General features: G+C 39.8%; 5 protein-coding genes across 6 annotated transcripts in view; 4 read left to right on the top strand and 1 right to left on the bottom strand.

Annotated features, from left to right (window-relative positions):
- Window positions 1-1,879, top strand: part of tacr3a (tachykinin receptor 3a) — a 20,483-nt gene extending 18,604 nt beyond the window's left edge. The window contains exons 4-5 of the mRNA XM_061092649.1: window positions 28-224; window positions 1,546-1,879. Of these exons, the coding sequence (XP_060948632.1) occupies window positions 28-224; window positions 1,546-1,879 (531 nt within the window). The remainder of the gene's footprint in view (window positions 1-27; window positions 225-1,545) is intronic.
- Window positions 1,880-23,118: 21,239 nt separating this feature from the next.
- On the top strand, window positions 23,119-29,157 carry bdh2 (3-hydroxybutyrate dehydrogenase, type 2). 2 transcript variants are annotated; one of them, XM_061086645.1, is made up of 10 exons: window positions 23,119-23,176; window positions 24,533-24,623; window positions 25,622-25,700; window positions 26,689-26,785; window positions 27,305-27,413; window positions 27,774-27,834; window positions 28,001-28,114; window positions 28,498-28,556; window positions 28,691-28,783; window positions 28,902-29,157. In XM_061086645.1, the coding sequence occupies exons 2-10, from the start codon at window positions 24,552-24,554 to the stop codon at window positions 28,953-28,955; spliced, it is 738 nt and encodes a 245-aa protein (XP_060942628.1). In that variant the 5' UTR covers window positions 23,119-23,176; window positions 24,533-24,551; the 3' UTR covers window positions 28,956-29,157. The 2 variants fall into 2 exon arrangements, with proteins under 2 accessions (XP_060942628.1, XP_060942629.1); XM_061086646.1 differs by having other exon boundaries at window positions 23,121-23,176; window positions 24,536-24,623.
- Window positions 29,158-31,751: 2,594 nt separating this feature from the next.
- Window positions 31,752-40,315, top strand: si:dkey-162b23.4 (sodium/hydrogen exchanger 9B2). The gene is made up of 13 exons (XM_061090173.1): window positions 31,752-31,982; window positions 32,106-32,385; window positions 33,037-33,238; window positions 33,844-34,014; window positions 34,883-35,025; window positions 35,290-35,417; window positions 36,322-36,497; window positions 36,877-36,983; window positions 37,075-37,224; window positions 37,456-37,564; window positions 38,278-38,414; window positions 38,604-38,820; window positions 39,220-40,315. Exons 2-13 carry the CDS (start codon window positions 32,239-32,241, stop codon window positions 39,279-39,281), a joined length of 1,749 nt encoding a protein of 582 aa, XP_060946156.1. The 5' UTR covers window positions 31,752-31,982; window positions 32,106-32,238; the 3' UTR covers window positions 39,282-40,315.
- A 1-nt stretch (window position 40,316) lies between these two features.
- Window positions 40,317-45,610, bottom strand: cisd2 (CDGSH iron sulfur domain 2). Its single transcript, XM_061090181.1, has 3 exons — window positions 45,402-45,610; window positions 42,216-42,430; window positions 40,317-42,111 (listed from the first exon to the last, which is right to left on the bottom strand). The coding sequence occupies exons 1-3, from the start codon at window positions 45,502-45,504 to the stop codon at window positions 42,022-42,024; spliced, it is 408 nt and encodes a 135-aa protein (XP_060946164.1). The 5' UTR covers window positions 45,505-45,610; the 3' UTR covers window positions 40,317-42,021.
- A 1,626-nt stretch (window positions 45,611-47,236) lies between these two features.
- Window positions 47,237-66,773, top strand: suclg1 (succinate-CoA ligase GDP/ADP-forming subunit alph). Its single transcript, XM_061092774.1, has 9 exons — window positions 47,237-47,310; window positions 49,574-49,674; window positions 52,232-52,348; window positions 52,521-52,733; window positions 53,227-53,284; window positions 53,752-53,835; window positions 56,934-57,085; window positions 61,437-61,625; window positions 66,356-66,773. Exons 1-9 carry the CDS (start codon window positions 47,277-47,279, stop codon window positions 66,380-66,382), a joined length of 975 nt encoding a protein of 324 aa, XP_060948757.1. The 5' UTR covers window positions 47,237-47,276; the 3' UTR covers window positions 66,383-66,773.
- The last annotated feature ends 77,406 nt before the right edge of the window (window positions 66,774-144,179 follow it).

Genomic DNA, 144,179 nt, shown 5'->3' on the forward strand with positions numbered 1-144,179 from the left:
CTTGTTCGCTCCCCCTCTTTCTTGCAGGTGGTGAAGATGATGATCATTGTGGTGGTGACCTTTGCCCTCTGCTGGCTGCCCTATCACGTCTACTTCATCGTGACGGGTCTCAACAAGCGTCTGAGCAAGTGGAAGAACATCCAGCAGGTCTACCTGTCGGTGCTTTGGCTGGCGATGAGCTCCACCATGTACAACCCCATCATCTACTGCTGCCTCAACAGCAGGTGGGTATCGACCGGGCTCAGTTGACAAACTAATAAAACACAAAGGGGTTACAGTGGAACAGCTGGACTTAAACACTGGTACTGACTGAGAGGACAAAATTTGAACTCCTTCTATTATCACACTGATCAAAAAGATAAAACGCAGAGTTCTGTTTTTTTATTTTTGAACTAAGACTTACTTTTATTTCTTTGTATTTCTATGGTAGGAAACAATAAAAATAGCTAAATGGGTTTGGAAAATTTGTTAAGTGAGTAATATAGAAAATAGAGCTTATCCATAGGCTCGACAGACGTGGCAACAATAAAATGTCTAAAATTAACAAATAGTAACCTGACAATCCTTCAACTGGGGACAATAAAGACACAAGTTGGACCAAATGGCAAGATGCCACAGCTGATGAGAGACGAGAGTCACCTATCAGCATCCTGTCCATTAGAGCTGTTGCCAGACACGTTGGCTTTTCACAACCATTTCTCTAGCTGCTTTTATTTTTCCCAATATGCATCAATAGGAAAAAAGAATATACACAATAAAGGACACAGAAAAATTGTCCATTTATGTTTACGTTCTATGAAAGAGATATATATGTTTCATTTCTTAATTCAAGTGCTTTAATTTGTGTTCTTTTTATTTATTATTATTTACAATAAGGATTAACCTGTAAAATATGAAGCCTCAATTACATTTCTTTGTCATGATGGTTTGATGATGACATCTTTGGAATCATTGCATTTAAAAATATATATATTTTACCCCTAATATCTGCATCAGCCCTTAAAATCCATATGGTTCGTGCTGTAATTAATGTTTTTGTTCGGTGTGCATCACATCACTGAGTGTAATCATGTGTCATCACTATTTGTTTTCCAGATGATAAAAGCTGGATTCCTCATTTACAAACTCAAAGTCTGAGCTTTGTCAGAGCTCCTCATTATCTGCTAATAGTAAAGAGAAACCGTCCATGGTGCTTTTAACTCAGGCATAAACAGAAATCCAGTTTAATGACATGGCAAAGGAAAATAGATCAATTTCTGTAGGTCAATAACATTTAATTATGTTGTTTTGTAGCATTTACTCTATGTGTCCCTCTGATTTTCGACATAAATACTTTGTTTGTGTCCTTCCTTCCCTTTTGATCTATTAGACCATAAATATAATTTGTCAATCATTGACGTGCTTTCGAAAAATATAGAGAAATGAAACTTAAGAATGTATGCTGCTTCGAAGAAAAGAAACCATGGAACCATCTATATTATTAAAATGTACCCATCAGCCAGGTACTGTACGTTCCATATGTAATTTTCATTTGTCTCCCTCCAGGTTTCGAGCAGGCTTCAAGCAAGCGTTTCGTTGGTGCCCCTTCATCAAGGTGTCCAGCTACGATGAGCTGGAACTGCGCTCGACGCGGCTGCACCCGACTCGCCAGAGCAGCATGTACACACTGTCGCGAATGGATACCACCATGGTGGTTGTTTACGACCCGGCTGAAGGTGACGGCGGCCCCGGTGGCGGCTCTGGGAGGAAGCACTCCCTGTCCGCGAGGAAGAAGAGCTACATCACGTCTCGCCACACAGAGATCACGGGATGCAACGACGGCGGTGGGAAAACACAAAATGGAGCTCCTCCAAGTGCCCAACCCGAGGAGTTCTCTTGAGGAGCTTATCCATAGACGTGACATTGTTCACACACACGCACACACTCACACGTGTATTTAAAAAATATATACATACAATATGTACATCATACATTGTACATACAAACAGTGCACATGGTTATTGCTGAGCATTTTAACATGCTGCAAATGAACATAGATATGAAGGTTATTGATTCCTGGTTTATATATTATACACTCGTGCATGAATTACCGAACAGGCCCAGGGGCGTCGGGGCTTGTGGTTCTTAATGCCTCTGTTTCAAATTACTTTTACTAAGCTGTTTTAAGACATGAAATCCAGAAAATGTTCCCTTTTACATGAGAAGAAAGCAGCAGGAGATTGTCAGGGGGTTCAGGTAAGGGGTGGCGTCTGGGTCGAGCATGAAGGAGACAGGACCTGACTTATAACTTCTGCTGTGGAAATCCCAGTGTTTTTGGTTTGCACCACACAAACAGCAAACCTTGCACTCGCATGTCTTTTCAAGTTGACATCTTCGTCATCTCCTACATGTATGGCTCCTCTTTTTCTGTCTGATATATTTTTATTGTCTTTTTTTGCTTTTCTTGCGTCTATTGCATGTTACAAATGTCTCAAACGCCTGCGCTCTTGCTAGCTGGGAATTTCCTGTTGTATTCTCACATGGGTCCACTTCTCTGGAGTTGTTACTTGGGGGCTGACGGGAGAAACTATAGAAAATTTCAGGAGAAACTGACTCAAACAATTGCGTTGTCACATGCAGCCCCTTTGGACAATTCCAGGAGGAAATCTGGTGTTGGGTGACTGTCTGAAAGCAGCTCCACTTTCATTTTGCTCATTATTTTTCTTTTGATTTTCACCCATTATCCTTTAATATTAAAAATCTGCCTAAATGAGTTCAACCCATTCCTATTTTACTGTTTAATCATCTTCCTCCTACATTGTACAGTTGTACAGTATGTTGAATATAGTCAAATTAACTTACTAAGTAAAGCCATTTAAATACGTATTGAAATGCAGAATTGCTCCACTTTATGTAGATATAATAAAATATACTGTATAGTAATATAATATTTTGTATGGATGATATCTGCAGAGAGGTGAAACCAGAGACAAAGACACAAAATGAATGCTAGTGACTGGGATTAGTGCATGTGTGTGTCTGGGGGGGTTCTGATAGGTGGGATTAGGGCCCACTCAATGTCTGTGCCCACAGGTCTGTTGTGTCATTGTCTATCCACACTCAGGAGCAGCCTTAACAACACACTTAACAGTTTTTACCTTGAACAGTGTATTTCAGGTGCTTTCTCTTAATGCTACATATTCAAGCTCCTCTTATCCCACCAAGGCTTTCTCTATTTTAATAAATTCAACATTTATCTTTAATTGCAATTTAGTATTTAAATGCAGTCAACGCACTAACCTTTTAATCACAAGATTTAGTCGATAGATATGAAATTGATTAGATCTTCTTTGACTCATATATATGCTGGAATGGAAAGGGGAGAATCCGAAACTACATGTACGTCACAGCGATTGTAATTATGTAAGTGCACCATTAATTTTATTTCCATCTGTAAGTATTCGCTCATTATGTCCTTCAGAGGATGCACTCTGCGTCTGGTTCACCCTGAGATGATTGGCTCCATTCACCATGTTGCTCTCTGAGTTTCTCTGAATGTATTGAAATGGAGTTAGGCCTTTGGTTACGTCACTGTAGGAAAGAATGTGTGTCCTGGAAAACTGGCAATGAGCCAGAGGCGAAATCCAATGCACATTTGTAGCACATGAAGGAAAAGGTTGCTGGAGAATTAGATGATTGAAAAGCAAATTAACCAACTAGAGCCCAGTGGAGCAGTGTCCATCAATTTGAAAATGTCAGGGAAGTGAAGGATACAAAATAACCTGTGCAGTGAAAGGCAGGTAATGTTTGTTGTAATGCTCTGTTATATTCTTTTGGATACAGTACATGAGTACACGTATACAGAGTTCACGAGAAGTACATTTTGACAGTTGTCCTAGTCACATCCACATTGTTTTTAATAGCAAACCCACCTCTCTGAGCGTCCACAGGCATGTGTGTCTTAAAGGTGTTGTCAGGCAGTGGAAGTCAAGTTTTCTTACCATCAGGTTATTGCACCTTTATAATGGCTGTCCACCAATGTGCAAGCACACCTGGGGTTTAAAAGGGGACGACACTCACCTGTAGTCACCCTGACACTTTTGAGCCACATGCCCGGTACAGTCTGGACATGAGCAATAGTTCAGCCATTCAAGTTGGGTTTACAATACAGTCGAGAAAACAAGGTGATTGGAAGGATTATATAAATTGAAGGGAATAAAAAACACAGACATGAACAATGACAAGGGTGGAAAACATTTATCACTCTTGTGAGACTTTTTTTCAGTTCTGGGAATGAAACATAATATTAATCGTGATCTTATCAAAACATTGCGTGAAATATTTTTTGAACTAATGTTGTTGCCAGTAGCAGTACAAGCAGAATAGTTTTGACTTGTATTATACATGTTGATTAACAAAGACATTATAAATAGAATTCAAGCTTGAATCGTATTGACCTAAAACGTAGGAACTCAATGTAATTGTTTTAATTGTTCTTAACAACATTTGTTTGAAGACTTCTTGAAAGTATTTACTAAAGAATGTGAAGACAAAAAACGTTGTTGTGCATTATAGTGTCTTGTAATTTTAAGCTGTGGTCAGAATTTTCAGTTGGTTCAATAGTTTGTACGTGTTGATGTCTTTAAATGTATGAGTTTTGTCTGAATGTACAGAACAACGTGTGCCTCACTTTGTCAAGTGATGACTATAAAATATTCTTTGCTGTTTCTTTCAAGGGTAATTGGTCAATTTCAACCTGAGCGTATTGTTGACGCTTTTTTGTGTTCGATCTGAAAAGACCTCAAGTTGAAAATAACCTGAATTGTCCTTCAAACGAACACAATAAAATGATAATTACTAAAATGACAATTTTTGGGGTTATTTCAATGAATCTTTAAAGTTCTCTATCACACCTTTCTAATTGTAAGAAGGTTTTTATAGCTCTGCAGTGGTCAGTGCTGATGTGTTTGCTTCATGTTGCTTCATTGCAGCAGCCGATCCAGTGTCTTGAGAGTTTACAGATCACTTTACGTGTTTATGATCTTGGATTAAATGTAACTGTGGCTTGTTGCAAATGCAGTGAAATACAGGGGAGAAATACTGAGCAATAGTGTTTTGTTTTGTGCAGACTATTGTAATTATCCACAACTTTTCTATTGTTCAATTGTATAGAAGCAAACTGCCGTCATAAAACAAAGGTATTATACTGCCGTGACCTTGATCACAATTCATTATGTGTGAGCTTTTTTGTGTTGTTGTGTTGTACCTCCATATCAACCTCTGGGCTGCTTGTCAAAATATTTACATTTTCCTCTATAGGAAGGGAGAACTCACAGTACACATAACTATACAATAAATATAACAAGCAGTAGTGGGGTGTTGGCAGCATGTTACTGAAAAGAAATAGAGATGTGGGGGCAGATACTCGCCATTGTCCCAATGTTGATGGTAACCTTCTCCAGTGCCGCCATGCTTTTTACATTTTTTACAGAATTAAAAACAAGAATACAGTGATGTGTTCTGCGGTAGAATACTCCAGTAACATGCACACTGCACAAATAGGCCATGCAAACAAATGGGTGAAAAGGAGTAAACTCTGGGCCTTAGAAACTTCAAATATTCAGTAACTAATGTATATTTATATCTTTGCCCAGGAGCTGCTCTCAGACCACTAGGATGTTGGGTGATACAATTGAGATCAATATAAATGTTGTGGATTAAAACGTATAGTTGACCTTCATGAAAGTTTCAGTGTGTGTTGTTGTTTCTGTTTTGCTGTTCAGAGTTGCTTAATAAACCATTAGCTCATAAATTCCCCGTGACAGTGTGAACACTGCAGCTGAAGGAGTCCCTGCAGGGGAACCAGCGGAAGATTTACAATCACACAAACTCAATTACTTTCACGTCCAGCTAATCATTTATCCGAGCAGGCTGCAAGATTAACAAGCCTGTGAAGAGTGAATTTCAGAAATAATCGGATCCACAAATGTAACTTCAGCTCCTGTTTATTGCAGAGTCTTACAAGATTCAGTAGCAGAGGCCACATGATGTGACCAGGTACGGAATTAGAAATAACCTGAAGCAGTTTCACCTGATTGACCACATACAGAGTTTGGTGAGATAGCTGAGTGAGGTTACCAGGTTTAGTCAAAGATAAAGACGTAATGATGGACGACATGTCACCACTTCCTCCATGATAACTACAATGACAGAAACCATATTAAAGAAAAAATATAATTGATGCATATTTTGACTTCTTAGTTTGGTCCATGTCCTTTCCACTTACATGGAGGAGGTGGGGTATATTATGTATAAACCAACCAGCCACCAGGGGATGTTGAAGATGTTTTGGCTTCAACTTTTAGGAGCTTTCATGTTGTCCACCTTTTTTCTAAGAATATCCAGGCTTAGTCTGAGCTGAGGTTTTGTTTGTGTCCCTTTTCAAAATACAAGCTGCACTTCCTACATAAAGTTCGATCTCACTTCTTCCTCATAATATCTATAGAGCATGAATTCTTTTTAAGTTATATGTTTAGCAATAGATTCACGTTTAACCATCATCAAACCACAAGGAATTTTTTTCTTTCCCTTTATATCCTTTAAGCTTTAGCTGCTTCCCAGTTGATTGAAATGAAGTTAATGACCAGAAGCAGCAGGCAGCTGTTGTCATGTGGCTTCTAACAGGGAATCTGTCATCACTGAAAATAGCCCTGTTTGGTGGCACATCTTTTTTCCCCACCCTTCTTATTAGTAGAAGAACGCAGTTTAATTACTGCAGGTTCTTTATATAGAAGGCATCCGGGGAAATGTAAGAAATGACTAATTGAAGCCGAAGCAGACGACAAAGGCTGAGAGGGAGAAAGCAAACAGAAGAGAGGATCAAAAGATTTAGGACAACATATCACACAGAGGCATCAATTGTTATTAATGTCAATATTAATGGAGTGCATGGAAATATATGAGGGCATATTAGTATTTTTTGAGAGTAAACTGAGATTTAAGACCAAAAAGAAGATGTCATGGAGTCTATAGATGTTCAATGTACAAAATTTGAATATTTAAATAAGAAATAAAAGATACATAAAAAAAACACATTCAATCACATTTAACCAATTTTTTAAATGTAAAGTAATAGAAAAAGAAGGGATGATCAGACCTCATCCCTCAGCATCTAATTGTTTAAACTAATTTTAGCGTATGTGGCAGGAAAATTAATTACACAACCACTTACATGCCAGGGTTTATAAATTATTCATTCTGGTTTTAATAAAATATTCTTTTACTCTGTAGCGAACATCATTGATTAAGACAGTGGGCACCGTGTCCAGTGGCTTGTCCCTGGTCTGGTCGTTGATGATAAATGTTAGCCATGGAATTTATTCTATTAGATTATGTGAATGTGCGTATATATTCATATATAAATATATATAGTACGTGTGTGTGTGTGTGTGTGTGTGTGTGTGTGTATGTATATTATATGTATAATATAGAGACCATTTTATATTCAATGGCACCAGAACACTGTTGAAGCAGCTGCTACATCTTCACATATTTTACCCATTTATGCAAATGAATGAATACAAGCAAGGTTTCTTTTTTTTTTAAATAGAATAAAACAGAATAGAATAAAAAGCCTTTATTGTCATAGTGCAAGAGAAAGCAGCACTACAAAAAAATTGAGATGCTAATCCTGAAAACTAGGCATAAAGCTGTCGTGGCTGAGCACTGCTCGTACACACAGTTAAAGACTGGTGTTTAAAATAGTTTACTGCCTCTGTCCTTCTCAAAAGAAAACACTTTTATAGATGCCAGTAATTTTTATGTTCACACTAAATGAGCTGTTTGATGCAAGGAAAGTGAATTCCTCTAATGCCAGGAATTTATAACCAGACGCTTTTCCTCGTTCCTCCTTGAGTAAAACCGCTTCCAGGTTTTTTTAAGTGCCACTTTTAACATTTTACGGTTGTCACCAATAAAGATTATACAGTGTCACCTTATGTTTTTTTTAACCTGTGCCCAACATTGCATCATATACATCCAAAAATTCATATGGAAGATATTCGGAATTGTATTAATTCGAAAAAGCAACCTCTGCGATGTGTTTTTAAACTTCTCCTCTTGTTTTGCTTCTATGTACATTGAAAACATTGAACTTTTAATTCAATCTATGCTAAAAAAAAAAAGTTTTCAAAAGGCTTTTTAGTTTTCAAAGTTCTTAAATTCATGAATTTCTTTATGTGCTGTACTTATTTCAGGCTCCTGGTGTATTTTTATTTATTTGTGTTAGAGGTATATAACTTGTCACTGAGCTTAAAGTCACACAACCTCAACATGTCACCCAGGACATGTGATGGCGTTAATTGGATTCCTGTTTGTGTGGGTGTGTGAGTGAGTGTGTTTACCAGATTTGTCACTTGGATATGCTTTGTACTCTGGAATCTGACATATTAATAGATTCATGGCTGAGATGTCACTGAGCGGTGACGTGAATTCTTTCAGGTGACTCTTCCCACTGACACAGGTGGTTAGTCATGACAAGTTTTTCTTCTCCGATCTCACTCCCGAGGACCATTTTCAGAGGAATAATCACATCAAAAAGCCGTAGAGATCTCTTATTCTTTATCAACGGGGTATCACTCTGCATGAGCATAAATTACAAAATATATTATACTACATGAGAGCATTAGCCATCTATTCATTTGTTCAAAAAAGGGATCATTGAAGCTGTTAGACCACGATATGTGGAAGAGCCCCGTTGCTAAACCAGTGATCATCAGCTGAAAGTGAAAAATGAAGTGATGAACTCGTCCTGACAGGTAATTTTCCTTTAAAATTAACTTTTGTGTTTCATGGTGATGGATCTTGATAAAAAGCAAATACGGGTAAATGTTGACTTCATCTCTTCTGGAATTGAATGTGACTTCAAACAAGTTTATAAAGAAATGTTGCAAAGTGCTTTGTGGTTTAAAAAAAGCGTAAACACAAAATCTCTGTCCGCTTGAATGGAAAATATGTAACGATTCTTCGTTGAAATGTGTAAAAACAATGACGACAATGTTGAATATTTTGTTGACATGTTTACTTACATTATTCAAAATGTTTACAACAATGTTCAAAACCAGAGAAATCCACAGTTTTATTCAAAGTAACAGGACATTTCATTTGAGTTGCTTCTTAATTGCGTCACAGTCTCTTTAGCCGTGCTGTGCTCTGTTACAACATTCAGAGCAAACAACATATAACTAACCAAAGACACGCTGAGTCTCATCAGGTAGATTTTCATTGTGATGAAATCAACAACTCCCATGATCCCACGCTGCTTCAAAGTAACATATTGGAAGTTTAATGAGCTTGATGTGAAATACGTGACATTTTGGTGAAACTAGAGGGTGCAACATGTGTGTTTCTGATATTAGTTTGACCACTGCTTCTCCTGCTGTAACAGGTCAGAACGTCTGCTGTGAAAAAAAGGCCTGGAGGGACAGATGTAAAAGCAAAAAAAAAAGAAATGCTACGTTAAAACACGGACTTTGAACTTTCCTCAAAGACCAGGCTGGCCGTGACGAGACTACGAAGCTGCTCTGGGGTTTCACCAGACAGCTTGTAAGTCAACATGTCTCCAACACAGAGGCTTCAACTGTCTGTTACACAGTGTAAACCCAAGGTGCAGACCTCCAGCTCCTGAGCTGGGTTTTTATTTCTGAGTGATGATGCGAGAAGGAAAGTCGATCATTGTTTGAAAAGGTTAACTTGATAAATCTCTTGCGTGTCCCCCAGTTTATAGAGTTTTTATGCTAAGCCAAACTGTGCGAATAAGGCCATGAAGCTGCAGATGAGAGTGTTGTATGAGCCTCTGGACAAAATAAACCTTTCTCTGCTCAGACATTTGGACTTGTCAAAACAAAGATGTAATGAATAACGTTAAAATGGCTCCATTCCACTTAGCTATTCTAGTTCCAGGGACATAGCAATTTACCTATGTGAGCAGAGCTGTCATTACTCTTATTAGTCACGCCTGCATATGCTGCTCTGACAAGACAAAACGGCCCAAGGATGGAAGGCTATTAATAAGGAATAACTGTGTGAAATAACTGTGTCTCTGTATGTGTGACAAAACCAGTGATGATGAAGAGCTTAAATTAAACTGTCTGTCTTCAGAACTTTGTTTGGAGAAAAGTACTTGAGGATCTGCTCATGGGTTGTGGCCCCGGGAAGAATGTTTAAGCTCTGCTGCTTCTTCTTGAGAAGCCTCATGATCACTTGCCATGAAAATAGGAATGCATAGACTTCAGTGTGAGCCAACTTTTGCAGAGTTCCTGTGATTCTTTTAAATTACTTCTCAAGGGAAGTTGGTAAAAAATATGAAACTACAACTTTGAATCTGCCTTATTGAAAAATGGGGATGAATTTGCTTCACTTACGCCCAGTGAATATGGTACTTTTCATATCATAACAACCAGGCCCTGAGACATATAATTCATTTTTAATAAGCATTTGGCTCATGTATCATTCCACGGTAAGATTTAACAGATCGAATCTCAATTTGTAAGAATGCGACGTGTTCTGTCCTGGGAGCAGGAGCACTTCATCTTGGGAGTGTCGGCAAATGTCTGCAAACTTCAGCTACCATCAAAATGCATTGGCCATATTTCAAACGACACTAAATGTAATAAGGAGATTGCAAAAGTTATGTTCATGAACTTCACACGCAGCTTGCACGTCATTATAGCTGCGGGGGAAAAATAGGAGATTACTATCATCTGTCTTCAGTGCCACACTGAGATGAAATGAGGCCCATTTTACCACATACTGTGGAATGTGAATTTGTCATATGCTGACAACTTTAAAGGATTCCTCCAAAAGCGGTTGGCAGTCGTCATGTTGTACGGGTAAAGCTGGCTAACCGAAGCTCCTTTGACATTGGACAAAAAAAAAACAATAAAATCCACAGACATCTTGTGTGTAATGAAAGCCATCCAGTCCTCAATGGCCCTTGCAGGACTATAATAAACAGAATCATTTCATGTTAACCAACCTGCCTGTGCTTTCCCTGCAAATGACAACACAGGCATACGATGCTGAAGTGGAGATTATGACCAGAGCTCAGCAAAGGGAGTCCCAGTTCAGTTGTCAGTCATCAGGCAGTAAGACAAGTGGGCTGATGAGATATGTTTTCAAGTGAAGCATGCTCTTTCAAGCTTTTCCATGATTACCTACAGTGGCTTGAAGTGGATGAAAGGTGTATCAGTGTTTGTTTCTGGTCAGATGACGTCAACGAAGCCCTGGAGGCCGAATTCTCCACAAGGAGTACCACACCATCTCCAGGCCAGACAACAGAGCCCTGTATATGGATGCCAGAGAGCCGACCTTACGAGAGGCATCAGGAAGGCTAAAGACACCCAAAAGAGAAAGGTACCTGGTGGATGTGAGAGGGTGTTCAACCCAACACCAAATTCTAGTGTAATTGTTTTTTTTGCACAGCGTGAGGTGAGGTAGTGTGACGAGAGGTGTGCACTCAGAGCAATAAACACAAGGACAGCAGCCGGCCCGAGTGATGGTGTGACAAAAAGGTTTCTGAAGGAGTGTGAAGACCATCACATGAAAAAATAAACCTCTCACAGACTGTTATACTATATATATTGTATATTATATTATATTGTATACAAGGATGGACGACATGATATCGATCAGTTATTTGATGTTTTAAAAACTGTGAGAAATGTCATGATTGACAGCCTGTATCGGACAGACCTCGATACGGTAGCTCTATTCTAATTTCCAGACATCAGCTCCACATGTGGAAGATGGCAGCATTCGTGGTATTTTGACTTCATTTCTGGATAGGGAAGGCAGGTGGAGAGACGCCGGACATCTCCATCGAATATCGCCCTGAATATGTCGAGATATTAGACTCATATTAGACCTCCAGAAGAACAGTGCAGACCCTAAATTATTAAACATCAACAGGAAGTGTGTGGACCCTGTTTCCAGGTTCCTTATTAAGGAACTTTACCACCAAATCACAGTAGTAAAGATCACACAGCAGTGGCTCGACTTCCCAAGGATACTCTGGAAAAACAAACTGCAGGAGAAGCTGCCGGTGTCGGCTTCAGCAGTGAACAGGAGAGCCCTTCAGAGCCTCACCTATGCAATACACAATATCTTGTCAGCAGAGCAGCCAGAATACATAAAGACCTATCCCGCTATGGATGTCATCAGTTTGACAAGCCGGCCCCCTGGTAGCAGCCTCATGTCATTCATATCACGGACAGACTTTTTGAAGCAGAGATGGTTCGAACCCTCGCACAGGCATTGGTAACTCTTATCATTTCAAACAAAGAAAGGACTGATTAGGACACTGGACTGATGCCAACGTAAGAGCAGATTAGGCAGAAACATGTCCTGAGTGAGCAGGATCACTTCAATAATACGGGTTTTAAGATATTAATAAAATACATCATATTTTAGCAGAATTGTCAATGTGGTCAGAGCAAAGCCATGATCGGTTGGGAACATGCCCTGACTGGGCCCCATGCCACCAGCTTTCTGTTTTAGTTGAAGGCTCCGTGCGTTTCTATCTTTTTGTCGGGACAGATCCCCTGTGCCTGGGGATCCTTATTATGTGAATTTAAATCACTGATTGGAATAAATCCAGTTTGTAGAAGTTATACAGCTGTCATAGAAATCAGCACTACATTTTTCGTTGTCTGTAAATACATGAGATAGAATATGTGTTATAGCGGGCGGTAGAGCTGAGGAGGCAGAGCAGTCATCAGGTGATGAGGAGGATCCCGGCTCGATGGCTCCTGCAGAGTCTGTTGAAGTGTCCTTGAACATTAAAAACCACCAAAAAGTGTGTGAATGAGTCACAAACATTGTCCCCCAGTTGTAGGTTGAAAGAAACAGCCAAATGTGCAAATGCAATGTGATAAAAAAAAAGACACTCTCCACTTAGTTTCTTATTTTTGCATTTTATGCGTCTGACCTTATTCATAAAATCCAAGGACTCAATCACTTGAAGGACCCCATCGCTACAATATTGATTTTCCAGATCACGTCGGCCTGCACTTGTGTCTGGCTTGCAGCAGAGCAGAGGGAAACTTTTTTTTCGGTGACCTTCCTGACCATATCAGTCTCGCCTGCCCGGGAAAAAGAGAGCTTCTCCTTTCTTCTGTCATGTTCATTATTAGCAGGGCTTGCGGTGCAGATTGTGCTCGACTCTGCTGGCGGAGCATGCGGTGGAGGTCAAAGATGAGGTGAACAATGTGGCGGGGCCCGGGGGAGGACCAGGAGTCAAGGAGATGTGATGAGTCGGTGGATGAGGTGTTAGGCTGGGCAAAGCACGACAGCTATTTCAAAACGATTTTAGAAGAAATCAAACTGTTGATTTATTCAATGTCAGCTCCTTTTTCTGTGAATCGTAAAAGGAGGGGAATAGAAACATGCATTAATGGAGGGATGTTGTTGATCCTGTCTCCCAGAAAAAACACTATCGCATTTTTAAATAAAACATATATTGCTGCATTCATTATATGTGTGGAAAGTATTTCTATTCCTTGTTTTTAAACTATGTTTTGTTTCCCTCTTTGAATGTGGCTGGCCAGCGTATCCCTGGGCAACACACTGAACCCTGTTTCGATCCTGATAGCTTTCCCAACCGTTTGAATGATGTGTGATATAAAAGGTGAGTGTGAAGTGGTGAATGGAACTTGTACTGTAAAGAAATTTGAGTCATCGTTAAGAGAAGAAAATGGCTGCAATATTCCGCAGTATTTTCACTGTGCCCATTTTATATCCAGTTTGATTGGGCAATACATCTTATTACCCAGTTCTATAGAGCAGGTTTTACATCCTGTAGTGTGTTGTAAAACAATTTTGTGTATGTCAAAGTTATGCAAAGTTAAAAAGCTGAAGTCTCACAGAAAACACTCTTCAACATCTTTTTTCTCATTTTCAAAATAATTTGAATACATTAATATCATAATTCTTTACCAAACCCACCTTCAAGTCTTCAGATTTTCGTTTATTTTGTATCCAAATTCTCTAAACCCCAGATTTCCAAGAGCACAAACTTGCATCCTATTGCAGCGTGATTCAATACTTTTTTCTAATGTGTTTTAGTTTTTTCATCTCATAGTTATGAAATTTGTTGTCTTCAAATATCACCACCATTTATTCCTTGAACAAAGTCGTTTGAGGCTTATGGGAGATGAATTTTCAGAAGGCTAGGAAACAGAAAGATTTGATGAAATACAGTCGATTGTTTTTTATTTTAAAAACCATCCTTATCTCGACATACAGTTGTTAACGGTGACCAGGGCTGGATTTTTACTCTTTTGTGTGATTATGTTCTTTTGAAGCAGCACTCAGTGTTTACTCTTCTCTCTACATGACTACCCCTCTTCAGACCAGAGAGCTTCAGCCTCATCACTCTTCTCAAATAATACAGCTGCCACCCAAGTGTCTCATGCTATGAAGATGCTGAGGTGTTGAAGCTCCGTGTGACCTGGTCGTTCTTCTTCTTTTCTTCTGTTCCTTCAAATTGTTTTCTCTGCAAAAACAACAAGAAAGTCACTGGAGAAGAAAACAGCGTCTCCAAGCTTTCTAGGTAGAATTGTCATGTTTTTCTGTTTGTCACTCGTTCCCATTTTTTCAATTTCTGCAATATACTTTAAGAGCAACAGTTTTAATTTGAGATCCACCCACTGAGTTCAGAGCTGCACATTTTCAGTAATTTGCCTTCATTCTCTCCCTTTTAGGAAATGAAAGGGATCTTTTCTTGTCCTGTGCTTTCATTTCTTTGGCTGATTGCTGTTGTTTAGCTTCCATGAGTCATTGCTCCGGCATAATGATGAAATCTGTTTACTTCAAACTTGAGACAGAAAATGAATTAGATTCATATTAGTGTGGAAGTAATATAAATATGTTTTATGAAATATGGGAAATAAAACATGAATTTTTTTTCTGTGATGTTTAAATATTTGTAAGTTATATTCAATTTGTAAGTTATAACCAATGTAAAAAAAGTTGAAAATACAAAATTAGTTTTCATTATGACAAATGATTTTAAATTTATTTTTTTCATAACAGGTCACAGACCAGCCAAGATATCAAAGCCACTGAGTGTATGTAATTTTGAAAACCTATATTGAATTTCCATCTGATAAACGTTCGTAGGATTTTCTTAAATCTAAGGAAGTGCAGCAATAAGTTATTCTTTTACTTTTTGTTACTGTCTGTGAGAAGGTAAGAAATAAAGCCCAGGATCCTTGTCTGATTTCTCACAACTGGAGCAGCAGAGGGTCTGACAGCAATATAAATCACCACTGGTTCCCTTAGTGATTACAATCAGTGTGATGAATAGACACCAGAGTAAAGAGACATTGATTTTTACATAGAGGCTCTCAGAGTCAGGATATGTGTTATATGTTCCCAGCTCTATGCGGGAAAATGAAATGTAGGAGTTTATTTAAAAAAAACATCCCTGCTGTTTTGAAAGTTTTCCACTCAATTGTATTTTTTTGTATTTTGTTTTGCTTTCCCCTCAAAAAGTGTCAAGCTTTGTGTTTACAAATGTTATTCTTTAAAGACACAACTCAGCCTTGGACCATCTCACCTTGAGCTGCCTCCTCTATTTTGGCCTCTTACCAAGATCCCTCAGAAATTGCTATTAAATGCCTAATGGCTCACAGACCAAATTTTACCTAGACTCTTATCAAATGATAAAGAATAGAATACATTGTATTGATACTATATACTATATTAGGCATCTAGAACTTCAGCTCTGTTTTAAATACCGTCAAGATTATATTATATGTTTCCTGTTACATTTGAAGTTATTTTCCAGATACATACATTTGCATAAATATACTGACACACTTTCTTCCTTAAAGTATATATGAGGTTATTGATACCACTCTCGTGCCTTAATTAAAAACCGCAGAACATTAGAAGTGAGATATTTATTGTTTATCTTTTGTCTGTCTTCCTAAATTGCACAGTCCGTCCATGTGCCACAAACATCAAAGCTCCATTAAAAAGAAATTCACTGAAGAAAGGCTGTGACGCAGTGTGAGAGGATGAAATTCACAGCTGGAAAAAACAGTAGATGAAACAAGAAAAAGGTTTATTCGTGGTTGTTGCAAGTTGAGTGTTTTTTTAATTTTTTCCTTAAAATCACAATTAGAATTAAAAATGTTTTATTTGTGAATTTATTAAACAAACAAGATTCAATTTGTGTCCATTGGTGAAAGTAGAAAGGGGATTTATGGAGAGACCCCATGTTTCCCCATTTTCTGTCTTTATGCTGAGTTCTCACAACGTTGATCCAGCTGCACCTTAATCGCCCACCGCAACGATCTTCCTTTCCAGAGCAAATCACCCAAAAGGTGGCAGGATTCCTGACACATACTTTTGTTGTTGTTGATTGTCGAAAGGTTTTATTTATCCCAGGTAACTGCTCTGCCTAGTCCACTCTCTGTTTCATAGAGCTGAAAGAGATGTGTGCATCAGCATGAAGACAGCCTGTCAGATGGCCCTGTTAGGGGAAATGGCAAATAAGTAAAGGCCTGAATTGACAGGATTATTCATTAAAGCTGGTGGTATGTTTCTGTTTTGGCCAAGTGACATTTTCAAAGCAGGAATCAAAATCAACATTGCTCATGTTCCAAACGACCACACTGATTGAACCAAGCCTGCAAACAGTCGCTATGTGACATTTGGGTGGCGATTTTAATGCAACAGGAGAAATACAAACAATCAAGCTTGACTACAGTGTTGACACAGACCTGCGCTGACAGAATCCAGCTCTGGAGGATTGAAAATAGTTGATGGGATTTTCTCGAGAATCCATGGCAATCAAAGTCAGTTCTCATGGCCATGGACTCTGTCGGCTCTCAGGACGAGACACTGAGCCGTCAACACTGACACTTACATGACCTGTGCTGTCTGAAACCTTTCAACCACTGAGGTAATCCAAAATGGAAATTCATTCGCCCTCATGAGTGAAACACACTAGAAGGAAAAATGCTAAACTGATGTGAATGTATTGCATAAGTATGTGCATGGATCAAATGTGAAACAGCATTTATGTTTGAAAGGATACAGTTTTTACCAAATCCAAAATATTGGATATATATATATAACAGATATTTAAGAACTCTTAAATGTTTATCAATGCTGAATATCTTAATGTGCGATAAGAAAGTAGCTTTACATAAAGCCAAGCCATTTGTTGTGGCTGTTGCTCAGGAAGTAGTGTGGGTTGTCCGCTAAACATAAGGTCAGTGGTTTGATCCTGAGCAAAATTTGAATCAGGAACCTTCTTGCTGTGAGGTGGCACTTCCACCATGCCGACACTGTGAATTATCCAAATTATAGCTGTACTCGCTAACATGTTCAACATACTGAAAGAGATTGTGTCTAGTGTAATTTTATGCAGCTTGTTGTGTTAAATTGAATTGAATTACAATGAATCAGAAATTATATATGAAACTGAACAGAATAACAACAATTCACTTTTAAAAGGCCTCTGGGACATTTTCATTCATTTCGACTCATTTCTTTTTACATATCACAGTAAAAGGGGAAAAGAAAAACAGAGACAGACAGATGCAGGACATTTTACACATGTAGGCCAAGTCTCGGTCCTGTCCGAAGAGCCTGTTGCTGTTTGTTGTGTTCATTCTGACAAAAGAAATATGAAAACAAAGAGACAGATATTAGATTTACTGTGTGTCTAGTTTACTTGAAGGAAGTTGGCCTCAACACAGTGATTATCTCACGCAGTAATCACTGTGTTTGTACAAATGATCATAGTAATTTAATTTCATCAGGAGGAAATTATGTTCCTACATTGTGATTGATGCTATTTATACACTTCATACTACTTCAGTGGCAGTGATAGCCTCCTCTTAATGTCCTTCCCTCTTTTATTCCATGGGACAAATCTATTTAGGGAAATAAAAATAATAGATTCCTTAAACGGTCTGATTTCAGATTTGACTGATTATCAGAGAGGTATACAACCAAAGACAATTACTAATACATTCACTTTACATCCCCATTTATTCACATAAAAGACCAAAAGGGTTGAATCCTGATTCCAGGGTCAGAATTCACATCCACAGGGGGAATTAAGATTCTCTGATGCTTTTCCTCAGACTGTAGGAGGAAGCATCCACATGCAGAACCTTCTTATGCTGGATTGAGGGTGAAGCAACGTGAGTGTTATCTTGTTTTGGTTTGAGAAAAGTTTTAGTAATTTCAGACATTACTGACGGATACTGCTCTTCACTGATGCGATTGAGATGCAGCCAAGATTAATTACAAGAACATTCACAGCACATGATCAAGGCAGGAGAAGATTAAAATGTCTTTCTACGTGTTATGTAATAATGTTTGTATTGCTGGCAGCTCGCTTATCAAACCTGCTTCATAACAGTTTATGGATTTGGACGTAATTTGATTTTACATAATATGTCTCAAATATTAAGATATGAATATTTTTCAGGCTTTTATACCCAAATAATTAAATATTGATTTCCTCCTATGCTGCTACTTAAAAGTGTGAGGTGTCTTCTGTGCTTGTGAACTAAAAATGTTTCAATGTCACCAAAAGGTAGTAAATAATAGAAAGACATTGTTGATGGAAACTGTGACACAGTAGTTGTATTTGTAGTCCTCAAACACAACACTGATTCAAAACCACCAGAAATATGAATTCAGGACGTGTAGACCATGTCCCATCCCCCAACATGGAGGAGCCGGGGTTTATGAACAATACTGCAGCCAGCCACCAGATGGCGATCAAGAGGCTTTGGCTTCACTTTTGAGGAGTTGTCCATCTTTATATAATCTGTTCCTGTGTGTTGAAGTGTGTTAAATGTGATTAACGCATTTTTCAGACAAATGCGTCAGTCTGGACTCTTTCACCATTTGTAAACAGTAGCTATGACAGATTGGGGATCAGTTATTTTGACCTTAGGCGGGAACTTTTGAGTCTTATCGTTTTCATAAATCCGTCCGGAGTCCATTCATTTTAGGAGACTTAATTTGGATATACCCACTGATCTTTATCAATAGTTTGTATTCATGTACTGCATGGAATGTATCAGCTCAGACTGGGAGCTCAGACTCCTTCCACTCATGGAAGCTGGCCCCACCTACAGGAGAGGAGAGTAATAGCACATAGTCAAACCTCCAAGTCAATGCTGGAGGCTTCTCACCCTTGTTCCACCAGAACATGACCATTAGAGCTTCCTTTTACACCTACTCTGCTGTGAGTAATACAGATATGTATTACCTCAGATAAGTCAGGTATTTATACTGCTTTAAGTGTACGAAAGACTCAAACATATATTCTATCTATTATATTTGTTCATGTGTATTCAGGTCACATCCTTAATTTTCCCTCTCGGGAACAAACGGCTCAGAAAGACACTAAATTACCATCGATCCCATGTTCAACTAAAGAGCTCTCTTGGGACAAATACTGTACTCAAACCCCTCTTTATAAACTGTAATGGCTGTATTGTGTATTGACTCATTTGCTTTAAATTAAGAGTGTAGATCTTTCTAAATGTGTTGACAGACTGTTTAGGATTTAAGGGCTAAAGTGCTTTCATTTTCTCCTCCAGCTCAATCAATAAGTTATTACAGGCTTTCTTCAAGTCTCTTACAAAGCAGGATCTGTATTAATGCAAAGATTGGAGAAGGGGCCCCTCCGCTGATTTATGAATTGCAGTTACACAAATAATAGGTCACAATCAGTGGAACAAAGCCATCCACTCTGGCTTTGTTTAGCTCCCAGCATAGTTCCTCTCCGTCCCTCAAATGGTAAATGGTTTCGTATTTATATAGTGCTTTTCTGGTCTTGATGACCACTCAAGGCACTTTTTACATTCACCCATTCACACATACATTCATACAGTGCATCTATTCGCAGCACTTTGTTATTCTATGGGGTCCATTCGGGGTTCAGCATCTTGCCCAAGGACACTTCGGCATGCAGATGGGTCAGACTGGGGATCGAACTGCCTTCAGGTTGGAGGACGACCACTCTACCCCTCAGCCACAGCCGCCCATGAAAAAGATGTTGATCTGAAGGTTGACGGTGAGAGGCAGTTGAAAGCTCTGTAGAAAAAGAAAGTAATTGGACCTTGAGTTGAGATGTTTTCCAGCATAGTCGACCATCCTTTTAAAGCCGTGACTGTTTCTAACTCACTTTACTACAAAGTCCTTCGGTTGCCTTGATAGTTGCAATTCTCACATCCTTGATGATATCATACGTCTGGGTCTAAAGCCGCGAGCTTCCAGAGATGTTTACCGTAATCCACGTTTGTAGAACTCCTCATACCTCCTCCATCTCTACCGTACAACTGCAAAAGTATTTGTTTAACTTTCGCCTCTGAGAGCAGGTAGGAGGGTTTTTTGCATGTAGGCATGATTTTTACAAAACTTTGTACAAAATATAATAGTTTCTGCCACATATGTAAAATTATATCAATGTATAAAATCTGTCAAATTGTGCACATTCAATTAAGAACAAAAATTTTAAAATAACCTATAAATACATTATACATATATTTTATGTTTTGTGGTGTGGTTTGCAAACTGAACTTTGCTTGAACAGTAGATAAACTTGTTGTGTCGTAGTCTATTAGTGTCTTTCTTCTTTCTATCATGTACAGTGTTTTCATCATGAATCATTTCCTTTTCCTTTATATTATGAGGTGTACTATTTTAATTATGGGCTATTTACTTTACTATCTTATCATGGGTTTGTTGTAAGGTTAGTTTGTGGGTTTTTGTAGATTTGTCATTATAATTTATTTTAAATTAAATTTAAATTTGTTTTATTTCCGGTTGCGTTGTAAGAGCTGTGGAAGGACAATTTGCCTATACAGCTAACTGGCTGATTTACAGTATTTTGTATGTCTTCCCTATCAAAGAGATTATTCAGGACACACCGTATATATAAAAGTTATTTGAGACTCAATTGTCAAATTTGTTTCAAAGATGATATATCCACTTTTAATGGGAGACCTTATTGGATATCTCCAGCTGAGAGAAGGAATCTGGACTCACAATATTAACGCACACATGGTGACTGATGAAATACATAAATGCAATCTGTGTCACCCATTAGGACAATTGCAGGAAAAACAATCAGCTCCTAGAACATGTAATGTACCACATCAACAAGTGACCAGGCCACCCTGCTGTAATGGAGCCGGCACTCTCTCTGTGCACGTTGTTGTCCGCTGATTGAAGTGTATCCTCAGCGTTGCACCAGTCTGAGACCGAATCCACTCATCTGCTGTGATGAAGATGATAATGGTGACTTCACTCCCCCAAGGCCTCATTCAGGTAGAGCCGGCGGGTTGGTCAAGCCTGTGGCAAACCTTAAAATTGTTTCATGCATATTTTATCATTCAGCGGACACATGCAGTCTTTCAATCGACCGTTTCAGTCATGATTGTTTATCGTCGGTGTGACCACAAGAACAAGACACAACCATAAGCTGCAGTTGGTCTCCAGTGTGGTTGTTCTGGTTCCAGGCAAAGTACATTTTATTTCTATGATGACAGATTGGCATCGTAAATAGAAAATATTATTCTGGATCTGTTCATTTATTTTTGCACTCGAATCAACCATGTGCACTCGAAAAAAAAACGTGTCCATCTATTCTTATGCAGGATGAAAATAACACTGGAAAATAAGGCTGTTGAACTCGACTGTGTTATACAGAGGTGTGTTTGTGTTATTTAGCCGATGCTCATTGATGTATAGGGACACAATAATAGACGTTGAACAAAATTAATTCAACAGCTCATCAGGGAGGCTTTGGTTCAGCGGTTAAGGCGTTTGTCCTTTAACCAGAAGGTCGGTGGTTTAATCCCATTTTTCCTTAGGCAGAATACTGAGCCTAAATTGGCTTCTTATAGAGAAAGTGCTAGACATACAGTAGATACACTGTATGAATTTGTGTGTGAAGGTAAAACTGTACTGTAACGCGCTATATAGAGGCAAATCATTTACCATTTACACCGAACTGCAGCCTCCAAAATAACAGCAAAGAATAGATATTGCTCCACAACGGTTTCAACACAACCTGAACTGAAAGCAGGACTTATCACAGGTCTGTATAATAAAACCTAACCTGCCAAATGGATTTTACAAATTCATGTGATTCTCAGCATAACACTAAGACACTGGTGATAACAATAACAGATAAACATTCAGTTAAGAGCCGTAGATCTCTGAGCACAAAGAAGCATTTTTTTTTTTTTTTTTTAAAAGTCAAATACTGAAAGACTTGAAGCCAATGATTATCTGACTCAGGTTTTTTTTAAAGACAGTATTCTCAATGTATAAATATGAATTTAATAAACTTTTAATATTTCTAAATTGTCTTAATATTAATATATTCTTAATACAAAATGTTCTTTTCTCTTTTCTTTTTAACGAATGATTAAACAATTCAATAATTAAACAGGGCCATTGCAGACCTTTGTGCAGAACTTAAAGGTCAATTTCCAACGATAGGGGATTTTATCATTATCAAGAGAGTTCACACACACACACACACACACACACACACACACACACACACACACACACACACACACACACACACACAGACACACACACACACACACACACACACACACACAAACACACACACACACACACACACACACACACACACACACACACACACACACACACACACACACACACACACACACACACACACACACACACACCATCTGATGCCTGTTGATGTGCAGTGAAGTTATATAAAGAGAAAGAAAAAAGACAGGACAAGATAATGCACACATCATGGTCATTGTAGTTATTATGACTAATCGATCAAAACCATTCAATAGGGCTGGAGCTTCTAAAATGAGCTTAACATTATGAAACAGTCCATACCAGTCTTAAAGAATACACGTGTTTTTGACCGAACATGATTTAGTGTCTAATTGACCCAGAGAAGAATCGTCTTCATGGTAAACAACTAAGTGGTGAGTCAAATACAAACCATCAGATCACCATCTTGCTCTGTATTTCATCTTCTCACCGCACAGACACGTTCACTTCCTGGTTGTGAACCAATAGCAGCGTCAGACCTAGGTCACGTGTCGAGCTCTGCTGCTCATTGCCGTGCACAGTGTCGAAGCTGAACCACACGGTGAGTTTCCTCAGGGAGTTTTCCCCGAGTTTTTTCTTGACAAACAGTCCGTGAATGTGACTTCTGTCCGTTTTGCAGCACTAGTTAGATTGTTCACCGATAGGAAAGACAATCGATGACCGATAATCGATATCCTCTGAACTCTGTGCTGCTGTGATCGAGCAGCATGACAGGTCATCTGGTGCAATAACAGCATGAGGCTTCCTCCACATTTTATACCCAACTTTAAAATGTATTATTAAAACCACTGATTTTAGATTGAAGAGAATTGAGAAGCTACTTATATGTTAATTCATATTATAGAACAGGAATCCAGACATTTAATTCAGTTAATAAAGTTTGTAGAAAATCGAAATTCTTAAATGTTTTCAATCAACTGCTTGAGCTGATAAGTTTAGAAGATATTTGTTGTGTCTGTGCTGTTGATAGACATCAGTTAAAAGTTGTCTTGCAGCTTCACACTCTTCCCTCTGTGGAGAAACTCATCATTTCATAATGGACACATGTGGATTTTTGCAGAAACTGAAGGGGAAATAAATGACTCATCACAATTGTGTGGGTAGAATTCAATGCTGGACTGTTGTACCGACCTCTGTCCAATAAAACCGATATAGATTGAAAAACTCCACAAAGACACAATATCAATTCTGTGCTGAAATGACTGCAGCTGGAAGATCTCCACTTGATTTGTATTACTCCGTCTATGAAAGCCTCCTTGTTCCCTCAGATTACTTATATCACCCTGACTGGATTTGACAGCTGCCATTACGAACAGAAGGATTATAATTTTTCCCCACTCTTAGGCATCAGTCCACTGTGCTCTGCTCGGAGACGTCTGTTGAGAAACAGTCTGTCAATGATTACATCCTGGTTGAGCAGATAAATGCAACTGATTAAAAACCTCAGGTGTGAAGTCAGAGAAGCTCCTCTCATTCTTTTCACTTCTACTTGTGACTCAGTGTGTTTACTTTGACACCAGTCGATTTATTATTGTTTCTTACATTGTTTAAGTTAGATGTTCTGGAGGTGGAGCTGTGTTCCTTTCCAACCATCGTGGCTTTGGTGACACAGTATTGACATGACATATGCTGTCCTTGCGTGGCCTGGGTTTATAATTGAACCCTGACATCTTACTTCCTGTTAAACATCACAGACATTTTTCTTCACGCAGAATTTCCTGTATTTGAATTTAACGAATTATCTGTGAACGTTTCTCGTTTCATTCGGACTAAAGAAACCATCGTAAGACACACATTAGTTAATATCTAATCAATTCCTCGGACATGTTCAATTTGACAAAAAAAAGCTTTTATCTTGGAAATGAACCTTTTATTTCTTTTCTTGTTTTGATCACAGCAGCGTTGGAAGGAGCACCATGGGCCGTCTGGACGGGAAAGTGATTGTGTTGTCGGCAGCGGCGCAGGGGATTGGACGTGCTGTTGCAATAGTAATGAGCTTCAATAAGCACTTCTCACAGATCTCTTTCATAGCAAATCCCCGAAGACAATTGTTTATTAAAAAGCCTGTGGTGTACAGACTTAGAAAGAGAGTATATTTTATGTAAATGCAAATTGAAGAGAACAATGTCGTTTGTGATGATATCTCCTGCACCAAATAGACTGCGGATGACTGATTGTGTGTTTGTGTACAACATGCTGTGACACCACATGGACACACTCTAAATAACTGTGCTGTAACAGTGATTTCTTGAGATCAGACGTAGACAGGGTCAAGACAATCCTCTGGCCAAAGAGAAGGAAAAACAAAGCACTTGTACATCTCACACACGTACTCGTCAAGATTGGGTCATCATCGCCTCCATTCCCTTCGAGTGATGTCTTTCAATGTGTGTGAGATTGTGCCTCGTAGCACAGCGGGTGTCATGTCACGTTTGTGGTGTAATTCCAATGTGTTTACGCTGCGTCGGATCATTAGGTTTAAATGACTTTGTGTTAAAGGCTTCATTTTGGGTCTAATGAGCATTTTCCACCAAGACCTTTAAAATGTGGATTTTTGGGGGGTTCGCTGTGTTCTGTGGTTAATGATGCAGTCACTCTATCAGATACCAGCTGACCAGAAGTTAAATGGATAGAAATTGAGAGCGGAGAGATTAGATTTAAACATAATCTGTATCTATATATAGTTGGTAATAAGTGGTCCCTGAGTTATTGCCTCAAGTGGGATGGAGTGACTGATTACAATCAGGAAGCAATACAGATTTGATGAGCAGAAAAAAAGACCTGCCTCACATTCTTCAAAAACTATTTATTTATCCACACAGCCTTGGTGTATTTTATGATTTCAAGTAATTTCCTTGAATCAATCATCTTTTTATTCAGGGAATACTGAGCTGAAAAGGTCACACGGGTCAGCATCAGGGGTCAGCGTCATAATGCTCAGACGTCATGTAACTGCTTGTAAGTGACTCATGTTTTTTAACTGTAGGCGTTTGCAAAGGAGGGAGCTCAGGTCACGGCCACAGACATCAATGGAGAGAAGCTGAAGGAACTGGACGGTATCCCAGGTAACTTTATCCTCTCTTGGTCTGCAGCTGACACCTGCTGGGTGACCAGTGAAATGCAGCCGAGCTGGCCGAGCCAAACATGTCTGTGTTTAAAAAACACAGACTAGAACACAGAATTATTTTCCCTTCAAAATGTATTTTTATTGATTAGTCGATTATAGATATATTTAGTTTTATTTCCTGTTGATTTGCTAATGTAATTGATTAACAATTTTTAGTTGCACCTTTTTTATATCTGTGGAACGCCGTCAAGGAATCCTTTGACACTAGGCACAAACATTCACTTGGACTCCCATACATAATTATGATTTGCAGAAAGAGAAAACCCGGACAGAGACCATTACACACACTCATACATATCATGGAACCACTTAAATATATATCACACCAAGAATTATACATCTTGAACTTAGACACGTTTCTGCAGACTTGCATCGGACACACAAAGGAGATATCAGTGAAGATTCTATGCAATTTAGTTTATGAATGATGAAGCCTGTATATCACCCTGATTGGATTATTCGCTGCCTGACCTTGACAAGTGATCCCTGTTAAACCATGAAATCTAAGGTCGACAGGATTCCTGATTTGGCAGACGAACAGTTGCTCATTTTCTTGTCAGTAAAAGTGGAGGGAGCAGGTTGATTTCAAGAATTTGCCTCTACCAGTCCCTGCTGGACCAGGATTGAATAAACACTCTCCCCTCGCTCCACACCTCCATACTGTAACAAGCGAAGCCCAATTCCCCTCTGATGCTTTGTGTAGAGCTGTTGAGTGGTGAGCAGAAGAACACAGTGGCTGTAGGCAGCAGCTCGGTGTGAGAGGCTATTATACCTCCCCTGGTTTCCTTAATTTAGAGGAACGGACCATTTACTCGAGGTTACAGAGTTTAAGGAATTGCGGGGGAAATAAAAGAAATGTTAGGTGTTCCATCTAAAATACGTAGTCTGTCGTACAGTTGTGATTCAGATCTCCTCCTCATCAACAGGGATCAAGACCAAGGTGGTGGATGTGACGAAGAAGGAGCAGGTGGAAGCTTTGGCCAAGGAGCATGACCTCGTAGATGTGCTGTTCAACTGTGCTGGGTACTTTTTCATTCATTTTCATTTTCAGTCTAATCTTTTCATGGAGGTCGACAAACAGCAAAATATATATACATAATGGACACATAACACAATAAGGGAATAAATTGGGAAAATTAGGTTAGTGCACGTCATCAAAATTACAGAAATAACAAAATAGACATCATAACCACTTGGGTTTAAGAAACTAAAAACACTGGAGTTTGAATGAACCAGAGACTTTAAAGCTGAGACTCCTGGAAGTTCTCCGTCAGACAGAGGTTCCTTAACTTCATCTCCAAAGTCCCTGTACCATAAGGTTAAACCTCCACTTGACCTTTTGTCAATCTTCTTAAAGTCTCTGAACTGGCAATTGTAAGGCTCAGTAAAATGATGAGTTGGCTAATGCAGCATTTTGACCCATATTTACTTTTCTTCTGTGATTTGATTCTGATGACAGATTGAGGTCCTGTATTTTATGAACACACTTACTATATGTAATTTGTGTCAAGATACTTTTTATTTGTTTTGCACTGTACACAGGTTTGTGCACCACGGCTCCATCTTGAGCTGCGAGGAGGCCGACTGGGACTTCACAATGGACGTGAATGTCAAGAGCATGTACCTCATGTGCAAGGCTTTCCTGCCAAAGGTGACCTTTGACCCCTTTACCCAATGCTTAACACAGTTGATCCTGTTGTCGAGATGTTTGAAATAAGGTGCTGTTGTAAATTGAGTGACATATGCTTTTTTTTTGTTGTTCTCATCCTTTGTTCACTGGGATTAGCTGCATTATACTGAGCCTGTGACATGATGGGCGGCGACTGCCCGATCGCTAATCCAGCTTTAGCGGCAAACTAACCAAACTGTCTCTGTGGGGAATTTAAACCTCAGATGATTTGTCTTTGTTAAATAAAAATGTAAAGGCTAAGAATGTTATATCATTTTAATCTTCATTTTAACAATTATAACCTTTTTATAGGCAACTTCATAATTTGTCTTGTCATTCTAGATGTTGGAAAAGAAGTCAGGAAACATTATTAACATGGCTTCTGTTGCATCAAGCATAAAAGGTAAAAGAATAATCCACATATCTTTTCACTGTAGATGTCTGCAGAACAAATATCAAGCCTAATTAAAGGGACATTGAAGTATGACCAAGTTCAGTGTAATCCTCTTATGTTAGATAATTGCTTTCCGTGCGTGTATGTGTGAGTGACATGTGTTTCCTTGGCACAGGTGTTGTGAACCGGTGCGTCTACAGTACCTCCAAGGCCGCGGTAATTGGTCTCACCAAATCTATAGCGGCTGACTTTATTGAGCAAGGCATCCGCTGCAATTGTGTTTGTCCTGGTGAGTTTTCAGCACCACATCAAAGATACTGTTCTTTTATTCTTCGGCAGTTATTCCTCAAGGTTGGACATATTTTAAAGATAACATCCAGTAGACAGACAGAGGAAATTAAATCGATGTTTATAAGAGAACTCAAGGGGCTTGTAATGTTTGAGAACTTTGTGTATTTCAAGGATATATAAAGCTTGAGTTTGACCCTCGTGAACAATTCTAAAAAAAATGTACGAGGGGTTTTAATGAGTACTACTTCACTGACCTGAATTAAACTCTGTCATATTTACTTGGATATAAAAAATCCCTTATTAGTCAAAATGAATCTTTATATCTGAATTCAGTTTTGTATTTTACTGAGGGACCAAGCTCTCTCTTTTATATTTCCTCAGGGACTGTTGATACTCCATCTCTGAGGGGGCGGATCCAGGCCCAACCTGACCCCGAACAGGTGCTGTACACTCAGATATACTCTGATATTTTCCTCCATGCTTAATACCTGCTGAGTAGTATTACAGGTACATCTTCCACTAGAATATTTCCTGATGTCTGTGTATTGAAGACAAATGTACCCCCTCTTTGCAGGCTTTCAAGGATTTCATGGCAAGACAGAAAACTGGCAGGATGTGCACAGCTGAAGAGGTGGCCTACCTGTGTGTGTACCTGGCCTCAGATGAGGTGAGTGTTCGGGGTTGGCACAAAAACGTCATACATGCATGTGGTAAACTGGCAGTCATGGAGAGGATGTGCTCAATATTTAGTTGATTATTTTTCTCCTGTTTTTGCTTCTCCACAGTCAACCTATGTGACAGGGACGGAGCAAATCATCGATGGAGGTTGGAGACTGTAAAAAACATCATGCTACCATCGGAGCAAATCCCTTAACCTAAATAAAGTTTATAAAAAATTCAATCTATGCTGCAGATGTATACGTTTAGTGCCGAAATATGGTCACGGTGGCACATGTTGACAGGCGTTGTGATAAATTGGCTCCATCACATCTACAGTGTAAGTGTGTGTAACACTTATAAACATATCCATTTAAATCTGAATCGTGTTAATAGTCAAGTATGTTTCGAACCCTCAAGGAATTTGCTTTCTTGTTGAGTGCAGAACAAATATATTAAGTAGACAAACATATAAACAGTGCTTTCCGAGGACATTCAGGTTTTTCAATTTGGCAGCATAGATATTACCAGCACTATATATCTCCGATACATCAATATATTGATGTACAAGTATAATATTTTAATAAATTAAAACACATTAGATAGCTAAAAAAATAATCTCATGTAGTGAATATGTTCTGAAAGATTTAGTAAAAGCTTATAAATACAGACTATTAAGCAAACAAGCACAATTAGATTTCTAAAAACAGACAAATTAAATAGGATAGTAAAAGTAAAATCAAATAATATGTTTATTATATGTTACTTCAAGTCAACAGTACATGAAAAGAGCGCGTATTGTAGTTGAAGAAAAAGGTAGACATGAACCTAAAGTACAAGAGCAATATGTGAAAAAGACTTGCAATCAAATTAAATTTATAAAATAAAACTAAAAAATTTACAAAAATATAAAGATATGTGAAAAAGAGTTTAATAATACTTTTAGTAATCTATTTGTGTGACTAATCAGTCTGACAGATGATGAAATAAACATCTCCAGCAATACACTTTGATGACTTTGATGAAATATCTCCCTCTGTGTGTGTATGTGTGTGTGTGTGTGTGTTCCTGTACGTCTATCTTTGTGAGGACCACATTAAGCGTAGACCCCACAGAGTAAAGAAATTTTGACCGGTCCTCACTTTGTAAATGGGCTGTTCGAGGGTTAAGACTTGGATGGTTTAGGTTAAAGTAAGGGGCTTGGAGAATGTATTATGTCAATGGGTGGCCTCACTAATACAGACATACACACGTGTGTTATTACAGTGACAGATAATGAAATGTCGAAACATCCTCAGCAATATACTTGGATGACTTTGTAGAGTATTTGCATGCACATAATGAAAATATGCAGAATATCTTATGTTTATGATTTGGCGCTTTAAGTTGAACTAAATTGAACACCTTTTATTTGAACTCATCTTTTTGCCATGGACTTTTGTGAAGCACTTTGTAACCTTGTTTAAATAAGTGCTACACAAATAAGGTCACTATTATCATCATATCATTATATTGCAGATTGAGTGATCGACATTTCACCCAGTCATCTACGTGTGTGACTGATAAATAAACGGCTGATAAAACATGCAAGCAACACACTTTGACTTTTCCATTGAACCTCATCACCCCCCCTCTCCTGCTCCTCCTCCCTCCCCCCCCTCCACCAGCCTCCTGTGCCCGCTACACACTCATCACTAATCCGCCTCATTCCCATTCTCCAGCGGGTCTGATCCACCACAGGGACTCGAACACGGTACAGTTCCCAGGAGGTGAGCGGGTTCGCGGTGTGAGGTGAGCTGCGTTTCTCTGTATTTCCTCTCGAACGCCCCCGGACTCGAACGTGTGACTCCCGCCAGGAGCCGAGGCTTCTGTTAGCCGCTGTGTTTTTAAATGGGAGTGGGGAGTTCAGTGACAGCTGGCGGGCAGGAGGCGCTACTTCTGGTGCGCCCGTTATCGGACAAACACAGGACACTGGGAGCAATGCGTCGTTTCCAGGGCAACGCTATGTCATATATTAGGTTGGTTGTGTGGAAACGGAGCCAGCTAAATGTCGGCTAAATATTGCAACTACTTTTAGCAGACAGCAGTCAGATGGCTAGCTTGTGCCGGTGACATGTCCGGTATTGGATCTGCTAGCGTGAGGCGAAGCATGGACTTCCCTCTCCGGCTGATTCCGGTATCGTGACACTGAACCAGCCCTCCCAGTTCAACCAGCCTCCACACATGTCCTCTGCTTAGCTAGCTAGTTAGCCGGCTACTTAGTTAGCCACCGAGGGCTAGGTTTGTTGTTGGTTTAAGTCGAACCTACCTGAGCTAACGCTAGCTACATGCGCCATCTGGTCGAGCTGTAAGCATTGATTAGTGTGGTCTGTTCCCAATTGGATTAACCAGCGTCTGTCGCCTTATGCAAACTGTCACAACATTGTAGTAACGTTGCTTTGGGCTCAATTCATCTGCGAGTGAACATAACGTGACGTGAAGTTGATCAGATAATAGACGAGTCCAGTGTAAGAAGTCGACTTTACTTAGAGCTGCCACTTCTTAAAGTAAACACAGGTCAAAGTGTGGACTGCTACACAGATCCTCAATTAGACGGGAGTCACGTGGCCTGAACTCAAATTAGGATCACTAATAGTTTGTGCTTGTGGAATAGTGAGGTTTGTTCAAAGCTGTAAGTGGGAGACATTAAGTGCAGATTCAAATAAAAATCTGGATCTAGTGTAGGAGTTTCAGTATTGTTGTATCTCATGTTCAGAGCCAGTGCAGTATTTGTATGATTGATGTCAGGGCCAGACATTTTTTTTAGGATAAAAGATTTAGAAATCTTGAAAACATTTAAACAAAAATATATTTTACATCCTCGCACAATGCATGAATATTATATCGACACATATTGAAGATTTGTTGATATAATATTGATAAAGATTATGTTGGGATATTTACCTCCACAATATCCAAGTTTTTTTTTATTTAGCAGGATTACGCAAAAAACCCTCAACCGACTTCCGTGAAACTTTAAATTTGGATCGAGGGACAGATCCAGGAATTTTTTCTCCTTTGTTTAACATTGCGAGATAGATTAAATGTATTCTTCTAAGAGGACTGTGGAGCCTTGGCAGATGTATTTTTTTTTTACCACCCAGCCCTAGTTAAAGTAAAAATATCTTTTAAACATGGACATCTTGGAAATGGAGTGGAAGCAGTGCAGGGTAATAGATTATACTATTCCACATGATGCCAATTTCCACACCTGTATCAACATAGCTTTTTTTACATTATTAAGTCAACAATAATTTGTTTTCCTACTGATAAAACCCACGCTGTATGAATAGGAGCCTGATGTCGGAGCTGGATATACAGAAGCAGAAGTGAAGGAACTGCCCATCAATGGCCAGCCCCGCCCCTCAGCTTGATGCACTGTGACAGAGAAGTGAGTGGACCGCAGAAATATTGTAGCTAATTGCCATGGAAGACACTCAAGCCAAACCTGCCAGCCCGGAGCAGAGCCCAGCGCCCAGTCCTGCTCTCAGTCCAGCTCCCAGTCCTGCACCCAGTCCGGCACCAGGCCCACTGCTGGACAACCTCGCGGTAACTGGAGCAAACCATGTGGAGGTGAAGTATTTTATTTCGAGGAATCTCTTTCAATATTTGCTCTAGTGTAATCTAGTTTTTTCAGTTTTACTTAATATTTAACTATATCCTTCTGTAGCCTCGTTGAATTGGTTTTCTGCCCTAAATTATGTGCTCATCATTTGTGAGAATATATAGAAATCAAGTCAGAGTCATTGAGCCAATGTACCCACCTTTGCACTATGACAAATGGGGAGTTCTTTGAGTCACGGGTATCGAGCTTCTTGAGCAAGGTCATATCTTTGCTCTATTATTTGCAAAGAAAACAGTAGCTTGTAATCTGCTGGTATGACGTGCCTCTCTGTGTCACCAGTGCTGATTGGGCACAACAGAGGGATTTCACAATTAATTTGCCTCATGATGATCTTACTGTTTTCTCATCTTCCCTTTTATATGTTTTGTCAGTGTGACACCAGAGTTTTGATGTGCTGTTTAAAATGCTTCATTTATTTGGGTTAGCTTCTTTACCCCAGTTATTATTTACTCTGCATATTCTTACAGCAAGTGATAAGAACAGTTTGAAGCTTGTGTGCTAAAAATATCTTCAGCACACATTGCCTTTGTAGACATGGTGTTCAGGCCGCTACTAAAACATGCTATCACTGACCCATCCTCCTGACTCCTCTCCTCCAGCACCTAAATGTGAACCAGATCCAGGTGGTGGTGCGACGCTGCTCCAGTCCAAATGTCACAGAGGAGACAACCTATTTTCTTCCCCGCAACCCGGTGGTGGATGCCGGCACAAACACAGACCCACCGGTGGTCTGCTGCCCCTTGCTCAAAAGATTCTGCCCATGCCCACCAAGAGGCCTCCTGGCTTCTCTCATTACCAAAGGTAACCAGGCAGTGGAGGTGTCTCCTGTTTGTTGCATGGTTTTCCCTTCTTTCACTGGAGATTTGGAAAAACTGCAGATTTGTGTGGTGTATGAAGCTATGTTGTAAATTAAGAATTACAACTATCCAATATAATTAAATCAAGTTAATAAATATGTTAAGACACATCAATATTAATAGTTTTTTATTATCCAATAAAACATGGCAATCGTTCTTATTATCATTTGCTTTTTCTTATTACCTTAACTTCACTTTTAAATACATACAAAATACAAATGACACCAACATACCAAGTCAGGTGTAGCCAGAACGTGTCACTGTGCATTTATATTCATAACAGCCTTTTACAATGAATAGATTCAACATTAAATGCTTAATATGTTCAAGGAGAACAGCAGTGTTTTCTGATAAATTACATTTGAGTAAAGGTTTTGAGGTTGACTTTGTAACGAAGCTAACATTTCTATAGTAATACATGTATCCCTCTATCTGTTACTCCCGAACTTCTTTCTTCATGTAATGTGTTAAAAAAGAAAGATTGTATCTTATCTATGTTAGCATTTTCATCCCCATGACTTCAATGTCTTTCTCCTCTGTCCCCTCCAGTCCTTTTGGCAGCTGTGCTCTTTGGAGTGGTTTGGTCCATCACAGAGAAAGAATGTCTTCCCGGAGGAAACTTGTTCGGCATCACAATACTTTTCATCTGTGCGGTCATCGGTGGTAAACTGGTGTCTCTCATCCATCTGCCCAAACTTCCACCATTCCCACCACTGCTGGGTAAGGCAGATAAATCACTGTTTATGCTTCCACCAGAGTGATATTTAGTAGCACAATTCATATTGCAGTGTCAGGATAAAATGATGTATACACACAAAGAAATGTAAAGTGGATCAAGTACCCTCATGCTTCTGCTGCACTGGACCTTTTATTTGTTGTATTATTTGTTGTATACCATATGATAATGGTCCTGCTAACTTTAAGATGCTCATCAAGGATCCTCCTATTTGTCTGTGGTAATGGTTTTAACATAACATAATGCAATGTGAATCCCTGGTGTTAATAATAAGGAAACGGAAGCTGTCTAACATCTCCCTATAAAGATAAAAATCACGTAAACTGGAGCCGCTCCTCATTTGATAATAGAATCAAAGGGCAGATTAAAGTACAACTTGGAGTTTATGTCTCTAAACTTCACCATCCTGTATTTATCTTTTTGGGGGGTAGGCTTTAAAAAGAGCAGCATAGTTTACCAATTCAGTGTTTATTTCTATATTTTGAAATATCTTCTGGCTTCAACTGTTTGCATAGTATAACTATAACTATTCTTAATGGGTTTATTCCTTATAATCTATAATTCTAAGATTTCTCATATGTTTTAAGCAGAACATTGTTCAGATGTATCATGAAGTTGTTGAATAGATTTGTTTGTTGTTAAAACTTGAATTATCAGTGTTCCCACTGTATGTTCAGTTCACACTGAGCCTCCTGTTCTCAGGTGTCCAGCTCAATCACTATGAGTTCAAAAAGCAACAGGGAGGTTGAATCTTGTTCTGTAGGTGCATGAGAGGCCATCATCAAGAATAAACAGTGTTTCTTCGTGGTAGAAAAGCTCATCTTTCCTCTCACACCCTCTGCTGTGTCCTAGGTATGCTGCTGATGGGCTTCATGCTGAGGAACATCCCAGTTATAAGAGACGGGGTGTACATTGACTTCAGATGGTCGGCGTCCCTAAGGAACATCGCTCTGGCTGTCATCCTGGCCAGAGCCGGTCTCGGGTTGGATCCCACGGTATGACAAACATTGTCGTCATCAGCCACCTGAATGCATAATATAAATCTTAAGAAAGATTCTGTGACTAATCTCATCCCTGTGCATGTGGCTTACCTACACAAGGTCTCATAGTATTGTCTTAGTTAATCAGTTTTTTTTTAAGTTGTTCAATCTTACTGACAGTAAAAAAAAACCACAGTATTACATTTCCAGTGTCAAGTCTTTTTCTCCATTCGATTTGTTTGTCTCAAACTCTTGAATCTTGTCTGTGTTTGCTGTCAGGCTCTGAGGAAGCTGAAGGGCGTGTGCATGCGTGTGGCGGCCGGGCCCTGCTTGATCGAGGCTTGCACCATAGCGCTGGTCTCTCACTTCCTCATGGGCTTGCCCTGGGTCTGGGGTTTCATCCTTGGGTAAATACACATTATTAAGATACATATATCAGCAGATTTATTGGTGTCAAAAAGTCGATCAGGCTTTCTTAGACAGAGCAGGATGCTGGTTACATACGAAGCATTTATTTAATCAGACATACAAATATTTATCTTGACCTTACAGGGTCTACTTTTTCTGTAGTATTTCTTATATATCCCTAACAGAGAGAAAATAATTGTAATTTTAATTTAAATTTACATCTCTCTTAGTATTTCTATTATCTACAGTGTGAACGGACTGTTCAGCTCTCTGGTGCAGGAGCATTCACCGATATAAGATTTTAATAGAGTGAGAATGAGCTTTAAAGATAAGATATGGAAGGTTTACTAACAGTGATAACATTCTGCTTCCTAAGCACCACCAGATCACTGTCATATCCACACAGTTTATTGCTGAGTAATGTTGTTTGGGTTTGATGATAGTACAAATACATTAACTCTCCACAATAAGATGTGTCAGGGTGAAAGTAAAAAAAAACTTATCAGCATTCGTGTGCCTCAGTAGTTGCAAAGCAACTCGTCATAAGGAGCTTTATTCACCAATGACCTGTTCCTCCTCTGAATACTTTGCTTATTGTTGGTTGGAGGGTGGATAGAGGCCAAAACAAATATTGTTGTAATACTGACCAACTCAAATGTCTCAATCTCAGTTTTGAGGCCAAGTTTTTTTAGAATTAGGAAAAGCATGTGATTTTTTTAACACCCATGACCAAGGCGTCATTCATGAAGGATCTTAACAGTTCTTCTATTAAATTTGAGGCCTGCTACTCATGTTAGACAGTATTCAAAGGCTTATTATTTCAATAAGCATTTTTTTTTCGTTTGTTACACATTTTGCAGGAGAAGATAAACTGATAAACACTCAATCTCCTCCACTTTGTAGTTTTGTGTTGGGCGCTGTGTCTCCAGCGGTGGTGGTTCCCTCCATGCTGCTGCTGCAGAAGGACGGTTACGGCGTGGAGCAGGGCATCCCCACGCTGCTGATGGCTGCAGGCAGTTTTGACGACATTCTCGCCATCACTGGGTTCACCACATGCTTGAGCATGGCCTTCGCCGAAGGTAACCTGCTGATGTATGTGTTTGCGTGTGAGGAGAAGTGGAGGGAAATGAATCCAGTGTTTTTTTTCTCTTTTATATGCAACATTATCTTATCTCCAGGGGAGTGGAGTCCACTGTAGTTCACTGTAGTATAGGTCAAAACTGAGAGGCACATGAAATGTGACTTTAATCTGTAGTTTGTCAGGAGCTCAGTAGAGGGTGCAAGTGAGCTATAGCACACAAAGTAAAAGTATATTTGTACATTTTGTACAAGTCAAGTCTATGACTTGCATATACAATTGCTACATGACACCATATACTTTCCCAATGCTTCTGCAACACATCTAAATCACTTAATTTTCTTTTGTCTTTTGTACATTTTGTCTGCTGCTATTTTCAGGCTCCACATGGTTCAACCTCCTGAGAGGTGTCCTGGAGGTGGGCGGTGGGATGGTTGCTGGGATTATTCTTGGTTTCCTCATCCAATACTTTCCCAGTGTTGACCAGGTAGGCATGGTCTCCCAGCATGACTGTAATATTATCTACTTTTACAATTGCTCAGCAAACAGGATCCACAGTGCATAATCTCTTTCCCCAGAAACATTTGGTGATGAAGCGTTCCTTCCTGGTGCTGGCTCTCTCCGTCTTTGCCGTGTTCGGCAGCAACGTCGCTGGATTTCCCGGTTCTGGAGGCCTCTGCACCCTCGTGTTGGCATTTCTTGCTGGACTTGGCTGGGGGAAGGAAAAGGTTATAACATATGCATATGGCATCTTTCACACACATAGCCTTATTTACGAGCCCTCTTATTCACAGTTATCCATCTTTGAGCATGAATTTTAAGGTAAACTTGGCCGAAAAAAGGACTACATAGTTAATTGTCAAAGCGTACCACTTTGGAACCTGTTTTATCTGTTGTACAGAAAAGATGTTAATCAGCCTATTGTTTTTATTGTTTTTGTGTGTTCTGTGTTTCTTAAGGCACGTGTGGAAGAAGTGGTCGGGTGGGCGTGGGATATTTTTCAGCCCCTGCTGTTTGGACTGATCGGAGCAGAGATTCAAATCTATCAGCTGGATCGACACACAGTTGGTGAGATGAACACAAACAGACATCTAAATAAGACAGTGCCATGGCTGTTCTGTGAGGGATTCAAATGTGACTGTATAATCACAATGTATTGTGTTTGCATAATCAAAAAAGAGTCTGGGAGAGTTTTAATCTCTCCATCTGTGCATTCTAAAAGCTGAGCCTGTGTTGGCCCTCATGTAATGTTCTTCCATCGTGGTTCCAGGATGTGAGTTACTTTAGCAATAGATTTAAGGTGTCTTTTAGAAAAGTTACCGTGTTAATGCTGTTTTAGGTGATCTATCTCTAATGTCAGTCTTACTTACATTAGAAAAAACATGCGTTACAACCCAGAATACACTATGACGAGAATTCAGAGCATCATCTTCCCTAAGACCATAATTGTAAAGCTGATACACTGAACTTATTATGAATGGTGCACATTATATTTGTGCTTATGGTTGTATATAAACTAAAGATTGACTACGGTCTAAGGTGGAGGACACCGTTTTAGGGAAAATACCTCTTGAAGTTTCTCTTTGGCTCATAGAAAATGTTTGAGAGGAGCAGATGTCTTGGACCTGAACTCCCCTTGTGAGACTGCAGGATGTTTGTCCACCTTTCCCCAGTCACGTTCCCCTCTACTCTGTGCTAGTGTTGCGTCCACGCTTCTGACGCAACATTAACATAACCCACTCATGGCACCTTCATCTGACTCTTGCTTTGTTTGTATCTAGGTCTGGGTATAGCCTCTCTGCTCATTGCCCTTGCGGTTCGACTCCTGTTCACCTTTTTGTGTGTGTTGTGCGCGGGCTTCAACATGAGGGAGAAAGTGTTCATCGCCCTGGCATGGATGCCCAAAGCCACAGTGCAGGTACGTCAGTGCTGATGCATTTGTCAGCAGGAAAATTATCCTTTGGGAATGAGTGTCTCTTTTATAGAACTTATCAACAGATGTTTGCCTTTGTGAACACAGATGGCAAAATAATAACAATTTATGGTGATGGTGAACTTCTTTGAGAATCAGCAGCGAAAAAAACCCCTCATCTTCTCCCCTCATCAGGCAGCTATAGGCTCCACAGCTTTAGACATGGCCAGATCAAGGAAGGATAAGCAGATGGAGAAGTACGGCATGGATGTGTTGACGGTGGCCGTGCTGGCCATCCTCCTCACGGCCCCCATCGGAGCACTTATTATAGGAATCACTGGACCGTACCTGCTACAGAGACCGAAGAACTGTGGTGAGCGAGTCAAACCCAATTTATCATCATTTTTCCTAGGTAGGTAAAGTCCTACATTTCAACATTTCAACTCAGTTGATCCCGCCTCGCTTCCTAGCTGTACACGAGTAGTAAATGTGATTTTCCCTATAATGCTTTTCCCTACTTCTCCTTTTGTGATAGCTGTGTCCACTCACACAAGGATTTTTGCATATGTATAGTCTGGCTGTTTACCCTGACGCTCACACCTACATGTCTTTTACATCTACACAGCAGTGGCTTTGTTGATGTCAATGTGGGGAAATATCAGATTAACCACAGTGTTCACGCAACTCATGAATGTTGACAACTCCAATGCTTGTTGTTCTGTTTTAGTTCTTGTATGAATGTTATCAGACTCTTCACTGGAGTCTTTCTCATTATATTCTCTTCCGCCTCCTCCTCGTCTTCACCCTGCAGGCACTGGAGCAGGAAGCGACGATGACAACGAAACTCCTGTCACCTATGAAAGTACACTCTGACACTGCCGGTCTTGACCCAGCGAGCGAAAGGATATTTGACAACACTTCCGCTGTGCGCTAACACGAAAGCGGATATTTGAGCTTTCTTTTGGGTCTCTATCCACTGGTCGCCTCCTGATGTTTTCCATCCTGCAGGAGCACATGAATCATGCTGTATTTATAGCCCCTGGTGGTTTCCAGGCCTCGGGCTCTAATCAAATGAGCCACATCCAAGTGTCTGCACTGTCAAAGGTGTAATGCTGTGTTTTATTATATGCAGGGTTACCTATCTGAATGTACTGACAGTAGCAGGATTTTATTTATTTGTTTTTTAAATTAGACTTCTCGGTTACTTACACATATTTAAGTCTTTTGTTCTTCACTTATTTTTACAGCTGAGTGTTGGTGTATTTAATTCTTATTGAAATATGTATTGGATGTTTGTCTTGTGATGAGAAGGGGTTTGTCTAATTTACTCAGGAAAAAGATCTAAATAAGCCGCAATACTTTATACACGATGCTGCTATCATCTGCAATATGGCACTATGCTTACATCGTCATGTGATGATGTCCACATTCAAAACATTAATGTAAACCCAACTTTTTATAGTTTGATCAAGAGTAGATTTAGATTTTTTTCATGTTTGTTACATGGATTTTTTTTCTATTGCAGAAGAATGCAGTGTGAGTTGTTTTTTTGAGTTGAATTTATATGGCCTCATTTCAAAGGTACTTATGTATTATTAGCCACTGTTTGATAATTTTACAGAAATGAGCTTTAGTTTTTTACCAAATATTCTTTAAATAAATGCTGTAGTGAATGTGCAACATGCTGTATATTTAGAGTTTGATGTATGTATTTTATCTCAGCGATCATCAAAAGTCAGCACAGGCATCCAGCAACTCTGATGAACATAGTTTCATAAAGACTTCTTATGTTTAAATTGTTGAATTGGTTCCTTGACTCAAACTGTTCCCATTAGTCTATTTATACAATATGTAACAAACTACATTTACTCGGTTAATGTACTTGAATAAATCCCCATGTATCTATACTTATTGTTTAACAAGTATATTTATTTTCAAGTACATATATCAGCAAATATCTGTACTTTCTACATTTTAACAATGCATTGAGTTATACTTGAACAGTGTTTTTATATTAAAGTAATCAATGCCAAGAGGGGAGTTGGTCCATTGTTCCAATCAAAGCTAGCACGTAACATCACAGCGATATGGATTCAGGTGATGACTGAGAAGATGTAGTAAACTGTTGCATTGGTGAATAGACTTCACTCAGCAACTACTTTTACTTTTAATAAAAGTATATTTAAAAGCAAGTACTTACTTTCTTTTACTCAAGAACAAATGTGAATGTACTTTTCCTTTTTTTTTGTGTCCATTTATTCCAACTTCCTCCACCAGCGTTTGTAAGTAAGACTGAAATTGTCAGATCAAATAATCCAAAATCCGTCTGTCTTCAGTCGTCAGGTGAAAACAAGAGAGGTTATTATTAATTGCAATGTTCCTTATTGTGAATAATAAGTAGGGATATTGTGTTGTTAAATTCTTTATGCAAACCCTCAACTCTAAATTTATGAGACAATTGAGAAAGGAAAAGAAAAAAATAATCTCTTGGTTAAAGCTTTGCCTATAATAAGGAACCTCTGTAAATATGAGCCTTAATTTTAGTTTAACATGGAAAAACATTCAGTAACAAGCCCATAAAAAAAAATAAGGTGTTATCTGATAACTTGACATTCATACATACTTATTACATCTTCAGGTTAAGTGAAGTGTTCCCCAGTTGTAACTGATACTGCCGAGTTAAACTATTGAGACTATTTCTTTGCACGTCACATTTGTATTGCAGAATGAATGAATTTCAGCCTTACAAAAGTTCATAAACACACACACAGTCATTCTCAGACATTATGATGAAAATACGTATCTGACAAGCCCTTAATGTATAAAATATTGCTGATGAATTAAAAAGTAGAAAGGCTGCAGCAGGAAGTCAAATTTATACAGAGGTTAGAAAAATAAACGGCGTTTAGAAAGAACCTCGGCGGGGCAGTGAGGTTAAAACTGGATATTACTCAACAGTGCAGTTGTTTGAAATGTTTGAAGGCAACAAAGTGTAAAACTTGTGTTTAGTGGCTGCGAACAAAATACATTTGAAGAATAATAAGTAGCTTCCCATACACACAATAACTTATAAGGACAGCGTTTCACATCCTGACGGTATGTAAATATTTGGCACATGGAAAAAACGGAGGCAAAAGAAAGAAAGAAAGCTTTGTCCAACATGAAAGCTTGCTGTGCAACATTTTGATGACAGGATGAACCGAGTTTGCGCTCATGGCTTTGAATCATTTATAGTCGTCACAACGTTGCTGAAATTGAGCTTCAAGTTTTTCCCCTCAGTGGTCCCGAATCTCCCGTTGGCTTGTAACTGATTCAAAAAAACTGGGACATGACTTTAAGTGAGTTGACAGTCATATCACAACAGTGAACAATGGCCACAACCAAAACAAACAAAACCCTTCCTTACTGCACAGGAAAATAAAGTTTTCACACTAACTGACTGTGGAAGTAAGACCACTTCACTCTGGAAGTTAATATTTCTACCAACATGACACCAAAGCAAGATCAAGATATGTAAAAACAAAACAACAACAAAAAAACAGACAAAACTACAAACTGTTAAATGAAAACTGAAGACTGGGGCGAGGAAAGGAAAACTCCCATCAGCAGTTGATTATAGAATCTTCTTTTTGAGTATGAGGGGTCCCACGTTGTCTCCAGTCAGCTCATTGTGCTTTAAATGTGACTTGTCACAAACAGGAAACTAGAAAGAGGAAACAACTTCATATTAGCCGATCAGTGGAGCATAAACTCCTCAAGATGACAAAAAAAAACAACATAACAGCAAAGTTGAGAAAGGCGACTCACAGTTTTGGAGCGCCAGCAGCGACAGTAACACACGTTAGCGCTGTTCAGGTCCTCGATGTCGATCTCGTTCACCACCTTGGGGTTTTCTTTCTGGATCTTCAGGTTGATCAGGCTGTCTCGCTGCTTCTTCTTCTTGGGCAGGAATGGACGGATGGTCAGGTAGCCCAGCAAAGCCAGGATGCCCAGGAGAGGCAGCAGCCGGAGCCACTCAGACACTACACACACACAGACACACACACACACACACATTGATTATTTGTTCAAGTCATTTTCAAGCAAAAAGGCCAAAATGGTTGCAGAGAAGATTTGCTGCTATTCTTGTGTTTTTACTGTCGTCTGTCGGTCGGACACACCAATAAAATGTTAAGGACATCTTTGTGGACTTCGATAAATAATAACAATAACATCATCAGCATTATTGTTATATCAACAGACTTAAACACAGAACCTCACGTTTATTCCCACTCCTCATCCTGGACACCTGTTACTTTGTTGCACGGGTACGTTCTCTTGTGAAAAGTGTCTCACTGACTAAACGCTCAGAATCAGGTCCAGCAAGTTCAAGAGCAAAGCTTCACTGTAGCTCAATGAGAAAGACTTCTAAGTCATTAAAAAACATATTTTGCATATTCAGGGAGGCAACGTTTATAATATGAAGAATTCTAAACTGAGTTTGGTGGATGATTTGTGGAGCAGCAGCTCTTCTGGTTCAGGAAGCCAGGGATCATGGGTTATATCCACTGTTGGGTTATGTTTCAGGTCAGTGAGTGGGACTACACGCAGTGAGATCACCGATCAAGATGGACTTTTCTCTATATGAAAGGCATTTAACAGAATGAATCACCAAAAGCATCTGCAGAGGGCATCTCCTGCATGTGTAATATACAGATGCATCTTACTCCATAAGTTAATTTATGATAAAAATGTGAATGAACCACATTATGACCATTGGCATATATAAGCAGATGCACGTGAGTTTGACCTGTGTTCCCTGGTCTGGGGAATTTCTCCCTGAGTGCTGACTGCAAGGTAACACACTGTCTCTGCTGCACCAGCTGTAGAAAACCATTCCACCTCTTATCTGCCTTTCTGCTCTCTTGGGTTTCATCTGACACCAAGCAGGCAGAAACACTAGCCTGAGCCCAGGAAAGGGCTTTGGGAAAAACCCATCCTGCAGTTCACCATACAGGGAGATGACAGACAAGTACAGCGCAGTGAGGATTAGCTACGAGTTAGACCTCTCAGCTCGTGGGGCTTCTGATAATACTCTTATGGCAATTAAAATACTTTCACTAGAAAAGATTTTGATGTCTTATGGGACACTGCTAATCCTTAATCTCTTTAAGGAATTATTATATTCACTTTATTTTACTTGTAGAGTACTTAATAAGTCTTCTAAGAGCTTCTAATCTGAACTGACTAGCTCCGAGCAGTAATGGGTTTATCTACATGCAAGACCACGAAACATTAAACTTAAATCTGAAGCCGAAAATGTGAGGACTTGAGCAAATCCTAATAACATCATAACACACTTTAAATGCTCTTCTCCGGGTTTGTTCTGTGTTCTGTTGGTTTTATATTTGTCTCCATGAATCAGAGGCCTCCCTTTCATACTTGCAAAGCAGAAGTAGCTCTGCCGTTGTGACTTTTTTAGACTATTTGTTGTAAAATGTGACACATTCCAAATGTCTGCTTCGACCAAAACGTCAAAGTGAAATGGTCGATCAGCCCGAACACGGACTTTCACTGCTACATCAACTCACTTCCCTGAAACATCAACATTTAGTGTTTCCTTATTTCAGTGTGATGTGTGATGACCCTTGCTTAGGAAGAGTTGTAAAACAGTGAGTGAATGCATTAGCTTTGCATTTTGGGTTACAGGTGCACGGTGCGATGTAAAGTGATGTATCAGCACTTGGTGTGGTCCAGTAGATGTTTACCACCTGATCTCCGTTTTCCAAAACATGTGCTTTGTCGATGTCACAGCGTGGAACTCATCTGAATCATATCACTGTCAAGTGAAACAAGGATTGTTGAATTAAAAACACAGCGGACAGTTATGACTAAATTCATGTATGTGTTAAGCAGAAAGCCAGAATTTGATCAGGACACTGATAACAAAACTTTGGAGGTTATGATTTCCCTGCTGTTTGTTTATGCGTTTGTTTGTCTGTCTGACAACCGGATTACTCGACAACTACACAGCTGATTTGCATGAAACCTTGCAGAGAGGTGTGGTCATAGCCCAAGGAAGAACACGTTACATTCACTTTCATTAACATGGTGAAATAGGGCCCGATTCATCAAGTCGTGGTTCATGTCCAGTCGCTTCAAGAAGGCTAGTATCAGCACAGGTCTCATTCCGGCACATCTTGAAAATAAGTGCAGCCATGTTTTTTCCTCATGCATTATCTAATGGTTTATTCATAAGTTAATAATATGGTCTGTAGAGCATCAGTAAATCGTCATTACTTCAAAAACAGCATGAGCCAGTGACATCTTCAAGTGTCTTGTTTATGCCTGACCACAAATGCAATGAGGAAAATGCACAAGTTCTCCATTTGAGAGGCTGGAACCGTTCATCTTCTTTGTGTAAAGAGTAACTTAACCATCACATGAGTTACTAAACTCAGCCCAACTAATACATCATTCACCTGCTCCTTGTGGTTCTGCCTTAACTCCTACTTGTCTTAGGGACCGTGACAGTGTTGGGAGCTTGTATGGAGGGTCCTAGATGTGGAGAGGGTATAAACAATGAGGAGAAGCCCATTGCACTGTGTATCACGTGATGGTCTGTGTGCTGCAGGTACACAGGCATCAGTCTCCCAGTGGTTTCAGATGAGCAGGGTTGGCAGCAGGTCACATTTACAGCAGAGGAGGACATGTTGAAAGTTATGTCACACAGGCACTTGGAGGGTAAGATCTCATCTGTGTGCACAGCTCAACACGTGTGCAGTTTCTGACAGGGACCATCTTAAGATCAGGACTGAGCTCCAGTGCGTCGGAGCAGAACTACAAAATAAAACCACTTTTAAAAGAGACACACAACTCACGTTTGAGGGGACGCACACACACGAACAACACAACTTTGCCTGGTGTTTTCGGGTGTAAGCTAGCTAGCAGCCCTGTGGTGTGAAGTGTCCCTCTCCAGGCATGTCACAAGTTCGAACCCTGCTCCCCACTAACCTGTCAAGCTGGCGAAGCCCCCGATGCTCTCCGGCAGCGGAAGCCTCTTGAGATACGCCGGAAGTTGGACTTTAATTATCCTGGAGATCGTTTCCAGACTCATCTTGATCCGAAGCTTCAGGTTCGACTTGTTTCAGTTCCTGAGGTTCGCTTGTGTCATTGCGCTGAGAATCGAGCGTAAGGCTGTCACCGGTGCGTACGCTTCGGACGTAAGAGTGCGACGCAGTCTATGGAGGCTACCGCGGGAACAGGCGGAAATTATTTCGTGAATATGCGTAACAGCGAGCTATGACGGTAAGGGATGTAACCAATCAGCGTTGGAGGAGTTGGTGGCTCCTGATTGGGCAGCTCGAATCCGGCGTGACAGAGGCCAGGCCTTATATATAGCTATGGTGCCTGGTACTTCAGGTGCTCCACGTAAAATTAACTTTTATTCAAAAGACCTTTTTACATTTACATAACTCTATGTACTTCATTTGTATATTATTTCTCTACCAACGTGCTGTTAAACTTTCATTTCTCCCAACCCTTTAATAATTTTAAAAGTTTTATTCTTCTCCTTGTAATCTTTCTTTATCTGGTCGATATCGTATTAAACTGTGCTTCTGATTTTAAACACCTTTCTTTTAAGTTTCTCTCTGTGTTGTTTTTAATGTTCCTCTAACGCACCTTGAATCTAACTCTGTGTAATTTTAACTAAACGTATTTGTATTTATTTATACTAACTTATCATTTTTAGAAAATCAAACCATTCTAAAGTACGGTAAACACAAAGGTCCAAAGACAATGGGTTTTAATGAAATACATAAGAATGTATTCAATGTTTTATTTAAGATTTCTGACAAAGATATATACTTTATGTATTAACATAGATATTATCTTGTTTACATTATACTCCGTAAAGTACAGCCAACAAGTAACATCTCTGCACTCATTTGATAACTTACATATTCACAGTTATGGGTTTGGCTAATTTAGTTTTTCAGTTGATATCAGGGTTTTTTATCAATTGGATTAAGAACCTTATATATTCAATTTGCTGGAATTTCCTACAGAAACGAATTTTTCATGCTCAAACTCTCTGTGCCATTATATATATATATCAATACTGTGATACACTGTAACATTACAGATGGACTTTATCTACATTATTACCCATTAATCTCTAGGATAAAAAACAGACGGACTGGATGGAGTCAAGTTTGTAAGTTTTTTTTATGGGTTAAATACTTATTACCAAAATGCAATGGGAGAAAAAAAAGTTAAGTTTTGCTCACAATGTGATGTCTTCTAAACACTAGTAGAATAATCTACTTAAAACTTAACTTTGGCAAACTGAAAAGTTGGCTGTAAAATGTCCTTATGAGGGAAGAACCAACTCACAAAATAGTAGAGAAAGGTCCAGTTCAGTTAATTTGTGGTTTGGATTTATTTTTCCAAATGACTTTTTCCTATGATTGTTGTTGTTGATATTTTTTTATTAGTTAATATTTCATGGCTTATTGACCAATGTTGGTTTATCCAAAGGTTTTCAATGGGACGTCCGCAGAAATGATTCTTGGGTCAGATGCGCCCTCTAGTGCTGACAAAGGTTTCTTTCAGGCACACGCTGGAGAACTTCAACTCCCAGAAGTGATTGCGAATTTAGGCAGCTGACTTTATCGCCTGGAGGAGCGTCACTGCCTGTATTTGTTTCATGTACTAAATTTTCAACCTCCCCCCACAAAAAAAGAAAATTGTGAATAAAAACAAACATATTGGAGCTCCTTGAAAAAAAACACATATTTCAAAGCAGATTCCACGAGGACATTTGTGGACAGCTAAATTCCAGAGGTCGGGTCCTCATCCTACGGTGTCATTGGTGAATGACCGAAGATGTCTCACAGCAGGTTGTTTGCCAGGCTGCTCTGTAAGTATATCAAACTAATCACTGTGTTAACCACTGGGAGTGTTTGTTTGGGTTGTTTCTGAGACATGAGCTCATTCGTTGTCTCTGTGTCTAAAATCAGCTGAGTCACACGGACTCACATAGAGCTGCAGTGGCTAGCAAAGCCCCCTCAGGTTGGCTGTCACTTAGCTAGTTAGCTACATTAGCATTCCTACTGGACTACACTGAGAGCCAAGCTAACTAGCTAGCCTTTCTCGCTAACGACCAGATGTGACCTAAGTGTACCCTGCAGACAGCTTGCACTCAGGCCAAGTGTCCCCCTTTGACCTTGCTTGTCCTCTCCACTGGACAAATCATGTCCATCCACTGTGCTGTGGTTCTGTCAGTGAAACCGGAGCCCAGTTGTCCCCCAGCACTGATTGTTGTCTCAAGGCTTCTCACAGATCTGACAACTCTAATTTTAGACGGTGCTTCGACAAGGACACAGCTGGTATGATTTGGTTTTTAAATCAAGAGATGTGATCAGAGACTCGGGCAGATTGTCCTGACCATGAGCTGCAGTGGGGGAGCTGGACTTTGCACAGTGTCATTGATAAATCGTCTCAGACTGAGGCTCTGACAGAAGAGCAAAGTTCAGCCACACAGGGGGACACTGCTGGTCCACGAGTCAGGCACTTCTGTCATAGTGCCCAGGTAAAATCAAAATATGTCTTCGCATAAACATGAGTCTGTGGAAACATGTAACTTAGATTTGAGATCATACATGAACATTCACCAGACTCTGTATTTGATTCAAAGTACTTGTTGGTGATTTCAGTTTTGTGTTGATTTCTTTCAGAGGTGACCCTACTCACATACTCTAAAGGGAAACGCTATTTGAATTAGTTGTATTTGTCGTCTTAAGGTTTCAAGACATGTGCAACAGAATAGTCAACTCAACAATAGCTTATGATGGGGCTGTTACATCCAGTGTCCCCTTTGGTTAATTACAATCCTGCAATATCTTCTGTTTTTTTACACAAAGTCTAGTTTAGCAGGCCTAAGGCTGCAGTGAATCATTTTTCAATTACTGGTAAATATTTTTAATTGATTAAATGTCAGAATACGTGTTCACAAGGCTCTGGATGAGATTTGAATAGCTAATCAAAGTTTGTCCTTTATGTTAAATCTATTAAACCCTAAACCATTAATTGTTTATATCAGTGTTCTTATCTAATTTTCTGTCAACTGATGTGTGGAGCAATTTTTGCATTAGCAATTATTAAAAAGTATTTTTAATAAAGCCTTATATTGTGGATTTGCTTTTAATTAATAATTTTATAGCTGTTTTGGACCCAGTATGTCACAGCCTGACAGTGATGTTGTAATTGCTGCAGTGTGTTCCTAGTTTTACATTTACTACAAGGCTGCTATACAACTCTGTGTGTGTCTTTCATTTGTTTCCCTGTAGATGTAACACTCTCTGTACAGTGGAGCCTCTTCAATTGCACTTTGACCCGGATTTGTCTTGTTGTTTTCTGTGCCTAAGCCTGTGGGATTTGAAAATCTGTCTGCAACTGATAAAAATAGTTTATAAAAAATATGACAATGAACTAAACCACACAGTAAATATACAGACCTGAGAATCAAAACAGTTAGCAAAGAAAATTAGAAAAAAAACTGCGTTGCTGCATTATAACATGTAGTAATTTAATTTAATGTCAGTCTACAAAAAATAAACCCTGTTTACCGCTGTAAACAATGTTTAAATGCTCCATTATGAAGCATCATTGTTCGGCTTCCAAAAATGTTTTAAATGCATGAAGTTCCCCGGCAAGTTTCAGATAACAAATTTCACAAAAAGCTTGAGGAGACCGTTTAGTTAATTATAGCAAAGTACTTCAGCAGTAACGTGACACCTTAACAGTTCCACAGCAGAAGCAACCATCTCTAATTAGAAATTATGCAAAACAAGAAAAACACAAAATGTGGTCACAGGTGCAGTAAAGTCTAAAGAAAACCTGCTGCTTAGCAACAATAAATGACTTTGGAGAAGGAAAGACACTGTTGCCAAAACACCCCAAGTATTAAGTCCAAAGGATACGTTTTAGTAAGAAAATTGAGAACACTGCTGTTATGATTTTAAAACTCATACTATGTATTGTGAAAATACAAAAATGTAGAAAATTGACATATTGCATTTTGACCTTTTATTAGTCTTCTTGACCAAGGTTTGGTATGAGGATTTGATTGTATGATGTTTTGATGATTTATGCTGACATGTGCATTGACATCTGTCCATCAGTGCAGCACAGTGGAGTCAGGCACTGTTATACGGGAACAAGACAGAACCTCTACATCACCAAGGACACAAAGGTCATCTGCCAAGGATTCACGGGGAAACAGGTTTGTTACGACAACTTCATCATTATCATCACATTTGTTTTATGATTTCTTCACATTGGATTTGATTGCAGTCATTGTGAAATTTTGGAAAACACACTATTCCTCTTTTTGTGTTCCTGCATGACTAAGATCACAAAAGAAGAGTGATTTTTACAAGGTCCTTTTTTCCACTAGGTTTTTACTCAAAGAAAGATGTTAGTTCAAGACCCGAATATTTCTCAGAGCACTTTAAAATATGTTCAACGCGCAGCACTCTCCACTCTTAAACAATCAGATCAGACGAGGAAAACTTACTCCTCTGTTGCCTCAGGAAGAGCAACAAAAAGTCCCAGAGGACGTTTCATTTTCCTGCATAAAACCTGACTTTGGTGCACAGGACTCCTTCACAAGTGAAACAAAGTCCTCAGGGACAGTACTGAGAGTATATACAGCAAACAGAGGAGACACAGCAGGGTCACAATAGAGAGCACAGAGTTTAACATAAATAATTTTTAAGATTTTAAGAGTCAAATAAGTATATACTATAATTTAAGTAGTTTCAGTCAATGAGTAAACGTGTTTGGAGGGAGGAGGAGTTAAAAGTCTTAAGAGATGAGCTTCTTTTTATTGGTGGTATTTTAACCTCGACCAAAAGGGTTATGTTTTTACCCGTTTGTTTAGTGGTGTATATATGTATCAGGCATATTTAAGGCACTGAATTGCAATATTATTTGTCCTGCCACAGTTTCAAACATTTTTCTACACATATAATAACATAAGAGATCTCAATCTTGGTGAGTGCAGCGCTCTTTGCCACATGCTCTCGCTATTGTCCTTTAACATTTGTACCGTCCACGCAGGCAGTGAGTCAGACTTCAAGGTTTCAGCTGCAATTTTGTCATCAGTGCAATTCTTTCGCTCGCTCAAGAACTTCTCTTTCACGCTTTAGTCGGAATCGGTTGCACGTGAGAGTCACCGTTGTGCGCGTGCAATCGCATCTCCGTTACCGCCACAGAGTGAATTATTCTGTGGGAAAAGCTGAAGTGTGTGCAATTTGCAGCACCTTGATTGAATTCAAAGGGACGATCAGGCCTTGGCAGAGATGTGCGCTCTACTGAGTGCCATTCCAGTTAATGATGATACTTGGGATCTCAATAAATGCTTTAAGCCTGTCATTGGATCAGTTGATAGTGTCGTACTTTGTTGTAGTTCACACTTTTGAGAGTTGTATGACTTAAAGGCCTGGGATTAAGGTTTGCGCTTGTTTTTGGGTGGGGAAAAGGACCTTTTCATTTTTAATTTAATTTTTCCCCCTTGACATCTCATTGTTTCGGTCAATAACATCTTTGTGTGACGGATTGTTGATCCGTCCAGTCATTTTTCAAGAGCATGAAGAGGCTCAGGTAAATCAGTTTGAACGGTGTCCAGTCAAGGAGAAAAAATAAAAATAAAAAAATCTTGGCAAGTGTGTTCAACAAGCCAGAAACATGGACTTGCAGATTTATATCCTTACCCCCCTGTCCTTGTTCACAGTCCATTTGTCATCTTCCACTTTTTCTTCCACATAATAAAAGATTGTTAAATATAGTTCCAGTGAACACTCCGGGTAATTAGAAAAGGATGAGAAATGAAGAAAGTGCTATTCAGTGCACATTGTCGTTTCTTGCTGGCTTGATAAGCAAGCCATTTTTCAAATTTATTGTCCCAACATTTGCGATAATAGTGACTGGCAAAAACAGCAAAGTTAGCACGGAGAAGGAGTCTATTACGTTGGATTGGGAGGGGGGGGGGGGGGTGTTGCTGATTCATGGCTTCTTATTCCTCTTAATAGGCCAGTTAGGATTTTTCCATTAGGATCATTTATTTGCACTTGTAGTTATGACCCTTTGCTACTCAATCTACATTGTTTCAGCCTCTATTCCATAATAATTATCTGAGGGCAGAGTGATGGAATCTGAGCAGCTGAAAATCACGTAACAACTGAGATTCACTCACATGATTTTATCTCCTAAATATATTATACTTCTTTCATTGTTATTGCTGGTTTCCTTTTATTGTTTTTTTTAAATTCTAAATGGGCCCTGATGGGAATTTGTACCAATTTCCAAACAAATATCCTTATTAACATCACATGAACCTACTTTGTGACGGACTGAAATGCTCTTAACTGTTGCAGCCACGCCAGGTTCACTCCTGCGTGGAAAACACAATGTCTTCCTTGGGAGGTGATTTACCGTCACAGTTGGAGAATATCCAAAGCCGCTCGTGATTTGTTTTTCAAATGTTCTGCGAGGAGCTTAAACTAAGCCTTACATCATTATCCGTCAAGAACATTCTGATTCCTCCTCATTGACTAGATTTACCCGCAGTTACATCCCTGGAAGAACCCCGCTATCACTTCTGTATCCGTCCCTTTTATTCGGGAGCACAGGTGATTAATCCTGGGTGGCAGCATATTTCCTCCTTCTTCTCAGTCTGTAATGATATTTTCAAGGTTGACGCTGCAGAACTGGCTGCACCCCACTTCATTACACACTCTTACCCACACTGTCTCCTCTTGCCTCCTTTTTCCTTGTAGGGAACGTTTCACAGTCAGCAGTCTCTTGATTATGGCTCCCAGTTGGTCGGAGGTGTTTCCCCTGGTAAGGGTGGTAAGACCCACCTCGGCCTGCCCGTCTTCAACTCAGTCAAGGAGGTATGTATGTGTAATTAGATGGTGGTTTGGAGCAATAGCATTTGCAGCAATAGGTTTTGAAGGCCAGTGGGGCTTTTGAGATGTTTAAAAGAAACATTAGGTGGCACTGTTTCATAACTTTAGAATTTCAATTTTTTAATACACTGCCAATAACTTATATTCCTCGTTACAGGCAAAGGAGGGCACAGGGGCACATGCTACCGTGATTTATGTACCTCCTCCGTTCGCGGCAGCTGCCATCATCGAGGCCATTGATGCAGAGATCCCTCTCGTGGTTTGCATCACTGAAGGCATCCCCCAGCAGGACATGGTGAGGGTCAAACACAGGCTGCTGCGCCAGGGCGCCACCCGCCTCATCGGCCCCAACTGTCCAGGAGTCATCAACGTAAGCACTCTCACTCACTCACTCTCTCACACTGGTGAACAACCTTTCTTTTTCTTCAGTTTTCTGTTGTTGTTGTGAGAGAGAGCTGGAAGCACAAGCTCTGTCTCAAGGGTGCAGGAGTAATTCAGATCTGCTGCATTAATATTCTACACAGACAAAGTGAAACCTTAAAGGAGCCTGGTTTTCATCCTCTTGTTTTTGTTTGTTTTGTTTCTGTGCTGGCGGTAACATTAATAATGTCAGCTACTGGGTTTGACTCACACAGTATCTGGATTTTGAGATAAAACGAAATTTGCATCTGGACTAAGAACAGTTAAGAAAGTGTGCAAAATGATAAATTGCTCTTTTTCAAAGAGAAATTTTAAGAAAATGGGGAAAATTAAGTTTAAAGTTGGGGCCGAGTGTTAACAGATTTAGTGAAGTTAAATAAGCAAAATCCTATGAACAGTGAATGGTCTTAACTTATTCAAATTCAAAATTATTTTTTTGGCAGCCTGGAGAATGTAAGATCGGGATCATGCCGGGTCACATCCACAAGAAAGGAAGAATTGGTGAGTTTCATTTTAATTTCTTAACCTCTGTAGTCATTTAATTTATACATGAAAATATAAGGCGCCATAAATGCTGAAGGTTTGCTGATTGACGGCTCACAGGTTCCATAAATATTGATTTAGGCTTCTCCAACAAAAAAGTGTGATAGACAAGAAAAACTTTATTCCTATTAATATCTTTCTTGTCTTTTGTTGCTGACAGCTTGTTAAGCAGAGTGTGTGCTGCTGCTGGCCAATGAACCGTTACAGGAAGTCCGTTTTTATAACAAATCGACTTTATCATTCATTCAAAGCATCGGCAGAACAGCTGTTAGATAAGATATTAGGCTTTTTTTATATTTTCTCTAAGGTTGACAAAGTTTCAGTGAAAGTTGGACCAAAAATAACAGATGGATTTTCTGTCATATCAGTATTTTATTTATAAAGAATTATAACATCACAAAACGTTTTCTCAATCTGTCTCTCAGGCATCGTGTCTCGATCGGGAACCCTGACGTACGAAGCTGTACATCAAACCACACAAGTCGGTCTGGGACAGTCTCTCTGCATTGGTAAGCTTGCAATGATATGTGGCACATTGATTTTAAACTTAGCACACAGTTACACAGATCGAGGCTGACTGAGATATTTTGGGGGGGCCGAAACCGATCTAGCAGCTGACACATGGCAATGATTCCTATAATGTCGTTATCAAACCCTTATATCACAGGATTGTAATCAAGGCTTGATATTTTACAGTTAAACCATAATATTATTAAATGTATAACAAATCGGTGTTTGCTTGTTTTGAGAAGATTGAGGAATGTTTCACAGAAAATATTATTAAAAAATTAAAAATAAATGAAGTGCTGCACTTGACTTGCTGACCAGATGTTCCTTTGATACCAGACACTCAACATCACATACTTGCATTTGACTTGAACCTTGAAGTGTATGTTAATAAGACATAAGGCCTGCGTCACAAGACAGAAGAAAGTTGGTATCAAATATATGTGTGTTTTTTCATATTTACTCAGAGACATAAGCTTGTGAAAGTTTTACAGGATTTACTGGTATAAGGAAAGTGATTCACCTTTATCCAACACTCTTCAGATGTTGATGCTTTTCAACAGACATTAAAAGACCACTTACCAACTTTGTGATCACTGCTTAGAATGTCCCCCTCAGATGTGAGCATTGAAGTTGGTGTTTTCTTTGAAAGGCTTTGTCTCATATTGAACTGATGCAAAGAATGACGCAAGTGTAAGTTGAAACGTCGTCTTTGGGTTTTCAAAACGTCTTTGACCTCAGAATCTTAGGGAAAATGGGCATAGACAGGAAATCTCTTTTGTTTCTGAACAAACCAGACGAGATAAACCTTGGATTCTACATCACTTATCTGAAACTTCAAGGATTCTGAACTAAATGCTCTTCCTACCATTGAAGTATTCTGTGAATATTCTTATTAAATACCTGCCTATAGTTTTCCACTTCTCGTTTTTTTCGTAGTTGATCATGACTTTCACGAAGCAGCTTAGTTAGATGGTGCCATTGCTACTGTGACCAGCACCATGCTATTATGACACATTGGGGAATATAGCTTTTTGTAACTGTTTTATAAGCTGATAAATAGTTACCAAGTGTCCCTGTTTAAATTCCAGTAATACATTTCCACAATCCTTAAGTAAAAACTCTATGTGGAACTTCCCTTCCTTTTCTCACAGCCTTGTTTTCTTTAATGTACTGATTTATTCTGTGTATCAACAACACGTACAGCTTCAGCTCAGCCTGAAGCTTTGACTTTCTATGGAAGAGCCGATGTTTCTGTCTTAAAACTAATTTAACTAACTTAACATATTTATTCATCAGTCTTGTGCTCCCAGTTATTGTCCCGCTCAGTGAAATGATAATCTTTTATGAATGCAACTATACAGGATCAGTCTATATGTTTAAATTGTATCCGAACCGAATTCTGTTATTTCTTTGCAACACTGCAGATATAAGATTCACTTTTTTACAAGAAAACCTTTGCCACACGAAAAGGGCTGGTTGGACACTGGAATTAACTGAAGAACAACTTGGCTTTGGCATTACTATTTCTACATTTTAATTATGCCCTTTAACCAGTCTTCATGCAGCCAGTGCCACAACCAAATTAAATATTGTAGAGTTCATTAAGGGGGTTTATTGGAGCTTCTGCACGCAACTTCTTAAGTCTGAGTGCGACCTAGAGGCTACAGCAAATTACAGTTGGTACACTATTTAATATCACAGTCATCTTTGTTGCTAGTAATGTAGTACTCTTTGATTATTATTCACGCAATTCTTTTTACTTGGTGATGCCAGTTTTTTTTAATGGTATGAATATAAATTTAGGTGACAATCTTGTCGTTGAAGATTTGTTTTGTGGAGGTTTGCCCAACCTTTTATAGATTCTGGAATCATTTTTCCATTGAAATTATGTTTTTATAAAAAAATAATTATTGGTCTCTTGTGATTTGAAAATGCTTTGACATTCATGTTCCCTGCTTATGAAAGGAGCAGCCCCATTAAAGTACCGTGCAGAGATAAAGGCGGTTCGGGATAGTTAACACATTTCTGAAGGGACTTTGACTTCAAGACATGCAACAGATGCAAAACTGAAATAAACCCAAAAATAAATATATCTCTGGATGAAAAAGAGATGTCACATGAAAGACGTCGGATAAAATGTCAACTAGGAAAGGCAACAAGATTCAAGAGTTTTTTTTTATCTGGTTTGATGCTGGTGTCTGTGCTGTAAAAACACCTGATTTCCGTAGTTGAAGTTCAAGGTTACCTCCTGCATGCTCTGCCCTGATGCCAACCCTTACTTGGACAGTCTGGACATGTTCCTGTTGTTGTGACATGTCTGACCCGCAGATTCTCCTACTGCATTTTTCATATGCGAAAGGCAAACTCTAGAACCCAAATGTCCTGAGTTTATCTCTGAAAACAACTCTATTGTTGCTCCATGTCTGCTTAATCTGTAAATACACACCTGTTTACTAACCATTTTACCACATCAGCTTAAAGTGTGATAATTTATGTGTGTTTTATTTGAAGCTGGTTCCTGCAGGGGATAAAAACGTCAATTGCACATTTAAAATAGATTAATTTAACTTCTAACTTTTGGGGGAGGAAATCAAACATTACACAGCAATGACTAAATGAAAACACAAGTTTAAAGTTTTTGGGAAAAGCTGTTCTCAGGAGTTTAACTCTCAGAGGATGAGATAATCCTTTTTACCAGAGCCGGGACTGTGTGGTCTGATTTGATTGACAGTGGCCTGGGAACATAAGCAAGCAACTTGTTTTGGGATTTTTGTTCTTACACTGGGTTAAAAACTAAAGAACAATAGATCACCTGGTAGCTGCTCGTGGTGAAGATGTGGACATTTTGAAAGAAAAGCTTGAATTCGTCAGTACAAGGGAATAAAAGGTGAGATGTGAAATTCATTCACATCCTGACACCAGTGAACCACTGAACAACCTCAGAGCTGATTTTCAGACCATATCAACATAAATTTGAGTTCAAGCTGCTGATTTTCCTGCTCTCAGGCTCTGCAGCAAAGTCATGCTCAAATATGCACAGGAATTACCCTCCAAGAGACTTGACTCTACAACACATGTTTTCTTTGTTTCCTGCAAGGTATTGGCGGCGATCCATTCAATGGGACAAACTTCATAGACTGTCTGGAGGTGTTCCTTGCGGATCCCAAGACGGAGGGCATCATCGTCATCGGAGAAATCGGAGGCGATGCAGAGGAGAATGCAGCAGAATACCTCAAACAGCACAACTCTGTAAGGAAATAACACACAGGACACCTGTTGGTTCACTCTCCTCCTCATATCCTCTGGCCCAGGACGTCAACTCTGCAGATATATCGATTCGTATAAAACATTTATCCTTTCCTGAATTAGCTCGTTGTCGTGCCCTTTCAAATCCATCAGATGTGGTGAACGCTGGAATCCATCGCAGTGCAGGAACAAAGTAGAAGTGTGAAAGTGCCCTTTCTTTTTGATCACAGCCTCAGCTGCCCCTCTCACTTTTCAGTGTCCGTGTGATTTGTGTGATAAAGATAAATAGTGACAGATGGCGTGTGCGTCTGAGTCACGGGGCGTTTTCTGCAAATCTGCAGTGGTGATGAGCAGTGAACCTTTTGTGTTGCATGCGATGAAGAGCGGTATGGTGATGAGTGACTTGTGAAGCCAAGTAGCTGAGAACTTGTAACTGGCCTGTACTTGGCAGCTAACTCCCTGCGGACGACTTTTTAATCTGTTAATTTTTCAGTGTGCACGCGTTTGCTTCTGTGTAGACGCGCACGCCTGTCGTTCTCTGGAGCTGAGAAATGGATTTGATTTGCCCTCGGCTGCTTTAATGCATGCAAATCTCCTGCTGGCGTCTTAGGAGAATAACTTCTCTCACTCCACAAATAAAGTACACCCACCACCCCGCACCCCACCCGCCCGGGCACCCAGAGTTTTGACAGCGAGGGACGGCTCAATTGAAACACGTGCATGAAAAAGCTCAGCAGAGCATGCGAGTAAGCTGCGGATCTTCTGTTGAAAGTCAACTGTGTAGAACATTGTCCATTAAACACAAATGTGGACCTTTTTTCTTAATAGCCAAAGCTCTAAAGCAGTCTGGAAACGTTGTTTTTCTTCTGAGGAAACTTAACTTTTCCTGATTTGAATTCAAGTCTGCGGCACACTCACCTAGGGAAGCTCCCATGTTTGCCTGTTTTTATTATGTGAAGCACGGTGTTGCAGGAAATGAGCAGCAGCTGAACTCAGCCAAATCTCCCAATATAAGAATATTTTACAAAATAGTGAAGATCTCCACTTTATTATAGATTCTCTTTGTTCTCTCACGATCAAGAAGATTTAATCAATTCATCAAGAGCTTCTTTATTTTTGATAAACCTTTTTATGTTACTTGTAATATTAATTTGTAGCCTGAGCTGAAAAACTTATTTACAAGTCACTTTGCTCTGGGTTTTAATGATAACACATTTTCAAGTAGGTCAGACAAAACAAGACATCTGAATACATCCGCTTGCTGTGGGAAATTTTTTATTTTTTCATATTTACTGTCATTTTACACACAAAATTATTAATCTGACAAACATTCGGCAGATAAGAGGATCAATTGATTCTTAGTATGAAATGTAAAGTTATGGTGGAAAGCCATTCCTGTGAGTTATCAGCAGCTTAACTCTCAAAAGGTGACCTCATCAGGACATTGCATGTTTGGTCTGATCAGATTTGATTGACAGTGGCCTGGAAACATAAGCAAGCAAACTGCCAACAAGCTGTTTCTCGACCTCTGCATTTCAACCCACACCTCCTAATTTGTTCAATAATTTTAAATTGGTCTGGCGTTTTGTGCACTAAAGGCTTATTGTGCCAGGAAGAGCTGTCTCGATGGTCACATCCATGAAAAACGTCAACAAACTTGGTGGCAAGCACGAGATTGCAGCATCTGGAAAAGTTATTTTCAAATTGACTCGAAGAAATAACAGTAAAACCAACACAGTTCTGTCATGTTTGAAAACAATAAGTAGAATAATCCCAGCAATGGCCAGGGTGGCTGGCTGGACATTAACTCCGCCTCCTTCATGTTAGGGGATGGGACATGGTCCAAACTAAATAGTCAAAGTACATATTGAATGAATTTTTTATGTTTTTTTTTTTTAATGGGTTCTTATCACACTGATATTTGTTCAAGTGCACATATTTCCCGTAAGGTTGTTTTTAATTAGTTATTTGTTGCTATAAACAGTTTGGTCCAGCATGTCCCTTGGCAACGTCAAAGATAATTAAAACAAATTCTTGGAAGCGCTACTTTGTCAGGATTGATGCCAAAACATTATCAATTTTTTTCTTAGCTCATCTGCCATCCTTTCCCCAAATATTGTAGAAATCAGATTAGTAGTTTTTATGTAAAACAAATGGACAGGAGTGAAAATATTACCTCCTTTTGCGGAAAAAATCTGAACATTTTAACTTTTAGAAGGAAGAATTTATTGCAATAGCTTCACTGCATTCATTTTTTATTTATCTAATACGCCGCCAACTATATGTCACCATTTTCCAACAGTCACTTAAAAACACGGGCACTAATATCTGGTGAAAAAAAGTAAAACATTTCTTACCCCGGCAGAATATCATTGGATCATTGGAACGCTCAGACGTTTGAAGAAAATAGTTGTTATTTATAAAGACGCTTGACGTTTCACATTAACTTGACAAATTCTGCCACACTGGTCACGTTATGTATTGAATGCCCGGTGAAATTAAAGGTCCGGTGTCAGGATTGATTTGTGTCATGCAACATTAAATATATTGAACTCCTGTTTGAGAAAGATGCATTATACCAGAAAGGTGAAGAGATATTGATTTCAGTATCCATCAGTGTTACAGCTGAGCTGCTGCAGACTGTTTATCTACCGACGCCTTAATTCAAGAAAATTCAGGAAAACAAGCCGATATTTCCTGCCGGCTCCCGCTGTCAGCTTTTATGACGCATGGCATATTTCAGGACTCAGTCTTCATCAGCGTCTGCGATGCTTGCCAACATCATATGGTCTTAAGAAGTCATCTGTATCAAAGCAGTGCCTATCATTACCGGGGCTTCACAGGCTTTCTGAAGTCAGGAATAGGTTTTACACAGAAAGACCAAATAACAATCTGCGTCAAGCATAACAAGTAGGTCGGACTGTTTTGCACCTAAGCAGCCTCGGAGGTTGATAGAATTTTTTTACATTATTTCTTTATTTTTCAGCCTCTTGACTTATAGCCCAGCCCGTCTCTGCTGAGCTTAACTAAACCCCTCGTGACTCTCGTGTAAACAACACTGGAAACTAAAGCTGGTCGTCGTCTGGAGGAAGCCTAAGATTAGGAAAAATAAGAAATCAGTTGGCTCCACATGTGTGCGCACACATGCCAGGTTTTATTCATGTCTCCCAGTTTATAGAAGCGTATAATTGTCTCGTATTTTTTAAGCTTGTGAATGTGATTCCTCACATCAGACCCGAGTTGTTTTTTAGTGTTTGCAGAACAAAGACCCTCCACCACTCATGTGAGCACACTGAGGTAGACAAACCACCTCATCAGTTCATAATTAAGGGAATATATCTGAAGTGCTTACAGTGGAAAACAAAAGGAGAGTAAAGCGAGCGGCGGTGTGACTCCCCTCCCAGTATGCATTAGTACTTAGTATCCAGGGAGGCCGGGCTTAAGAGTAATTAAACCCCTCTTCGTTTGAGGTAGATTTAAGACTCGATTCCCACAAAGGTGGTTTGTTTATTTAGAAACGTGGTTGGACTTCCGAGTCGAGTTTGGCTGTAATTTCTTTGTTGCTGACACTTTTCAGCGCGGAGAACAGATGCTCATAACATAATTTGAGCACTTTAAAGGGATATTCCTTCTCTCGCGTCCCCATTTTCCTTGTTAACTATGCAAGTGTTGATATATCATTAGTGGTGCATTTCAAGCCAAAGTCCTCCACATTTCCCTGGTTGATGTACGTCCACAGCCTGTGCCTGTGTGTGTTTTTTGTGCGTGCACACAAAGCCATTCTCTACAATTTGATTATTATTTCCTAACTGTGAAATATTAGATGCTGCACACCCGCTCTCTCCGTCCCTCTCGCTGCTAATGTTATTGCAGAAGATGAAACATTAGCTCTCTTCACCTTGGAAATGATCTTAACTGTTGAACGTAACATCCATCAGCGAGCAAGCAGCACAGACAGGCGCTGAGCTAATCAGTGCCTGCATGACTAATTACCATCTTCGAGTTGAGACGATATGAAATGGCAGCAGCCTGAGTCTCTATCTGGTCATACACCAACCCATGCAATTAAATGGCTTGATTGACCCTTTGTTTTAATAATGCAGGCTGAGGCGGAGATGGCTGCTCAGACAAGCTTGTTATCACAGGGACTCTGTAATGGGAGGACACGGGATGTTTGATTTCTCATGAATGGAAAAAAAACGGGTGCAGAAAAATGTATCCTGTTTCGCTACATTCCTTCCTCCCTTCTCCTTATCTTGTCGCATCCTCACACTTTGTCTTGAAACTTGTCCCCTTTTCTATTCGTTTAAATCTCACTCTACTCCTGTTTTTCTTTCTCTTCATCCACGTCCAGGGTGCTAATGCGAAGCCCGTGGTGTCCTTCATCGCGGGGCTAACCGCTCCTCCTGGCCGCAGGATGGGCCACGCCGGGGCCATCATCGCTGGTGGAAAGGGAGGAGCCAAGGAGAAGATTGCAGCCCTCCAGTCGGCGGGAGTCATAGTCAGCATGTCCCCGGCCCAGCTGGGCAGCTCTATGTTCAAGGTGAGTCCCCGCCAGGTTTTTATCACGGGACAAGGGCAGTTATAGTAATTATGGTAATGTGATAATTGTGCCGTTTAATGGGGTGTGGAAGAGGACAGGATCACATATTAAAGTTTATGGTATAGTTGTAGTAGATAACCTTTAAAAGACTTGCCTAAACATTAATTCTAATTAAAAATTAAAGCTTTCTCGATGTAGTTAATAATCCACTGTCAGCTAAAAATAGCCACCTTTTTTATTCAGCCTTAAATGTAATTAATTATATTTTAGGTGGGCCTCAGGTCTGATGAATAGGTGTCTAAGTTATACTGTAATATCTCCTGCTTCCATGATAATTCTGTCATATCTGAATAAAACCTCAACAAAGTCTCATGTAGCGTTCAACTGTGTCGGTGTGAAAGGACTCGAGATGAAGCCAGCGTTTCCTCGTCTGCAAAGGGATTTAAGAGGCGGGAATTATTCATATGTCACACCTGAATTATTCAGCGTATTTAACACTGTCACCATTACAGACGTGCAGAAGCTAACTTCCTCAAAAGTGATATTTGAACTCATTATAGAAACATAATCCCAAATATATTGGATTCGGAATTCCCCCTCTCCGTTGTTTTTTTTCCCACCTCTTTCATCAATCTCGTCTTATCTCTCTGTCTCGCATCTTTTTTCGTGACCCGGCTGCAGTCCTTTCAGTGCTGCTGTCAAATACAAAGGGCTTGAGATAATTAGAAATCAAACTTAATAACCAACAAAAAGTCAAATATGCATTGCTCCGATTTGTCGAAATTGATAAATAAATGTGTTTAATTGAGCTTTAAAAATAGCTCACAAATAAACAAACACTGCGGTCGTGTTGGTTTTATACAGATTTATAAGTAAGCTAATAAAAGCTGACAACAGGCCCAACTAATGAGGAGGTAATATAATCACTTTGTAATACCACTTTAATAATGCTTGGCTTTTGCCTCCAGAGAACAACATATCTTGCGATGGTGGTCATTCGTTGAACCATCGCTCATCCCCGAACAGTTACAAATGTGAGGAGGATCACTGGAAACAGGACTCTATTTCATTTTCTGGGATCAGAAAGGTTGAGATTGAACTTTTTACAATCCTGTAAAGACAGGCAGAAAAAGAAGGGGCAGAAATTAATGAACGCGTGTTGACAGTGGCGGAGTTGGCGTCACAGCTTCTTTATTTGGGTTTATCTCGGGGGGAGCATTGTTAACAAGATGTATAAAAAATGAAAGCATGTATTACACCCATTCATCATCTTAAACTTTCATTACCAACTGCCGGCCCGACTGCGCACGATTATAGATTAACACGTGTTTTGTGTGTTCCCCTCCCCCCAAAAGTTTAATTCATAATCATTGCTCGTAATGATGAAAAACGCGCTAGCTGGTGGCTCATTTTGCTGCATATCGTGTTCATACATCCCTGTTAATCTTATTGACCCATGCAATCAAAGTAATGACACGTAAGAGACATAACGCTTCGGCTGTGGGAAACAATGACGACCGCGGCCGCAGCTGTTCCAGCGGTGAGAGTGAATCTCTGCCGCCGCCGACCTGTAGGAGCCTCGACAAGACTGTTGAAGGGGGAAAATGAATGTTCCAAAACTGGATACATGCGTCATCGAGTTTAATTGGAAGTTTATGAATTATGCATATTGCTGCAGCAGATTTTTTTATGCTAAAAACATGATAAGTTAAGCAAAACGACCTCCTTGTCTAGATTCTGCATTCTGTCGACAGCAAGTTTACTCCCCCACCGTGTGTTGAGGATCAGAAAGGTACACGGTGTGTTTCCAAGACGTTAAATTAAATGTGCAATGGCAATAATAACGCATTTCCTGCCAGAGTGGTACATCGTGGAAAGAAACAAATACTGCAGAAGATGCTTCTGTCCTCACAGTTACTTAAGCTCTTGCTGGCACACTATTCATCATCATCGTAATTACAGATACACCCTGACAGTGCAGTGGTAGTTTTAACACGATGCACTACGCTGATATCCTCTCTGCTAAAAGGTTTAACATTTTCCTTTCAGGCCATTTGACAATTTGCTTAGAGTAGAATATTGCAGAGGAAATTATCTTCTTATCTTGTTTAGTGCATTTTATCCAATATCAAATTGTCTAACGCTCAACCAGTAAAAAATTTAAACCTTTGAAAAATTTAAACCTTGAAGTAGAAACTACACACCGTCAGCTCTGAGTTTATTAGAAATATGTTTCAGTCGTGGTCCTCACTCTGAACTGATGACTGAAGAGTTTTTATCAACAGGAGTTAAAGTGGCGTAAAATCAGACAATAACCAGTCTGCAATCTGATTTGAAAATATATCTTTGAAGATATTAAGTGTATTTTTTCCATTGTATTTTCTCTAGAATTTCACTCCTGTAGAATTGTATTTTATTGATTTTCTTCAATCAAATCCTTGCATTGTTTGTGATTTGACTGCCCTCACTGCAGCTCATGGCTTCATTAAACAGATATTGAAGTTTCATCTGAACTTTTAGACACTCTTATTCACTCCTTCCTCTCATTACATATTCAAATTGGCTTTAGCAGAAACATCCTTAAAAGTTTAACACACAAAGCTCATGACAGGACTCAACTCAACCACTGCCATAATATTAGTTAACATTTTAAAACTCAGCCTGTCCACTTTGTTAGAAGTTTTCATTTTCCAAATCTCTGAGCCCATCAGCTATTGTCTGGCAGTGAATTAGCCTCTGGGGGCAGCAGCCAGTGTTTTGGGGCGTTCCGGTGTAGACAGGAGTCGTCTGGGCCAAGATTTACAGCCTGACTCGTTTCTATAAGAGTCGAATGTTTCACACAATTTAGTAGCTGTTTTAGATCCAGACGACATTTTGCCTCATCTCTATTTACAATCTGCGTATGAATGCAGTAGCTGCAGGCAACCAAAGCCTGCTCAGACCTCGTCAAAGTAAATATGAAATCCAGGTGTCTGGCCCTTAAATCTCTTGTCCTTCGCCTACAGATGCATATTCACCCACAGAGATGAACTAGTTTCTAACACCTAAGAAAGGACAGAGACACCAATACAGAAAACAGACAATAAAAATAACAGAACTCCTAAACACTGTGGGACGTCTGTGCTCATGTTGGTCCCCGTCACAGAAAGATATGTATTGAGAAAATATGAGCTCTGGGCCTTTAACAATCAAAAAAAACAATAAACCCTACGTTGAAACAGAATTAAAAATGCAAGACTCTCAGTGATACGATACAAAGTCATTTTCAGTTCCAATGGTGCATGGACAAGATATTAGAAAACTTGTGTTTTGTTTTTCCTGAGAAAGACCTAATTCATATGCAAGGTAGAATAATTATGACCTTTTAGTTGTTTACAAAATATCAGGGACACGTAGTCGCAGCAGCAGCAGACGGTGTTATCCTGTCCCGCTCAATATCCATGCACGCACATGTATACAGATGTGTCCAGGAGATTTAGATCCATTGTTTTAATGAATTCCAAACTCAGCTCCCAGGCCATACGACGCCTGCTCTCCTCATCCGGCCTTCGTCGTGTGGAAGCCTTCGTCACTGTGAGCTTGAAGACGTCTTCTCTGTTACTTCACGTCATGTTTCCCTCCGCTCTCTCCTTCACTTTGAATCCAGATGTATTTTTCGCTCGCCCTATTTGAGTGGCAATCTCTACTTTGCTCATTTCACTCCCCCTCTTCCTCCTGACTCGGCTTGTCAAGTGTCTGAGTCTCGCACAGAAAAGTCTGCAGTATTTTCTTTTTCTTCTTCTCTCCCTCTGGCACAAACAACTCGACTCTTACCTAGGATTCCTGCCTTGTGTCCTTGAGTTACTCTCTTGTCATTAACCAACAAAGAGTGGGTCTGGTAACCACCGCCCTCCCCCTCTTTTTTTCATGTCGCTCTTTCCAACCCATTACTCTTTCTTTTGTTCTTTTCCTCTCCACTCTCCTCTTTTAATTACCGATCCCTTTGTCACGTCATCTGTGAAGTAAAACTCCAGTGAACCAGTCCACAGATCCAAATTTCTCCCCGTTCGTTTCATCCTTCCCAGATTATCGAGCTCGTAGAGGCCGAGCTTTGCCTCAGCAGGATTTCACATTTCAGAAACAATAAAACATTTTCCCCTCTAGGTGGCAGTAGACCTTCAGGTATTCACAAGCCAGGGAAAGACGAGCCAACATGTGCATGAGCACTTGTGGGTTCTGTAAACCTGATAAATGACATTAGCATTAAGTTGCTTTCCCCCTGTGCAATGGGGAATTCTCTGTGAGCGACGTATTCTATCATCCTACAGTTTGTGTGATATTTTCCAAATTGAATATGTAAATAGCAACAACCGTTTTAATGGCCAATATAATGCGTTTTCATTTATAGTCACATGGTTGGACTGCGCTGATTACACACAGCGACTGCAACTCCACATAAATCACTTTCTTCCAGATGCTGTCGCCCGGGTGAATCAGAGGAAGTGAGATGTTTTAGTGTTGACAACTGGAACTTACTGACACGTACACGCTACATCATTTGCACTTACCAGGAAAAAAGCCGTCTCCTCAAAGCTCTCGCCGCCTGATTCCCACCCCCCCTCCTCAACAGCTGATCTCACACACAGGATCATAACAGAGCTATGTGAATTCCGCATGAATAAATCATCCACCTCTCTCACTTCATTTCACGTTGTTCTTTTCTTCCTCCTCTCTGTTGTCCGTCTCCGTAGGAGTTCGAGAAGAGGAAGATGCTGTAAATTCTGCAGGAAGGCGCTCGACCTGTCATCCCCTGCCCCGAAATTTAGATGAACAGCCGTGTTCTGGAGGTGGACTCGCCCTACACTGTCTGTACACCCTGAATATTACAACTACCAAGCGCACATGCAGTGTTTATATTGTAATTTCTGCCATGACGATGTACCTTGCACATAACGAAAGAGATAAAGGTAGTGTTTTAATGGTATGCTTAAGAACTCATTGTATACAAGTCAAAGCTTTATAGATGTTTTTCTCCTCCTCCACACAATGAAGGGAAGATGCCATGGTAACCTTGGTGATCTGTCGGGTTCTGATGTACTCCTGTAAGACATATTCCATCACATCGTTCACTGGCTGTCCACCTGAATAAGAAATATTTCTCATACCCTTCCCGCTGCTGTGTTGTGTCAATACTTCTTTCAGCATCGAAACAGATGTGGTCTCATTAAAGAGTCGATCGCGTCTGTCTCCAGGTTTCCAGCTTTTTGAACCAACCCAGGAGGATAAACCTCCACGAGAACAGACAGGGAGACGAAGGATATCAAATGTTGACTGGTGCTGATGTTTACAAGCTCTCCAGCACAAACTGAGCCCGTTATATAATGTGTGTGGAGAATCAATTATCAGGTGAGGAGCGAAGCTGAAGGTGCTTTTAAGCTTTACATCTTAAGGTTGCAGTTTTCTGAAAACCAGCTTTTCTCTGTTGTTCAGGCCGACATGTAAAATCATCACACATGCCTCTAGGTTTGTTTAGACTGTTGGAAGAGCTGAGAGGATTAATGGCTGACTGGTCGATCAAGAGATCTGTTGGAAACAAATCTAAATGGTGGATGATTTTATCGGCTGGTCACACCAGCTGTCCAAATAGCCAAAGTTTTGTTTCATCAAAAGTAGATGGCTAAACAAAAAGTTCTTCACGGTTCAAAGAGCAAAAATAGTGCAACAACACTTGCACATAAACATAATATACGTCATAATGACAAAAGCATGACTACAAAGGTGTGTGTTGCATATGACTGGTTTGGGTGAAGGTGCCATACGGTCTCAGCATGTAGTTATACCCATATAGAAACTGAATATGTATGAAATCTCCATACATCCATTATCTATACCAATTTATCCTTTATATAAATTCATTACGTAGCTTTTAGATTGTCACTGTTCAACTAACTGCAAATACCCATTTAGAAAAATCAATAGTATATGTATCGAGTTGGTGTAATGATAAAAAAGTGAAGTTAGTACAGATAGTGTTTATATAGTCATGTAGTACTATTTAAAGTATAATAGAATGTAATATAGTAGTTATAGACATTCTATCAAAAATAATTTCAACTTGTGGCTTCCGTACAATCAAATGCAAGGAAGCCATTTTGTCACAGCTGAATTTTTAGGGAAACCATTAAAGTTTCATCTAAGCTCTTAGAACGTGATTCTCAGAGGAGACATGAGTTAGTTATAGTTATAAAACGGTCAATGGCAAAAATCTCTTGAATAAATAAACTTGCTCTCATTTAGCAAAGTCACCTGCTCTGACAGATTTTAGACTCCTTCCAAAAAATCTGCATGAATATACAGAACGTCTCCACATTATCCCTCCTTACGTCTGATTCTCAGGAACGTGGTATCTCAGAAACACCTTCAGAGAATTTACTAAACTTTGGCACAAAATTAAATTGATGAATTGAAAGAATTTTTGTCAAAGGTCAATGTCACAATATATCAGAAACACCTGAAGAGGAATTATTTAAATCTGGTATAAAAGCCACTCTGACTTAAGTTTGAACTGATTGAAATGTGGTCGTCAAAGGTCAAGATCATTGTGACCTCAAGAAACATGTTTCTGTCCATAACTCGCTACTTAATGAGCTAATAATGACCAAATCTTACGAAAATTATGAAGTGGTGACATTTTATGTTCAAAGGTCAACATCCCTGTGACAAAACGCTCTTCAGGCAAATATTCAATAACAAAGCTCAGGAACAGAAGAGGAAATAGAATTTTTCACATTTTGTTCTTTACTTAACATAATTAAAGTGAAGTAAACACTGAAATTTATTTACTAAACTCATGTCAAATAGAGATTCCATCTGTCTCACCAATATTACCCATAATGCCTTTTATTAAACCATCAAAACATTTATTTCATATAATTGTGGACAGACCTGCGTGTAAACTGTTACTGTAACCTGACATGATGGTGGAGGGAGGCCTACACCTGAGAGGCAGTGATTCCACAAGATGAAGTGATGTGTGAACAAAATCTGCCGAGTAAACAGCAGAGTCCAGGAAAACGAGGACCATGGTAGGAGATCAACTGTTCCCAGTTTGCTAGAGTCTGTGACCTGGACGGCTACAACAGGGCTGCGATGAGAGAGTGTTATTTCCCCTCACTGTTAAACCCCTCAGGGTGTAGAGCTCTGGATGTGTCGAGTATCGACTGTTGTGAAGCTTTCAGGCCACAGAATGCAGGACACAGGAAAACACTGAAGTTAAAGTCGACATGCAGCCGATACATTATAACAGCTGTATCTTTCAGTAGATGTGACCTTTCACTGTGAATACACAGAACCCCACGAACTCTTGTGTTTTACACCAATAACAGAAATAAAGAATGTGGAGATGGTAACAGTGTTTAAATCAAGGCCAACAGGGACTGAAGCGGTGTAACTTTACCAAACTGTTCAAAGTCTGCAAGACTCCGGCTCTTTGGTACAAACTTTAGATTGTTTGTGAAGATGGACGACCCGTGTGCACTTCCTTCCACAATCCGGAGATGAGTCTGCACCGTAGCGATCAAGGGGATGGAGCTGAGGTGTCGAGGTCCCACCAATAAACGCAATAAACCAATCACAAGTCAGTGTCAGCTGTCAGTCAGTTATAGCATCGAATAACTAATTAAAACCAAATGAGCACTTGAACAAACATCGGTGTGATGAGAACTACGTAATATGACAGAAACCATCTTTGAGAAAAATGCATTTGACATACTTAGACATTTTAGTTTGCTCCATGTCCCACTATCTAACATGGAGGAGACAGGGATTATGATCTATACAGCAGCCAGCCACCAGGGGGGGATCAAGACGCCTCACTTTTGAGGAGCAGTCATGTCGTCCATCTTTATTTACAGTATGGTACAATCATTTATCCCTGGGCTCAAGTTTAGCCAAACTCCCTCAGACAGTAAACAAGTGAGTTTGTAACATAATTCTTGTTAATATGGATATTACATATAATAAATTAATTAATAATAAAATAACTAAACAATGAAAGCCACTGTTCCAAAAAATGTTCTATTTCCATATATTATTTTATAACATTTTTTGCTAAAAGCGTTTGCGAACTCAAAAAAACGAACCTGTTGCAGCTTTTTAAATTTTTTTTAATTCACTGCTTTTCTTGGTAAATCAATGGATTTGACAACGTTGTACTTGTTTCTGCATAATTCTGGTATTTTTGGGATGTTTTATTTGACAAATCAGTTTATCCAGTCACAATGGAAATGGAATGATTTTTATTACATGAACAGCTCAGTACACACAGTGAGTGGAGGGAAATAAAGGTGGAGATAAGGTTACAGTCGGTTCCGCTCGCACAGAATCTTTTTAAATGAACGCAGGAGGAACAAAGGAGTGTAATGAAGCAGAGACACTGGACATCTCTACTGCCTATTCTTATCTGCTCCACAGCAGTCAGCCAAGACAGATTATTCTGTGTACACATTGTTAGCAATTACTTTTTAATCTGCATTAGCGAATTAACATAATGGCTGTCAGTGGAACAGAAAGCTTATTTGTTTAGAGGCTCAGAAGTTCCTTCTTTTGTTGAAGTTGCCAAGCTGTATTTTGCTTTGGTTGGTCTAAGACATGAAAGAGGGCAAAGTTTCCCTTCGGGTGCCGATGTTTAGCAGCAGTTTCTGGCCTTGTAATAGCGTTAGTGCAAATATTAAAATGCTAGAAACACATTTTAATCGTATCCTGAACATTTTCAAATGAAAGACAGTTTTCCTTGTGCGTGAAGGAAGTTGGGTTTTAAGCTGCTCAACGTGAAGTTGACCTCAAACTTTGTGTTCAATTCATTTTTCTTATCCAATCAGCACCAACAGAAAACCAGAAAAAAATTTGAGAAACACATTGTACTTTGAATTAACATATTGATCAGCCACTTCATTAATAAATAACTATCTAGAAGTGTCCCACAGTAGGTGACACTTCACCTTTCTAATCAAATCAAATAATAGCAAAATGTCTGACTGTGCTTTTAGTAAATATGTTTGTGCAAAAAAATCCAATTCAAGAAATATATTGAGTTCTAAAAATATTCAAACACACAATACTTGAACCCACATCAAATACTGAAGGACATTTTTCCAGCTTCACAAAGAAAGCCTCAACCAGCGTCACCACAGGACGAGCAAACAACCCATTCCAAACAGGCAGATTCAGAAAGGACACTGCTTTGTTGACTTTAAAATTGATCTGCTGTTGAGCACTCAGTTTATTCCAAAACAACATTTTTTTTTTTTCAAGATTTTTGCTTTTCTTTCAAGTGCACACAAGTAGAGATGAATTTTCCTCGAAACCTTCCTCGTCACCAGCAAAGCAGCACTGATGACGGGTGTGTTAAATTTCGATGTCATCTTCTTGGCCAGAGCAGCCCATGAGCTCACAATTTATTCTCTCAGACCAGTTAGCGTTATTAATCAAACTGTGAGACCCACGGACCTCCAGCAGAGGCCTCATTACCAGGAGAGGGAAGATCAGCCAAGGCAATCGCCCGAGTTGAAGAAACAAGAACATTTCCCGGAGCAGACGGGGCTCCTAATGAACTCCACAGGGGGTCCTGCGTGTGCCCTTGCACACACAGCAACACCTTATGACTAATGTATGTGAGGTGAGGTTGAACAGTGCCAAAGTGCCCAGCATGTTAATCAGTCATTTAATTAAACTGTCGCTAATGAAACAGACAAGATAATTCTTATGTTAAGCACTTGTTTTGTTTTAAATCTAAAAAGAGGACAGGTGCAAACGTTGAATCATTAACTGCCAATGAAATATAACAACATCGACCTGCCAATTTTATGTTTCTGCACCAACAACAAAAGTTGTGCGACCTGGAAGCTGAGATTTGCTGCCGGTGTTTGTAATTTGCTGCTCGGCCCTTCAGCGTCGCACATTGCCCTTTTTAGCCTGAAAGTTCCGGCGATCATTGTCAGATTGTTTTATTGATACCATCGATCCCATCTCACTTCGCAAAACTCTGTCCGGCACCGTTTCCATTAAAGCGCCGGAGAGCAGCGGCGAGGACGAAATAAAACCGAGGGGCTTGACAGTAGCAATTTGCATGAGACAGTATTGTTTTAATAGAACCACTGACTTGAGATTGCTTTGGGAATTGAGGGCAAGAGCGAGGACAGAGGAGCGGATGCAGAGGGATCTGAGAACAGAGGCCCTTTCTTTTCTTCCAGTCAGCTGTGGAGTTGCTGCTTCCTCAGACAGAGGAGAGGTTTTTATTTGTCTGGCTTATGATGATAGAAAGACATAAGACAATGTCTCACACAGAGAGTGAGCTGCTGCCGCCGCTGCTCCCTTTTCATTATTGATGTTTTGATGAGCCCATTCATATTATTGGCGTCTGCTCAGTGATGAGCAAATAGGGTCGCTTTGTTTTTAGTTTTCTAAAACAATTAACTGAAAATAAGTTTTTTTTGTAATGTCCATGGGTTTCTAAGATGTAACTAATGCTTTGTCAAGAGTAATGTTTTATCGATCTGTTGTAGACCATTAGATGTGCTTAAAGGAACAGTTGGACAGTTTCAGAAACTCACTAATTTGCCTTCATGCAGAGATTTGATAGGACGATCAATACCACTGTCACAGCTGTGGTGTTTAAGACCACAGCAAGTGACTGGTTAGCTTAGCTTAGCACTGGAAACAGGAAGAAACATCCCGGCGCTGCCTGAAGAGGAACACATCTTGTTTCCATAACTCTGAACTACACCAACTGTTAGAAAGCAAATATTCAAACTGCCTTTTATAGGATTTTTTTTTTTTTTTTTGCATTCCATTGAAATGGATTTCGTAGTTTCTCAAGAAACAGTAACATTGGTAATTAAAAAATGTATGACCAATGTTACTGAAGGGGTTGAAACTCTGGTGAGCACAAGTTCTCTTTACCGGTAATTTCCTCAGGAGTTCTTTCTCATTAACCTAGACTTTAATTTTGTGATATTATGAGTCTTTATTTTCATAATGTTAGGACTTTATTCACAAAATCAGATTATAATTTTTTCTTCAATATTGCCCGAATACCCTGTCTTAAGAAACTGCTTATAACCCATTTGAAAGAAGTGTTTATAAGGTGTATGTATTGCTTTGTAGCAGAGAACAGTTGTGGGTTGATAAAAAGGAGGGTGTGTGTGCATGTGCGTGTGTGTGTGTGTGTGTGTGTGTGTATGTGTGTGTGTGTGTATGCGTGTGTGTGTGTGTGTGTGTTTTTGCATGTGCGTGTGTGTGTGTGTCTGTCTCGGTTGGTGGCCGTATAATGGCTGTAGCGGCGAGCTCACACGCTGCGTTATCGTGTCAGACCCGTCACTGCTGTGGCTCCTCATCAGGATTCCTCCCAGTGGGAAAGGCAGAGAGTGTGGGCTAATCCTAAGGAGAGATGGCTTCTGATATGCAGGGGTCTCCTCTGTGTTATGAACACGGCTGGCCTTTGGTTGTCAGCCACAAATGGTGTTTGCAAAAATAGCAACAGGAAGAATTGACAAGAATATAAAGTAGTATCAGGCCCTGATGAGACCATTTCAATGCATCATGTGAGCCTCAGCAGGATTTCATAACAACGTGTCCTCAACATCAACTGTTTCTGTCACCTTTATTTATGACCACGTTTTTGAATGTCTTTCTTCTGAAAAAAGCTGAGCTAACCCCAACCCGCTCCCGCTAAAAGCTGAGGTCACAGAAGAATGAACAGTGGATATTAGTTCCTGTGACGCTTTAATTTGTATTTAAATATCATTATTTTTAACCTGTTGGTTTGTAGAATTCTTTACCCGTCATGATGAGCAGCTCAGGGCGATTGCCTGAGGATGTGAGACGCTGTAGAACACGAGGCAAAAACATAAAGGGCAATAATCCTTCAATTATTAAAGAGATAAACAAAAGAGCCTGAACCTCAGACGGATCCGTAGAACTTCTGTTGAAACGCCTGTTGACTGTGTCAAGGTTTCATTGATCCCCTTGTTGCCATTTGTCGCACATTCATTCAGCCGCTGTCCTCCTCAGAGCCCTCGACGGCCTTCGTGAACACAGTCCCGCTGATGATAAAGATATTGTAACTTCTATTTCACCAAAAGAATGACTGAAGTGGATGATTACTGGCGCGAGCTGCCTCGAGCCAGGGACTGTCTCCTGATTGATGTATTGATCGCAGTCATGGAGTTCCTCTCCAGCTCGGGGGTGGGTTTACCTGTGCTTTTGATAAGAGGTAGATTGTAGATCATTGCATTTCGTTGCAGAACGGCTTCCTCACAGCTCGGAGTCTCATCAGAAAGCCGCTGATCTCCTCCTGCAACTCCATCAGTCCCGTGGAGCAGACTGCTAGAGTACCTCCTCACCGCTGCCTATCCATCATACCCAGAGTAAACACAACACACCCAGTAATGTGAGACCTAACACGATTGTAGCTGTTCTCTATGTTGTGGGTTTATTACATTTAGGTTCAGTGTGGGAACTGAAGGGCTGGGGGGGGGGCTCTACGGGCAGGCTGATGGGTAGACAAAAAAATCCAAAGAGGGAAATAGCTCCTGTGTAACAACACTTCAGAGTATAGACAGAGGGACATTCTCCTGTGATTTAAAGGTCACAGGTGTCACGCCGGCAAAAGAAGAAAACTGGAGCATTTTCATTGGTCCTCGATCCTTTAGGGGGCATTCTAACCCCCCAGTCTGCTCGTTGAGTGGGCCTGAGCAATAACAGACACAGAAGCCTGGACTCATGTAATCTGCTCACGACTGTTGTGTGTCTCAGGGTAAAGAAAAACGCTTGTTTGTTGCTCATAAACATCAAAACAGTAGATGAAACAGGCATTTCCCACTCATAAACAATCTCACTGGATATAAATTCTCTCCATTTTGCTGTAATGAAGGTAACATTACAAACAGCTGCTAAACCCCCCAGACCTCAGATCCACTGTGTTTGATACTCCAGATATAAGGAAATGGACGGAGCCTTTTGACCATATTTGTGCATATGATCTAGTGGAGGCATCAACTACCATGCCAACTTAACCTGCACCTGTTATCTATTTCATCACATCAATCTTCTACCTACAAACCAGAGATCTCAGTCCCTCTGTCTGTCTGTAGATGGAAAGAACATCTCAAGCACTGTCATCTTATCGGCTTCACAATTTCCATGTGTATTGATTTGGGCCCAAGGACGTGTGGTGTCGATTTTGATGCAATGTGGCCACTGGACATAAATAAAGGGATGACCAGCAGCTGGGGTTTATCGACTTACGTGGAGTTTTCCATCATAACAACAGCACGTTACTGCAACGACAACTGATTCTCCGGTTCAGGGTTCTGATCTTTACTCACTGCGGCTCAATCACTGCAGGTCACTTTAACCGTTTCAGAAACAGACAAGCTGCAACCAGCCTCACCACAGGCCAAACCAAACAGCCCAGTCCCAACAGACATGTTTAGAACAGGCGATGGAATAGTACGCTGTAATAGATAAATAGATAGATAGAGTACTTTATTCATCCCCGAAGGGAAATTAAGTTGTCATAGCAGCCGGTATATTTGAATACAATAAAATACAATACAATAGAATAAAATAAAAAATAGAGGTAGAAAGAATAAAAAACAGAAGCACAAGATAAAATAAAATAAAATAGGCAGATAAAGTGCAGTGGCAAGATAATGTTAATAGTACTGATGATACGATGATATGATGATACGATGTTATTGTTAGACAGTATATAAGAATAGTACAGTATTTATAGTATATAATATAACATAATATACATTTATATATGATAGCAATTATACCAATATAAAAGCAGTATATAATAATAATGGCAGCAACAGTATATATAATAATAATAGTAATAGTGATATAATAATAGTAATTATAACATGAACACATGTATAAATATGTGTATATAGACTTATGTTTACAAAGAATATACAGAGAGTATGATATAATATATGATATATAGTAGAGGTATGAATATAAGTATTTGACTATACGATAGGTAATATAATATACTATGAGTGTAAATATGTAGACAGAGTGTGCAAAAGACAATATTATTGTATAAAATGATATACCGACATACTAAACATAATATTAATGATAATCTGTATTATTATATTAGTATTGTACTTTAAGCCGTTTGGTTTGACTCCTCACATCCAGGGATACAAATAAACTCATAACAACAACTCAGGCTCCTCTTTTATTTTGTGTCTGTTCTGTTATGGACCACTGTGAACAATAAGAAGCTCAGTCGTCTTTCATCAAACATGTGTGCTGGAGTTTGAGCCGTTGTGTTGACGCTGATCGCCTCCACATGATCAAACGTTCCAGCAGATTTCTTCTCAGACTCTATTTATCCTGGATGAGTCTCACCCAGTGAAATAGAGTGAATGTTATTTTTTCTTCTTGCCAAACATAAATATATAAATAAAAAAGTTGTGCCGTCCAAAGTAATAAATTCCCATAACATATCAGCCTCCTTCATATCTGAACGGAGTGGCAGCGCTGCTTCTCTGTGTTTATCACCGGCAGTTAAGAGGAAAAGTACATGTTCCGGTTTGACTAAGATGCACCGTCATGTTTCAGGACGGAGCGCCGCCTCATGAATATCTCACGCTCACCATCAATCAGCCAGCTAGTTGTCGTCAGTTTTACATTCTGCTCTGTTGTGGAGATATAAGGCTGTAAGTGGTTGTGCTGGAGTCACATATGAATAATCTATGTGTCCACTCAATTCTGCTTTCATCCAGCTGGGAAATAAATACCAAACCAGCAGTGCTCAGTGAGGTGTGGAACTCAAATCCCGGGCGCTTTACTTTTATCTTTGGGTGCAAATATTTGTCTCATGAATTTCTCTGCCGACTGTTAGATACCGTATCCCCAAGATGGAGCACAGGTTCTCCTCGACATTTATTTAAATCTTTATTATCTGCTAAGCCTCTCCTTAAAGCGCGAGCTCAGGGAGTATTGCATTCATTCGTTTGCTGCTAGAATATGTACACAGGGCCCCTGTGCTTCCTCCCGGTGTGGAATGAACCTGCCTGCGAGGTGATGGGCTGGTTGAACCCTGAATGTATCACTGCGCTAAGATTAATTAGTGCTGCAGGTCTGACTTAAAGGTCGCAGCCCGGGGATCGGTCAATCGGGCCACAGCCGCCTTGGGACAACTTGGAGCAAATTAAATGAAAATGTAAAGATTGAGGTGAATGGTGTGAAGCGGCCCCCTGTGCCTGCAGTGTGTTATAAGGTGATATACCATCTGGACAGGTGAGTCTTTCCTCTGTCAATTTATATCACATAAATGGAAAGTCCATTCATGCCAGAATGAGTTGCCATTGGCTACATGAAGAAAAAAATTATAAAATAATAAAATTTAGCTGTAGTCAGGATATTTAATTTTACTACTCATACCTTTGCTAAACGTTCAAGTCTTATCTGGTCTTTGCCCCGATAAATGAATACTGTTGTTTATTCAAAAATATGAAATGAACCTGTAGATTGTCACCTCATAACATTTATGATAATCACCAGTGTAATATAAAGGAAGAAAGCAACTGATCCTGAATCCATTTTGAATAATCTGTGATGTATCATAGGGCTTAATGTAGTTACTATATGAATGATTGTTGCAATGATGGGGAACATTCAGAGTGGAAATATATTCACATTTTTGCTAAATAACATTAATGTTCATATAGGGAATGACTCACATAACACTTTATTGATAATCACATTGTGACAAGTCAAATTATACGTCAAATACATTTTCCTCAAATATTGTTTCTCTGAGTTTAGTTAGTTGTTATCACACTGATGTTTATTCAAGTTTTTTTAGGGTAAGTTTTGTCTAGCTTAGTTATTCGATTTTATAAAATCACACATACATAATGTAAAACAACATGATTGACAGCTGACACTTAGACATGATTGGTCGAGCCCATGTGTCGACTTCAATTATACGTCAAAAGTGCGAGACGGCTGCACCAGCATGGAGGAAGTGAAGATGTGTTGTGCATCTTTACAAACAGTCCACTGCTGGTTCCACTGCAGCAAATGCAGCAGAGGTAAGCATGTGTGAATGAAACACAGTCTGCTCATACACACACACACTCCTGAGGAGAACTCTGATCACCCAAATTGAACGATTATCTGTGTGGTTAGGGTCTTTAAGACCATTTTAAAGGGCTTCTTGTTTAAAATGGAGACATAGAATTAGCAATGAGGGTAACCAACTGAAAAGGAGAAGCCTGCTCTGTCTGTCTCTGTCTTTAATCAAGGAAAGTTTTATCGACTGGTGGAGCAACCGTTTCCAAGAGGGTTGGGTCTTTGTGAATAATTGAATTTGATATTTGACTACTAGGTCCAGAGAAAGTCCCCTAAAGTCCAGACCCGATTCTGCAGAGGTCCTCCAGAGGACAAGTCTGAACACGGCTTATCTCTTAATTTTGATTCAGTGACGGTTCGGTTTATTTTTCTATACTTGGCAGAAATTAGCTGCTTGAGATAAATTACTGTCATTATCTTTTCTCTCTACTTCTGCAAAACGGAGGGACCAAACAACAACGTTTTTTTTTTTCCCAGCGTCTGCTCAGCCCATCATCTGGCACTTATTATATCATAATGATGTCTGAGAAAATGTTTAGATGCTCCCAAGTCCCACAGTGGATTATTATCTCTGTACCTCTTAACACTGACATCAAACGACGACTCCAGTCCCCCTGGTATACGTCTCTCGGTCTGCCTGCCTTTTATTTTCTGTGTGTTTTCTCACTTTTTCCTGAGCGACGACAAACTCCTCTCCTGTGTAACAACAGTTTTGACCCAGCCTGACTCGCCAGGTGTTGAATTGGATTCCCTCCCCCCTCTCCTCCTTGTGAAATGTTGCGATAAACAAAACCAAACCCAACACAAGCGTTGTTTTCAGGCGTCTTTAACAAAATGGGCTAATTAGGATGGCTGGCTACCGCTCATACTGCGTTTTAATTTGCTCCTCGCAGTGCGGAGATCCTGTTTCACTTCGCAGTTGGTGACTGCCAATGTGTGGGAACCGACTAAATTGCTGACATCAGATAGGGACATTAATAAGGATTTCTCTTCTGTTACCAAGGCGTAGGCATCTAAATAATAGCATTCAAATTGTACATACTGTGTCCTGCACCACACGCTGCTGGAGACTGAGGCAATTTGAAGGCAATAACACTGTGTGCGTACAGCACTATGGTAACTACCACCATTGTATAAACTGTTGTGCAATGCAGAACTTAACCCACTGCGAATATTTGGTCCTGTCACCCGTCTATGCTATGTTGACATGTAGTCTTTTAGAAAAGCCGGCAGTATTCCTGGTTTCATCTTATTCCCACTGAGGAGAGTAGAAAGACAAGAGGAGGACTGCTGCAAAGAGCATAGGGAATGTCTCCTCCTGAATAAATGACAGCCTGCCCTGGAAGTTACTTCATACATACAAGGAGGCAGCTAAAAAGCATTAGCTGACAGCAAAATGTAACGATGAAGACGTATTTTGTGTTGACGTTCTCCAAAATTACAGATTTGGGGAGCGGGGGAGTGCGGTGGAGAGGTTCTGGTGTGTGGGTGTACGAGCAATAAGCATGAATTTTGCATGAGCGAGTGTCTGAGCCAAACAACTCAGCTGAGCGAGAAATCAGGTTCCCTGAAAGTGAAAGGAACGCGCTGGGTGTCTGGAAGACATCTTGTCGTCTTGTTCAGATTAAAGGATGAGAGCTTCCTGGCACGAGTTTACACATTAAGGTTATTCATCAATTATTGAATGTTGTTACGAGCACCGTCCTTTAAAGATTCCGAAAACCTCTGATATCGTAATCCTTTTTTTTTTTTGTAGTTGTACAGATGTTTACAAGGCTAATTGCCTCAGCTGATTGAGCAGATTACCTGTTCTGAGCAGCAGCCCGGGGGGAATGAGAAGTGATGCAGGAGAGAGTGTAAGTGTCACTTCATACAGACTTCATCATCCCGCTAATTAGCATTTAAAAAGGAGCTATTATCCCTGTTTCCATTACTGTGCACTGTCATGTTAAAATAAAAAATAAAACACACGTCAGAGCTGAAGGTAGAAATGTGATGCAACTGCTTTTTATTCCAGTAAAATTAAAATAATTAGTTTGATTGCAACTGCAGTAATTTTGTTTTTATTAATGTTAGAAAAATAAACAATACTCTGCAAATCGAGTCATCAGCGGGTTCACGCTCTTTAAATGCATTAACGGTGAAGCCAGTGTGCTCTGTGGTGTCTTCAGTGCCTTTGGTAATGCAGCTTGTGTACAGAACCCTGCTTGTATCAGAGAGCGGTGTGAAAGGCTGACGTCCACATTCTCTCTCTGCGAGTCGGCACGGGGCTTCGCTCCTCGTGCTAAATTTAGCTTCGCGGCAGTTCAGTCGGGAAGAAAACTGGAAAAACACTGTCTGAAGTTGCTTTAATTGGATGTAAGAACTCTCAGGGATAATTCAGTGACCCAGTAAAGTTGGGGAAAGTCATGAGAGACAGAAGAATGGTCAAAATATGAGCCTGACTTACAGTCCCCAGTGTGGGCAAAGCTCCGAACACGCTGAGTGAATACCACGGCTCCCAGGGTCCAACTTGCTATGCAGCTCCTACTTTAGACCCTCCATGCCTGATACATGCCCTCAATTTATGTTGTGATTTTTTAGCCTGTCAGCCCAAGCCAAGGAAACAGTGATGACACAGTTAAGGTTATTATTTTTTTCTTTAGAGAGCTATACTCTGGAACCACAGAAGATATTACACAAGTGTTTTCACAGGCTGAGTAGTAAGCTGATCCTCATTTATTTTTATAGGATAGATGTCTTTTAAAATACAAAATGCCCCCAAAGAGATAAAGTGCAGGAATTGTGTACACTGCTGTTTGTTTGACACCAACTGAGATGAAATAATGTACAAAAAAAACTTTTTTGTCTTAAACAAACACCTGAACTTGTCAATGCCATCATGTGCCATCATTCTAATGTAAAATAAGCATAAACAAACAAAATAGTACAGAATATGACTAAATATGGATATTTGGCACCAGCATATCAATATTTGTATCTCTTGAGTCAGAATGTCGATTTATGGCCATATCCACATTTTGTAGAATCCCTGGTGCTGAGGAAAAAAAAACAGAGTTTTGTTTTAATGTGTGAAAACATCCAGAAATAAACGCAAAACAAATCCCACGAGTGTCACAAGCCACACATCACAGAGAGCACATTTTTCTGCTGGGCAAGTTGGAGCCAGTGAATACCTGCCAGATATGAATCTGTCCACCTGGAAACACTGGAGCATATTGTCTGTATCGCTGTAACACGACAGCTCATACATGGTGAGGCAGCTGCAGAGAAGTCCCTACGTGTCCTTTTACCCGTCCTGTGCATTTAGACATGGTGAGTAATCACTTCAAGTGCCTTCAACCGTGTCGGAAAAACGACTAAAAACTCCTGGTAACATTCAGCCTGTACTTTATATTGATTTTCAATCCCTTGCTTATGCACACAGCACAGACGCCGCAGGTTCTATTTGAGTCTTTCAGGCGAAGCAGCCCTTTACATGACCCTTTTTCATAAGAATGCATTCATTATATTATGTCGAGCTCATAGTAATACTTTCAGCTAAAGGTCATGCTTGATTGGCTGAGGTAGTTAAGTTAAGGAGGAAAACTTGGCAGAATATTTATGATTCTCTCTGTGATCATACATGCTGACAGCGGGGTTATCCAAGGGTAAGTTTGACATGGAGCTTTATATGGCATCTGCAGAAATGTATTTTTCTTCTGTTTCTGTTTTGCAGTTAGCAGAGCACGTCCTCTTTTTTTCTTTCCTTTTGCAAATATGCCATATAAAAAGCGTTCTTTCTTCTCCCGAACAAGCTTTGCCCTTTGGTGAGAGAGTGAGAAATGCCTTCTCTTAAATCATTTGGCACGTTTTGTGGATCAATGATCCCCCAACTTTGGAGAAACGACGCTTATTGGATTGATGTTTCCCAAAGCAACACTGAGTAAATATATCTGCATTCATTGAGCTGGCCGGCTCAATCGCACTGCTTTGGCTGCAGCACTACAAGATACCCTGCGCCCGGAGGGAGACACTGGCAGACTGTGGAAGACGTCTTGCTGACTGCTCCAGTGCCTTTATCTGCCCCTCTCCTAATAGCATAGTGCTTGCACAGACTTTTATGTTAAAAAAGAGATAACGTTCAAAGTGATTTTTTTCCCTCATGACTGAATTAGTGATAATTACGCCACAGAAGTGAATGTTTTCAAACTCCTCCTGACTCTTCAGTTATTCCACCAGGTTTGCAGTGACAGAAAAAACTTGTGAAGAAATGTTTTTCTGTTCTGTGAAGCTTCTCAGTGTGTGGATCTTTTTATCTGTGTCATAAGCAGCTTGTTCATGGTCCTTTTTTTGATACTACTGATCAGTACAAATATGAAGATGACAACATTAACTTTAAAGATATAATATGTAACAATTCATTTTGGTCGGTTTTTAATTGCGTCATATCAGCTTTGCCTGTGGCTTTACCCGTCTCTGCTATAACTTTTGGGGCAAACAACGTTTGATGCAGGAAAACACTGCTAGCCTGACGTCTGTGTTCTCCTTCCAATGTCTGTATTGGTCATTGGTAATGGGTCACAATTATTCATTGCTTTTTGAATAAAACATTGTGTGTGCCTGAGTCGTGTCAGGTAGATTTTCAATGGCAACGGTGCTGAAGACAACAACTCCCATGATTCAACACTGCTTCACGATGTCATCAAGGTATTTCTGTTAATACTTCGATTGAGAGACCCCTAGTGGCCGAAGTTGCATATTGTACATGTAAATCTTAAGTCTGATTCCGTTTGATGATAATTAATCAAAGTATCGCGCTGCACCTGTGGAGCTCCCTCAGATTAGATGACCTCTAAACGTATACCATACATCCTCTGCTGTCATCTGACAAGTAATCAACGAGTCCTTGTGAGGACAAAAACAATCCCAGCAGAGTGTCATAATATAAACATACTTTCACTTGTTTAATGGCTCGGCCTGTCGTCTGCCAAAAGAACGGTGATGCCATCTGTTTTAAATTAGACCAGAAAGGAGGTGTGTGACAGTGTTGGTTAAATCAATCAGACTGGAGATGGAGGAGTTCTCATTCTGGTTATGGTGAATCCAGGAATCATGCAGATGTTTCCATATGTGCTCAGAAGTAAATTAATGAGAATAAGCTCCATTGTCTTTTTACATGTTTCACTAAAATGTCTTCTCACTGAGAAGCTCTGGCTTTTAAACACTGCACATCAGCTTACTTGGTGCATATCTGTGTGTTTGTGTGTGTGTGTGTGTGTGTGTGTGTGTGTGTGTGTGTGTGTGTGTGTGTGAACAATTGTGTGGTTATGGCAAATTTGCCAGAAGGTCGGTGGTTTGATCCCCAGCTTCTCCAGTCTATATGCTCAATCATATTTGGGCAAGATCCTGAACACCAAACTGTTTGGAAATGGTGAATGATAAGAAAAAAGCATGCTGTATGTGGTCAATAGGACTCGAAACTATATAAATACAGTCCATTGTATAATTGATTGCATCTTTGTCTCAGCACCAAAAACAGCTGGTTAGCGTAGTGGAGGATTTATATGCCAATCAGATTCATTTCCCTCAGTGGTTGGTGGAAACCAAAAGAGAGCTCAAAGGGACTTGAATATAGGATTAATCAGGCAGAGAAAAACAATTCCGCATGAATGTCAACGTATCATTTCTGCTGCTCTTAAGTGACGAACCCAATCAGTTATTGCTGTTTCAGCTTCATGTGAGTTGTATTTTGTTACAAGGTTTCTTGCATTCTCCACTCAGCCGTCCCCATTATGTTGTCTCTGTGTAATCACACAAAGGTAGATTCGGCATGATTCACATGAAAAAAAACACATCCAATGTAAAATATTGAGCCTGCTGTGCATGACACGGGATTAAACCGCCCTACTCCCAGCTGCCAAAGACACACACACACACGCACACACACGCACACACACACACACACACACACACACACACACACACACACACACACACACACACACACACACACACACACACACACACACACACACACACACACACACACACACACACACACACACACACACACACACACACATGCATGTGCTTATACACCCACATACAGAGGGGCTTTGGATAAAAACTAATAAAAAGCCTGGCAGAAGAGGGATGTTTTGAGCCTCCTCTTTAAGGTGATACGATTAGGGGCACATCTCAGGTCAGCCGGTAGCCTGATCCATGGTTCCAGGCAGCTTCACCAGATATTGATTACATTTTTGGAACTACGCAACCCCACCCCCGCTCTTCCAGATGATTAGACAGGTCTGTGGCTGATAAACATTAAGTAAGTAAGGAAAGTGAGGAGCCAGGTAATCCGGTGCTCTATACACCAGCAGTGCAATCATTGAATAAATTTGGGAGGCTGAAGAGGAGCCCATGTAAAAAATAAATCTCAACAGTGAATAAGAAAACACAATGGAAAACAAGAAAGAACAGCAGTGAATAAGACAACAAATGCAAATAAGAAAACACAATTCAAAAGAGAAAACACAACAGTAAATAAGAAAACACAATGCAAATAAGAAAACACAATGTTAAACACAAAATAAAAGCAGCGAATAAGACAACACAATGGACACGGACCGAGCTGGGCACAGCAGGTAAGATAAGCTTGTCACTTCCTGTGTCCGTCCAGCCAATCATGCATTACGGTCCACACCATCAAATGTAGACCACACTGTGAAAATGTCATGCAAATTGAATGGAAGCCGTCATACAAGGCTTACTTCCTGTTAACAGTAGGTGGCGCTATGACCAATTACCGACGAATAGATCTGTTCAAGACGGGACTCTGATCAAGCGTGAGAAATTTGGGGCTGATTCGACTTTGAACAATGGAATTATAAGAACTTTCTCTTTCAGTGTGAAACGTCAACCTTCGCTGCCACAGAGACACTTTGAAGAAAATCACAAGGAATTTCTCCATGGCTTTTTAGTAGGTTGCTGATTGGCCCTTCACACCAATGCAGGTGAAAAGTAAAATAAAATAAAAAATAAAAACACAGAGTGGCAGAAGGACTTGACGTAATACTTGATGCCATCTCTGCAGTAAGACAGCATATCCCCTGCAGTAACACTATTGTTCTGACAATACACACCGAGGGGAGCTTTCACGTTCAGAGCCCTCAACGATTCTTCAGGATCAGATGGCGGATGTCATCCTGAGATACACTAAGCATATCAGACCGTAGCATCCTCGGGGGAAAGGTAAACTTCCCCCGCTCGAATCTGTGATCTTCATGACTGATGATTTACTGTGACAGGAGTTCTGTGGTCAATTCTTCGCTGCTACACTCTTTCTAAAAAAATACTTCAAAAGTTATATCTCATGCTCTTTTGGCTCAACAACCTTTGATTGAAGTTGAAGGGGGAAAGACCACTCCTCTCTTTTGAGGCCTGGAGGTGTTTTTCTGCTCTTTGAAGGAGAGGGAGCGGTGAAGGACACTAAATTAAGGTGCTGTGGCTATAATTTAATTGTAGCCGAAGGAAACACAACATGTGCTTCTAGTCTCATCAGCTGCAGGATTTTTATACCTTATCTTTGTAGCTTACCTTTCTGAATCTGATCTAAACTCACCGTCCACATAAGCATACAAATTTGAAGCTATGTATTATCTTTATTTTTTTATTGTTTGGCCAGAAATTTGCAGACAAAAAGTCTTTCCTCTCACAGTTTCAATTTGAGAATGTGTCCCCAGCAGGAAACAGTCTCCTGAGGGTCTTAGAGACTTTGGTAGATGTGTATCTAGGGTATTTGGAGTATCCTGCCAATCGCTGCTGAGGCTTTTTTGCCAATCTCCCCGTCTTTCTCATCAGCACATTAGCCATTGTGGTTCATCTGAGGCTGAGGCATCAGACACCAGCAAAATACAGATTTTAATCCATTACGGCTCTGGAAAAGAAATGCCCCTGTAGTCATAGCTCTTGGCAGAGTTCACCAGCTAAACGTACAATATGCTTGCATGGCTTCAGCAGACACTTGTTAAATAGCACAGTAATCCCCCGGTGGTGGTGGTGGTGAGCGGGCGAGCAGCCAACAGTGAGTTGTCCACAGCTTAGATGAAGCAAATTCCTGAAATACAACAGAAGGGGGAAAATAGAGGCAGAGTGATATTTTTAACCAATTTTCTTCACAAATGTCTTACCAATGTTGCTTATTTGCTTCTTTGCTCATGATGTGCTGTAATGAAATGTCAGTAGTGGAAACATTAACCAAGTAGTGTCCATGGTGTTTTAGGAACTAACACTGAGGATAAAGTAAAATTCATGGCTTCTTATGAGTTAATGACAATTTTCCTGACTGAGTTAAATGCTATGAAGGCCTGTTATCGATTCTTCCATATTGCTCTTCGTCTTCTTGATGATCTCATGTTGGCAGCCGTCAGCGCTCATCATCTCTTGTCCTCCTGTGTTCATTTAACATACTGGCATTGATGAGATTTCGTCTTATTTATGAGATGGCTCCGAATGAACTTTGGTGACTACGCAACATTAAAGAAGGCTCGTGTGATCCATGATGGAGTGGGTGATGTAATGTGATTCCACTTGGTGTCAACAAAGACCGAAATAACAAGGTTTCAATGGGCTTTCTCTCCATTAAATTATGAATGGATGATGAGTAGGTGAACTGGCCTCTTGAAGGACTTGGACACAAAAACACCACAAAGAGACACAGAACAGCTACAAAGAGACGTAACAACCACCAAGAGCTGTAGAACAAACACAAATAGAAAGTCCATAAACAAAATGATCAGGTTGTGCAAAGTAACCAAAAATACATAGTTTCCTATTTTAAAAAAGACCATGTAGGGACTTTACACAGATGGGAACTGCAAATAGCAGGAATCTAGTAAATAGCATATTTGTTGTGTAATATTTTCATCTGTTGCTTCACTTAATGTGCTATAGTTGCAATCTTGACAAAAGGACTGTGAAAATGGGATTGGCCCAAAATGACCTTCATTGTCCACTGTCAATGTAATGAAGGAATCATCCACTGTTATTGTGTGACTTGATGTGTTTCTATAGTTTTAGGACACAGATGAACATCAGCGTCACAGACGAGAAAGATAAATATTCGTTGACATCACAGACTGATTCCTTAGTTGGATCACTTTAGGTGTTAATCTTTATTATTAAGTATTTACAATTTTTTGTTTTGAATGAATTTGTTGACAGTAACAAAAAATATAGAAAATCGCCTGTCTTTTCATTTAAAGAAACGACTAATGGTGTTTTACTAAGTTCCCCTGTAAGCTGTTTCATTGCAACAAATAATTTGTGTTGGCACATTACCACTGACTTATCACATTCAAGTGAAATTGCTGCTATTACTGCCAGTAAATTAATTAGACATTAATTACAAATATTTACATCTCAGGATTTTTAAAAATTAATATCTGGAATAGTGATCCCCCCCCAGACGAACATGTTCATCTTGGCTCGCCTCTATTTGCCGTAACCGCAGAATATGAGATAAACAGCATATTGAAAGTGAAAGAAGGGATTAATCTGTGGTGTTAGTGGGTTGACAGCTGATATAAGGATTATCAGAGTGGCGTGTTGTGATAGTAGAAGTGGGGTGGAAACGTGTTAACGCTTTGCAAAGGGGTTAGAAATAATTAATCAGAAATGCACAGCACCACCATGCCAAATGCGATAGTGTGATAAAGTGAAATGAAGCAAATATAATGGAGCTAACTACGGCTTTAGATAATGAATAATTATTCAAACTGTAGGATTATAAGCTCAGTAGTTTCACAAAAGAAAAAAAGGACATTAAACTCTACCAGTTGCCTCTGAATTCACCTCTGGCCCACGACACAGGTCTTATTCTCTTTGGACAGAATAAGGAGGCAATCAGATGATGGTGGGTTAATAATTGAAAGTCCAGTTGTTGTCCGCTCAGACAGTTTGTGTAATGTGAGATAATGACCTCATGGTTTTTAAGGTGTAATTTAAAGTGTAACCTCACTTCTGTGTGTGCGGAGACAGCCGGGGCTGAAGCAACCGTGTCCGAGGAGAACGACGGTCCAATGACGTTAGAACTTTGTGTGTGTGAGACTGCAGACCCTGAATCAGCCGTGTGTGAGAAGATGGAGGGGCAGGAGACGCCTCTGATTGGTAGATGAAGTGGTGGTTTCAGCATTGACTCGAAAATGAGCACGGCTTTCCACTCCACTTTGCCGGTGGCAGGAGCCGCCCACGTTTGACTAGAGGATGTTAAATTGTCATATATTAAGATGTAAAGACATACCACTTGGTCCACTCCATGTAGGTGTTGGTCCTGCAAGAGGGTTTGAAACACTAGGTGGCGTTATGAGCCGTGTTCAACCCATAGAGTTGATAAGAAATACGAAATTAAAACCAGCATTTTATCACAGAACACTCAGAAAATTTTAAAAATATTCAAATGTGCAGTGTCTCCTTAACATTTTGTCCAGGCGTCTCACTACACTGCCAAGAAACAGTTTACCTGCACAGCAGAGGGACGTGTGGCCACATCTCCCCTCCACTCGGCAAAGTTATTCCTCCTCCTCCTTCCACAGCAAATTATTTTTATCCTCTGGTGCTTGACGATCATTTTGTTGTGGTTACCAAACGGTGCAGCAGCGAGCACGGTGAAAGACTTTCCCCTCTCATTAAATTTCAAGATGCCGAGCACATACCGAGAGAGGATCTCGTCAATGTACGTGTGTTGGTGTAAATGTGTATGTGATCTGGGAATGTGTGTGTGTCTGTATGTGTGTGTGTGTGTGTGTTACGCAGAATACAGAATAAAGAAGAACTAGGGTGTGTGATGCCTGGAAAAGAGATATTTGCTTACATCTTTTTTCCCCCCTCTAATGGCAACATAGCATTCACAATGAAGAGTTAATGTGATGAATATTAACATAAAACAACAGACGCTATGAAAGATGAGAAAATCTGAGACGTATGATTTATGTTGGTTTGATATGGTGTGCAAAGTGAATCACATTGTGAGATACTGACAGCAAACTGATAGCAACAGTCACTTTGTGTTTCACCGCAACATGATTGAAAATCTCCCAAATGAGGTTAAAGAGATAGCCACGCATTGATTTTGCCTCATTTGCATAATAGAAAGAGAGACATGTATGACAACAACATGTACTCCTTCTTATATTTGTTTCACATATTATATTATACTTCAATATGCGATAATGATGTGTATTTTACATTTACTGTTATACTTTTTTGCCCCTGCTCTGCTCTATAAATTCTGGTAAAGTGTCTTTGAGCATTGTTGAAAGCGCTAAATGATTATTATAATTAGTATTGTGGCCATGATTATGATTGTGAGTGTCATTATTATGATTACGATGATTTTGATAATTATTATTATTACTGGCTTTAACATGAGACCTGCCTGTTGCCTCAACCCTGCAAAAACAGTAAAGATACAGTAGTAAATAACCAAGGCTCAGTGATCCAGGGGACAGATGATTCCATATGTATCAGAGGAGACACACGAGCACACACACCCAGAGAAATATGCATGTACACGAGAATATATATCGCTGTATATAAATTGTGAAGCTGCTGAGTTACCTGATAACTTCTCACCATAGAAAATCCTCTGGTGTAAATGATCTGTTCCATATTAATGGGAGCTGTTTCTTTCCTGAGCCGCTTCCTGCAAGCTGCCAGTCTCCTCAGCAATTAATTTAATTCCATTTGTGTTGAAGAAGCGCTTGGACAGGAGACTGGAGACACAACAGTCGGGAGAGGCAACGTCTTCCGACAACGGGCCTTTGAAGTTGCCGGTGCCTTTTAAAATAATTATGAAAAGAGGGGAATGAAAACACAGCGCACATGCTGCTACGTCTCCGAAGACAATGCAGGGTGAACCCGATCCGCCCGTTTACTGGAGGGTGATCTGTCTTCCCTTTAGTGATTTTTAAAACGGCATTTCATTCAAACACAATCTCTGGTGTCGCACTGGAAATTTAAACACCCTATATGGAGGATAAATCTTTCAAAGTTAGTCTACCCTTTGAGACAAATGACAGTTCTTTCTTTATTGCTCCACTTTAAAAGTAATGGTGTGTCTTGACTCTGAAGTTTTTTTTCCGGGTAAAATAACATCAGTGAGAAGCACCTGCTGGCAGCTGTGGAGGAGAGAGCAGCAGGTCTGTGCTTATTAATGCAGTGGGTATATACCGGGGTTATATGCAGTATCAAGACGTGGAATCGGTCTTCATTCACATCAGCACTACATCTTGGTTGTAACCAACTTTTAAGTGCAATTAACATGCACAACAGCTGCCCTCGACCTGTTGAAACCCTGTTAACGCAATTTTATTTTGCCATTGGCTAATCTGGAGGCAGCTGTCATATCTGGTGGCAGCGTATGTCACCAACGTACTGCACCTTGTACGAAAAACCAACATCTCCAAAGGTTTATAGAAATACGGCTGATTAATTAATGAAAAACATATTAGCTTCCTCTGCGATCTAGTGCATCTCCAGGCACATCCTTTGCAGGCTGAGTACGGGTTTTTTTTTTTTTTTTACAAGGATTATTGTTTCCTACTGGAAAAAAACCTCCACTACCATCTGGCTTCTGTCTGAAATGGGAATGGAAACAATCAGCATTCACTCCCAGGTCAAATGACTCTGCATTAGATTCAGGTTTTAATCGGCTCCAGCTCCGATCTAATGTGATGGGAATGTGACACCCGGGGGAACCAGTAGAGAACGTGACTATAAAACAAACAGAAAGGCAAACTCTTCTTCTTGCAATGGGACAGGAGGCAATGGCCTTGTTTAGTTTAGCATTGTGTACACACTAATTCTAGCATAATATATTTATTTGTCCTCGATGATGACTGAATGTAGTTTATGATCGACACAAACACACACACACACACACACACACACACACACACACACACACACACACACACACACACACACACACGCTCAGCAGGTACTTGTAACTTCACACATAGTTCACTGTTACATCACAGGTGAGAAAATGTGGGAAAGTAAAGGTCATCAAACAATACTTTCAGGGGTTGTACTCTTTTTACAACCATTGACAGGTGGTCAATGTAAATCACAGCATCAGAAAAGGCATTGAAAAGTGGTATGTAAACAATGCAGGATTTAAAAATCTACTTTGCAAATGTTTTATGAGGAAGTAAATGTACTGAAAAAGGTTTCTAAACTTAAAGAACAGACAGTGTGTTTCGCTGAGAAACAGCAGATACGTGTTGTTGTTGTTGATTTTAAGATAAGGCTCCTTCAAGCTACTCTTGAAGTCCAAACGCTCATTCTTTGACAGTTCAGAGTGATGAGATTCATCTAACAATCAGTCGATTGGTAATTTATCATTGTCGTCCACCATTTTATCACCTCTGAGTTTGTTTTGTTCATTTGCTTTTCCGATATCACAGCACAGGATATTAAAACAAGCACAGAAACACGAGCCCAAACGGGTAAACTCCTCAAAACATGCACCTGGTAAATGTGAGAGAAATTAGGTTGTGGAATTATACTTGTTTATTATACTAATTATAATGATTCAGGAAATTACTCATTTCATAATTAAGTTGTGAGTAACTTTAGCTTAAATATTTAAGCAGCTCACAGTTTTAGGAATCAGCATATTATCTAACATTAATTGTTTGCAAGTAAACTTATTCAGAGACATAATGCTAATGTGTCTTTCGTCAAAATAAAGCATATCGGATTTATAATATTCAAATAACACATTTAAAGGAAATATTCCTTTAAATTTAAAATATGAAATGCTTTTTCGTCGGGAGCTCCAACTGTAGATCCTGTAGTTGCCCGATAATTCACTGTGTTTACAAATCATGTCCCTTTGTGATCATTAGTTTAAGCTCATCACATAGACTAAATGGATGTAAATTAAGCAATACAGCACAGTCGTTTGAGCACAAATTAAGATAATGTGACATAACATTTAATTTAATTATGTTCTAATATATCCAGCAGCTAGAGTCAGATGGAGTTTATTATTTTTTTTTAAGTGACCTAAAACATCCTATTTCCCAGAATTAAGGTAAAACAAACAAATAATAGGATCTGGAAAGCTGCTCTGAGGAGGAATCAAGGGAAGCTAATTGAGAAAAGCAATTTATTTAGCCGATTTAAAGTTTCATAGTGAATTTAATTACCACTCAGTGAATAATTTCCTCAAGTTTTCCTCATTTCACACAAACAGGGGCCATTATTTTCAAAGTTAAACACAGCAACATAGTTTCTTTCTCTTTCTTTTTTTTTGCCTCTCCCCTAACAATCCTCATTACCCACCACTTTCTCCTCCTCCCTCTCTTCTCCTCCTTCTCCTGTCTGGCTTTACTTTACTTTTCTGCTCCCAAGCTCATCTTGTTCGCTGCAGCCAATTTAAAAAGCAGCTTAATCCTGGAGAGAATACTGTTGCTGCTGCCTCCAGCTGCACCCACCCCTTGTGATTGATGTCTGGCAAGATCTAATCTAATGCAGGATGTTTGTGAGATTGACAGTATATATAGGTGCATTCTAACAAATGCTAGTGGATGCAAAAAAAAAGCACAATACGGGTCTTTGTGCGCAATGCCTGGTCGGAGATTAAAAATACATGTCAAGGCTGCAAAACTCCCAAGTGCCTCCTCACTGCACTTGAAATCAGCTTGTTTCCCTCCTCTCGCTGCATACTTGCGTTGTCCCTGCCTTTATTTTTTTTTAATCGCAATATTTGCAAAGCTGTAATTGGTCGAAATGATGGAATGGTGACGTGGCGTAAAGACGACTCCTCCATAGACAAAAGGCAGTAAGTGGGACATGTGGCCCGAGGGTGTTTTTTTTATAAACTGAAATAACCTACTGGGTTTTTGAGCAGATAGACGGCTGCTGCATGCAACAAAACCACAAAGCTTTTCGCTCAGAGTAAATCACAAAATGCCAGGATTCAATTTCGATCAACTAGAAGTCGCGTTCATTTCACACTCACACATAGCCATGTCTCTTGTTTCTGTTTATTCTTTAAAGAGTTACAGTAACCCTAAGCTATTGTGTTAAGAATATTAGTGCAGCTCTACAATGTGGGGTATACTGGGAATGAAGCACTGAAAGGCTCCATGACTTGACACAGAAAACGTGCTGTGCCTTTTCCTCTTCATCTTCACATTGTTTCTTGTGTTTTTCTGTGCTCTCTTCTGTCATTTTCCTACATACAGGTAAAAAAAAACATAGATTTAAAATTGACTACATAATCACATATTGTAATAACCTTATTCAATTTATTCCTGGTGTTGTATACATGTGATTTAACTTTAATAGGGGCCACTTTAATTGACCAGAGCCATAGTCATATGTGCATCTTAGTTTTTCCTGCTATGACACATCAACAGCTTTGTCCTGTTTTCACACTGCATCCTAACTGTATGGACTTTTACATACTAGTATTTACAGGGGCAGGGCCAGGGGGACAATTTGTCAATAATTATTTTCTAGACTTTTTAAAAGTAGAAAATGTGCTTGTACAAGGGATACTTTCCTAAATATGTTCAATGATGTGCGGCAATGCTCAGTGAACAAGGAACCTTGACTAAATTGTCGCCCATTTATGGCTCTTGATTTATAAAATCCTTGATCCACCACTGAGTATTCACTGCAGAACACTTCTACAAAAATGTAATACTTCATGAATGAAACTTTTATTGTGGGACAAGAGTCTGGATCAAGAGCAGACTCAGACTTCAGTGGGTTTTTTTGTCATCTTGAGTGTATTTACACCTTGCCAGTGTAAATACACTTTGTACTCACATTTGAATGGCACTCAGCTGAGCGCAAACCTCTGCCAGAGATCAATGAATTAATCCTTGGGAAATCATTGAAAATGTCATCTTTCTTGATAATCTGTCCTGTAGTACTATAATGCTGGGGAGGTACACATGCTCGGAATAAAAATGAAGTACGAACCAGACCAAATAAATACGTGTTCCTCACCTAACCACTGGTTCTCCTGAACATGTTATCCATCCATTCATACAGACGCTGCTTTCCTCAGTTTGTGTGTCAGATACTTTATGAGGGTCTTTTTTTTGTCCTTTTTCTGAAACCGTTTGCAAGTCGTTCACCTGTCACACCCAAGTGCAGCTGCCATCCTAGGCAGCATAACCAGGCTTCTCTGGACGGGACTGATCATCAACCACTTTAATTTCATTTTGTCCTACATTCCAGCCTCGAAGTACAACAACAACACAAAGCCTGACGTACTCTAGTCTGCTGTCAGGTCGGCTCAGCTCCGCACTTGGAGAATTCTGACACCTTTGTGCCCTCCACTCATGTCTGATTGGACAAAACCGTGAGACTTTGAGCACCATAAACACCAGCAAATGTCTCGTTGTGAAGAAGTAGTTTGAACCAGACTCTCTCTGCTCTCACTTCTGTCAGTTGGGGCACTCTGTTCAGCTGTGTTTCTCTTTTCCTCACCCACTCACAGGCATATTCCTGGTTGAAGACACTCACAACCTTACACCACACTTGCACAAGGTATCATGTCAACTTTCATGACAAAACTATCCATCATTGGCCTTTCAGGGTCAAGATCCACATCTTGATAACTCAATTTGTGGATCCCTACTTACTTATACTTAAATAATACTTATTACTGCTTTCAGACATGCACTGAGGGAGCTGTATGTGAGAACCCACCTCCCTATTGACCTTGTCTGGAACGAGCCCATGTGACAATACAGCATGAACGACATTTCTAACATGTGATGGACATGACAGTGGTGTCATATACATAGAAGTTGCTTTGGAAAGACAACACGATTTGGAAGAATTTAACGATAAGATTATCATCAGTGCTTAATTTTCGCATCACCGTTCCACATATTGACAATCAGGCTTGGCTGGGAGGGTTCTTCGTCATCTGCTTCCAGACCCTCACCCCCTCTGTAACCAGTGTTGGGGAGTAACGGAATACATGTAACGGCGTTACGTATTTAGAATACAAATTATGAGTAACTGTATTCCGTTACAGTTACAAATTAAATAGATGGTATTCAGAATACAGTTACATTGTTGAAATCAGTGGATTACATGACGGTACTTCTCTGTTTCTCGTAAATCCACCGGCGGCAAAGCCCCCAGGAAGCAGCTGGAGACCAGGGCTGCCGTAAGAGCGCCCGGGCCCCTGGCGGCGTGAAGAAGCCTCACCGTTACAGGCCCGGGACCGAGGCTCTGAGAGAGTTCCGTCGCTACCAGAAATCTACGGAGCTGCTGATCCGCAAGCTGCCCTTCCAGCACCTGGTGAGAGAAGACCGACCTGCGCTTCCAGAGCTCCGCTGTCATGGCTCTGGAGGAGGCCAGCGAGGCAGCGCTAATAATATCACCCGTTGACCCAGTAGTATAAAAGCATATAGTCACTTGTTGCTCCAACATTAACTGCAACAGCGTCCCAATTTAATTTCATCCATCTTCAAGAACTTCTCCGCTGTTTGCTCCGTTCAATGTCGGGTGTCCCCCCCCCCCCTCTTTTTATCTTTATGACTGCTTGTGTGTCTGTATGGAGGGGGGCATTTAATAATGTGATCGGTCAAATTGGTACATTTAAAACTCCAGGACAACAGAAGGGGAATACAAACTATGGGATGCATGCTTTATCATTTATATCATATAAAATATGTCATCAATATCGTTTCAAATCATTTTTCAGTGTGTTTCCTGGATATGCTCGCGTCAAGCGCAAAAAAAAATAGACCCGACGCCGAAACGATCGCTGCACGGCGCGAGGTAGCCTTGGCGCAGGGGGGGGGTTCAGCCTCCGGTGGGACCGGCACAGAGGTGGGAGAGGATGGGAGCCGGACATCCAGCTGGCCCGCCGCATCAGCGGAGAGAGAGTTTCAACTGCTGCTGCTCCACTGACTATAACAACGCCGCAATCATACACTTAAAAAATGCAATACAAACCGGAAGTATTCCAAGTATTCAGAATACGTTACTCAGATTAGTTAATGTAATGGAATACGTTACAGATTACATTTTTGGGCATGTATTCTGTATTCTGTAACGGAATACGTTTTGAAAGTATCCTTCCCAACACTGTCTGTAACTCACTGATAGCCAGAGAGACTATATGGTCCAACTGCTGGGTTCTTTCATGATGAAATAGCTGCAGCAGGTCAGAGGACATCAGCTGTGTGGCAGGTCAAAGCAAAAAATAATGTGGCCAGACCAGACCTCCCCTGAATGTGGTCTGACGGAACGGATCTCAGAACACATTGAGGATGCATTGAGGTGCGTTCTGACCTGTACTTGGCGTTGACCACTTGTGATCCGATCACCCAGGCAAATGCTAAGGTCTGAGCGGTGTGACCTGACTTCAGGGGAAGGAAAGGATTCGCATATAATAGAAACAAACATTTTTTTTCGTATTTCTTACACTGCAATATGAGATTGTGACTCAATTTTGCTGTGCTTTTTAATTTTTTTAATTTCTTTTCTATGTAGGCTTATGTAAAAAAAATAAACAACATGCATGGATTCAGCTGGTACACAACTACTTAGAGTTGTTTCCAATTCCTTTCAAATGCTGCCTTGGCAAAGAAGAAACGTACTTTCAACCTTGCTGGAATAAGAGCACAACAAAGAAATACTGCAGTGAAGACACATGGCTGCACTGATAACAACCCAAAGGTGCTGGAAAGGTTCACATGAAGCCTCACAATAGCAGCCCTGAGATGAATGTATTGGACTACCACTGCACAGAAGTTAGAGCGTAGTTTTCTGAGAGTGTTTTTTGTTTGTATATTGGTTTCATTCTGATGCTTTCTTCTTCCCTTTTCTACTCTAAACACACTTTCTTGTTTGCCTTGTGAAATTGCTTTTATATCTAAAAATAAAATAGTAAAATGTGTTTCTGCAAATGGACAAGTCAAAAAAAAACAACTGTTCAAGCAAAATTGTTTAACTTGTGTATTGAACACTTGGAAAAGATAGGTGTATTTTTAACAAGTTATTTGTTATTGTGCAGTTCCATTTCTTCCCTTCTATCCCCTAATGCTGGTAAGGTTGATGTGTTGCCTTGAAACAGCATCTAGCCTGAGGCTGAGGTAACCAGCCTCTGCAAAGACAACAACAGATGTTAAAAAAAGAGAGCAAGGGAAAACACGGAGTGATACATTTTTTATTTCCTCTATTTCCCCATGCTATCATTGGGTTCTGTCTGCTCGTCTTTAAATCTTGCTGGTGCTTTCCTTCACATCTATTGTGAAATATGTAGCTTTACAATGGCAATCTGAACATTTTTGTTATCAAAAACCAGGATGTGAATAATAAAAATAAAAGCTGCAGTTAAAAAGTAATGATTATAGGTCTTTAATGTTCAATTAGCGAGTAACAGTTTCAACGTAATTTGGTGATTGATTACATCACACTATGTCATGCATAATGCAACCAGCTGTAGGTCAAAAGTGTCTCTATACTTTCTTTTAGCCAGGAGGTACTATATGTGAATTATCCTGACATAATGGGATCTCAGGGCAAAGTTTACACAGCTAAGTTTACTTAAGGTCTGCTTGAGTTGGACGGAAATATGTTTTGTCATCCCGGGTCTCTGCCGCTGTATTATCAATGTAAATCCTGTTAACTGAATGTGCATTACAGAGCCCCAAATGGTGATTTAATCCTACAGTAAGTGTTCCTGGATGATGCTGTGAGTCCCAGTGTGAATGTTCAATTAAGTTCCAATGCCATCTCAGATCAGGCTCCATGCCAAGCATCCAGTCACCAGGAAATGCTGTTTTGCTGCGATGCTGCGAGTGTGCACATGAATAATACACAGCATTTGCAATGACTCCTGTGATCTTGAGCTGTTTGTGCTGAGGTGGGCGGTCTTAAGTTGACCGATCTGTATCGAGAATCAAACCAAATTTGAATCTGCAGCGTAAAAGCTTTGCAACATTGTCTGAGTGCTGTAATGAGAAATCAGAGCCTGCAGGAGTTGGAGATATTCACAGTTTTAGGACAACACTCTTCGTCTGCCTTGGTTTAAAGTAATGTGGCAGCGTACGCTTGTACTTGTTTTTAGGCTGCTTAACAATGGAAACATGTTCTGAACTCAGCACTCACATGTCATCTTTATTTTAAGTTTCTGTCAGCAAAGAGCTGCTTATTTAGCCCAAATACAGAAGTTATTGATCGACGTTACCTTTAACCTTGTTAGGCAAATATTTAATGTTATAGCCTATATACAAATTATATATACAATGCTATATAAAGATAGCCAACAGGATAGCCCCCAAAAAAGTGAAGTCAAAGCATCTTGACCACCACCTGGTGGCTGGCTAGAGTACAGGTCATAAATCCTGCTTCCTCCATGTGAGTGTACGGGGCATAAACCAACTAAAAAGTCAAAGTGTGCATCAAACTAATTTTGTGTGTCCAAGAGTAAAAAAATTCAGGAAGTTTGGTTTTATTTAGGTCTTTGATGCCATAAAAACTGGGTGAACTGTTGTGATTGACAGCTTAGACTGACTCAAGATTGGTCAAGCACATATATTGGTGGGACCTCACTACCGCTGCTCCATCCTCTGATCACTACCGTGTACATTCTGGCTCCAGATGATGTCACCAGCGCAAGTGGCAGTGTTCACAACCAAGAGATTTTGGATTTATTTGTGGATAATGGGAAGAAAAGTCAAATTTTTATTCTTCTGAGCTTTATCCAAGTCCTTAGCTGCAAAAGGCTCCACTATGTCGACTGACTATTGCTGAAAACAGCCTCTTGCTGTGGAGGAATACAACACTTTGAAAGGGTGAGTGAATCCAAACAGTCAAGCTGTGGACCAGACACAAAAGAGAATGAGCTGAAAATCACTATATAGCTGAGCAGAGCTGTAAATTAAAAAGATTATTGTCAGCAGGTCTAATACCACCTTTAATATTGAGACACTGTAGTAACATTTTGACAACAATAGTAATTAAAGCTGCTTTATATTATTATACAATTCATCAATATTCTTAATGTGAAACCACAGCAGCTTTCCCTCGATATCTAAGTAACTTGAAATGAAAGCGAAAAAGATCAGAAACATTTCATAAGAGGGACTTACTTTACTTTATACCTTAATCCCCCAGGAAGACACAAAGGTCTCTCTGTGTGGAGTTTGCATGTTGTCCCTGTGTCTGTGTGGGTGTTCTCTGGCTTCCTCCCACAGTCCAAAGAGACGTGGCTCTGGTTAATTGCCCTTACGAGGTGGTGCCTTTTTAGTCTGTATATGTCAGTCCTGAGATATGGCTATGATCTCTCCATGGCGTAAACCCTATCTTTAAGCAGATGCCAGCTAGGATTATCTCCAGCCCCCCCACAACCTTAGTAAAATAAACAGAAGTAAGAAAGTGCAAGTCCTCCTTCCTGCAGTAGCTGGAGTTGTTTCACCACTGACTTCTTCTCATCCTGCAGTGGCTCAAGAATAAATCTGTGACTATCAACACAAACATTAGTCTTTACAATGGCATTGCATCATTTTCCCAAGATACATTTGGCCAGATATAGCTGTTAACTGCATCACAATTGATTAGGATGAGAGCCAACAATAACATGAGCTCAGATAGCAGCTCCTTATCTTGTTGCAGGGCTGCTATCACAGCCTCAATCCTCCGCCACAAAGGTAGGAGAATAAAGATGTTACTGCTGTTCGTGGCTGGTCATCATTTACAGACCGTGCAATTGTTTCAACTCAGGCTACTGTGGAGAATGAAATGTGTTTGAGTCAACCTGAGCTAAGCGACTTCAAAAACCCTGTTTAATGGAATGCAGATCAATACAATACTACTTCAGTGAGATAAGAAATATAAGTTATTCCTTTGTAAACCCCACAATACAGAGACATTTGCCACGTTAAAGGGACAGTGTCAATAGAAACATCAGTAAAAAGAATAAATTAGTAAACATGCAATATAAGCTTGAGAAAATATGTGAAATAATATATAAATATATACAGTGTAAAGAAGTCAAGACATTGAATTTGCAATTGAACAGTTAAGTGAGTAAAACCTGAGTGAGATATACTTTGGGTCTTGTGGTCTAATGGGAGAAGTGCTGGTTGTGCAGTCTTACGGCAGCAGGAAATAACGACCTGCGATATCTCTCCCTCAGAAGCTTTGGGTGGATCAGTCTGTAGGTGATGGTGTCCTGTAGGGGGTGGTACAGATTCTCCATATAGCTGAGCTGTCATTCACCTCTCTCCCATCACCTCCACTGGGACCGCAACACCAGAGCTGCCCTTTCTAATCCACCTCTGTGCCTCCTGTCAGCAGTAAGAGATGCTACCCCAGCAGACAAGTCCAAAGAAAATGGCTGACACCAATACCAGTACTTTGGACTTTGTACTACAAATACTTTGTACTTTGAAACATGATTTGTTAGAAGTATGTTGCATATTCGTTTGTGGGGTGCGTTTTCGTATTTGCAAAACAAAATGCATTAGTTTGTTAATGGTGTCAAAGCACGCTGTGTTTGAAAGTTAATGGTGGGGAATTTTTTTTGTTTGTTGAGTTTTGGCAAGAATCTGTCTCCATAGTCCTGCACTACTGTCGTAGTTTGCAGAGTTATTGTACTGTTCAGTAGCCTATCTGGGAGTTAAAACAGACGTTACACCTAATGCAGCCAATTACTGATGAGCTGTGATGGTCACATGACACCAGAGAGTGGCAGCAGCCAATTACTGATGAGCTGTGATGGTCACATGACAAAAGAGCGTTGCAGCAGAGTAGTTGAAGCATAAATATATAAAGACTAGATGTCTCGTTCGACGGAGCCGGACGTCACCACATGGCGGCCATCTTGCATCGGGCAGCTCGCTCACCCATAACATTGTGTTGGTAGTGGTAAATAACCATAACTTGCTCAATTTTCAACCGATTTTGAAACGGTCTGGTTTGTTATAAACGTCAGAGATGTAGTTATGACACTGCATAAATTATTATTTTTTTTTAGAAAATAACATAATTATTCATAAGTACACAGTGTCATATCTACATCTCTGACGTTTATAACAAACCAGACCGTTTCAAAATCGGTTGAAAATTGAGCAAGTTATGGTTATTTACCACTACCAACACAATGTTATGGGTGAGCGAGCTGCCCGATGCAAGATGGCCGCCATGTGGTGACGTTCGTCTCCGTTGGCTGGCAACACGGCCGAGTCATATAGTGTTTATATCTTTGAGTTGAAGGATGTCGTTCCTCTGACATCCCGCCCACACCTCCACCTTACGCACCTGTGTTAGCATGCCAATTAGCAGCGTGGTGAACAGCAGTGACGTGATGTCCCGGATGCTCCTTGAAAATGTCTCCCGCCGAAGATGGATTTATGTATCCAGTGTGAAATGTAAAGACTTTCCCTGGAGGACAACAAGACAAACTTCAGAAGGTAAGAAGGTTTCATATTTGTTTGGCTAATGTATTTGTTTGTGACTTGCATTTGACTGAGTTAGCATAAAATGGTTCATGCTAGTGTTGGTTGACAGTGTCTGATATCTTAAAGCCAGGTGCCCATTATCAGTCTTATTGATTAATTTGCTGGGTTGTGTTACCCCCATGAATCAATTCATTTCGACTATGAAATGTTAGAAAGTAATTGTCCAAACTTCCCACAGTCTGATGTGAGATCTCCATTAGCTTGATTTGTCATATATTTCACATGTGGTTAAGAAATATATATTTAAGAAGCTAAAATCAGCAAATGATTGATATTTCAACTTGAAACGATTAATCACTTGTCTAAAAAGGTGATTTTATTACTTTCCCCTATTGCAGCGGCTTGACCTGCTTCACTTGTTGCATGTACTGTAAGTGGAAAATGGGCTCCAGAGACTGCTCTCTGTCAGATTGAGTCATTACTGTAAATACTATAAATTAAACTGCGTGTTCTGTACAAACTCAGTCTTTTGAATAGAACCTTCTGTACCCACCTGGTGTCATTTTGTCAGGCTGCTAAAAGCTGAAAGGCTGTTACTCACACATCCTGTTACTGCAGTCAAGGTTGAATCACTGAACAAAAATGAGGTCAAATCCTCTCCTCTCAATACACTGTTTTAGTTCTTAGATATTGCAAAATGTATTGACTTTGAAAATACAGTATTCTAATACTCAAATTCACATTTTCTGTTTTCAAGAAATATCTCTAAAATCAGAAAGGGCTCAAATTGGACATATTCACCCTTATGTTCTGTTATTTTTCTGACGGAAACTTCTGTATGTGCTCGTGTCCACGAAGCTTCCTCATCTCCTGCTGAGAGGTGATAGAGACGTGTCCAAGTTGTTTGGTTGTATTTTTGGTGGCTGCCACAAAATGGCTCCATTCTCTTGTTTGTTTCCTGGAGATGACCCATTTTTGTGTTTCCACGTGGACCCAAAAACTAAATTTTTAGCTGCTCATTTCGCAAAGGAGATCTTTCCTAAACTGATAAGTTGCAAACTGTTAGGGTAAGACCTCTTTCCCTCAAAAAAGAAGTTTGATTTTCCATTTATACAGACAGATGTATCGGCAGATAAAGTGAGTTAGCAAACAGGTTGTTATGTAGGGAAAAAAAGTGTCCAGTTTGAATAATGAAATAAATTTCAGCAACATTACCAGCAGCACTTGAGACTAACAATGTGAAGTTTAAGGCTCTGATGTCCTCTGCTTAGTATACGGATATAATTGTACAATGTTGTTCCTCCTGATTCCAACAAGATGCCAACATGGTCACAACTAACATTAGCTCTGAGCTGTGGAGACCAGTTTGTGACTAGAGGTGCACTTGTAGACTCTTATGCTGTTTTTGGTACGAAGTATAATTGACATGAGAGGGACAGAATGTTGACATCTCAGTATCACTATCACCACTAAAGGCAGGATATAATAAGAGTATGTGCTCCTCAAAGGCCCAGATCATTGCAGATGTTTTTCTATCAGTTGTAGAGCGAGGATCTAATAATTTGTTACTCAGTATCTGCTGTACTTAGCCAGAAAATGCAAATTTGTCAGACAAACAAGCACACTGCTCTCTGTCAAAATCAAAAACAGAAGAACATTGTATCCATGTGTAGTTACTCTGAACCATTTAAAACAGGGGGTCGTGCAACAGGTCAGATTAGTCCTTTGCTAGAATTTGTTTTTTTCCTCTCAACCAGAGAGATGATGGTGGAGGTGCATGACCTGAAAGTGAAAGAATTTTTAGATCCAGGATTTCTTTCTTTTACATCTGAATCTTTCTTTATGTTGCCTTACATTTAAAATAAGCAGGATCCTCACCTTCCTGGAAGCCAAGATTTAAGGCAAAGACCACTTCCAGGAGCATTTTTTGTTTCTGAGCTGGTTTGTGGCTGCCCAGAAATACTAATAATAGTCACCCACTGACTTTATAAACAAAGCTATACTTTTTCTGAGCATTGCCTACTTTGAGAAATTACTCTTTCAATGATTTAATTTGAATCCAGTAGGTTCAATATATGAATTGAAAAAACTTAATAGTGATGGATAGCTGTCTTAGTCCTGTCCCAAGTTTATATTGTAATGAATTCTATTAAGTCTGTGATTATTCTGCTAAGAAAATTTGTGCATTTGATCAAAAATAACCTGACAAGCTTGTAGTTATAAAATGAATAAGGCCAGTTTTAACACCATTTTCTTTGCAGCAAACACATTTTCATTCCTTTTGAATTGTAAAATTAAAACAATCTCAAGTTCTGTCTCTTTGCTTTAACACTTCTAATATATCCAGACAATATTAAAAAAACAAATTTCCACTATAGTGTAGCCACTGGCTTTAACTATTGATTTGTTCCTTCTTATCTTCTGTTTTACTTTACACGTCTAATATGCATGCAAGCAGTAGGGCAAAGCAAACAAACAGAAAGTGGAAAAAAACTATAAGCGGGAATTCTCACCTGCAATGTGCACTGTTTTATTTATGAAGTCTCTGTCAGGCACAATGGAGACAAATTACCTTTTAACAATGTGAAATAGAATTCTGTTTACACGGCTACGCTTCCCCTTGCTTTTTCAAATGAGATTTTTCACAGCCTCCTCATTTGTATCTTGCAGCATTATCGTCTCAATCTTTCAAAACCAATCAGTCTCAAGAAAGCAGCCGAAAGAGAGAAGAATGAATCCCTGCTGATCATAAAACAAGCCATTAGGTGTATTTCTGAATCCACTCCAGATCAGCCACCAGCCACTGACACTCACCTCCTCCATCCTCTGCAGAACCACCTGGTTCAGTCATACACTTGAGTTTACAAAGCCTGATGCAGTCTGCAGCATGGTAGAGTTCCCTGTTTGTACAGTCTGAATAGAGAGGAGGTAAAGACACAAACAGAGCGGAAACACAACCGCACCACCGCATCATAGAGCTGCAGTGAAGAACCATTTCATGGAATCCATTTCATTAAACATAAACGTTAGATACTAAGATTAACTAAGCAAGGCATATAGCCTTTGTTTGCATAACACGACAAGGGATTTACTGAATCAGCATCTGTGGAATACTCTATTTAGCTCATTTGTTACATTGCCTTTGTTAGCCACGATTTTATGCACATTTAAAAAATGTATAATTGTATTATTTTGTAGAATTTTTTTCTCAAGTAGTAGTTGTTGTGAAGCATCATGGGACACTACAGATTCCTGGGGAAAATTGTTTATATATTTTTTGACTGTGAACAAAAATACACATAACAACAACAAATGTTATTGTACAGAGCTATTGATTATAAGCTACTTTTAGGTCAAAGAGTCAAACATGAAACCTTAACCTAAAACGTGTATATTGTAATTAATTTGATATTTTTTTCATGAAGGATTATTAACAATTAAAGTGGCCATACAATGAGAGACAAGCTCTTTTCGATTAAGATTAAAAAATTTTCAATATAAGTTGGTATTTCATTATAAAAAGAAGTCGAAAGACGGGACATAATGGGAAATACAAGTGAAATTGACAGTGATGAATTGATTCAAAATTAAAAATGACAAATCTTTTCACCGTTGTCATTTAATGAATAAGTTTACACAAATTGCTTTTAGGTTTTGTTTCATTTAGGATCCTGCTGTTAATAAGCACAGACTATGTCTTAAACTAGCATTTCTAGAGTTTGCATAATTTCTCATTGATCATGAGGAGGGACACCGTAAGCCTTTCAAATACAAGTTCTAGTTCTGGACAGCTGCTTTCTTCATTTGATCAGTAATCTTTCCAATAATTGCAGTGGATTTCAACAATGCTGTTTTTCATGGAGTGATCCTTGTTGTTTTTAATCCAAATTGTGTATTGTCCCATCTGTTGTTGCAGAGCCTCCTAAAGTTTATAATATGTGCATGTATGACTAGAATGGGCAATGCAGTTATATTAAATGTTGCGACCAATCTTGCCTTTGCTTTTTCCAGTACCTGTATGTTACTAGAAATTAGGAACCTCAGCACATGCTGTAAAGAAAACTGACAGAAGGAAGTTGATATTTGTTGCTGCACCACAGCCTTGTCCAAAAGGCAGGTGTAACTACAGCAGCCATCTCCAGACCAGCCTCTCTCATTGCAGGGGTCTTTGTAGGCGGAATGAGTGCTGTTAAAATTTAACAACCCCTAGATGGTGCAATGTGTTGTACATTTTTTATAATGTGACAAAAAGCTTCCTGATGATAGGTCGCCAGTAAAAATGGGCCAACATATTCTGTTGCTCTTTGTGGGTCTGTCAGCAAAGAGGAGATAACATGTGGTTTCTTCGCAACCGTGCGCTAATGTGCTCACTGTAGTGCTGCCAACCCCGCTGTACTGGATAGGACATCAAGATGGAAGAGGTAGCTGTAAACAGGATACTCCCCCGCACCCTCTTCCTACCCCCTCCCTTTCTCCCCAGCAATAGAATTGTGCTGATGGACAAAATGAAAACCTGAAAACAGCTTTCTTTTTAGTCGTGTTTGAGTCAGCAGGGACAGGAGGTGACAGAGGTAAATTGGGGTCATAAAACAAAGAGGGAATATAGCACTTTGCTTTGTTACCCAAGTACCCATTGACTGAGTGATTGATATGTTGTTGACCAAGAGATCACTCATAAATTCTCTCTTTAGGGTTGGGTTGGTGTAAAAACTTTCCAACTGATATAAAGCTTAACAATGCGTCAGCTTTCCAAATTGTACCACTAGGTGTCACACTTGACTCAGCACGTGCCCCTGAGGGGAACATAATGAGGCTGATAGAGTCCATGAATAGGAGAGTGTAGAAATAAGTAGTCCATTTTGTGGTGCTAATGTACATCTAAGCTGGTTTGTTAACCGCTGATGCCCAGCAGAAGTAAACTGGACTTTCAAACAACACCTCACCTCCAGCGCTGTCTTAGCTTGACAGGAAGCCGGACCCTCTTTTTTCTCCCGTTTTTGCCAGAGCTCTGGTGGTGGACCAGATGACAGTGGGATAGAGAAAGCTAATACGTGGAGTGGAAACATCAAAATTCAACATCATTTTCTGAACATGAGTAAGCATCGATCGCCCATTTGAGCTGCAAGTCGATCACTGACGAATACAGGAGTAAACAGGTTTTTCCTTTTTGCTCCAGTTTGTTGCCCCTATAGACCATAATGGTGTGAAATGATTACCTCCATCAAGACAGATATGTTTTCAAGGCTGTTTATTTGTAGCTGCAAAAACTACTTAGCTTAGACTTTGATTTGGAATACATGTGGTGATAAAGTGGCCAATCAGCCTCGACAGATGTATGCTCCCTGAGCGTCATTCTATTTCAATTATGAGGCTCTTCTAGAATTTCCACTAGATAGAATGCAATGTTTTGGGCTAGTTGGCATCACTTGATCATCGAGTTTTAAGTCTGTCCATAAAAACCTTAGGGCACTTCTTTCCTGGTTTTAAAAAGTGGTTCATAGTTGTCATTGCAGATGATAGATGGAAAGTGACATATCCAAATTGCGTGTTTTGTTATCGGAAATTAAGAAAAGAAATAAATCATCAAATGTGCAACCAACAAATATTTAGCATTTGTTTAAATTAGCTCTAGCCATTGATTATCATTAGTTGGCAAGTAATTTCCCCTGGATTAAATGCCTTGTTCTTTTAGCTGTTCTATTGAATACTAATTTCTTTCTCAGTTGCATTGTGTTGTTTCCAGCATTTCTGTTAATTCAAGAAAAAAGTTTGTCAAATTTACAAAAACTGCTGTTATTCGAGGGTAAAGCTTTACTTCTTATTTTATATTTAAAAAACAAAATCTTTCATTCAGTGGTTTAGCAGTGACTTGTTTGGCGCTACAGATGCAGACTTGAGTCTCTGAATGTTGACATCTAAGGATTATGAATAGGTTCTACTCGGACTGTATGAGTGTTCACTAGAGCGTGATATATGTAGGTTTCCTGTATGAAAGTAGGATAAGAAAAGCCTTCAATACTTTAATAACGTTTTGACAGCTCAGAGTCTTTGCTGTGCTGTGACTGGCTTTTGCCACCGTTGCTATGGAAATACACAGTGTGCCTTGCTTTTTAAACTGACAGACATTGTCAGAGTTCAAATTTCCCTGCAGTTCAAATAATCCCCCCTTCAAGGAGAGGGCACACGTGGATGACGGTCTCTTGACATGTGCTGTCATTTTTCCTGAAGGACTTAATAGGATAGGTGACTTGAAAGGAAGTGTAGCTCTTAAACATGTTAGTCATGGAGTTGGCAGGGAGGGGCAGCTGTCAGTCATTGTCGCACACCTCTTCAACACCCACTGTTTATATAACCACCAGGGTCTCTAGATTGTTGGTATAACAGTTGAACATCTGATATAATGAACATGTAATTGTCAAACGGCCAAATATAAGATGACACCAACTTTTTTTCACACCGGATATCCAGATAATATCATATCGGGGACAAAACGATATCCCCTTAGGTGGATAGAGCATTGCATTTTCAGTTGATTAGGGTTAGCTACTGCACAAAACCGATTGTGGTGTTGCCCACAAGCTGTACAATGATGTGGAAAATCCTGAAATATCGACAGTCACAGGTAAAATTTAGTTTTAATATATCTGTCTGCTTCCCTCCTCAAACAATTTTCCCCTGCCCAATAGGGCTGCACAATATTAGGAAAATATGCAATAATGTTGTTAAAAGTTGCGATGATGGTATGACTTGGGATAAATAAACAAATGCCTAAATATACGTTGTGAAAGTCTTTCTGCTTTTGGTTTCACTGCTCAAATAGACCCCATTTAGAAAGTGGTCTATGCAGTCACTAGAAAAGAAAATCATTATTTCCATTCCAACAAAATGTTTTTATTGAAAGAATTCCACCTGGCTACGGACGCATGGACCACGGACAGCTCCACAGCCCAAGGGAGAAGGCACACAGCCTGGCCACTGAGCCACCAAGCCCGGGGCAGTAAGGGAGCCATGCACAGCTCCACTAAGTCCACGGTTCATTTTGAGTAATACAGGTTTGGATCTTGAAAAGTACTTTTTTTACCGCCGCTTTAAGTAATTCACTGCTCCTCTCTTTGTCTATCATTCACACTGCGCCAACTGCATCAAGACAAAGCGAGCACGTCCCCCGTCTCCTCCGGCTCTCCATACATTGACTAGGTTTACAGAGTCTGTTTTTCAACCAGTTCACACATGTGTTTGATGACGCTGTTTTTGTGTGTGTTGCCAAATAACTGCTTTGAAACAGTAATTAGGCCATTCACCGCCTCTCATAGTTCACTGTAGCTGATGCACGGTCTAACCTGCATTGATCAAAGTGCAATCATTCTTTTAATTAGCCCCACAGGCCCAACTCGGTCGTAGATGGGGCAAGTTTATCAAACGCAAACCCCCCCAATACATCTTTGACTCTCACAAGCCCACACTCCTGTCATGTGTTTGAGTTTGCACTGGATTCTAATTCTGCAGAGCCTGTTAACGATTACAGTCACTCTGCATTATTGTGAGGTTAATATGACACTGAAAGTACCTTTACTTATACCTATCTCTGGTTGATGGTGTTGTTGTACAGGTTTTGTTGTAAGTTGCAGGCTTTGCTTATTGGTATACGATCTAGGCTGGTTTCAGATTTGTCAGGAGCTAACATTTACAAGATGGATTATTTGAATTTAAATCCTTGCAGCTCTTTCTGTTCTAAATATCCATCCAACAATCGCCTGGAGTTAATTCAAGTAAGGCTTATGCAGCTCACTTACAACTGAATCACTTTTTCAGGCTTCGAGTGGATTCTAAATCAATACAACCACAAGTAGGTGACATGCAACCTTGGAAAGTAATGGAAGCCCTCACAGGAAGGATCAATCGAAGGACTCTCCTCTTCAATGTCACAGGCTCCTGGCGTCCTTACAAGACAAAGTAAAAGGTGATCAGCCTGTTAAATCCACTGGCCACATAATGAGGTTGAGGAAGGCACATCATTTTGGTCATACCAAGTTTACTGCTATGGTCGTGTACCTTCACAATAAGGGAAAATTGCCATGTTATTTTGACAACATAATATAGGGAGAAGTTGAAAAAGTAAGCAAATTACCTGAATGTTGTAAGTTATAGCTGTTGCTAAAAAGAGTTATGTTCTTATATTTCTAAAACCAATGTCTGAATTCCTCACCAATCAAACCACTTTAACATATTTAAGAATTAATTCGTAAGGACCGTTTTCTAGTTCATTTCAGCTTTGATGAAATATTATTGACCTCCATCTATACACGCACCTGTGTGATGGATTCTCTGTAGCCCTTTTCTGGGTTCAGAAGTTAAGATGAGTGTTTGAATAGCACTCAAATACAAGACATACAAGTGCATTACATTTGAAGGATGATTCTTTGGTAGTTTCAAAAAGTATTCAGACCTTTCCATTTTTTCCACTTTTTGTGTTGATTTAATGTTAAATTGATACAATTTTGACTCAGATCTGTTTTCAGACGTTTTTACAAATTTGTAAAAAATCTGAAAATTGCATTGCCTCAGTATTAAAAGCAAAAATTCAGTACTTTGGAAGCTAGTACAGCTTTGAGTCTTTTTTGGCTAACTCTCAATAAGCTTTGTACATCTAGTTTTGAGTAGTTTAGGCCTTTATTACAGTCAGATCCTTTCAAGTTCTGTTAGAATGAATGTAAACTGTCAGTTTCAGGTCTCAACAGATGTGATATACTTAAGTCTTGGCTTCGGTTGCGTCACTCAAGGACAGTGCGGTCGCGTGGAGGAGATTTTCGTCAAGGATCTTGTTATATTTCCTCATAGAATAATGCTGCTGTGGTCAGTAGTGCCTGGTGTTCAATAGACAGTGTTTGGATTTCTGTCCAACCAGTTGAATCTTTGTCTCAACAGACCAGAGAATATATTTCCTCATGCTTCTTTATTTGGTGGTTGGCAAACTCCAAGAACCCAAGTCTTGTCAGAGGATAATATGAGAAGGAGCAACTCTCCAGAGTGTGCAATGTTAAGAAAACCTCCTGGCTCAATGCAATTGTTTTTTCCTGGATGAATGCAAAATGAAATAAGATTCCTAATGAGTGGTGTACCTGCCAAGAACGAAAAAGAAAGAAAGGATAAGCCGTGGGACATGCAGCTATTTAAATTTCATTAGAGAGCAGGGGACCTCTGCAGAATTCACTGTGCAACTCGTGCTGTAACAATGCATATTGCCTCAGGAATAATGTTCTTACTACAATTAACATTCAAACACGTACTTTCCTGTGAGTTTCAGGCTCATTACACACACAGAGACAGACTTACCGAACAATAAGGATATCTTTAATGATAAATCACTCTCCTGTGACACTGCTTTAGTTGCGCCATTTAAAACCCAGTAATTTTAATTTAGTTTTGTCCATTTTAGTGCCAGTTTGAGCTGAAAGGTTTAGCTTCAATAACGGATTAATTGACTGATGGAAACTACTTTAGTTTTGATAATTTATGGCTCTTTTAAAGTCAGTCATGAAGACAAATGGCAAACATTTTCTGGTTTTAGATTCTCAAATGTAAAGTTATGCTGCTTTAGAAAAAATGAAATTGTCTTTATACATTTCTTTGGATATTAAATTATGGCATGGACAAAATAAGTTCTTTGAAACTTTTTGTCCTTGACTTCAACTTATTTCATATTTTTTTAACTAAATTATTCAAATATTTAATAATTGATTGGTCTTCCTAAAGTTGAAATTGCCTCTCAGTGTTTTTGGTGTTACCGCTTGAAACCTCATGAAATTCAATTAACTTTAAATAAAGAAAACAAGTTGATTGTGTTTCGTTACACAGAAGAATTAATACATTTATAATTCTTCTATCAAAATGTCTGCTGATCATTTCCCGATAGAACAACTAATTGATCTATTACCTGAATTCTTTCTATTATATCTAAGCAGAATATTTTACATTACATTGCTACATAAACAATAAAAAAAAAGATAAAATAAGTTGTCAGTTGTCAGCCAGTTAAACATCTTGTATCTCTGTGTTTCATGTTCCAGTCTGTTGCAGCTGTATGTCACTGGTTTATCACTATCGGAGTTCATTTTGTTCAATCTAAAACCTGCTGTTTCTGGCTCTTATCTTATCTAGACATACTGTCTGTCTGTACTTTGCCTCAGGGACTTGTCACTAGATCATCTAGTCTAGATGGAGACATTAATCTAAAAGACATACACACACACACACACACACACACACATACAGAGAGATCAAAACATGAGGCATACGCTGCGGAATACAGAGTATGAATGGTGTTGTCCAGCAGTATCTCATGTAGAACTACAAGCATCCGCAATCCACCACGAATTGCAAGCTCTGATTTTTGTCCATAGTAACATCAGGCATCGGAAGTGGAGTCTTTTGTAGCCTCATTAACTGGCTCGCTGTGTATTCCTTGGCATGATAGTTAGCCTGTGTCTGTTGCTTAGCTACAGTGGAAAATGTCCCCTTCTGAAGTGCTTCTTGATGTTAAGGTGTAAAATAATGAACAATGATCAAATAGGATAAAACGCGATGTGTTGAGGAAGGTTGTTTTACGTGTTCATACTTATGGTTGCATGAGTGTATGCAGATTTCATATACTCTGCCTGGCCCATCACAGCAATGATTCAAATCACAACTGCAGAGGCCACAACACAAATGCAAAAGCTACAGTACAACTGTAAAAGTGACAAGAAACAAAAGCTATGACATAAATACAAAAGCCGCACAACAGAAACAACCTCAATGAATGTTCATCATGGAAAAAGCAGAGTTACTTAATCAGGTGAAGTGAGCAGCTGGTTGTGAAAACCCGGTCAAGCCAGTCACCACTAAAGATGAGATGCTTGTCTAATCGAGGCGTTACGATAGAGTTCTTTCTTCCTGGTCACTCCATGCACCTGCACCATGTTGTGACATTTGCATTCTTGTTGATCATTTGCATTTTGTTTTGTGCCGTTTGCATTCATGTTTTCAGTCTATTAATACAAATGTAGAATATATTGTGTCTACAGTACATTTGCACAGTATTCTTAGTTTGCGACCATCAAGAAAAGAGGGCAGAGGAAAACCAGTTTCCTGTTTTCCAGTCTCTGCCCATCTATCTGTCTGCTCTGTTTCTGCTTTCTCTGTCTATGAATCTATCTCTGGCTCTCTCCTCCTCTGCCAGAGCTGACACCTGCTGGCTGAGTACCAGTGATACTGACTAATAAATCCTGACAGCTTCTCGCCGAAGCCAATATTAATGCCCGGCTACCTGGCACGCTAACCTGTGAGTTTCAATAAAGCAGTCTACCGAGGGCTTCTTATTTACTGACCACAGACAAGCATATTAAAGGCTGGCATGATTTTTGTCCTCTTTTTGCCATAGCTTTGAGGTTAATTACCAGCCAGGACCTCAGACTGTCCTGCTTTGCCTTTTAACAATCAAAATGACCCCTGCCTTCACCACATGAGTGTGGGAAATGGCTGCCTGCGGGACTTGAGGGAATGGTCCAGTTTTCATGTGTCTAATTTATAAGAGGTAAGAGGAGGTCAAACCTGTCCTGATGAAACATGAACCCTCCCAGTCTCTGGTCCTAAGCTTGCATTTACTTTTGCTAAGATCTCAATGAGCTCTTCATCTCATTTTACATTCCCATCACTGTGTGCTGCTGCAGGCCCCCTGGGTTAGCTGTTCCTCTGAGTCTCTGCCATCACACGCAGCTCTTGAATCGCTCTGCTGCAGCAAGCTTATGCAGCCTCAGTTCCTTTATTTTTAATTCATCTTCTCTTCACCCATCTCCTTCATTTTTGGTTTTATTCGTCTTGGTGGGAATTGAGCTTCAGACGTTGGCTGATGAGCAGGAAAAGAAGCATCAATTATTAAGAGCAGAGGCGTGCGTGTGCGTGTGCGTGTGCGTGTGTGAGACGTTGGCAATCTTTGCTTAAGTCGAACTTCTACTTGTTTTGTTTCAGAGATGCTTTTGTTTAATGTTTTTAGATTTACCCAATTCAGTAAATTTTCAAGCAAAAAATGATGGCACCAGCTTCTCAAATGTTTTTAATTTCTTTCTTAATAATAAACAAAAGATCTTCATCGTTTTGAGAGTTGGTTGAATTAAAAGATGTTCTCTAGACAAAACAATATATCTGTGAAATGACAAAAACAAATTATGTTGGTACTGGCATCCCTATGTGCACACTATAAAATGCTATTAAAAAAGGGACATTGCACCATAGAATTTGTTGTGGTCAGAGGCAACATGCAGTACCTTTTTAAATACCTAAGCTATTATCATAATAAGCTGTCCATCCATTTTGTATTGATTTATAAATAGCCCAATTATTTCCGCTCCACATGAATGTAATGACCAGGATACTATTTGTTTTCAGTGCTGGAGATTCTTCCAATGAGCCATTGAGCCTGGCACGAGTTCAGCTGCTGACCTGCAGCCGTCGCTCTGCTGACCTCTCCTAAACGTGTGTGTGTGTGTGTGTGTGTGTGTGTGTGTGTGTGTGTGTGTGTGTGTGTGTGTGTGTGTGTGTTTGTGCGTCTGCATCACTCACTGTTCTCCCCTGGCCTTCCATTACTCTGTGCCATTTGTAATTGCCATTGAAGGTGTCATTAGTGATGGTGCAGCGATAGCATTGGCAGAGATTATTGCCGGGCCTGCTTTGATTGGTTTGAGACATTTTGATGGAAGATTCCAGTGATTACAGGAAGAAGTATTTGAATGTGAGGGGAGAAGAAAAACCACGCTTGCACGCAAACGAACAAGCTTACCACCGCCTTTGTCAGCAGTATCATCTAACCCCCCCACCACATCCCTCCGCACTCATGCTGTGTCTGCCTTAAACCACTGCACTGCTCAATGCTCCACAGCTCTGTGGTGCGCTCAAGTAAATTCCTCTGTTGTCAAAGCTTCAGGCCCCATAAAAATGTCTAGTGTCAAACTGCGGATTGTTTATATGGTACTTAAGCATGTGCAGTTGAGACAGTCACCATGAGTCAAGCGCTGGTGGGTCATTTTGTGTTATTTGTGTGTTCTGCAGTCATATTCACCAAGCATGGCCTCTCCTGCACATTTAAGCTTGAGTCTCATACCAATGTGGCATGAATGAACATCTTTAAAACGGTGAAATATTTCTTTTGTCCCTGATTAAATGGCGCACAGTGTAGTGCCAAACGTTTTGCTGAAAAGGTCAAGTCTTTTCGTTATGGTTCCTTCTTTCCTTTTTTTAAAGGAAGTGTCTGACTCTGCACTTGTCAGAGCTCAGTTTTAAATCTTTTTCACTTAACTAGCACTCAATCATTAATGAGTCATAGCTTTGCAAACGATTTAAACTCACAGGGATGTGATCGATGTCAAGTTGCCATGTACGTTTTACTGCTGAAGTTTGAATTGGGTTTTTTAGCTGTTGAAGATTTTAGGTTTTTAACCACATTAGGGATGTTTATTTGGTCTTTTACTTATAATCATTTTGGCTCAAGAGCATGGCAAGATGAACCAACTGATACATTCTGTATGAATGTGTTTATATTAACAGTATGTCTTTGAACTGTGTGCTTGTGTGTGGGTGGGATTAATGTTTACACTGCTCAGTTAAAGATGCCAATAGTTCAGAGCAAAAACCACATCTTATATCTCTACTTGTGGCATCTAGACATGGATATTGGAAATAATAGGCAGGGTGCCAACAGTCAGGGTTGCATAAATTTCTATACTGAGACCTCGAGCCTTTGCTGAGATCTCCGCAGCAATTATAACAGGAGGGAGGGCCCCTGTTTCGTTTTATGTTGCCGCAGCAAGGGCTTGGAGAGCACCCACTGTCTCCTGGCATGCCGCTCCTCATCAGCTCCGCAATAAATCAATTTTCATCCTCACACCAGCCCCGCCGTTACCCTCCCCACCTCCTGCTCCCTTTTCTCTCCACTTCTCTACTCCCACTTGGCTCCTTCTCCTCAGCCCTCGTACTTCCCCAGTGATGGTTCTCAGCTCTGAACAGGGGCTCGGGTAGGCTGAAGTCATATCGACCTTACTCCTTCACCTTCTGCATTCCTCTTCTGACTTAATTGAAGCTCGTGGGTGCTGTTTGAAATGTCATTCAGCTTGACCTGAAGTTGACATGTTTACATACATCCACACGTACGCTGCAGGGACACTGTCACTCTGTGTAAAGAAAAAAAGAATCTCATAGGCCAGATGTGGCAGCAGATTCTTACGATCCACAGTTATGTTTTATTGTTCGGCCATCTATAGTGGCCATAGAAATTATGACGTGGGCAGAGGAGAGAGGGAGGTGATGGATCTGACAATGTCAGGAGGGATCGGCTATGGGAGAGGAACCTTCTTCCTCTGGGCTGTACATTGACGTGAATTTGATCAAAATGTGATTTGAGCAGGCGCAAGAGACAACTTATAAATGCAAAAAAGCAACTCAGAAATACAAACACCTATCATGACAGTAGTTACATTTTCACTGTGATTAAAATATGCCTGCCGTTTCATGGTCAGGCTGAATCAAACGCACTTCACTGTTACTTGTCTTCAATGATAAGCTTCATGGGCATTCTCACAAGCAAAGTAGATGTGGGATATTTAGCAGATACCATTTTTTGTGGAAATTAAAAGTACAGTGCACTGCCTGTAGTTGCAGGGACGTGCTTGCAGAGATGAACAAAGCCAACCATGAGTATTATTACAGCTTGAAACATGCAGCACCAGATGAATTGCAGAACCAATAGGATAAAGTTAGCGCTCTTTGGTGAGTTTGGCTGATGTTATTTTCTTCTCAAGACCAAATTCTGACAGACACTGTTATGCAGGCAAGTTTTGCGTTGATCAAGATAAGAAGCCAAACCTTATTAATTCCGCTTGAATTCTACAAACTGTACATTCGTACAAGACATGCACTGAAGTTTGCGTTTGTGTTTGGTTCAACCTACTGCTGTGAGAAGTTATTTTGCTCAAGACTGACCCAATTCTTAAAAACTAGCTAAGGGTAGTATCATCATGATCTCCTCTATCTGACATCAGACGCCTTGCCAAAGAGGAAGCAGTGCCAGCCATCACATTAGAGGGGTAAGTAATTTTATGTTCAATAATTTAGTATGGCCCCTGAAGGATCTTATAAACTGAAATGGCCCTTGATTGAAAACGGTTCTTCATGCCAGGACTAGACAAAAAAAAAAACACACTTTGACACTGGAGATGGCTGCTTATCTCATTTGAGATAAAAGGCCATTGTCGATTTAACCATGACTATTGTATTTGTATTACTGTAACCATGGCAACAAAGGTTCGGGTATTCAATTTTTTTTTATTTAAATGTCAGATGTCAACCTAACACTATTTAACTTGACTGTTCCATGCATTTATTAGAATAAGTATGTCAACAAAGGCCTGTAAGCCTGCTGTCCTAGGGGTGCTGTTTCAGGAGACAATATGGGTCGCATCAGAGCGTAAGAACAAATTACCTATGTGGTTGTTCAGGTCACTTGAGTTCTGTTATGCTGAGTTCTGCTTACCTGCTGCGGACTGTATAACTTGATAGATATATATTTTTTAGATGGTCTACCAACCCACCATTAAAGTGGGATTTCTTCCAATGCCCCTGACGGCTGGTCTGACAATGACAGACGGGTCCGTTGTCAATGGGTTTTGTAAGAGAGAGAGAGGAAAAAAGCAAGGCAGGGAGGGGCTGAGTGACTTGATAAACTGCGCACAGATCTACTATATAGCATCAATGCAAAACACTACATTAGAAATCTTTTGTGTTATTGTTACAAGTGGGGATAATCGTTTCTGAGTCATCGTGGTAGGACAACTTGTATTGGAGGTCTGCAGTAACCACACAGTGATATCATCCCTGTCAGTACGATCCTGAGTTCAATGTGACACAGGCAAAAAATGTTAAGTGCTCTGACATGAAACCAAGTGAGAGCTAGTTGTCTGTGAAGTGGAGTTCCTGCAGAGCTATGAAAAGAGTAGAAACCGCACTCTATCTCTCTTCTTCTAAATGTCAGCTGAGCTCCAGCCTCAGGACAGGTGCTGAAGGAGGGCCATTCTCAGTGCCCTCTGTGGGTGAATGGCTCTTGGTCAGCTTTGATCTCATCTCCATATTAACCTGAGGGCACTTCTTGATATTTGGAACAGACACAAAGGGATGCACGCTTCCTGGAGCCGCGTGTTCAAAGAGCTTCTGTTTGTCTCTGGAAACATAAAAGTGAGCGTTGATTAGAAGATTACCATATATGTTGCAACCATTTCACATCAAAGATTTATTCTGTCCATTGTTGTTCTCATGGTAAGCTGCTTCATTTATCCATTCTGATACTAGATTATTGATCAAACTGTCAAATACTGCGCTATATGATTCAATTGGATAATTTTTGTAAACATAGGGCTTGGCAATATGACTTCAAATCAATATCACATTCATTTCAATCTATTAATGAGTGATTATTTGGACTTAATGGAATTAAGCCTTTGTGAAGTACATATTTGTGTAATCCTGCATACTCAATGGCTTGAATACATCAATGTGTCCCTGGCAAATAGGGCTTTACTTTACAAGCACAGTACTAACTTTCTATCAGTCCAGCTAATCTGGTGTGAAATATGTCTGCCATATAAAGCCTTACATATCTCCATGAATAACATTTTGGCAATTTTATCTCTCCGAGCAATTGGCTTCCGCCTTTGCTAAGCACATACCAAGGAGGGATCACAAATTTCTTTAACCGAGGTCCCAGCTAGATTGCTTTGCTGTTCTCGCAACTGCCAGTCTCACTCCCTTTCATAAACTCCATCTTACTGAGTACAGTCACATTTCTTCCCCCTGCCACTCTCCTGCAATGTCTCTGGTACTTTAACCTCTCGCACACAGGCTTTAAAAGGAAACCCGTATGCAAGTTTTTAAACCATCTTTTTTTGTTGGCACCTGCTCGTAAATAAATGACCTTCAACAACAGGAGCAGATGTTCAGCCACAGAAAGAGTCTAGAGCTGCTAAAGCATGGCATACTCAAATGCATATAACTCCTAACTGAGGGAGTATGGCATCAATCCATCCATCCTCTGCTAATAAAACCTGGCAAGCCCCGCACTATGAAACATCCCTATTACCCTAGTAGCACAACTAGGGCCTCATTACGAAGACAACTCCAAATAAAGTCCCTTTCACTAAGGCACTGGCAAAACAAAATAACAGCAACACCTGCATATTATGATGAAATCCAGTAACATGACGGTGCAGTAATCGCTGCTGTGCTACATTTGAAGATAGGATATATGAAGATGTCGTACATGATAAAAAAAAGGTGATATATTGCAAACCTGCAGTGGTAGATAGCATTTCTGTTGTAATAGCCATCTGCCATGTACCTCACAATAAACTTGGAGCAGTGCGACGGCAGGGGTTGGGATCTGTCATAAAGGAGATTAATGTCTTGAGTCCTGTGTTAGATGGTGAGGCCGTATCAGAGTACAGTTTAACCTGTGTGTCTGTGTGACATATCCAGCTTCTATCTCCACCACAGGAGGCACTAACATTTTGACAGGAGTTGTTTGTCAGTTCCAACCTAATGAGATTGCATCTGTCCACTGGTTCACTTGGCTGTCAGCACACTGGTAGAGCACTGTAAATGTCTGTCGTTTGTTCCCAGATAGTTTGGGAGAGACATTATAGTTTACTATACGGAGAAAAGCAGCGCTCTGTTTCACAAATGGGAGAAGATGGATTCCGCGGCAATCGTATAAGACCCTATTCGGTTTCCGTTGATACAAAGGAAAATACCTACTAATATTCTCCATCATCCATCTTCAGTGCTGGTGACTATGCTTCGCTTAAATTATTTTAATGGATTTACTCCCATTTCATATAATTTTGGATAATCACAGAAGATACAGATGGTGCCCAAAATCAAAGGATAATTATACGTATGACGGAAATTTTACATGTTCAGGTTTTTTCCTGCATTGAGAATTAAAATGCGTCCACTTCTGTCTATTTTTGTCTCTATTTTTTTCTAGCAATTCTAGTACAGTGAAAACCACTTATAGTGATGACTTGGCCTGGACTTATAAGCAGTTTATTACTATTAAAGAACTGCATAGCTTCTTTTTGATAGTCCCACTTGAGGGAAAAGTAACAGCACACACACACACACACTATAACTCCACCTCTCTCTCTCTCTCTCTCTCTCTCTCTCTCTCTCTCTCTCTCTCTCTCTCTCTCTCTCTCTCTCTCTCTCTCTCTCTCTCTCTCTCTCTCTCTCTCTCTCTCTCTCTCTCTCTGACACGCAGACAAACAGTGCCATCGGACACTTGTGTAAATTGGGTAAAAATAACAGAATGTGTACACTTAGACAATGTATGCAGAGATGGAGAAGAGGGCGGAGCTCGCTCGGTTTGAAAACACTGATGTTTTGTAAAGACTCATTTTGCTAGTTTAGCTCAAGTTGTCATCAAAAGATAGTCTCAACCAATAACTATTAATTAATGCTTGAGTAAAATTTGCTAGAAATTGTTGAGGAATGAGCTCCCTCACATGCTGGCTTTATCTTAGAAGTATTTGCAACAAATGACCACAGAGCATCGGCCCCACACTGCCCTTTTTAGTAGACCTTGTTAGCAAGATGGGGAATGTTTTTTTTCAGGCTGCAACTCTCAGCATTTTCCCGAGCAACGGAAGTCTATGAAGATACAGATTTACTTTTACTGCCCACACCAAGGTGGAACAGCAGGACACAACAACAAGACAGCAAAACAAGTTGAGCTCAGGCCGCAGTGGTCCTTAACACTGTCGGGACCCTGCTGGATTTATCAGATGTCATGATGCTTTTTCACCATGTCCCAGCGGCTCATGTGCCATGCCAAAATTCCTTTCCCCCACCATTAATCTAACTGTAAAGACCCCGAAAAAGCTTCCTACTCTCTTTTCTTCTGTCTCTTATATTCTTCCATGACCAGTACCCTCCTTTCTCCTCTTGCACTTTACAGTCCCTTACACTGAAGACACTGCAGATAAGGTCTAAATATCTAACAACATTTTTATTCTTCTTGTCAGCTTCTTGTCAATGTCAGGCCTCTGCTTGAGTAAGCAAACAAACAAGCGGCAGCAGAAATGATGTATCAAAGAACTGCCACCGGTTGGGGATGAGCTGTCAGTTGCTCTGTTGAGCTAATGATCACTGTGGGATGTTGTGGGAATAGAAGGTCTCTAATTCAGGCCATATTTTCTTCTTCTCTTTGTTCTATGGTCTCAGGCATGCATGAATATTCTGCTGCAATTGTAATGTCTCAGGGCTCCAGACTAACACACACATAGTTTAGGTGCACCAACAAATTTTCACTGCACCTTTTGGCACTGCAATAACACCTGTTGTACCTTATCTTGACAGTTCCCATAGATATTGGTAATTTCTTAACTAGGGCTCTGTATCGCCACTGATTTCTCAAATCGATTAGAATAGAATCCATTTTAAACCGCTGATATAATGACAACAAAGCATAGTCATGCAAGGTCCCCCTTTCAAAGAGCAATGAACTTAATTCTTAAAAATATTCAGTGTGACATTTGAATGAGAAATAAAAATACGAGACCAAGGAACATTTTTTTTGTCGCACTTCACAGCTTCTCGGTCGCATGTGTGATGGGTATGGTGGCACTCTGGAGCCCTGTGTCTAGACTCTTGATGTTATGCCTGCAGATGGGTCAGTGTCCCAGTGGCTCAGGGTTTGTGAGCCTGTTCTGCAACCGACACAAGATTGATCCCCACAAACGCCTGTTGCATTCTTTTATGTGACTGAAAATGAAGACTTACAAATTGTTAGTAATATTTCTATAAATCTTCCACTTATTGATAAATTGGCTTGTCAAAAAACTTAATGGCCATCATACTTTACTGAAGGTCAAAACAGATAATTGTATAAAAGTCACCATAATTTGTGTTGATCAAGTTTTGATTTTCTTCTACTCAGGAATCACAGGACTTTGATGCCGGGGACTGGAGTGTTCATTCCGCAGCTAACTGATTTATTACATATTGGACTACTAATATGCCACTTTGAACACAGTATTGGGAAAAATCTTGATTTTAATTACATGGTGAAAAAGTAGTCTGAAGTTGATATCTTTTCTTTAGTACAATAAACAACCCAAATCCAATTTACAGAGCAGAAAAATATCAGCCCAGTATGTTAAATGAATACTGCAGTATTGAGCCTGACTGTGGTATAGAAGAGCAGTGCTGTAGTCGTTATTACACAAGTACTTAGGACTCGTGGGTCAGAGCAAGTCTATGGTCAACTGGCTTTCAGTTTGATCTCAAGCATCCTCATATAAAGTTTGTCACTGCATCTGGCACATTTTTGCCAATGGAACAACACCTGCCAAAGTATTTAACACGCCTGTTTGATAGTAAATGTCTTCCGGACGACATTCTGCAATGATGACTCTGCGGTATAGTGCTACTTAAACGACTGGGCTGCATATAATGTTCACCCTTTGTTCAGGGGGTTAACATTTAGCAAATATAACTGACCACAATCAGAGACTGAATTTATGAATAGTTTCATCCTGTTGAGATGCAGCAGTCAGCCAAACATCAGCCAGTGAATATTATTTGATGATACCAAGGATGTAGTAGGTTGTAATTAGCTGTAATTAGTCGTTTCTGTATTGGATGACTAAACTCCCTTACATGCTGTGTTTTAACTATTTGTTTCAGGTGGGTGTAAGAAATGTTAAATTCCCTGTACGGCTTAAAGGCGACAGACAGCTCCCAACAGTTCATTTGGTGGATTTTTTTTTTTATGGCACTTTTCTAATTGCATGACTTGATATTGTGAGTCAACCAATACACCTTAAATGTCAATATAACAATTATCTTTTAATTAGTTTTTGGTTGACCTACTGGCTCTACAAGCATCAATGGCAATGAAATTCCGACAGTTTATGCAAATATTATGTTTCCTTGCTTTAGGGAGAGAAAAATTTAACAATAGTACCAATGAAATGCTGCATTTCTTTAGACACAGCAGTCAATTGTAGTACAGGGGAGGTGAAAGAGCTACTTGACAACAGTAGATTACTGTTAATTAATGTTTTTGCATCCTAGTTGAGTGACAAGCTCCACAAAGATATGGAGCAGCCAGACAGTGGGGAATCCTGACAGCTTCAGGCAAATCCAGGGGCATCCAGCAAAATTACACATTTTCTTTTCGATATGGTTGTAAAATACATTCACGTAGCAAAGCACAACTCTTTAATCAAAACTATTGAATGTGGTGTATGGTAAAATAGCCTGCAGCTGGTGCCCATGACTAACTCTGTATCACCTGCACAAATGATATTTCTGTCACCAAAGCAACCTTTCTCATCACTTTGCACAACTCTGTTAGAAGCAGATGTTGTTCACGGTCCCTGTCCTTCAAACACACATTCAATCACAGAAATGTCAAGGAAACATGCCACAATTGTTTAGGTCTCCCCACTATTTTGAATCTTTGGTTGCCAATTCTTTCCAGGCTGTAGTCACAGGTGGAGTCCGAGTCTTGTGATTTATTATTTTCAAGCAGCAATCCCTTAACTATTGTAATATGTCAAGAGCATGATCTGATCAGCAATAGCTCACTTAAGGGTACAGCATTAATAACAGTGTGTAGCTACCTCCCTTTGATACTTAATTCTACCTTGATGAACTTCTAAAACTAGCTTTATTATTCTCATCAGAGTCATTATCGCTGCTTTTCAGTATAATTTACAATGTTATTTGGTTCCTTGCTGCAGTCGTTAACTTGAACCGACTTAATATTGGTACAGTGTCATACCTGACGATTCACAACAAATTGATCACAATGCGATCAGAGATTATGATTTTTTCAAATATATGTTTTAATAAAACAGCATTCACATGTTTTTCTTAAGGAATCTATGTATTTATTTGATACTTTGGCACACTCAATATTTGTGTTATTATCTGATAATGTTTTTAAAAGCACCCAAATCCATTGATCAGGGAGACAAATATTGATATACATTAATGGGGCAAGTGTGTTCATATCCTAGCCAACACATAATACTATAGAAGTATTTTTATGATGAAATTATATTAAGGTGGGGGTCTCCTACTGTATTGAAGCCAGGTTGTAGTCTCTCACTTCGAGGCAGCTTTGGATAAAAGCGTATTAAATATACACTAAATCTATCTATAAATAAAATCCCCATCAATATATTGTTTTTGTCAGTTATCTCTTTTAATGCTTTAATTACCCTGCAGAGTTTGATTTGTGGCTGACCAAGTGTTCCACTAAGGACTGTAATAAAATAATGTAAACCACGTTGTGAATAAAATATACAAATTATGATCAGGCCTTAACCAGCAAACAACTTGATTTAAAGCTGCACTCATTTATTTATTCTTTTTTGGCCACGATTCCACTGTGGAACAAACCATAAATGCAACATCCACTCATCCATTATCTATACTGCTTAACCCTTTGGTTTGAATTGCGGGGGAAGCTGGAGTTAATCACACCTATGGTCGATTTAGAATTAACCTTATACAAATGTGCATGTCTCCGGAATGTGGGAGGAAGCTGGTGTACCTGGAGAAAACCCACACAGACAGCGGCAGAACATGCAAACTCCACAGAGAAAGGGATTCAAACCAAGAACTTTCTTGCTGCACTGCTGTGCCACCTAATTTATAACATTCCTCACAAAAAAGATATTGAAGTCTGTTTGAGTAGCATAAACCTGAAAAGGTTCCAAAAGAGTTTATTGATCATATCACAGGGACCCATAGTGTCTATAAATGGAGAGGATTTAGTGCTGTGGCTACTCTCACTTGAAGTCGGCCCGCAGCTAAGATGATTCCAAAAAGCCCAGAGAATCATCTAAAGGCTTAAACTCAGAGTCTTTGCAGCTGATTAATATCTCGGTTCATGAGACTACTATTCAAACCATAGTGATGTCATTGGGAAAATGTTGCATGGACTGATAACACCGAAGCTGACTAGTTTGGGAAGAACACGCAGCACCATGTATTATGTAAAAAGGGCAACACATTCTGATATGACTGTCATCTTGGCCTGTTGCCACTGCCCATGTCCTCATTACCAGTCTCCTCACTGTTATATTTTGTATGAAGAATTGAACCCCCCTGGAGTTCATGCCCCTGCTCCACCACAGTAGAGCAATGCATCTCCCACTCACTGCAGATAATGAAGAGTGTCATCACTAATGCGTCAATTTGCATTTCCAGTTCTGTCATTGTTATCCATCTGTGGAATTGTTCACTTTTTTCAATATTTTTCCGTTGCACAGAGAAAGCAACACATTCCTCCCTCTTATTTTGATTACAGCCGCCAAAAAAATGTCAAATGCTTGGTGTATCAAGTTGTTTGAGGCACCCGTTCGTAGTTTTCAAAGGAACAATTTATCTAAGACAAGGCACGCCACAGGCAGGAGCTGCGGAGAAGCTTGAAGTGGTTTTATGCAGCTGTTTCCATTACAATTACTTATTTTGTCAAACCTTGTCAGGAAGAAGTGGCAGCAGACATCTGGTCTTGTTCATTCCCCATATGTCATCTTTTTGGAAGGGTTATTATTAAATTGCTGGAAACCACACATTTCTTTTGATTCATAGTCTTGATCCGTTTCATCTTTTTCAGGATTTAAGGCAACTGCAGACTAGGGCTGGGTGATGTGACTTCAAATCAATATTATGATTATTTCAAACTTTACTTCGATTCCAATTGATGAACAATTATTTTAAAACACCCCCCTAATAGGGTTCATCATTCTGCACATTACTCAGTGTCTGTGAACGACCCTGCTGCTCTGCTCTTTTCTAAGCAGCACTCGTTGAAATGATCTTTATATCAACTGTGCTGAATGGGACTCATCTCCTGTGTGTGTGTGTGTGTGTGTGTGTGTGTGTGTGTGTGTGTGTGTGTGTGTGTGTGTGTGTGTGTGTGTGTGTGTGTGTCATCGTCCCTGTCGCGTCACACACAAACTGGCAATCTCATATATTAAGTTACTATTCAATGATGTTGAATCTTGAATCTGGCTGTGCGCATCTAGTTACATCTTCAAGTCCTGTAGCCTATGTGTCCTAATAACTTCTAATTAGTGTTGGTGATTATTGTTAACCACCAACAACGAAGATTTCCGCAGGGAGTGAGGTCATGGAACGTAGTGCAAACCCGACAGTTTGTGAAAACGTGCATTGGGGAAAGCATTAACCGAAGTAACCGACATGAGCGTAATAACATTGGTTGATGTTATAAATGTTGGTTTCGATACATTTCCTACTCCAGACTTTTCAGCACACTGCAGAAAAATTGCTCCTCGATAGTTTATAATTGTTCTTGTACTTCCTGTCACTATTTGTTGTTTCTAGGATGAATAGGTTAGAACATGTATTACAGTTATGTGCACAGCAACTGAATTAAGGTAATGTGTTACCATTTCCAAACACTAATTTATAACCTTGTAACTATTTAACTATAACATTTGACTGATGGAAATAAGTTTGAGGAAGTCTGCATCTTAAGTTATCAGAGAAACGAGCTGAGTAAACGCCCCCCCCCCACGCTGCCCCTCTCGCTGCCCCTCTCGACGTCATATCTCAGCCCACGAGTACAGTGAAACCGCTTTATTCACTGTTTTACTGGGTTTTAATTACTTGGTCTGTTTGTTTTGAGTGAGGAGGAAACCTCTGGATAATTTGTCTCCTTGTAAAAACCTCTCCAACATTGAACACTGAAGGAATCCTGGTCTAAAAATAGAACAACAATGAATGTCTTCAAAAACGAAGACAACAACTCCCTGGACATTTTATAATGCCCGCCCCGCCTCCAGCTGGTAATGTTCACTCAGGTGGGCATTTTATGTGCTATTGGAAAACCCTGTTGATGTATAAAGGGATTCTAAATTGGTTTATGAGCCTGTAATATACATTTACATACCATTTTAGATAATTAAGAATGAAGCAAGTGCATTTTACTCCCACTTTAGCGTCAGCAAAATAAGTAGGCTGCAACAGACCACAAGTCCCACAGCGCAGCAGGTGTTATCAGATATAGCCTGTTTCCTTTTTTAATGGACATTGCAGACAGCCAGTTAATTGTTCTTCTCATCAAAACTAAGTGATGTTGTGTATCATGTGATGCACAGTCCTTTGTTTACACCATCATGATCAAGTTTACTGGATTCCAAGACAAAATGATTCACAAATACAATTTTTCACTCAATGGATCACACAAGATATGGTCATCAGGTCCATTTTTTTAATCTGTGAATAAATGTCATAATGTGCCGTGATAAACCAGTTAGAATTTAAATCTAACAAACTTTTTTTTCTTTTGGTAATTAATCTTCTCATTTCAGTAATGACATTTAAGGCTATAATTAGCTGATCTCCGTGGAATTAGTTGCTGCATAATTTGGGATTAGCAGAGTAAAGCATAGCCAGGGTTAGCAGTCGTCTATCATTACTGTCTGTGGGAAATGTAACATTTAGTTTTTGTTTTAATTAAGGAATAATATATCCTGATTCTTTTTATGGTGGATGTTGGGTGGGTCAGGACTTGCTAAGTGTTAATCACTTTTCTTTTAGACTCCAAACCAGTGAGCTCATGCCAAACCTATACAAACCATCATGCTTTTTCCATCCTTAGTTAGAAAAGTTTTTCAACTAGAAGAAATGTCAGTAAAACAAAAGAGGTCATGTACTTTGTATGTGTGATTTTACTTTCCTGTATCTTTTCAATCAACAACATCTGTCTCACCACCAACTCAATGCCAGAAGCAGCTCTTTCCACTGTTGCGTTGCCACCACTGTTTGTTAAGCAGATTGTGTTTAATCTCACAGCTGCTTGTCATCGTTCTGTGATAGTATATTTTTATTTTATAAAGCACTGTACGTCAACTTGCAACGCGATGAAACAACAAATTTAATTTGTGCATGTCTTTTAAATGGAAGGCAGAAACTCATTACTTCATCTCTTACAATACCAATGTATCTAGGCCTGCATATAATTATCTGCATTATGGATTAATTCATTGATCAATAGTTTTTTTGGGACTAAAACATGTGAAAAATAAGTGAATACTAGCTTGGTTATACAGTTGGAGGCCACTTCGAAAATTATCCATCACGTGTGCCAAGAAAAACATCAAATTCTCATATTAAACAAATCAATTAATTAGCTATCTGTTGCAGCTCAACATGAATCTGTCTTGAAGTATGCCCAATGTTAATTTGAGCTATTATTCACGTGTTTCCTGAACAATGTATCCAGGTCTCTATTAGTTTGTAGTGTTCAACCTTCGAAAATTAATTGTTGGCATCACAGGGACATTGTGGAGCAGTGAATATTCAGTGATTATTCATTGTTCAAATCATTAAAACAGTGCAAGTATAACAATGTTAAAACACATTGAAATCAAATCAAGATAAATGAGCCTAGTCTTCTGCAATGATGCCTTTTTTCCAAAGTAAAAAGCATTCCACTGTTAGTTTTACTGCTATCGTTACACCGACTGGAATGATAAGTTGCCTTAAAATTGTGAAGATTATTATGCTAGATGCTGTATCATATTGCATTGAGATAACAGAAGGTAATTAGGTGCTCTCCTGATTTTCTCCCTTTCTGCTGCCTGTTTCCTCCTCCTTTATTAGCATGCATCCTAATGGCAAACCGCACAGCTGCTTTTCTGATGACTCTTTCACACACAAGTGCTCTTCAGTGACTGTGTTTACATTACTATGTATACTTTGGTGAAATGTCTTTTTTATATATTTCGATATAATTTTAAAAATGAATAAACAAAAGATACAAATTTGTTAAGAAAAAGTATCATAATATGGCTGCAGATAAGCCAGGCAATTAACCAAAAATGTATCAAAACCTACATTTATAATCTCTAACCGACTTAATCTTGCTCGTGTCGATTCATTCGGTTTCCGCTATTCATTTTGTTCAAAGACCCTGGAACAATTCGGATTCATAAAATATTGCCTCATTAATCCGAATCGAGGTCATAGTTTGAAATTATAGTGATAGTCTCATAGCTGCAGATATGAACACTTGTCTGACATACAATACCAGTAAGGCATCACTTACTAACTTGATTTTTGTGCACGCATTGATCGACAAAGAAAATATATCACTTAAAACGTGTTTTGATGGTAAAACTTAATTGCTCATTCAATTTAATTTCTCCACTCATTTAATTTTAATGTGAAGTTGAAATATGTTTTTAAAGAGTAATGTTGTAAATATGCCTTTTTTTATTATTGTGGTTTGATATGACTCATTTGTAAATTATCTTTTGAGGGTGAGAAATTATCACATCATGGAAAACGTCCATATGGCTCCCAAAACGTCCTGCATACCTTTTATAAAACTGCCAGGTGGCAGCTGTGACCTTTCCATTTTCTGTTCCTGTGCAACAGAAACTCACATGTACACACACAAACACAACACATACAGGAAATTGTTATGAAGCAGCAAGCAGCTTCTTTCCCTGTAGACTGTATTGCTCTGATTACCTTATATTTATTTCTCCCATATTTCGAGTCCTGGACTCACCTTGCCTTCAAGGCTCATTTCTTTTGATCAGTGTCCTGTAACAAAGAACATGCAGCGATAAGGAATACGTTCTTCTTTCATGGTCAAGGGGATGATCACAGATACAAGCACTTAAACCTTGCTCACTGCTGCAGCAGTTTGAAAGCTTATTTCTATGCAAGTCTTTTTCTCATCAGAATCTTGTCAGCTGTATGGTTTGCTTAGATTCCTAAGAAGGTAATATGATTATAATAATATCGTTTGTTACCTAAGTTTTTACATGACAGTCTTTTGTTGTTAGTATTAAGCAGGAAGCATATTTATACGCCGGCTATTTCAACGTTGTCCTGTCCACAGAGATGTCTGCCCTGCACTGATATTAGATGAGCATGGGAGAGCAGACATTTTAATGATGGGATATTTCCCAGCTTCAAACTAGGGACATGAACATAACTGTGCTGCTGCTCTCAAATTGCTGTTTACACAAACCTCTATTGGTAGAGATTTAGAAAATGGTGCAAAAAAGATTAACTTATGTTAATGTGTGTCTTTTCTCCACACCTGTGGTCATGTTATGGTGCGTTCACCCCTAAAATCGCCGCGGAGTCATTTGAGTAATCACACGAATAAACCCAACTGATACCTATTCGCATGTTCTGCTCTGGAAGAGAGGAAGACTACTGGCTGAAAAGATCAAGTCAATGAGTTGTAAATGTTGTAGAAACACCGGAGAAGCCAGCGTAATTGTGTGGGTCCACAAACCCCCCCTGGAAGAGCACAGGCTCAGGGACTTTCACCGGCTCCTCCTGGAGCTGTGTCTGTAATGACTGTTGTTTCCAGCGCCACCTGCAACTGGCCAGTAACCAGTTTGATTATCCTCTTGCTCAGTGCCAGTTCTGAGTCTGGTGAGTTTCCTTGTCAGCTCCGATTGGATTTCACGACATTGCATCACACGATTTTGACACCTGAGATCCAATATTTCCGGATAAGTGTGAACGCACCATACTGCCTCACTTTGCAATGGAGACTGGGAATATACTTCTACCCCTTTGTGTGTAGTCTGCATCTGAGAATGCTGTGTTTTTAGGGTTAAATAACAACTGACCTTCAATATACAAAATGACTGGTGCACCTTAACCTCCAAATCCATGTGCACAGTAATGGAGAAGGGCCAAGTGGTTGGACCAAGGAGGGGAAGTTTTAATTCAATATCATATTTTTCAGTCTTTAAAGCCTCTACTATCAGTTGCAGGTTTTCCTCACAACAAAAGACTGAGGTCACTATATACATTGAAAACAGCTTGCAAGCCGGCACATTTGATCTGACTTTTCTTTTAAATAACAGAGTTATCATTTTTGTTCCTATTTCACTTTCCCACTGCTGCATCAAAAGATGTTTGCTCTCTCCAGACTAGAATCTGCAGACTGCTGAGAATATTTACCTCCTTCTCTTCACTCTTAAACCCTAATGTGAGGCTAAGATCCTACTGGTCTGAATGCTTTGATCACAGTGGAGGTTCAAATGATAAAATATTGAAGAAATGGCTAAATACATACTTTCCAATGTTATGCTGCGATGACCTTCATTCACTCGTTGCTGTCATTAGGATTCATTGCACGCTGCATGTTTAGCCAAATCTAGTTAAAATTATTTCAATTTTGAGGTTAGAGGTTAAAAACAGATTTAATATTTTTTCATAATGACATGTTCTAAGTATTTAGGAAGAGAACATAATTTATGTTATGTTGCTTTTTATCCTTATCTGTGTGTGTGGGGAGTTCAATTCTGAAAAGTGTGTTTCATATAGTTTCCCACAGTAATATTTCTTACCCCGATGCACAGGACTAATCTGTGTCATCCTGTCTCCATTTGTTAGTCATCATTTGTTACGTGTGACTGATTTGCAGTCTATTAATTGTAGTATAACTTATAATTACCAGAGAAGATGAGAAAGCACAGGAGTGAATGATTAAAGTGCTTCATAACCTGTTGTCTGTAGTGCAAATTTGATTTCTCCACGTGGGTCCTGGTGGTGGGATGAAGACACAGGATGATTTGCCAGAAACGGTCCAATCAGTGACTCACCAGTCGGTCTCTATGACTTCTTACTTACTCATAACTTGTTAAAAGTCAGTGTGTAAATGAAATGAACCATTCATCAGTGTAGTAAGCACCATAAGGTCCCACTTAAGTTTGTTAAACCTACACAACAGCTTTGTTTGCAAATGTTTTACTGTCATTGAGGAAATACTTATATAACACTTTATAACAAGAGCAACACCCTCTTTTCACAATCACAGATATGGCCTAGACAACTCACAAGTCCATGAGTACTAATATGACCAAACGGTAAAAAATGTTTTACCTCAGAACTGTTTTCAGTAGTTTGTTATGAAACTGAATTTAGCTTTTTTTGTTAAAAATTGAAGATGCTCTCGTAGGTTAGTTTTTAAACTAGAAATGCTCACATTATTGCAGGTTTTTAAATAGTTAAAAAGTAAAAAAAAATGATTCAGTGTTTGTTATTTATTTTTTATTGATTTTGTGAAAAATAATTATCTTTTCAAAATGTAATGGCTCTACAAAAAAAAAGTCACATTAGATGTCTCACTGCTCATGTGTAGGTTCTCTACATCAGGCAGGGATTGAATTGGCTGACAGTGTGTGTGTGTGCGTGTGTGTCTGTGTCTGTAGCTCTTCTGCTCATCATTAAAATATTTGCACAGCCCTTCTATGTCATATTGAGAGCAGCACACCGCCCCTCTCATGATGCCACAAAGATAGGAGCTCATTAACCACTGGGTGGAGCTGTCACACTCTTCTTCTCTTTTTTCTCTTTCTCTGTCTGTCTCAATCTGACTTCAGTCGGTCGCTTGCCTCTTACCTCACCATTCTCTCCATATCAGTACATGTCTTTCTCACCTCGTCCTCTTTTTGTTTTCCTGTCTTCTAGATACAATGGCAAATACCAGTGAGGTTTTCTGATCATTGTTTTTCAGCCGCTCAGAATGACCTGACACCTTTTCTCTCCAACTCGAGCACTGTTACCTCAACAACATCTCATATCCATGTAGTTGTTCGTAGCCATTGTAAGCAATTTCATTGTTTCCACTGTTAATGCTCAAGCGGATATTGACAACTAAGTTTGAAGCTCCACTTCTTTAGGTTGACATTCTGCCACAATGCGTCATGTCACATTCAAATCTGTCACAACGATGAAACAATGAAAAGGGCTACAGATGCAATATCTCTACTTGTGACTAGATGGAAAAGATGTAAAGAAAACTGCAGTATGGACCATGGTACTGCTGCAGCTTACTGCAGTCTTTAAATAATTGGAATACCTTATTGTTAATTTGAGAGTGAGAATGTATTCATTCCAATTTTGTGTAGGAATATGGATTTTTAGCATATACAAATCGGAATTGATTTACAAAATATTGATTATAAAGTAGTATTATTATTTTACATATGGCGGCACAGTGGTTCCCGCTGCCAGAGTCTCCAATCAACCCAACCCCAATCCAAAAAGTCTTTGGACTCTGTTTACATGCTATAAGGACATTTATGTTTGTATGGTGGCTATTTAGAGTTGGGTTCTGATGGCTATTTACAAAGTCTGTAAATATCTGGGATTTGATTAACTCTGCTGCCAATGAATTCTTTATCAGTTCTTAAAAATCTATTCATATGTTAAAATATATGTCAATTTATATAACTTTTTATAATTTGTATTAGCTTATTTATATTGAGTCTGCAGTCCCCCACCCCCAATGAGGAGCAAACAACCCTCTCACGCAGATAAAGGACAAATGAGTCAAGATTGTGTTAATGAATGTTGTAGAGCAGCAATAGAACATGTGGTTAAAACACTACAACCCTTCAGCACAATGAAATGTCCATGATATTAATTAACTTAAGTTAACATCGGCTTTAGTGCAATACTTGTCTGATAATTGGTCCTTAAAACCCAATAAAATTGTCAGCTTTTGTTTTTATTCTCCAACAAACAAACTACTTAAATAGAATTGATAGGGGATTTAAAAGGAATCAGAATTGAGAAACAAATTTCGAGCTGGATTCAGATTTGATGAAATGCTATCAGACCCCTTCCCATGGCTCAGACTTGGTGACATCAACTGCAGGACCTCAATCAAAAGGCCAACTCATTCACAACAGTACTATTTATTCTCTTCCATTTCTTCTGTAATCCTGGGGACCTCTTACTTCAGGCTCAGACCAGCAATGTCAACCACTGTTAATAGCAAGACAACTACCATAATTTTCCCCAGCAGCTGAAAGAGGCACAGATTAAAGGGATGCAGGACTGACAGTGGTGAGGGCTGATGGGAAATATTAAAGCAGTTTCTTGCATCTGCAGTGAAGCTTATTGTTCTAGCCCCGACCTCCCATATCCTCCACAACCAGTAATCTGAAAAGAACACTATCTGCTATACCCTGGACTTCATCATTAGCAAACATCTGATAAAGATGGAGCCGCTTTGAGCCATTGACACTCCTGATACCCCTTCTTGCTCCTGCTCTCTGTAACAGAAACGATGGTATTACATTAACAGTTATTAAACAGATGGTGAGCCACCTGCAGCTTCTGCCTTGATCTGAAATGTCATGTGGTGAGTGAGCATGCACAGAAAGAATCTTGATGCTTTAAACTAGAATGACGGTGTGAGTTCAAATGATAGTGCATGATTTAGAGCACCGAAAATAATGGGATTCCACTGGAGCCTCTTTCGTTTTGATTGAACGGATTACATCACATTTCGATTCAGATCAACCTCGTATTCTTGTTATTTTTTTTAGAATAAAGAGCTCCACCTTAATACAGCTGTTAAATGCATGGAAACGCAGAGAACAAGGGCAATTACACTACTGTTCGTGAGTGGTTGAGGACACTCGGTCAGGAGGCCAAAGTTCTGTGAGTGTTAGGGTGAACACATTGTCATCAACACTGACCTTGACCTATTGGTGTGTCATGTTTAGTTTGCTTAAGAGACAACTGTGCAGATTTGACAAGCTGTAGAGAGTTGAAATAATCCTGAATGACACAGCTGCATTTATGTCTTAAGTCTCAAACAGGTGGTTTACAGTCACTTCCAGTGCTGTCGAAAAACATCATTAAAATGCAAGGAAAGTTCAAAATCCTCCCAATTTAAACTGATTCTCTGAAATTCTTTCATAACCAGGATATTATTTGAGTTTGTGAAAGAATTTGGCAGAAAAATTATGAAAGTGCGCTTACTTCTAAGTGTCAAGTATATGAGAGAAAGTACAACTGCAATTTGTAAGGTGTAACCCTAAATCACAGTACAGCACATCTGCAGAACTGTGACGCTCTGTGTGAATTATGTAGGATGATTTATAGGCTTCAACTACTCCCAATCATATGTTTAGTTTCGATTCAAGTTTGTCGATTCAAGTTCCCAGTCATCTTTTTGATTTGTTTGTATTATTTTACAGTTTCAACAGATTTTGGATTTATAGTTGTCAATTATACGCTGTAGAGTTTAGGACACCTGATCTGAACAACATCTTTATACAACAGCCACTAATGGCTAATCAGAATTAAATAATAATTACTACATTAAGAGACTGATTGCATATTATTTCTGTTTTCGATTAGGGCTAAGCAATTCATTGATATCTTACTTAAATTGTAATATGGTCAATGGCATTATCCAAAACGTAGGAGATGTAGTTTTTTGATGGAGGTTTAATGTTCCACCACATACTTTTTTGAATAAAACATTGTGATTTCCCAATCTACAAATGGGTTTCATCATTTAAATTTTTTGCTTTATCTTCATACCTCCGCGCTGGCAGGGAGTGGCTGGAGGCATTTTGTTTGAACTCTGTACTTTTAAGGGTACCGACCGAATTACGTTGGTACTACCGGGTAGTGGTACAGATTCACGTTTAATCTATCAGTGGCAGATTTCGGTACCTTAGAGCGCATCTGGGTGAGAGAGTATGTATGTGTCAGTGAGAGTGAAAGAGAGAGTATATGTTAGATAAAGGGGCGAAAGAGCAAGACCATGTGACTCACCCCTTGAACGTGATCAAGAAAAGCTAATTTCTGATTAGTGCACACAATCAGAACAATGGTGAGTCAATGACGCAGACACCCAGGATCCATGCAAGGTGCCAGGGAGGTGGCTGCCTAATAATTCTCGATTCAGGAACAACCTGGATCTGGAGAGAGTAAAGTACCAAAAACTAGTATCGGTTAAAATGTGACCGGTACTTAACCCTAGATCAGTCAAAATATCACTGAAAGTAAGAATTTTTGGAGTGCTCCATCAAATACATGTGGATGTGGAATATGTGACTAGAAACTAACAGCATACATTAAATGAATGGCAGATTTTATTTTTGACAATTTTCCGCTTCTTTGGGGTCAAAGTTCACCTCACTTCTTTATCCCATGTTACAGCTCCCTGGGTTCATGCTTCTGGCTTTTGTGTTATATACTGCAGTTCACCTCTCCTTCACCCGGAACCTCGGAAGGATTTGATAAATGATGTGTGATCGGTACAAAGGCTTTTGGATACTATTCTACAAACACAAAGGTTTTTAGGTGGGAGGTAATAATTGCGTGACAGTACATAAGCCATGACTGAGGCATTGCCACATTTTAAACACCATGTACGACTGCGCAGGGCAACCTGGTTGTTAATCAAAATCATGACATGAATGAACTACTTAAAAAGAGGAGGTAAAGTTCATTTCTTTCCAGGTGTCTTCGGGCGTTTATCTACGGCAAAGCTTCTCTTGCTCGGTTTCTTAATGCCATCTTACACATCAGATCAAAGGGACTTGAAGCGCCCACATTGATGCACGGTCGTTGAATATGTAATGTTTCTTTGTTTGTCTTGAGGAGAGCAGCTACTGAATCTGACAACTTTCATGTAATACCACTGCTTGAGGGACTTGTGCGTGCTTTGGAGTGTCTTCCTGAACAGAATTTATACTCTGAAGTTGTTTTTAAGACATGAACTTAAGAAAATTGGGTCCATAGTAGGGATGTCACGAGAACCAATAGTTTGCTACCAAGTTGATACCAAAATCCTATCAACGTCACAGTCTTCACTCACATTACTTGAAGACTACATAGCCACTACCAGTGGACTTTACAAATAACATTTCATAGAACCCACTAATCTGAAAGGGTTTATATAATGCACATACCCAGCATTTTTTTTAATTTAATTGTAATTGCAATTTTTTTATTCTATTGCCTTTTTACATTTCTTTCTTCTCTTGTCCACCTCATTCTGATGTGTCTGCTGCTGTAACCATCTATCTTATCTTAAATGAGCGCCACCTCACTGAGATAAATTACTGGTCAACAAGTGACTCGGCTCCTCGTGTTTTCTAATAACTCACACTTAGAACTGATCTTTAAAAAACCTGCTGAATTCATATTTATGTTCCTGGATAAACAGGGCGTCACTTCGTCTACATGGCTGCAACTCTATTCCAGCCCTATGATCAGTCCAAAAATGTAATTTGTCATTCTACTTTTCAGCCTTAACCCTTTTCCCTGTTACCAGTCCTGTCACACTCATGCAGACCCCATACTGCTGCTGCCATGTGCTCACTGCATGTGAGAGCCAGGTCTGGCACATGGAATTGTGAGTCCCTCTGTGTCTTCCTCCTTTGGGACCACAGCAGCCTCTTTCTATCTACTTCTTTATATGTTTTCGCATCACTGATCTTAACTCATAGCATCTTCCACGAGGCTGACCTACAACACAGTTCCCCGCCATGCCTTTGTTGTAGTCTTCCTATAAATCAATGAAATCTTCACCAGTTTACAAGTCCCTGACTCCTACAAATCTTTTTAACATCAAGTTGATTTGATCTATTATTTGTGGTGTTTTGCGACCTGTCCAGGGTTTACCCTGCCTCTTGCCAGATGACACCTGGGATTGGCTCCAAAGGATAAACGATATAGAAAATGGATGGATGATTTAATTTGAAAGGAAAAAATAGCATTGATAAAAACTTGATATGTCCTCTTAAATTTTTTGAATAACCTTTTGTCTTTAGCATCGTCCTAATTTAGAATTTTTAGAAAATGGTTTTAGAATTTCCTCACTAGGATTGACTCATGAATAATGCCCTAGACCTACAAGGACAAACTAACAAGGACTATTTGGGGAAGAGAGAATTCAAACAAACAACTCTGCGTCCGTCTTGTTCTCACATCTCCTTGTGACAGGGAGACATGGAGCTCAAACAAACCTCACTCACCCTCTCCTTTGAGTTATGTGAGAAAAGCCGGTTGGGTTGAGGATGTTTTCTTCATAATTACTGGCATGCTGCCTTTACATCCAAACAGTAAATAAATAAATGAAAACAAAGACTGTAAGATATCACATCCCCTCTGCTTTTCACAGACTCCGAATTGCGCGATTCCCCGGCTCAGACAGCTACTGACCTCAAAAAGTTATCAACCAACATTTTTCGTAAAAAATAAAAAACTCAGACATCACCCACTTATTTCTTAATGAGAGCAGCATAACATAACATCCATTCAGCTGATGGCAAGGGACATCTTTATGTCCTGTGAGTTCAAGCTTTCAGTGCGTTCAGCTAATGTATCTTAAACTAGAAGAGCACATACCTCTGCCAAGGCCCGACAGTCCCCTTAAGAACCCATATTTAAATTAGCCAAATACCGATTTTTCTTTGAATCTGTACAAAAATTCACCCTTTCATTAATGTCTCATTTAGATTTTTTTTTCATCAAAGTCCATGAATTATTCTCTTTCAACTAACAGATAAACAAGGATGAATACATAGCCTCCTTGGCATAGGTAAAAAAAGGACAAAACACGCTCTTCACTAAATGTGTAGAAGGATGTACACATTTACCAAAGGTCTGCTAATATCTCAAGTAGCAGAAAGCTCCCCACACAATGGTCTATTTGTTACTAGGCCTTAGACATCTCTTCAATGCTTATGCTGAATACATCTGCCAAGCTTGAAGGGAATTGAACCAGCCGTTGTTGAGAATATCAAAGGACAGAGAGAACGACAGACAGAGATTTCTGGATTAGTTGGTAGGAAATGTTTATGGTGTCTTCACTGCGATGTAAAGTACTGTGATCCTTAATTCAACTTAACAAAACAGAACAAGCTGGAGGGATAGCATATCCTGTCTGGGCATGGACACTTGTTAATCACACACTAAGAGCTGGAGAATGTACCTAGGGAAAACGGCATATGAACCACGCTGTGTAGCCTGCTGCCGCTGCGACCTGACCCCTTGGTAAGCAGTAGAAAATTGAAAGATGAATGTAAAGACTTAAGTGAGTCTAGTATAGTCACATTGCATTGAGTAATTGCAGCTGGTAACCCGCTGGCAAAGGTTAAATCAACTCTGAAATGGAAACTGTCCGATTTTATTCAACTTTCTGGGCACTTAAAAAAAAGAGGACGACATTTTTGTGTCAACAGTGAATGTGAGCCTATCAGGTCAGGGGTAAATCATATGCAACGTCATTGTGACTGGCGATGTTGCATTGCAAGCCGGCTGTAGTGCACGTCAACCGGATGTTGTGCCGTGTCTATACTGTGTTTATGTGTCAGTTTTTACAGCAAATTCTTGGTTGAATTCATGTCAAACACTTCCTTCACCTAATGAAAATATAGTCGTTTGTCCTTATCTCCTGGCCTGATCCATTGGAGCAGCTTTTGAGTTATATGCGACTAATTAACTGTTAAAAATCCCAGTTGCCATTGGGTTTTAATGGGAAGTGGTGGTCTCCAGTGGGAATTTCCAATGTTTGATGTAACATAGACAGACTTTTTTAGGGTTTGTTAATCGAAGGTAAACTCTTTTGGGGTATTTGCTGAAAAGACTGATACTGTTTTTTAAGATATTAGCAATGAATTATCTGCTGTGCCCTGAAGTAAACTACATATTTGTGAGTGAAACTATGAGCCATTACAAATTACATAAGTAAAATAGAACTGGCAATAATCTTATTCTCGAACAACCCCTCTGACACTGTAACAGAGTTTGACAGATTTTGTGTTCAGTTGGACATCTGTAGACGACTCACTGTGGCCACCAGTTAGCTGCCTGAGTTACTGTGGGGAGCGGATTCCTGTCTGAGTTTCATTCCTCTCTCAGAATCATTTTCTCTGGCAGTTATTATTTTTCAAACTGTCTTTTGAGTTCATCATCTTTGACAGACGTAATTATGGTCTGTTTGACAGAGTTTCCCCCTGGTGTTTTGAGCACATTTCATCTTAACTGTATTCCCTCCATGACAATAAACATATTATAGCAGCTTTCAGAAACTCGTGCATGTTAAACTGGAGTAACCAAACACTGTTAGGGCTGACTGGGTATAAAAGACTCACGATATGGACTAGAAAACACTTGGAACCTGAGCAACTAAGGGCTAAAAACAACCGGTGGGATACTTTGTAAAAGACCATAGTTACTGAGGTTGTGAATCTAGGGACACCTCACTATTCAGTTTGCTTTTAGAGGGCCAAATATGATAGAAACGATTATCAATATAAATCTCAATGCATCAAAGAATGTATTTCTATACATGATTTATCTTTTTATTACTGTGACTACTTGCCACTTTGCAAACAAAGAATTTTGTAATGATCCAGTAATAAAAACAAGCAGGTATTTCCTATTATATTTTAGAAATAGTATCAAATGGAAGTGGATGTGTCCACTGCAAGGTTATATTTGTCAAAATATTTCCCAGCAAAATACTTAACGAAGTGCCTGTAGCAGCGTCCTTGTAGTAAAAAAAAAAGATTTCAGCATGTTCTGAGCCCCTTGAAAGACAAAAATGAAAAGCTGATGTTATTCCAAAATAAATTGAGACTTCTCCTCAAACAAAATCCTCCTGTTATGAGCAATGGGCATAGAATCCCTGAGAGAAAAAAAACCTTTTGCTGTACAACCAAATTAAAACAGCTTTCATAAAAAATCAATATAGAATTTTGTACCATGTCTCATACAAAAATCATGCTTTCTGTGGATTATATGGTAAAACACTAATAAAAAAAGAACAAATCAAAGGGCTACAATTAAATCATGACTGAGCATGATGGAAGTGCAATGTAGCAAAAGTGCTTAACTGTTGGATGATTTACTGTGCAAGTTCTCCTGTAAGAACATGAGCTGGTCCACATGCTCCGGTGTAAGAGTGCTCTGCTGTGCATTAACAATATCCTCTGCAGTAGCGAACGACTGTCTGCAGAGACACTGGTGCCTGGAATGCACAAGTATGTCATGGCCAACTTGAAAATCCGAGGTAACATCCCTTCATACTTGCTTCACCAGTTGAGAGGGTCCGCAGAGAGAGAGAGAGACAGAGAAAGATAGAGAGAGAGAGAGAGAGAGACATTGGTGGAGCCCTGCAGCTCACTTCCTTCTGACCCAGCAGATTCTCTAGCCCCTTTTTTGGGAGCAGAAGGGCTATGGTGTTGCTCCTCAGTGGCCTGTGTGTCCTCTTCCCTCACTGTGTTGTGGTCTGGGGTTTCCTACTCTTCCACTCTCACCTCTGGCTGAAGATGAACAACAGATTACCACATCAGCCTTACATTTTTTAAATCATGTGTCAATACCCTTTTTCTATTCAACAAATGTTTTTGTATTGATGCGTTTTTTTGTAAATTGGATAAGTTCAATAAAAGTGTGTGTGTAGGAAAAAGCAGAGGGAAAATTTCTGGGTTTTATTAAAACACCAACAATTGCAACAGTAAAGAGAATAACACTAAAGAACATGTTGGACTTAACATAAAACTATGTTAACAAATACGTATTACCAAAGAAGTAAGTGTGTGTGTGTGTGTGTGTGTGTGTGTGTGTGTGACACAATCTCAGCAACATATTAAATACAAAATATGACCTTGAACTCATTGCTTCTTTTACACAACAAATCCACTAATGTGAGTTGACGTTGTTGCTCTGTTTGTGTGTTAATGTGAGTGTGTTGTGTCTTTGCATCAGTTTCGATCACTCTGTCCCTCCTCCTGCTGGACAGTGTCAGTGATGAAGAGGCAGCTATTATACCCCTCAGGTTGTTAGGTACACGTGGCCAGGCTGAGATGACAGGTCTTGGACAGACCTATAGCTCAGTGCTGACTGGACAGGCAGTGGACTGATTAAAAAAAGGTGCTGAGTTTATGGTTTGGAGGTGAAGAGTCAAACAGACTCTGGAGGTCTAGTGCGGTCTCTTGCTTAATGCGTCCAAATCTGACTGACCAGACTTAAACCTACAAAGGGTCTTCATTCTAGTTTTTCTTGCTTTGGACAGTAGACAAATCTAGTTCAGTCAGGAACACTGTCATGATTTAAACATGTATTTCACAAATGGGAAAACAGATAAGCTTGGTGCAGATGGCTCGATTCTTTGGCTGTTCCCTGGGTTAGCCTTGCAGCATGCTAAGATAAAACCCCAGTGGGCATAAGCAGGCAAGATACGTTTGTTCAAGATGAATACCATTTACAGAGACCATGTTGGAGTTGTTGTGAAAAGGTGGAGGCTGGGATGGTGGAGGCAATTGCTAGCTGCAGAGCATGAGTGGCAGTGTAGCTGAGCAGGGATCAGTGAAGAGAGGTCGTATTTAAAGGGACTGCTTTGTTAAGAGAATGGTCTTTGATTGTTGGGCGACTTAAGAGCACCTATCAGAGGCTGACAGCTTATGACAGCTGAGCAAGTGACTCCGTGTCCTGCATCACCAACTTCAACATTTATTGTGAGGTTTCCTCTCCACCCACCGGACCTATGTCCAATTAGGTTTGGTACATTGTTTTAAAGCAACGGATACTGATGACATAAGAGATTTAGCTGATTCAAAAATGTTTTTCATCGGTCTCATTTCCACTTCCTCCCACTATTCAGTAATCAAAATATCCCAGATAAAACCAAACTTATCTGGTACATGGCCACCTGAATCTGTCAAATCTTGTCAATCGCTATTAGACAACTTGTGATTTGTGATTATGGGCTATACAAATAAAATTCTATTGATTAATTGATTGACCTTAACTGCAGCTTAATTTTAGGGAGCTGTCACGTCATCCATCTTTATATACACTCTGTGATTGATCTCACGTGATGCTAGCCACTGCTACCAGCTAACATTATTGTTATTTTTATGCAGGTAGAGGAGAGGGTGAAACCTGTGATTATTAGAAATTAAGTCCTCTTTGCGACCTTCCACTGCCATAAAGATGCCAATACATTTAATATGAGTGTGATCTATCCTCATATTGGTGAAGCCTATCAGCTCACTCTCATTGGCCATTGGGGGTTTCCGCTCATTATTCCATTGCTGCTGCTATCACCCTGTTTAAGTACGATTGGATGGCTATGATATCATGTTGCAAATACCAAACATGTTTTATAATGACTTTGATCCAGTCACATACATAAAGATTATGTCTGCTACAGGATCATTTGGGAACGCCCAGAGATTGTCGTTTGGGGAAACGTGGACCTTAAATCTAACCAATTATTTTCAAGTAACGGACGACCATTAAATAATAATTTGGTACACCGGACACAATATGTTGCCCTTAAATTTTACGTTTTCTTTACACCATCAAATATTAAAATAACAAGGTAAAAGTAATTTCTTCATCGGTAATCCAGCCACATATGGCTGCTTCACTTGAACACCACAGCACATAGACATTTTTATGATTATAAAGAAAATACATGTCCCATCATCATACAGAATGAATAATGCATTTTCACTGTTGGTTTCTAGTTTGTTATTCTACAGGAACACACAACAGGCTGTATAATAATGATATAGATTTAGTGGGTTTCTTACCCAGAACCTCACACTGGACGTAAGGTGGGGCACACAGTGGAAAGGTCGCCAGTCAAACACAGACACAGACAATTGTTCACACTCACATTCACACCTACAGGCTATTGAAAGTCCCAAGTTAACCTAACCTGCATGTATTTGACTGTGTGAGGAAAATGGAGCATCCAGAGCTCTGAGAGAACATGCAAACCCCACACAGAACGCAGACACAGCAATCTATAACTTAAAACAAAAGAAACCATTGACTGACAGTTTCTTATGCTACCTCAGCCCTTTTCTAAGAACTTATTAGGATGCTTTTGTTCATGAAAGGCAGTACATTAAAACTTTTGTATGACATACAGACATCCTGATCTATTTCGACCTCCCTCAGACCGTCACCACGGTCTTAACACGAATGATGTCCTCATCTCCCTATCCTCGAGACCAAATATCAACAATGTCACGTGAGTGACCTTAAGGGGGCTGGGCTCACCGCCCATAAAGCTCCCCGGTGAGCGCGGCCGCCTCCTCTTTTCTTCACTCGCCTCATCCGAGACCGACAGGTAAGTAAGATTTTTTGGGACTCCACTTTTATCAATCCGACACTTTTGTGCAGGCGCCTTGTGTCCCTGAGGATTGTTTGTGGTTTTCCCCTTCTCTAAAAGTGAGGCAGAGGGCTACACTGCATGTGTTAAGCTCTGCTCTTTGTTTCAGGCAGCTTAATTAGCTGCACCTGGCACTAACTACTCATGTTCACAGCTTTGGGTAAGTATTGTTTATCTCGTGCTGTTTGTGTCCATACAGAGTTTGTTCTCTTACAGGAGTGAGTAGAAAAGTTGGGAAGCTTAATCAATAAATAATCTATCCCTTAAAACTGATTTGGATCGGGGGTGCCCCCCCCCTCCTCACCCGGTAACTCGCTGTCCGCAGGGAGTGGGGTTTCTCCAACTCCCCCTCGTGCGTTCGCGCACAGTGAGTGGAGGTGAGTTAAAGCCAACCTTTTCACGTTTATTTGCCTTTCAAAAATGAATAAATAAACCGTGTTTGAGGCCAGGTAGTGTCCCCTTTTCACCTCTGTGCGCAGCAGGTGGGATTGTTTGCCTGTGTTCCCTGTATAAAATACAGTTGGTTATTGGTTATCACCCTTTGTAGGTGCAATTTTGTTTCCCTTAAAGCCCTGTTCGCAGTGGCTGGGATGTTGTTCTCTCTCCACCCCCCCACCCCCCTTGAAAAGGCACCCCGCAACTCGCTGTCCGCAGGGAGTGGGGTTTCTCCAACTCCCCCTCGTGCGTTCGCGCACAATGAGTGGAGGTGAGTTAAAGCCAACCTTTCACGTTTATTTGCCTTTCAAAAATGAATAAATAAACCGTGTTTGAGGCCAGGTAGTGTCCCCTTTTCGCCTCTGTGCGCAGCAGGTGGGATTGTTTGCCTGTGTTCCCTGTATAAAATACAGTTGGTTATTGGTTATCACCCTTTGTAGGTGCTATTTTGTTTCCCTTAAAGCCCTGTTCGCAGTGGCTGGGATGTTGTTCTCTCTCCACCCC

Source organism: Limanda limanda, chromosome 2 (genome assembly GCF_963576545.1).
Source record: "Limanda limanda chromosome 2, fLimLim1.1, whole genome shotgun sequence".
Classification (NCBI taxonomy): domain Eukaryota; kingdom Metazoa; phylum Chordata; class Actinopteri; order Pleuronectiformes; family Pleuronectidae; genus Limanda; species Limanda limanda.

What these genes read in the sequence shown, in the direction of transcription:
- bdh2 (XM_061086645.1), top strand. Translation starts at nt 24,552, where the DNA reads ATGGGCCGTCTGGACGGGAAAGTGATTGTGTTGTCGGCAGCGGCGCAG. An exon ending in GGAACTGGACGGTATCCCAG is followed by an intron (nt 25,701 to 26,688) that starts GTAACTTTATCC and finishes CCTCATCAACAG; the next exon opens with GGATCAAGACCAAGGTGGTG. An exon ending in GTGCTGTTCAACTGTGCTGG is followed by an intron (nt 26,786 to 27,304) that starts GTACTTTTTCAT and finishes CACTGTACACAG; the next exon opens with GTTTGTGCACCACGGCTCCA.
- si:dkey-162b23.4 (XM_061090173.1), top strand. Translation starts at nt 32,239, where the DNA reads ATGGAAGACACTCAAGCCAAACCTGCCAGCCCGGAGCAGAGCCCAGCG. An exon ending in GAGCATGGCCTTCGCCGAAG is followed by an intron (nt 36,498 to 36,876) that starts GTAACCTGCTGA and finishes TGCTATTTTCAG; the next exon opens with GCTCCACATGGTTCAACCTC. An exon ending in ACTTTCCCAGTGTTGACCAG is followed by an intron (nt 36,984 to 37,074) that starts GTAGGCATGGTC and finishes CTCTTTCCCCAG; the next exon opens with AAACATTTGGTGATGAAGCG.
- cisd2 (XM_061090181.1), bottom strand. Translation starts at nt 45,504, where the DNA reads ATGAGTCTGGAAACGATCTCCAGGATAATTAAAGTCCAACTTCCGGCG. An exon ending in GGGCTTCGCCAGCTTGACAG is followed by an intron (nt 42,431 to 45,401) that starts GTTAGTGGGGAG and finishes GTGTGTGTGTAG; the next exon opens with TGTCTGAGTGGCTCCGGCTG. An exon ending in GCTGCTGGCGCTCCAAAACT is followed by an intron (nt 42,112 to 42,215) that starts GTGAGTCGCCTT and finishes TCCTCTTTCTAG; the next exon opens with TTTCCTGTTTGTGACAAGTC.
- suclg1 (XM_061092774.1), top strand. Translation starts at nt 47,277, where the DNA reads ATGTCTCACAGCAGGTTGTTTGCCAGGCTGCTCT. An exon ending in TCTTCAACTCAGTCAAGGAG is followed by an intron (nt 52,349 to 52,520) that starts GTATGTATGTGT and finishes TCCTCGTTACAG; the next exon opens with GCAAAGGAGGGCACAGGGGC. An exon ending in TGGGCAGCTCTATGTTCAAG is followed by an intron (nt 61,626 to 66,355) that starts GTGAGTCCCCGC and finishes CCGTCTCCGTAG; the next exon opens with GAGTTCGAGAAGAGGAAGAT.